The sequence below is a fragment of the Phyllostomus hastatus genome, unplaced genomic scaffold (genome assembly GCF_019186645.2).
Source record: "Phyllostomus hastatus isolate PE091 unplaced genomic scaffold, TTU_PhHast_1.1 phas_contig_2248, whole genome shotgun sequence".
NCBI lineage: Eukaryota > Metazoa > Chordata > Mammalia > Chiroptera > Phyllostomidae > Phyllostomus > Phyllostomus hastatus.
The window spans coordinates 111614-255792 of NW_025333761.1; the positions used below are offsets into that span (position 1 = coordinate 111614).

A 144179-nucleotide genomic window follows, 5' to 3' on the forward strand; every position below is an offset into this window, starting at 1 on the left:
GGCAGCCGGGGGGGCCCTCTGGGCAGAGCCCCTCCATCCTTTATACCACTAATACTCAGCTTAAGTTTTGACTTTTCTGAATTTGGCAGGCTAGCTAAAATAATTACCTATTAAATACTAGCTTGTCCTAATTCTCACTTCAATTATCCATGTCATATAAGTGCCTGCATAGTCCACTTTCTAAAGTTCATAGAGTTTCTTTTCCATTTTATTGTATTTCAGTGGTTGTGGAGGGTAAGGAGCATTTACATAGACAGCAGCTTTGATGCAACTTTTTCTCTTTCTTCCTGGGCATCTGGTGCATAGTCCCCAGTTCATAAGAAAATGTTATCTTTAGTCATTGTTAAAACCCTCCTTCCTTCCTTCCTTCCTTCCTTCCTTCCTTCCTTCCTTCCTTCCTTCCTTCCTTCCTTCCTTCCTTCCTTTCTTCCTCTCCCTCTTTCTCTCCCTCCTTCCCTTCCTTCCTTCTTAATTATTTAACAATTTTTTAAATTTTATTATTGACACTATTACAGATGTCCCCATCCTCCCTGTGCCCATCTCCATGACCCCTTCCCTCTGGTGATCACCACACAGTTGTCTGTGCCTATGGGTTATCCTACTCTCTTCCCCTTCTTTCATTCAGTTATCCACCTCCTCCCTGACAACTGTAAGTCTGTTTCATATTTCCATGCTTCTGTTTCTATTTTGTTCATCAGTTTATTTTGTTTATTAGATTCCACATAGAAATAGATGTATGGTATTTGTCTTTCTCTGGCTGGCTTATTTCATGTAGAATAATAGTTTCCAGGTCAATACATGCTGTCACAAAAGGTAAGAGTTTCTTCTTTTTCATGGCCACATAGTATTCCATTGTGTAAATATACTACAGCTTTTTTATCCATTCATTTACTGATGGGCACTTGGGTTGTTTCTAGATCTTGGTTATTATAAATAATGCTGCTATGAACAAAGGGGTGCAATTTCTTTCTGATTTGTGTTTCAGGATTCTTAGTATATATTCCCAGAAGTGGGATCGCTGGGTCAAAAGGCAGTTCCATTTTTAATGTTTAGAGGAAACTCCATACTGTTTTTCCACAGTGGCTGCACCAGTCTACATTTTCACCAGCAGTACACTAGGTTTTCCTTTTCTCCACATCCTCATCAGCATTTGTTGTTTGTTGATTTATTGATAGTAGCAGTTCTGACAGGTTAGCAGTGATGCCTCATTATAGTTTTAATTTTAATCTTTCTGATGATTAGTGACATTAAGCATTTGTTCATACCTGTATGGCCATGTGTATGTCCTCTTTGGAGAAATGTTTACTCAGGAGGTTCTTTGATCATTCAAAAAAATTTTTTTTTATTATTGTTCAATTTGTTTTCCCATTTTCCCCCCATTGCTTTCCTCTGCCCACCCCACCCCCCAACCCACATTCAATCCTCTCCCACTTGTTGTCCTTGTCCATTGGGTCCTTTATACATGTTCCTTGACTTGACCCTTCCCCTTTCTTTCCCCCATTATACCCCTCTCTCATCTTCTCTAGTCACTCTCACATTGTTCTTTATTTCCATGTCTCTGGTTCTCTTTTGCTCACTTGTTTGTTTTGTTAATTAGGTTCCACTTATAGGTGAGATCATATAGGATCATTTGTCTTTCACTGCCTGGCTTATTTCACTTAGCATAATACTCTCTAGTCCCATCCATGCTGTCACAAAAGGTAGGAGTTCCTTCTTTCTTTCTGATGCACAGTATTCCATTGTGTAAATGTACAATTTTTTATCCACTCCTTTACTGATGGGCACTTAGGCTGTTTCTAGCACTTTGCTATTGTAAATAATACTGCTATGAACATTGGGGTGCATAGGTTGTTTTGAATTAGTGTTTCAGGATTCTTAGGATATAAACTTAACAGTGAAATTTGCCGAATTAAAAAGGCTGTTCCACTTTTAGTTTTTTGTGGAAATTCCATACTGTTTTCCACAGTGGCTGCACCAGTCTGCATTCCCACTAACAGTGCACTAGGATTCCCTTTTCTCCACATCCTTGCCAGCACTTGTTTGTTGATTCATTTATGATGGTGATTCTCACTGGTGTGAAGTGGTATCTCATTGTGGTTTGATTTTCATCTCTCTCATGGCTGGTGATGCTGAGCATCTTTTCATATGTCTCTGGGCCCTCAACACTCATCCTCCTTGGAGAAGTGTCTGTACAGGTCCTTTGCCCATTTTTATACTTGGATTGTTTATCTTCCTGGTGTTGAGTTATATGAGTTTTTTGTATATTTTGGAGATCACACCCTTGTCTGAGGTATCATCAGCAAATATATTTTCCCATACAGTTGGTTCCCTTTTCATTTTACTGATACTTCCCTGGCTGGTGCAGCTCAGTGGATTGAGTGCAGGCCTGCAAACATTTGCCCATTTTTATTTGCATTTTTTTGTCTTCCTGGTGTTGAGTTGTAGAACTTCTTTATAAATTTTGGAAATTAAACCCTTATCAGGTACATCATTGGCAAATATGTTTTCCCATACAGTGGGTTCCATTTTCATTTTGCTGATTGTTTCTCTTTCTGTGCAGAAGCTTTTTAGTTTGACATAGTCCTATTGGTTTATATGTTCCTTTATTTCCCTTGTAGTAAGAGACATATCCTCAAAAATATTGCTATGAAAGATATCTGAGCTTTTACTGCCCATGCCATCTTCTAGGATTCTTATGGGCAACTTATGTTTAAGTCTTTTATCCATTTTGAGTTTATCCTTGTATATGGTGTAAGTTGATGGTCTAGTTTCATTTTTTATGCATGTACCTGCTCAATTTTCCCAACACTATTTATTGAAGAAACTGTCTTTACTCTATTGTATGCTCTTGACTCCTTTGTCAAATATTGATTGACCATAAAGACATGGGTTGATTTCTGGGCTCTTTGTTCTATTCTACTGATTTATATGCCAGTAAAAGGCTGTTTTAATATCAGGTATTGTGATACCTCCAACATTCTTCTTCTTTCTCAAGATTGAAGAGACTACTGGAGGCCTTTTTGGTTCCATATATATATATATATATTTTTTTTTTCATTGCAGAACACAGTTCACTATTTGTGGTTCATGACAGACCCTGCTTCAGATTTCAGGAATTGATTAGAAGCTCCAAGATTCATTATTTTGAGAATACTTTATTAAATTTTGTAATCAAATCCATGTAGTTAAAGACTTACGTATTTAATACAGTGTGTTACCCTGTTCAAATGGAAAACATTATGTTGAACATTCCTAGACCAATATGGCTGTTAATTTCTGTACAATGCCTGTTACAGAACAGAACTGGAGGGTGGGGTGTGAATGAACCCTTGTGCTCTGGGGGTTCCCCCCAGATACTAGGTTCACCTTGCCCACCGCCAGGGAAAGATGTTTCTCAATGCCAGAGATTGGTGAAAAGGAAAGGGATTATTTATTTGAAAAGATGTACAGACTTAGAGTAATGACTTAATGTCCTCATTAAAAATACTAAAATCCTTTAGAATACTTACAAACACACAGTCCTTCCTTCTCCCCTTTACCCAGTCCGGGGTACCATATCTCAGGAAAAGAAGCAGAAGTCCATGGTTCAGGCAGCCCCTTCATTCCGGCACCATCAGATTTGTCACCACCACAATCTCCAGTTAATCCAAAACTATGTAGCACATTCTCATGGCCAACCAGCAAGAATCCTTTCACCCCTTTTCTTCCTGCAGTGTCTCTCCTGCATTCTTCCAAACTACTAAGAGATAACTCTGCATTGCTGCTACATCTTTCCTTCTAGCTTCCTAAGCTGCATGGAAAAGGGAGATCCAAAGCCACGTGATTCTCCCTTGCTAAACCCGTGCAGTTCTCTGCCAAAGCCGCACAATGCTTCCAACCAAAAAGACCCAGCATGGTTGTCCTCCTTGGTTTTAAATCCATGCACCAATCTCCTTCTACAGCCCCATTTCTGACTCCTCCCACAATCAGTTACACCAGCCAGCATTCTCTATTCTTCCAGCTTTACTGGGCTGCCATAGTAAGTCCAGGCAGGTGTGGTCCCATGGCATGGAGCCAATCATCTGCAAGCTTTCACTTGGGTGCTGTACCCAGAGGGAGTTGCCTACCAGTTACAGCATGCATTAAAGTCACTCCCATACCCCTGGCTCAAAGAATGGCCACAGCTATTTAACATATCTGTGAAACCAGTTAAATGTTATAGATATGTTAAATGACTGTTCTAGAGGTTATCTGCAAAATTGTTGCTATTCAAAACAACTCTCAATGGCCCTGCTCCATGCATCCCATCCCCCAGCTCAGACCTGTGGGGATGAGGATATCCTATATATATATATTTCTAATATCTCCTAAACATCAAGTTCTGGACCCCAATATAAATTCCTATTTGGGGTCACCCCTTGGCTGCACCCTGTTACAAACCCAACAGGGTATAGCAGGTAGTTTTTCCAAAGTTGACAGGACAGCTAAAGTTTCCAAAAATTAAAATTATGTATATATATATATGTGTATATAGTTACTTATATAAAAAGATTAATAACAGTGTGTTACGCATCAATAGCAGCAACAGCTTTTCCAGCTTCTGTAGTCATCTGAACAAAATTATAGAGACATCCAGCACACTCCATTAGAGAAAAGTGGCAAAAAAAAAAAATCCCCAGAAAACAGCAAAGTTCTGTTACTCTTGTGGTACCTGGCACCATTTTTATTCTAGATCTATGAAATATGTCATTGGTATTTTAATCAGAATTGCATTGAATCTTTAGATTGCTGTGCTAGTATGGATAAGTTGATTATCTTAACTCTTCCAGTCCATGAAAATAGTACATGCTTATTTGTATCTTCCTCAGTTTCTTTCTTAAATGTCCTATGGTTTTCCATGTATAGGTGTTTTACCTCCTTGGTTAAATTTATTTCTAGGTACCTTATTTTTTTGTTGCTGCAATAGTAAATGGGATTGTTTTCTTAGTTTCTATTTTTGATAGTTCATTATTAGGGTATAAAAGTGTCATTGACTTTTGAATATTAATACTGTATTCTGCTACTTTTCCAAGTTCATTTATTATATCTAGTAGTTTTTTGATGGAGTGTTTAGGGTTTTCTATGTACACTATCATGTCATCTGTGAATAATGAGCTTTACTTCCTCCTTTCCAATTTGGATTCCTGTTGTTTCTTCTTCTTGTCTGATTGCTATGGCTAGGGCTTCCAATACTGTGTTAAATAAGAGTGGTAAAAGTGGACATTCCTGTGTTTTTCCAGATCTTTAGAAAAACACTTTTAGTTTTTGTTCAATGATGTTGGTTGGTTTCATATATGGCCTTTATTATGTTGAAATATGATCCATTTGTTCCCCTTTTACTGAGAGTTTTTATTATAAATGGGTTCTGGATTTTATCAAATGTTTTCTTAGCATCTATTGATATAATATGTTATTTTTATTTTCATTTTGTTTATGTGAAGTACCACATTTGTTGATTTGTGAATATTGTACCAACCTTGCATCACTGGAATGAATCCCACTTGACCATGGTTTGTGATCTTATTAATGTATTGCTGGACCCAGTTTGCTAATATTTTGTTGAACATTTTAGCATCTATGCTCATCAGGGATATTCAGCTATAATTTTTTTGTAGTGTCTTTATCTGATTTTGAATTAGGATAATGCTGGCTTTGTACAAAGAACTTGGAATTCTTTCCTCCTCTTAAATTTTTTGGAACAGTTTGAGGAGGATAGGTATTAGTTCTTTTTTGAATGCTTGGTAAAATTTGCCTATGAAGCCGTCTAGTCCAGGACTTTTGTTTGCTGAGATTTTTTTATTACTGCTTCAATTTTATCGGTTGTAGTTAGTCTATTCAGGTTTTCTGGTTCTTCCTGATTGAGTTTTGGAAAATCGTATGTTTTTTAGGAATTTGTCCAATTTGTTGATTATAGTTTTTCATAGTATTTACTTACGATCATTTATATATCTATGATGTCAGTTGTTACTTTGCCTCTTTCACCTATGATTTTATTTATTTTGGTCCTCTCTCTTTTTTTTCTTGATGATTCTGGTTAAAAGTTCATCAATATTGTTTACCTTTTCAAAGAATCAGCTCTTACTTTCATTGATCTTTTGTATTTTATTCAGTCTCTCTGTCATTTATTTCCACTCTGATCTTTATTATGTTCTTTCTTCTTGGTTTTATTTGTTGTCTTTTTTCTTGTTCTTCTAGGTATAGAATTAGGTTGTTTATCTGAGAATTTTCTTGTTTTTTGACCTAGGCCTGTAATGCTAAGAACTTTCCTCTCAGAACTGCTTTTGCTATGTCCCATAGATTTTTGGTTTTTGTGCATTCACTTTCATTTGTTTCAAGGTGAATTTTGATTTCTTCCTTGATCTCATTGGTAACCTATTTATTATTTAATAATATGCTATTTAGCTTCCCTGTGTTTGATTGTTTCAGATTTTTTAAATTGTAGTTTATTTAGTTTCATGCCATTGTGTTCTGAGAAGATGCTTGGTATAATTTCAGTCTTCTTAAATTTGTTAAGACTTATTTTGTGTCCTAACTAGTGGTCTATCTTTGAGAATGTTCCATGTGTACTTGAGAAGAATGTATATTCTGCCACTACAGAATGAAATGTTATGTAAAAATCAGTTAAATCCATCTGACATTTTGTGTCATTTGAGAGTTTTCTTCTTAATTTTTTAAAAGATTTTATTTATTCATTTTTAGAGAGAGGGGAAGAGAAAGAGAGAAATATCAATGTGTGGTTGCCTCTCATGTGCCCTGCACTGGGGACCTGGCCCACAACCCAGGCATGTGCACTGACTGGGAATTGAACCCTTTGGTTTGCAGTCCATGCTCAATCCACTGAGCTACACCAGGCAGGACTTCTTGTTAGTTTTTTGTCTGCACAATCTTTTCATTGATAACAATGGGATGTTAAAATCCCCTGCTATGATTGTATTGCTGTTGATCTCTCCCTTAAAGTCCACCAATCTTTTCTTTATATATTTATGTGTTCCTACATTGACTGTATATATGTTTATAAGGGTTATAACCTCTTTTTGGATTAGTATTATTTAGTGACCTTCCTTGTGTCTTATAATGGCCTTTGTTTTGAAGTCCATTTTGTCAGATATAAGTATTGTTATCACAGCTTTTTAAAATTTCCATTTGCATGAATAATTTTTTTCATTTCTTCACTTTTAGCCTCATTCTTTTGTTTTGAGGTGGGTCTCTTATAGACAGCATATTCATAGGTCATGGTTTTTACCCATTCAACTACCCTATGTCTTTTGATTGGAGCACTTTAATCCATTTACATTTCAGGTTATTATTGATAGGTACTAATTTATTGCCATTTTTCATAAAGAAAGTACCTATGTTCCTATAGGTTCCTATACCTATGTTCCTCTCTGTGTTTCTTCTTAAAATACTTCCTTTACCTGGCTGGCATAGCTCAGTGGATTGAGCACTGGCTGTGAAACAGGCATTGCAGGTTTGATTACCAGTCAGGGCACATGCCTGGGTTGCAGGCCATGGCCCCCAGCAACCACACATTGATGTTTCTCTCTCTCTCTCTTTCTCCCTCCCTTCCCTCTCTAAAAATCAATAAATGTTTAAAAATATTTCCTTTAACATTTTTTGCAATACTGGTTTGTTGGTAATCAACTCCTTTAGCCATTTTTGTTGTTGTTGTTTGGAGGGTTTTTTTGTTTTATTGTTTGTTTGTTTGTTTTGTCAGGGAAGCTTTTTATTACACTTTCAATTTTAAATGTTAGCCTTGCTGGATAGAGTGAGTCTTGTCTACAGGTCCTTGCTTTTCATTGCTTTGAATACTTTATGCCAATCCCTTCTGGCCTGAACTGTATCTGTTGAGAAATTAACTAACAGTCTTATGGGAATTCCCTTTTAGGTAACTAACTGTCTCTATCTTGTTGCCTTTAAATTTTTTTCTTTCTCTTTACTCTTTATTGATTGTCATTTGAATTGTGATGTGCCTTGCTGTGAGTCTCTTTGGCTTATCTTGATTAGGACTCTCTGAGCTTCCTGAATTTGTGTAACTTTTTCCTTCACCAGGTTAGGAAAGTTTTCTGCCATCATTTCTTCAAATAGGTTCTCTATTCTTTGTTTACTGTCTTCTCCTTCTGGTACACTTATGATATGGATGTTGTTACAATTCATGTTGTCCCAAAGTTCCCTTAAGCTATCCTCATTCTTTTTAAGTCTTTTTTTCTTTTTGTTGCTATGATTGGGTGTTTTTTCTACCTTGTCTTCCAAATTGCTGATTCAACCCTCTGCTTCATCTGATCTACTTTTTTATTCCTTCCAGTGCGTTCTTGCTGTCAGATCTACTGTTCTTCATTTCTGACTGGTCCTTTCTTATGGTTGCTATGTTGCTTTTTCATGCTGTTGTAATTCTCACTGAGTTTCTTGATTGTCCTTATAACCATTACTTTGAACTCTATATTTGATAAACTCCTTGCCTCCATTTTATTTAGCTCTTTTTCTGGAGATTCCTCCTGTTCTTTCATTTGGGGCCTATTTCTTTGTTTCCCCATTTTGGCTGTCTCTTTGTGTTTGTTTCTATGTATTAGATCTGCTATGTCTCCCATTCTTCGTGGAGTGGCTTTCTGTAGTAGGTGTCCTGTGGGATCCAGTGGTGTAGTCTCCTTGACCTCCTGAGCTGGTTGCATATCCCTTGTTTGCATTTTGTGGGCCCTCCTATGGTAACTGAGCTCTGATTTCTGTTGGCATTTCTGTTGTGCATAGGATCGACCCTCAGGCTGGCTGACTGTGAGATCACAGCATGCAAGCTGCTGTGTGGGTATTGACCACTCCCCTAAAAAGAAAGAAAAAACAATATCTATAATACAAGTAATAGTATTTATAAAACACATAAAAATAAAGGTATAAAAATTAAACAGGGAAAAAAGAATATAAAAAACAAAAAGGAAAAGAACTGATAAGAATATAAAATAAAATATACAAGAATAAGAAAAAACAGAAAAGAAAAAATTTTAAAAAGAAATAAAAAATTTAAAAAGAAAAAATAGAATTCTCCTTTGCAGAGTTTAGTGCCTGCTGTGATCTCCCTTAGGATATGTTACTTGTGAAGTTTGTTAGATCTTGCTCTGATGTTTTCTGATGCTGGTCACTTGGTGTGTTGATTCTGGACCCCTTGGGAAGGGTTCTGGTTCAGGCCAATATCAGATGCACTGCTTGTGCCTTGGCCTCAGCAACTTGCTTGAAGCTACAAGTGATGCACAGTTGTGGCTGCTTTTGCTAGACTTGGCTGCACCTGGGAAAGACCAAGATGTGCTTCAAGGCCAGCTTTTACCAGCCCTGGGCCTGAGTGTGGGCCAGCAAACATCTCAAGGTACCCTGGACCCTGGGGTACCATGCAGGTACCCCTGCATGCCTGCACCCTTCAGCTGCCTACCAGGTTTAGTCACTGAAAGCCTTTGGCAGAATCAAGAGGATGGTGCTAATGGATCTCAGGTGAAGGAGAGGTGTTGTTCAGGCTTCAGGGAAGATGGTGGGTGTAGGCCCCCTTCTAGAGTCACTGAGTCTGTCCTGGATTTTGCCCTGAGTGGAGCAATCAGGAGGGATCAGCCTGGAGGAAGACAATTATCTCATTCTTAGGAATTTTTCTCACCCTACCAGTATTTCTTAAGTCCAGCTAAGAAGCCAGTGGCATAGTATGCCGAGGCAAAGCAGTCTGGGAAGACTCAGAGGAAGTTAGTAACTGGTTGTGGGGGCAGAGTAGAGCCCCTGCTAACTAGGAAGGTGGGACCTGCCAGAGGCCAGGAATATGTTTCTGTTGAATCTCCTGTGAGGGAAAGTACTTGTCTGGTTCACAGGAAAGCGAGGTGAATGACCCCACCCTACAACCAGTTACTAACTTCCTCTGAGTCTTCCCAGACTGCTTTGCCTCGGCATACTATGCCACTGGCTTCTTAGCTGGACTTAAGAAATACTGGTAGGGTGAGAAAAATGCCTAAGGATGAGATAATTGTCTTCCTCCAGGCTGATCCCTCCTGATTGCTCCACTCAGGAAAAAATTCTACTGCAGTACCTGAGATTTAACTCAGGATCAGGATCCTGATGGCCTGCCCTTTCATTGTAAATGATAGCTTTGCTGGAGAGAGTAATCTAGGTTGTAGGTACTTGCTTTTCATCATTTTGAATACTAAGAAGTATGCCTGTCCTTTCTTGTCTGCAAAGTTTCTTTTGAGAAATAAGCCTGCAATCTTATGGTAACTCCTTTGTAGGCAATTCTCTGCCTTTCTCTTGCTGCTTTTGAAACCAGAAAAGCTGGCTTTTGTGTTGCCTGTCATTACCAGAACCAATGAAGAGAGACAGGAATTGAATTTTATGGCACTTCATTCAGATGGCTGGTGATCTGAGAAGATGGTGGGTTATGTACCTTAACAGACCATCTTAAATTCCATTTTAAGCCTTTTTATAAGGAGAAGAAAAGTGTAGGTAAGGGGTTTGCAATTCAGGAAAATAGTTTATCAGATAAAAGCTGCATCATTCTTTCGCCTGTGTCCTGGGCTATGGAAATCTCACCCTGAAGTGCAACTTGGCTCAGATTCTATCTTGATTGCTAGCAGTCCTCCTGGGGCACAAAGGTGGAACTGTTTATGGTCTCCTGGAGTCAAGGTGCGTCATACCTTCAGTTCCTGGAACAATAGCTTTTTATATGCATTGATTACTAAGCTTATTAGCTATTACCTAAACTAAAAATTTCCAATTCTTGAGTTCGCTATCACTTTTAAGATTCTCTCTTTATCTTTAACCTTTGGCATTTTAATTATGAAGTGTCTTGGTGTGTTCCTCTTTGGATCCAACTTGTCTGAGACTCTCTCTATGCTTCCTGGACTTGTATGTCTATTTCTTTCACCAAATTTGGGAAGTTTTCTTTCATTTTTTAAAAAATAATTTTTCAATGTCCAGCTCTTCTGATTCTTCTTCTGGCATCTCTATGATTTGAGTGTTGGCATGTTTGGAGATGTCCCAGAGGCTCCTAAACCTATCCTTGCTTTTTAAAAAAATATTCCTGTTTATTTTTGTTCTGGTTGAATGTTTATTCCTTCCTTAATTTCCAAATTATTGGTTTGAATCCTAGCTTCCTTCCCTTCTCTGTTGGTTTCCTGTGGATTATTCTTTATTTCACTTAGTGTTACCTTCATTTCTTCCTTTATTTTTTTGCCATACTCAAGGAGCTCTCTGAGCATCCTGATAACCAGTGTTTTGAACTCTGCATCTGATAGGTTGTTCAGCCAGTTTTCATTTCATAATTCAAGATGATTTTTCCTCAATTTGGTTAAATTTCCAGTTTGGTTCTGAAGAGAGGTGAATGCAAGATCCACCTGTTCCACTGCCATCTTGAAAGTATATTCCCCTTTTCTTTCTTATTTCTTCATTGCCATTCTACATTTTTCTCTTTCCACCTTCCAGGGACCAATTTTAATATGTGATAGATGTCCTTAATTATGTATGCAGGTTTGGGATATGTATATGTTTATCATATTCTTTGCTCCTGAGGGTTGTATAATATTCCATAACATGTACCTCCCACATTTTATTGTCCATTCCTTTTATGGTAAACACCTAGATTGCTTCCAACTTCCCTTTACCACATACAACTCTGTGACAATTTTTTTTGTACATGTCTCTTTACAAAACTGCTTGAGGCTTTCTCTTAGATGTATGTTCAAGAAAGGAGTTTCAGTATCAATATACGAGGTCTGTCCAGAAGGTCCAGACATGTAATATGAAAAATGGAGACATTTATTGAAGGAGATACAAGATACAAGAAACATTGTACATAGGACAATGACATCTCAGTTTCCTTCAAGGTAGGCACCTTGGGACCTCACACAGTTCTCCCAGTTACCATCAGCTACTCTGTTGTATTTTCATGAATCTTATTGTGGCCTGAAATCTCTTCCCTTTCAAAGGTAATTTTAGCTTTCTGAAAAGCCAAAGGTCAAAGAAAAGTACAAAATATGTTTATTTGATCATTCAAAACATAAAGGGGAGAAACTAAGTTAGCAAACGTATCTACTTTCTTCTTTGTGAATGTGCAAAATGCAAATGTGGTATGCCCAAAATAGTTGACTGAATCACTTCTGTTCTTGCAGCAGGGAAAATAATTTTTCAAAAAAAACAGGGGATTTATATTAGAACCCCAGAAAAATGTAGGCCAACTATTTTAATTTTTCTTGCTCCATAAAGGACTTTTTTTTCTCTAATACTGTCAGGAACCGACCAACAACCGACACTTGACAGTCGGGACTGATGAGATGGATCTGCACAGCAGAAACAACTGTGGCCAGATTGCCTGTCTATCTCTTCTTGTATGCCTGTCCCTGATAGTAATAGGTGGTGGGATTTCTGGACACCTGTGCTTTATAACAAAAAATCTGCATGATGCCTCTGATTCTGTGCAAAATGACTTATTTACCACAGAATAGAAGTCCCCAGCAACCCTAATGCTGCCTACTTCCCGCACCTGGAAAGTTAAGGACAAAATTAAACTATAGCAGGCCAGCTGCCAGAATGCTGGAGAAAGCTGTTGCTAGGAATGCCCCTTAAGAAGTCACCACTTAAAAGCTCAAGATTTATTAGAGCCACTACCCCATCCCATACTCCGGACAGGAGTGGTTATTAATGGGACCAGGTGGCTAAAGAAGGAAAGAGTTTTAATTAAATATAATAATCTCAATACATGGAAACTAATACAAAATATGGCTCCCCAAGATATATAAGTCAATAGACCTAGGCGAAAGACCATTTATCTAATTTAGACAATCTAACCTCAATAAACAATAGCTGACTTTTAAATCATCCCTTTCACCCTTTTAATTTAGACCAATCTATAGAACCTTAGTAGACAGTTATTAATTGACACCTGAAAGTTTGTGCCCATATAGCTTCACTGGCTAGCTGATTGATAACCCTCTTGGTCAAAATAACTTTTATTTAACATGATTGATCTGTAAAACCTCCTGTACTTTTCAAAGTTATTTCTATGGTAACCTTTCTGTTTTAATAATCACAGTATGCACCTGCTCCATTGAATATTGTATAACCTCCCCTATAAAAATAAAAACTGATTCTTCTCGGGGAGTCAGTCAAGCCTAGAGAGCCTGGCTATCCTCTGGCACCCCACTTGGTGTCTGTTTCCTTTGCCAGGCCATTCCTCCTTTGGGGACCCTGAGACCTGCTGAGGCTGGACCCCAGCATAATACTACTTTCCTCTTTTTCTCCCATGGGTTACATATGTCTTTTGTAAGGTCCTCCATGGTCTCTCATAAGGGACTCTGGTCTCTTGATAGGGACTATGTGCTAGCAGTCAGGACAAAGAAAAGAACACACCTGGGGGTTATGTGTGTCTTTCTCTGTGCTGCTGTTTTCCTTGGCCTTACTTTCCTTTTGTTAGACAATGACCACTCCCTACCGGTGGTGGCTCTGATTTCTCTTCTGGACAGTCACTACTGATGTTGTTGATTCTACAACAGTGCTGCAATGGTCACAGCTTTTCCAGTTTCCATCCTGCTAGAGGTTCCTGTGCCATACAGTTGCTCATCAATAAGATCTGCAGTTCTCTCCACTCATCCAGTGGGGATGAACATTTCCCCCTGAAGTGTCACATCTTTTAGTCCAACTTAGATGGTGCAACATCTAAGCAATCCTATCTCTTGTGGTCCCTTGTTTGTAAAAGATCTAGTTCCTTTGGTCTATGGTAAAATTTCCCTAGAGAATTAGTCTGGGTGAGGGATATTTGCCTTATACCTTCCTTCTAGTCTTCTAATCTGCTGATTCTACTTCCAAAATATATTTAAAATATTTTCCATCTCTTCTGCCATTTCTGTAATCCTATCCACCATTATCTCTGATCTGGAATAACTACAACAGCCTCTTAATTGTTCTCTGTGTTTCTACTCTAGCCCTTTTTAATTCATTTTCCCTGAAAAGATCAAGAAATATTTTTAAGTGCAAATTTCTCCATATAGGAAAAAAACTTTAGTAAGTCATGGAACTGTTACACTTTGTAAAACATCTATGCAGAATACCCAGACATTTTAAAATGTCTTAGGAAACTGGAACATCTTTAATAAGCAAGTTTCACTTTTGTAATTTTCTCTGCCCCTGTACTCAATATTTAGCTATAAAATGTTTATCTTGTTTGATATATCTGTGTCACAGTCACCTTTCAAAGTTTTTGTTACAAAAACACATTTCTTAATAATTACACAATGAAAATATTTGATGGACTTGACATTTATAGGACTTGAAATGTTTCCAAAGGTTACACGATAATAAGATTACAAGAAGGGTGGTGACATCTTTCAACTCATTTTGTTATTTCATTATCTTTTTCCAGCATTAATCTCTGAAGTCTGTCTTTGGAGTCACTTTCTTGCTTGCCCCTTCGACACTGGCATTTCTTCAAGTACATTCTACCATTTCCTATCTCAGGTCCTACGTATCTCTTATTCCTTCTTGTTCCTCATATCTTGGCTTAAATGCCACTCCTTCAGAAAGCATTTCCAGGCCCTCCCAATCAGGAGTGTGCCCCTATTATTCTGTCTTTGTACCCATAGTAGATCTCAATTAGCAATTTGTTATTTTTGTAATTGTATACTTATTTGTCTATTTACTTATTTAATATGTCTCTTCTATTAGACTAAAAATTCCATGAAGGCTGAGATCATGTCTGTTGTCTTCCTTAGTCATAGCCCAGCATTTGGCACTTAGGAAGTGCTCAAAATATATTTTTGGAAGAATAAGTGAATGAATGGATTACAAGGAACTCTTGAAATACCTAGTCTAGAGTTAAATAAAGAATTGTGCAATTGTAACAGATTGAGTAGGGAAAAAAAGATTGAGATACAAGAGATTCTGCTGACAGTTATGGTGAAGGGATCAATCAAAGAACATTTATGCAAAACACAGGGACATAGACAACAATGTGGGGATTGGCTTGGGGTGGGGAGAGGGTGAGGCTGGGTGAGGGAGGAGAAGGGGAGAAAAGTGTGAACAACCTTAACAGCTTAAATAATAATCAAAAAAATTTTAAAAATAAACACAACAAAACAAACAAACAAAAAGAGTTTGTTCAGTGGTTGGGAAAATGGCAAGTGGAAAATGTGTGGGTAAAGATAAAAAAGCAGCAAGGAAATACTTCAATGGTAGAATATGGAGATGGAGTTCAGGAGTTTTGAGATAATTATGGTCAGAGTGTAGAAATTATGGTGCAAAGTGCAGAGCTGAGGGAGGTCAGCTGAGCTGCAGAACACAGGATGTAACATAAAGGTGACAAAGAGGTCAATACAGTGAATACAAATAAACCTAACCCATAGAAGATATTTCAAAAGGGTTAGTCTGTGAAATGAATGTTAATAGTGGTAATGTAGATGGAAAAGAAAAATGGGAGAGCAAATGTCATCAATAAAAGACATATGTACAGTGTATTTACATTCTGGGGGTAAGTTAATGTGGAGATTAAAAGTTGTAAAGATCTTATAAAAGTAAATTGAAGGGCTGATAGGCACAGCAGGATATTTTTTTCATCATAAACAAATGGGAGTGGAAGGTGGGGATTTCACAGGAAAGGCAGTTGGACCTGAGTGTCATCAAGATAATATGTTTCTGTAAAGATAAGAGGAAATGAAAGTGAACCTGTTCAACAAGTCCTTCAAAGTCTGATGATAGAGAGCAGTATTGAAATCATGTACATTGTTTTGAAGGAAAAGCAGGGATGATAGTTTGGTTTGTTTGTATTTGTTTTTGTTTTCATTTCTTTCTTTCTTCCTTTATTTTTTTAATTTTATGCATTCTTTTCAAATGCACATGGAACATTTTCAAAGATAGACCACATGATAGGACACAAAACAAGCCTCAACAAATTCAAGAAAATTGAAATCATACCAAGCATCTTCTTGCATCACAAGGGACTGAAACTAGAAACCAACCCCAAAGAAAAAAAGCCCCAAACACTCAAAATCATGGAGGTTGAAGAGCATGCTATTAAACAATGAATGGGTCGAGAAAGAAATTAGGGAAGAAATCAAAAAGTTTCTGAAAACAAATGAAAATGAACTCACAATAACCCAAAACTTATGGGACACAGAAAAGGCAGTCCTGAGAGGAAGGTTCATAGTGATACAGGCCTACCTAAAAAAGATAGAAAGATTTCAAACAACCTAACCCTATAACTGTTTTTTGTTTTTTGTTTTTTAATTTTATTTTACTCATTGTTCAAATACAGTTTTCTCCTTTTTATTCCCAGTACAGCCCCCCTTCCCACCCCTCCCCACTTCGCTCCCATTACCACCCTCCCCCTAGTTTTTGACCATGTGTCCTTTAAGTTTGTTCCCGTGAACCCTTCCCATTGTCCCCTGAAATTCCCTCTACTCTCCTCTGTGGTCACTGTCAGCCTGTCCTCTATTTCAGTGTCTTTGGTTATATTTTGCTTGCTTCTTTGTTTTGTTGTTTAGGTTCCTGTTAAAGGTGAGATCATATGGTATTTGTCTTTCACTGCCTGTCTTGTTTCGCTTAGCATAATGTTTTCCAGCTTCATCCATGCTGTTGCAAAGGGTAGGAGCTCCTTCTTTCTTTCTGCTGCATAGAATTCCATTGTGTAAATGTACCATAGTTTTTTGATCCATTCATTTACTGATGGGCATCTTGGTTGCTTCCAGCATCTAGCTATTGTAAATTGTGCTGCTATGAACATTGGGATGCACAAGTTCTTTTGGATCAGTGTTTTAGTGTCCTTAGATAGAGTCCCAGCAGTGGAATCACAGGGTCAAAAGGCAGATCCATTTTTAATTTTCTGAGGAAGTTCCATACTGCTTTCCATAGTGGTTGTACCAGTCTGCAGTCCCACCAATAGTGCACTAGGGACCCCTTTTCTCCACAACCTCTCCAACACTTGTTGTTTGTTGCTTTGTTTATGATGGTCATTCTGACTGGTGTGAAGTGGTATCTCATTGTGGTTTTAATTTGCATCTCTCTGATAGCTAGCGATATTGAACATCGTTTCATGTGTTTTTTGTTGTTTTTTTTTTTTAACTGGTAGGAGTAAATATCAGGGATGAAAGAGACCGAAGACTTAAGTAGGAGCCTGAGAACAAAATTTGGTACGAGGGCAGGGAATTGGTTAAGAGAGTTTGAGGTAGATGACAGGAAGATCCTGAGTTCATAAGTTTATTCATGTAAGCATAGTTTATTCCAAATAAACAATCCTGAATTTGATTAGATGGTCAATAGAGCTGTTTCCTTTTCCAATGAAAATAAAACACTTTGTTTTTGTCTGAATTCATATTATGAGCTCCATGGTATCAATAGGTCAGACATCCACATCTGTTGTTTTTCAGGCTTTGGAGGCCAGGCATAAGTGTAGCCTTTTATTTCAGCTCATTCACCACTATTTTCAGAGAGGAAGTTCTTGCCATAATTCAGCAGGTTCCTTTCCCTACTCATCAGATTCATGACATTTGTCATTTTGTTAGAGTGGCTGAACTTAGAATAACAAATACACACTCTTTATAATGACCAGTTATCACATCCTCTGTTTTGGAAATTCGAGCTTGCCCACTGCAAGCCCAACTTCTCTGAACACCACAGGTTTTCTTCTTGCAAAGACTTATCCAGCCTTATCAAATAAATTCAGGATTCTGTGTAGGTTTGGGAAAGCTGATCTCACAAGAACAGAGAAAAGAAAAGACTTCCGTGATGGAAATCTTATACAAACAGATCAGTAGTAGTCATTTTATATAAAAAATAATAGAGGTGAAAAAGTTACCTAGCCTCTTTGCTTTAGTAATTACTCTCTGACATAAGCCCACTTGATGAGCTACTGGCTAAGGAAAAACTTGGTAATTTCCAGTGTAAAATTGGGGGTAAGGGTAGTTTATTCTGATTTTCTAGAGCTGCCTCCACATCCTCACCTATTTTTATTGTAGGTACATGGGGATGGTGTGTTAGTTAGTTGTTTGTATATTTTACATCATCAACCTTCTGAAGTACAAAGGCATCTTCTGGTATATGGGTGTGGGGAAACCTCACACAAAGAGGGGTTTCTCATGGCATCAGTCACTTGACTGAAATATGTGTTTCCCTGGTCAGAACACAGAAGGAGGTCCTGTTGGTGCTGGTACAGAGGGGAAGGGGGAACTCTAGTGGTTAAATGGAAATCTACCTTTGTTGATCTTGACCTCAGTGTAGCCTAGATGTTTAGAAGGAAATGCAGAATGTTCACATGATTTCCTCCATAGGAAGCTGAGCCAAAACTTTGAAAGTGAGAACAGAGGTATGATGTTTAGGATGTGCTACCCCAAAATATGCCACCTTGGCAAAATGAGTATCTTAACCTAATGGAGTTTGAAAAAACAGTAGAATCAGTAAAGGCACACTGATGATTACCCTCACGTTTGTTCCCTGAAAGCAGTAGATAAATCTCCCGTGTGAAAGGTGCCCTCCCTGTACCATCCTTATCACCGGAGACAGAGAATTGGGGGTTGAGAGGCTGTATAAACAACCTTGTTACTTTGCTATTTTACTACCCCAAACTCTTTTCTCTTTTCAGTTCTTCAAAACTTACTGTTTCGTTGTCTAAAAGGTATAAAAGCTTTCTGCTTTGGTCACTTCTTTGGGTCTGTATTCTCTTGTGAAGGCTCCCGTGTACATGTAAAAATTTAATAAAATTTGCATGCCATTATCCTGTTAATCTTTCTTTGTAAGTTTAAATTTTAGATCCAGCCAAGGACCCTAAGAGGATCAGAAAAACTTTTTCCTCCCCTGTAGGTACAATTTGTGTCAGTCATTTAAGGTTACATAAAACCATCTAAGATAGGGTGTAAAATAGGACAAAGTCTAAAAGCCCTGGATGCACACCAGCATATAGAAAGTTAGAAATTATATTTTATATGTTACAGAGCTTTCATGTATTTATATATTTTGGGTTCCTTTTCTCCTTTTTCCCCTGAAGGTATTTTTTTATTGTTGTTTAATTAAAGTAGTCCTAATTTCCCCCCCATTACTTTCTCTGCCCTACCCACCCCCACCTCCCACATTCAATCCTCCCCCCTCCCTCTTGTCTTTGCCCATGGGTCCTTTATACATGTTCCTTGGAGACCCTTTCCCTTCTTTCCCCATTACCCCTCTCCCCGTTCCTCTCTGATTACTGTCAGTTTATTTTTTATTTCCATGTCTCTGGTTCTATTCAGCGCTCTCTTTTTGTTTTAATTGTTATTTAGAAAAGCTCTTGTGAAAATTCCAACTTGTCTTAGCCATGCTAAGGGAAGAAGCAAAGAACTGAGTTTGTGTCCACATTTTGGCCAAAATTAAAGGACACAGAGTTCACTATAGCAGTCACTATAGGGTGAAAGAAACAGCCAAATTTGACAGCCTGGAGCAGAAGGTGAATTGAGAGGAACAGAGCCACCAGGCTACCTGTTGGGCCCATTTGAAGATCCTTTTACAAAATGAAAGCTTAGAAGTGCTGCATTTCCTCTTACTGCTAAATTGAGCTGTTCCTTTCCAGGCAAACCCAACCCTTTAAAGTGAAAGTATCATAATTGCAGGATGAGTCATTGCTGACCTTTAGTTGCTTTCATTTCAGGATAGTATATCCATCACCAAACAGCTGAGGGAGATGACCTCTCCCTTTAAAGAAGAAACAACACTAAATACTTTGTGCAACAAGATTTAATGACTAATGTCTGCAACAGACATTTATTATAGTTAGAGCTGGCCTCATTATAACTGTCAGCAGTTGCTTACTTTAAATAAAAAATGCACATTTTGCATGTTCATCTAGATTGGGTAATGCTTGAATTTCTGTCATTAACAATGTATTTGTGTGTTAACTGTCATTCTTTTTCTGCATCTTCTTAAAAGAATTTCTTGCTCATGGAGAAAATGTTACCAGTTTCTATTTGTTTGTAACAGATGTTTTTCTGACTTCAAGAATGATTTTAGGTAACCAGCCAATTTGTGGTAGAGGAAGCAGTGGATTTGAGGGTGGGGTGTGGAACAGGGCGTGCATGAGGCACACCCAGGAAAACTTTACCTACATTTGGTCTGCTTAGAATGGGTCATAGTTGGGGTTTTTTTTCATAATATTTCTCTTCAGTTTGTAAATGGGAATGACCTCAAAACGACATAGAAAGAATATTATTTAACAAAGCTTTTAATCCCAACTTTAATCATAATTTAGGTAATTTCATATTACTGTTCTAAGTTCCTTCCAATGACACTGTAGTGGAAAAATAAGTTCTGTTCCCTCCTCCCCTCTGAAGGCTGTAGCCAGGTTGAAGAATGAGAGTGGCAAAATGCAAACTGAGTGACATGTTAAGAGGATCACTGGCTTGCTCTTCCCAGATGATGCCTGTTTGATTTCACTGCCAGTCAGACTTGTGAAGGTTAATAGCCAGAAATACAAACAGAGTTTGTTAGTGGGACTCTAGAGTGCCAAATGTTGAGGGAATCAATTTAGTCTGATGGGACTCGTAGAGAAGAAGAAGGGATGAAGGACTGTTCATTAATAAAGCAAGCACTTAATGAGGACTTAATATAGGCTTATTGAAGCAGGTGTTACTAGGAAGTAAAGGAAAAGCTAAAACAAGCCCTACTCCCTCTAATAACCCCAAAACCATTTGGGGAGAAAAGACGTCAGTAGCAGAATAACTAAGTGGGAGATCAGAGCTCTTCAGTGCCATGTATAGGAATTTGGGCCAAGAGAGACGATTTTAGCTGCAAAGCTTTGTGGAGAAGGTGGAATTTTGGTCATAAACTTTATACTTACTAATTGCCTCTTTCCATCAAGCATGCCTAAGTATTCTGAATATTGTAATTTGCAAGATCCCTGTTAGTTCAATTAAGAATGGGGTAGAAGTAACGTGGTAACCCTATGGGTCAATAGGGTTGGTGAAGAGTCAATGCCCCTATTCGCCTATAATTGACAATCCTAGTGATGAAATAGCTGGCATGAATTTTTTTTTACACTTATACTGAGTTCTGTTGATGCTCAATCTCAGAACAAACAGATTTTTCTTCTGAAGAAGAGTTAGAACAAAGCAAAAGCCTATACTCATGATTCTGAAAACATAATTATGTACAGCTGGACCTTTTCCATCTCTGTTTCATCCAGCTCTTCCTGGAGCACAACCAAAGGCATTTTATGAAACCCAGCAGTGTCTCTTCCACAGCTTGGAATGAAAATCAGACATATCTCTTCATTCTTAACAGGAACCTGTTCTGTGTGAAGCTACCAAAAGCCATGTTCTTGAGATATTGGAAAGAAATAAGCAGAATGGTAACATTTTAACTACTCGAGATTTCAAAATGTGGTGGGCATAAGGTACAGGGACCCTCAGGATGTACAACAGTAAAAGCATTTGAAGAAAGAGAACAATGACTTGTCTGAGAGGGAATGCCTATCAAGGGCATTACCCATTACTCCTGAAACAGTGATTGCAGGCCACTGTCTCAGGGGTATCTTAGTTGTTACCTGTTTTTTAATCTTCTTTTATCTTTTCTTTGCTCTAATAAATAAAACTACCTCCCAGCCTCAGGGAATAACTCAGGTTTGAGTTATTCTGATGGGTCTGATACATCCAGCATAGTACACTTTATAAGCACTTTCCTTTAAGCAACAGATAATAAATGTGTCTCCTCACATTCATCAGCAACTCATTTTGCTTTCCTGTAACACAGGGTGGGGCAAAAAATAGGTTTATAGTTGAGAGTACATGAAACAGTGTTTATTCTTTTATTATTATTTATTAATTATTGGCTTATTTTCCATGCAAACAACTGCAAACCTACTTTTTCCCCACACTGTGTTGTTGGCAGGCCCCAGAGACATGGGTGTTCCCAGAACTCACCACGTTTAGCACAGACTGAGCCACTGTGAGAGGCCTGGTTTAAAAAGACATGGCTGTTTCTAACCAGAACCTGCCCTTCCCCGAGCTTTTCACTCTAAATATTGTAGAAAGGGATTTCTCAGAAACACAGTAAGATATTTCCAGCTGAGAGAAAATGTCAACTGAATCAGTGAACTAGAAGGATGTGGCACTTGGTCAGTAGTTTCTTTGTGGCTTAGGATCAATAGTAACCAGATTCTCAGCTTTCATTTTCTGGCAGCAAGACTGCTGATTCCAAAATATAGCCTCATAATGTATTGATATAGATGCAATACTAGTGTGTGCCTCTTTCTTTAATTTTTTTCTGACAGAGTCATTGTTTCTCCTTACTCATCCTCTTTTTTTGGATATTGATGCATCTGTTTTGAAGAATTAAAAAAACTAAGCTCTCCCCAATAATTAGCCATAAAAGTCACAGATTTTTATTTTTTATTTTTTGTTGGGAAAGATGTCTTTCCCACAGATTTCCCTCTGGTTTACAAATGACAAAGAATTTGTTCAGCATAATTATCCTTGGGTGGGCTGGTCACATTCAGGGATTCCAGAGACAGGAAAAGGATGCTATTTCTACTCTGAAATATTTTGTATTTTGGCTCTGCATCAGCTATGTTTAAATTGACAAGAAAATGAATGTTTTAGTGTCTTTAGTATCCATTTTGTTCCAGCCCTAATATAATAATGCTTCCAGACTTTGCAAAAAGATTTATTTTCACAGCACATACTTAGTTATAGAATGGGAAGAGATTCCAAAGCAAGTTGGTGTTGACAGCATATACAAAAGGCTGTGAACTAATGTTTGTGTGAATTGCATTTCTCTCCTTTATAAGAGCTAAATGAATTTGGGCATTTAGAGTGTTGTGATATCATTACATTCCAGCATTTTGTAGTCCTAAATCCACTGATAATGTTTCTTTTCCCTAGAAGACACCCCCTCTCAAGAAAAAAAAATAAGTTCACTGCCAAATTTTCCTTTTTTTTTTCAGGAATATTTCAGGGGAAGGATTCTATAAACCACAGAATAGCTTATAGGCCTTGATGTATCCAAAGACTTTTTAGACAATAGTAGTTAATAATGACATCTTTATATCTTATATCTTTCAGTGGTCTGCATAGAGGTCATTAACTAAATGCCTTGATTCTGATGACTCAGGGGATCCTCAAATTTGTCATGTCAGTAGCTGCACTTGACATGATTGTCCAGTCCCCCTGGATAGTCACAGATGTGGTAGATTTGAGTCTGTGGCAGAAATTAGAATCCATGTATCAGCTTCAGGTTAACTGAAAACAAAAAAAAAGAAAAAAAACTTCTCTCCCTATCAGGCTGCTGCTGAGCAACCTTGGAGCATCCCAAGGGCAAAAGTGGCCAGCTGGGTTAGGCACTCCATTTGACACACACACCATGGGGACTCTGCCAAGCAGCACAACCTATAATTCCCAAAGCGAGAGTCCAAGAGGGAAAGCGGAAATAAATAGACCTCGCTGAAGTACATTCAAACCAGTCAAAGCTCCCTATGGAAGAAACCAGCTCAAAATATCCCTGGGAGTTACTGAAGTTAAGAGTCCAGCAATTACCCCAGCAGGACACGCAAACATAGAGGGAAGGTAAAATTTTGGTGAAATGTTCTTAACATAGCCAAGGTCATTGCCCAAACAGGCAGCTACCTGGAGAAAAGTTTTATAAGTGTGGTCTGTATGTAAATGGGAGATTTACAGTTCAGCCTTTAAATAAATTGTTCCCAGGGGTGAGCAACTAATGAGCCAGAATGAGAGTTGCCAAGCAATGAGACAAACAAAGGCAAGTTCCAAGAAGTTTATTAAAACACACAGCTGGAGGGCTTTGCTCAACTGTTCTCCACCCTAGTAGAGGACACATACCCAATCGGAATGGATTGTTCTCTCTCTACCTTCCCTGTGTCATGGCACTCTGAGTTCCTACAGCATTCTGTTTACACTGTTAGCTTGAGAATGGACTACATTTTGCTTTATACCTAGCTTTTAGTACGTCTATGTTTCTCGATTAGATCACTGGCTTCTTTAAGGCAGAACCCATGTCTTATTTGTCTTCTTACTAACTTAGTGCCTAAAGATATATATCTTTCAATAAATAATATGTTCACAATGAATTGAACTTTAAATACACATTAATTATCCCTGCCTAGTGAAGTTCTAGCCTTGCTTTAAGGCCTATCTCAAATGCTCTCTCTTTCAAGAAGTCTTTTCTGATCTCTAATGTGTTGTCATTTCTCTTTGAATCCCTCCACACTTCCTTATATCACTTCCGTAACACTTATTTTGCCTTGATTATAGTTATTCTATAATAGTTTGGCCTTAACCGTGAGCTCCTTCAGGATGGGAACCATGTCTTCCTTGGCTCTGTACCCTTGGGTACAAAGGTTTACACATCTGTTTATTCATTCATTCATTCCATAAGTATAAATGAACATCAACTATGTGGAATCTGTTCTAGGACTGGGGTACAAAGCAAATAAAATAAGGCATGGCCTTTGTTCTCATATAGCTTAAAGCCTCAAAGGAATTTTGATAAGCAGAAAATTAAAGCTCAGTGCTTTTATGTGATAGAGAGACCATGAGATCATTTGACCTGATTCAGAGAATCAGAGAAGACTTCCGTGAGGAATAAAGTAAGAGCATACGCAAAGGTCAGGAAATGGGAGAGAAACCGGTATACTTAAGAAGCTAAAAGATGTTCAGGAGTTCAAAATGGCTCAAATGAAGAATACTTCTAATTTACACTATAATTCTCTCCCTAGAAAACAAATCTAAAGGGCAAAAACACAAAAAGGGATAGCCTAAGTTCATATATATGGCTAACCCAGCAAGAAAATCATGTATTTTACTTCCCTGATCAGTTTTCTTTCCACTAAATATTTCTATTTCTGCATTTCATTCAGTATCAAGCCTCTTTTTCCTCATCACATTCATTGAAATGTGTTGATGCAGAAAATAAATATATGCAAACATTTGATATAACTTATGTCTCCTTAAGTCATTAATATATTTCCACATGCTAGATGAAGTGTTCTCTCTAATCGTTCATCCTTAAGTAAGAGAATAACTTAACTCCAAGAATCACATGTGAAACTTTGCTACAAATAAGTTGGCAAGTAAGTACTTATGAGTAAATAAGTAATTATGTGGGGAACAATCTTACTGTCTATAAGAACATAGACCCAAAAGTACCCTGAACAAAGTTGATTTCAGGAAATCAGTGTTTACAGGGCATTTGTTTGTTTGTTTAAGATTTTATTTATTCACTTATTTATTTTTAGAGAGCGGACGGGAGGGAGAAAGAGAGGGAGATAAACATCAATGTGTGGTTGCCTCTCATGCACCCCCTACTGGGGACCTGGTTGTAGGCCATGTGCCCTAGACTGGGAATTAAACTGGTGACCCTTTGGATTGCAGGCCAGCACTCAATCCACTGAGCCACACCAGCCAGGGCAGGGCTTTTGTTTTTGCCCATCTACAAAGTTTCGATGAGGAAGGAGGGCAACCCCATAATTTGTCATCCAAGTTGAGACACTTTGAGAGTTAAATTGCAAACTCATAATAACTATGCACTGGAAAAACAGGAGCAAACTGGGAATGCCCAGATAAATTGTGACATATAATCATTCCATCTATAACCAAAAATTTTGCAGATTTAGAAATCTTAATGTTCTGGGTTGCCCTTTTCTTTGCCTTTATTCTAGATCATATTTTACAGAAAATGCTCTGAAAAAAGTTGATGTTCAAAGAATGTTGTTAACTATATCCTAGGCAACAGGGGAACCATGTCCCTTTCCCTCACTCAGCACACTGGGTCCCTCGTGTCTAATTTAAAAATCTCTACATATTGGCCAAATACACAGCCATTATTCATGAGTACAATCTAACAAGCAACATCTTATATCTATATATTGTTCTCTGTCCCTGGATTGTTAATATTGGTCTTGGATGCTCATTGCTGATATATAACTTTTAACCCTCTTGTAATTTCCTGAGTGATAAGATCAACTGACACAAAACTCCTAAATTCCTTGTAATTTCCTAGGTTGTAGGAACATCTCTTTTCCTAATGAGGTGACTTTGAGTGGGCTCCTGCATGGGGGCTGGTTGCCAGAAAGACTAAGCCATGATTAAAGCTTGAAACTGAGTCACACCTCCCCTTCTCTAGCAAGAAGAGGGTGCTGAAAATTGAATTAGTAATCAAGCATGCCTATATAATGATGTCTCTATAAAAATCCCTGAAGTGTGGGGTTCAGGGATTTTCCAGATGGGTGAATGCATTCGTGTGCTAGGAGGGTGGTATATCCCAACTCCACAGACACAGAAGCTCCTGTGCTTGGAACATTCACAGATCTTCCCTTGTGTATCTCTTTAAGTAGTTGTTCATTTCTACCCTTTAAAATATGTTTTTGTAATAAATCAGCAATAGTGAGTAAACCATTTCCAGGCTTCTGCAACTTATCTAGCAAATTATATAACCCAGGAACAGGGTAGTAGGAACCTCATATTTGTAGCAATGTCAGTTATCAGTTGTGGGTAACTGGGGAACCACTAGTTGCAACTGGCGTCTGAAGGAGGGGGCAGGTTTTTGTGATAGAGTCCTTAGCCATTGAAGTCTGCACTAACTCCAGACAGTTAGTGTTAGAATTGCTTGGTATGAAAATGTACACACCTGATGTCAGAAGTGTGAGTATGAGGAGAGGAAAAGAGTGAATTTCCCAGATCATAAGCCTGCAGAACTACTTAAAACTCTAGATCACCATTGTCTGGTAGAACTTTCTGCACTGACTATCCAGTAGAGAAGTGTTAAAATTTATAACCAAGACAGGAATGGGGAAGGCCTGTGGGAAGAGCTATTACACCATATGTTTGGTCATGGAAACCCTACAGAAAGAACTCTCTATGGTTCCAACAGAGCCCTATGGGATAACCACCCCACCCTTAACTTCCTCTTTCCCTCTGTAAAAGGGGCTTCCTGTTTTTTCTTGGCTCCAGTTTGTGCCCATGACTCATCATGTCTGCAAGCACTGGACTGTAATCCCTTCTTTTTTCTCAATAAATTATCTTTGTGTGTGTGATGGAATGACTAGTTGGTTTTATTTTTATAGTTGGCAGTAGCCACTAGCCACATAGACTACTGAAGAGTTGAAATATGGCTAGTGTGACCGAGGAACTTTTAAATTTTATTTAGTTATCATTAGTTTAAAACTAAATTTAAACAGCTACATATGCCTAGCAGCTGTCATGTTGCATAGATCCCCGGGATAACAGGGCAACCAGTGTATGGTGCTAAGATAAAACCAGAACATCTTTCTTTTGTCTATTTGTCCAGCGTACACACACATAGCCAGGATCCTAGTAGGCCAAGGGCTCAGTCGTTCCTTTGGTTTAACTCCACCAAAAGAATCAGTTTCACCTCCATTAAATAAAGGGAAAAGAAAGATCTTAAAATATACAGGTCGGCAGTATTTGCAAAACAAAGCATTGATTTGTCTATCCATTCTACCTGAAACACTATGGAAAGTATTTATAGTAGTTGAAATGATGATGAACATAATCACAAGACTTCATTCCATCATATACAATACAATGTTCCAAAATTTCTAAAGTCCTATTCCTTCCAGAATCTTGTATAAAAGGATCTTAAGGTCCCAAAGCTCTATCTCTAGCATTTTATTCTTTTTCATGCAAAAAAAAGACAAAGCTTAAAGTAACTGACATTAGATCTCTCCATTTCATCAATTGTTTCATCAGTTTTTCGGTTCTCATTAAAATCTTTGTGTCTTTTCTATGGCTCTTACTGCTGTCTATTTTGTGTTAGCTGTGTAACTAATACAAAACCGCAAGAAGTGGATGCCAGGGAAGACAGATACGATCATCTTACCTACCCTATTGGCGAGTATGTATTTTGAGGCCAATGAATGTATTTTCCATAGCACCAGGCACAGTTCTTAGCACATAGTAGGTTCTCAAGAAACAGGTATTAGTTAATTTTAAAATATTTTGTGTAGATGACTCACATTCTGCACAAATTAAGTTTCTGAAACATGAAGTGGATAAGGTAAATTCTTAACTCTGACAGCAAGCCTACTGTCAGAGAGGCATAGGAACACAGGGAGGCCTTCCATCTTCAGTGCTATGTAGATCAGTAAAGCAGATGTCGTCATTGAATGTAGCTTTGACAGTAAGGTAAACTGATTTTTTTTTCTCTAAGGATTGCACACTAGTACAATTCTTGTGGAAGTTACTATGAAAATATCTATCAAAAGACTTCGATGTAATACTTTTGTATTTGAGACTTTATTCTAATAAAATAATTTTTATTCACATTATGGAGGTATGATTGACATACAAAAAGCTGTACATATTTAATATATACAACTTGACGAGTTTGAAAATAGTATACAACCATGAAATTATCACCACAATCTGTACCATAAACACATATATTACCTCCAAAAGTTTCCTTCCCTTCTTTTTATTTACTATTTTGATGTGTGTGATAAGCTCAGACAATATAAGATCTAACCTCTAAGCAAATTTTTAAGTATATAATACAGTGTAGTTAACTATAGGCACTATGCTGCTTGGATCTCTAGTTCTTTTTCCTCTTGCAAAATTGAAAATTTGTACACATTGATTACTACCTCCCCATTCTTCCTTCTAATTCACTTAATGCCAATAGCATAAAATCTATATTAGTATGCAATGTGTGATTTAACACTAATTATTTTCTCTTTTTTAGAGGTAATTATGACTATAAGAGATTCAGAGGAACAGTCAAACTTTTAGAAAGCCAAACACTACTAGATTACATGTTTTGTTTGTTTGGTTGTTTCTATTTTCTGAAAAGTGAAAAGTGGATAAGTTAGCATGTCTTAATCCAGATTTTGATTTTGAACAATAGGCTTAAATGTTCAAGATTTTTGTAACTAAAGTGAAGACTGGTCAGTGGTAAGTTCCAAATTGAAGAGTGCCAAAAATATCAACACAAAACGTATATGTATATGTATACACTTATACATATGATCACTATATGTATTTATTTTTAAAATGGGTTGTGTAAAAGAATAAATATTAGCCTTCCCAGGAAAATGAAAGTTAATATAAGCAACAGGTCAAGGATATATTTACATTATAATGGAAAGCCTTATGTTCCAGCATCGTCTTGCCTCTTCAGACCTTCCCATGACAAACTTTGATTGCTTTCTACCTAGCAGATTCAAAAAGTGGTCAGTATTTGCATAGGACATAGAGGAGAAACAAAAGAAAATAGCAAGTAGGATAATGGGATGTTTGGGAAAGCCCAGATGTAGTTATGCAGGTGATGTAGCTCTGTCAATCTTCTTAGGAATTCAAATTCCCATCAATTTGAAATTCATTATACAAAGCCTTGCACAGAGCAAACAATCAATAAGCACTGAAAGAATTAAAAGCATAGGGTGTTCATATTTCACCTATTCAGACTAATTGTTCTCTGCAGTTTTTTTTTTCAGGTGAAATTTGTCTTTTTTCAACAAGGTATAGTTTTAAGGTACCAGCTAAAAAGGAGTTAAAATTGTAGAGAAATCTGAGAAAGGTATAAACAGTTGGGTTTTTTCCTAGAGGACTTGCCATTTAGAACTGCAGGTGATGTTAATACCAGGTATCCTTGGTGGCTAGAGCCTCATGAAAGCATGGAAGCTGCAGAGAGCAGGGTTCAAGTGCTCCCAAGGGCCCGGCTTGTAGCTTTCCACTCATTATGGAGGCAAGCCTTGAGAGCCAGTCCCCTGTCTGAGCCCAGCTCACTGCCTTGGCGGAGTGAGAGAGAGAAGAGGTAAAAGGATCTGAAGAGCATAAAATGGAAGACACTTAGACAGTGGTTAAATGTAAGGGATCTAATTTTTAAAAAATTTATGCTTCATTTGAGCATGAAGATTGGAGCTGGAGGAACTGTAAGCCAGTAGCTAGGCCAAGGAAACAGGTAGAAGATAAGATTGAATGACATTTTCTGTGCAGCATTCTTGGAGATATGAATCCTATGAGTAGTTGTCCAAATTCTTTCACAGTTGGTTTCAATAACATCAGAAAGATTATTCTTCCTTTGCTTCTTCCTGATTTTTCCTACTCTTCTAGGCCTCTGGGGGAAATGCACTGGTGGCCATAACCATGTCTAATGTTTCAAAATCACTTTTAATTTAACCAAGACTGTGTGCATGGAAAGAATAAGGGCTTTGGAGCCAGAGAAATTTGGGCCTGTTCTAAATTTCCACTACTCCACTACTACTTCACTTCTACTCTACTACTTCTAAATTATGAGTTTATTGGGAACTCATTACTCATTACTATGAGATTTGTTACCAGCAGCTTAACCTCTGTTTCTCAGTCTCCTTAGATAGAAAAGGAGGGTCAATGTTACCCACAGCTAAGGATTACTGTGTGCATAAATAATCCCAGTGCCCACTGTACAGTAACCACATAGTGAATTTCAGTTGTTAATGTACACTCAAAAAATAATATGTTTCCAGATCTTTATTTACTATACTTAAGACAGGGGTCTTGCCTTCAAAATCAAGGTACAAGCAAAGGTAGATAATGGAGTATAATAAACAACCCTAGGCAATAAAATAGAAATAATAGGAATAACAGTAAATGGCATAGGAATCTAGGGAAGAAAGATCATAGGAGTAAGCCACTTTCAAACCTCTCATTTCATTTGACCCTCACAATGAACTGTTATGGAGGCAGGGAAAGTAATGAATGTATTTGACAGGATGGAAAAACTGAAGCACAGACAGGTCCCAGCTCCATTTCACCTATTATAAAATGAAGTGACAGACTTAAGAAAATTCTGAAGTTTCTTTCAAGGCTGCCATTCCATTATTCTTTGACAATCCTAAAGTAAGGCTACTCGTTACTATGAGATTTGTTACCAGAACTCTCATTTCTTGTTCTCAGCCCAGAATGTGTGCATAGCCCAGAAGTGCCTAGGAAGTAGGAAAAACTTGCTCCAAAGAAAAATAAAAATTCAAGCTGTGCAGAAAAGCCCTTTCTCCTTTTCTACTGGTATCATTTTCACCTGGGATTAAATCTTAATATAGTGACCTTGGCAGTATGTATTCAAGTGTGCTCATGTGTGAATAACAATTTCCATCTTTAGACATCAAAGTACTTTGTAATTACACCCTATGGTAATTACACTCAGGTCCTATGAACTCCCCGATATTTATTCAGGTCTCTTTCAGTCTCCTCCACAATCAAGCTTTTCTCCATGCCAAAAGAAACATTTCTTTGTACCTTTTAGTCTCACTTCCTTGCTTTTTAGTTGTTTACTCAATCACTCTACTAAAATGTCAGTCATGCTTTCCAAAATAAACAAAGTTGAAGTTTTCCTCTTTTGCCAAAAGACAAAATAGACACCCTAGCAGAAGAGCCAATTATACACTTAGTATGGTAACAGTGGAAACCAAGCATTTGTATTTGCGGATGTCTCAGTGTATATATGAACATACACTATGCCTCTAGTTTACTTTATGGTTGACTTCTTTAGGCTCCAGTTTCACCTGAGGTCCAAAGTGGCCTCAGCTCCCCAAAGACCTTAGGGCCTTATTTTGTTCCAAGAGACAATGCCATAGCAATGTCATGTTTGCCTGGTTACAAATACTTCCACAGAGGCCAACATATTCCTAGCCAGGTTTAACAGGTATTGAATTTGAAATAACTATAGTATCTCTGTTATTTGGTTCTGACTGCTGTTATTTAATGAATCTGTCAACAAGGATATATAACAGTCAATCCCCATTATATAATTAAAGGGAAATATACTTGACTAAATTTTTAAAAAGGATAAATTACATTTGCATGAAAGGCAAACAATTGCTGTTGAGTATGCTAAGTCATCATTTTAAAAGGTCTACTACTTTATTATACTCATTAAATTATAAGCACCTCCATGTGTGTAAGTTGTTCTTATTGGCCTCATCCTGCACTTAGAGTAGGAGACACAGAAGGGATTCTGTGCGATCCACATAAATGTAAAGAAAACATAACATGCCATAACAGATACTATACAGTGCAAAAACCAGAGGCCTTGAAGAAGTTTGCACAGTATGGTTCTTTTAATTAAAAACTGCAACATGAACAAGTCATCAATTTCCTCATGTGTAAGAGTGGTGATAATAATAACATCCTCAATGTCTTATTGTGAAGATTTATTGTGATGATTAAATGCAATTATGCCTGATGTGCCTAGTGAAGTACTTGGCACATAATAGATAATCAATAAAGTTTATTAAATTTGAACTCATTGAATTTAAAAGAACATACTGCAGAATGGGCATGAGAAGTTTCTCAGAAGATAAAAGTATTGAAGAACAATTAGAACAACTGAGGGAGAGTGTGGCTTTGTACTTGGGATAAAGGAATCTGGCAATATCTCACAGGTAAATGATGTCCAAAGGCAGAAGAGGGGAAGCTTGGCAGGAATGAAAAGTAAGTGCAGGTCAGGGGCTGCAGATATTCTGATGAAACTTTCTGCTTGGTGAAGCCATTTTCTGCAAAATGAATTAATAAAGTGATATTTATAAATGTATGTAAATGCTATCAATTAAATTAAAATTTTAAAGTATCTCTGAGTTCATGGTAACTTTATTTATTTTGAATTTTTTTTATTGTTGTTCACGTACAGTGGTCTGCCTTTTCCCCTCACCGCTTGCATCCACCCCAGCCACAGTAGCTTTATTATCATTATATATTTTTAATCAAAAGATGCTAAAAAGTAAAACTACTATATATACGAGAAATCATATTTTGACATTCAAAAAGGATTGTAGTATTGGGCTGGAAAGTAGTTGTTCAGATTGATAGCAACTGACATAGGCACTATAAAACTTAGTGTAAGATCTGCTACACCCAAGAAACTCCCTGTTTCAAGATAAACAGTCTGTGTGTTTCCCAATAGATCTAACAGCGTACTTTTATAGTAGCATGCAGAAATTATATGTGAACTTTACATACTTATATATTAAATTTTAAAATTTCCCCTCCTGACACTGTGAAAATGGCATCACATTAATTATTAAAACATGTAGCAACCACACATAAGGCCACAGGTGGACTGAGGCTGAAACAGACAAACTGTGGCATGAAACATTTAAAAAAGCAATTAAGAATAGAGATGTTGAAAAGCCAAAAGTCCTAAGGGATATCCTTCTTGAAAAAGGATGATTCTCTGGGTTTTTGTCTATTACAGAGCTGAGCTGAGTTAGTGCCTGAGATTAAACATTGTTTATTTTTGTACAAGTTTTAGGAGGTCACAGTGGGAGTTTCTGGCCTGCAGTCAGAGCAGGCAGTAGGAGTCAGAAGCTTTGTGTTCTACAATAATTGATTGGACTGTATATTTATTCTTGATACATTTTTCCAGGTATGTGTTGTTTCCCAATTAAAAAATAAAAGAGCTTAAGTCTGAAAAAAAAAAAAACACCTCAGGATTCTACTATCATTTGTAACCCTGTTGCTAACTCCTACTCTCCCTTCCCTGCTAGCTTATATATTGGTAAGAGATGGGTAAGAATTGCTGCCTCTCAAAATGTTAAGCTTCTTTAATGAAGATGTATTTATTTGTGATAATAGGGAGGGAGTAGTCCACATAAATTATGAGGGATGGTAAAATTTAACTTGGTTCCTCTTGCTAAAATATGTAGTAATTTGCTGTTAAATATGTGTTTATGGTAAAATGTCAGGAACACAGCACTCTGCAGTGATGATGGATACATGACATAATCTGCTGTGATATATTCTGCTTGTCATAAGTAGACCAAGAAGTTCCAGGAAAAAAATAAATCAACATTACAAAAGGCACACTAGAACTCCAAAGGGACTAGATAGAGGCTAAAGAAAAAGAGATGAAGTCAAAGATTGCCTGTGTTTGTCAGAAGAAAATACAAAATACCCAATATACAACTTAGGCAAAGTCAACACTTCTCTGGCAAAACCTAGTATGACATTGAGGAGGCTGTATCCACGTGTTCCAGGCAGTGGTTGGCACCAAGGATAGGCTTTCCCTTTGTGAAGCTGGGAGAGGTTAGGAGAAGCAGGAAACACAGTTAAAGCAGCTTTCAGGGCTCAAGAGTAAAAGCCTTCTTCCTCCTAAAACATTGTTAAAGTGAACCTTAAAGAGTGTTTGAGTGAATGTTTGCCTTATACTCATATCTGCTAATTAGAGGGGAAAATTTTCCACAGGAGATTAGAAAAAGATGTGTTGCAGGGAGGGCTAGACATTTTCAAAAAGTGTGAAACAGGTGAGAGAGAATGGCAGAAAGTTGATGAGAATAGGCAGTATGGAAAGTTCAGTCCAGATGGTTTAGTGGCCATCGTGTTGTCTTATCTCCTCCAGTAGATCATCTGAAGATTTAGAGATGGACAACAAGGCAGTTCACCCAACTTTGATATTTGGCCTGGCAGGTGCAATGGAAGAATGGCAGGGTAAGAAAATGGCAGGGGGAGAAGTGATGGACCAGAGAATGTCAATCAGGAAAGGAAGGAATGAAGACAAATATGAGCTAAGAGATAGAGAGGAAGTAGAGAAATTTGTAAATTGGAAGTATCAGGAAATGGAAGAGCAAATTGAGAGTAATTGATCAAAGGTTATGTTCAGAGTCTGAGGCATGAAAATATTTTCAAGTTGGAGCAATGCTAGGTGACAACAAGTTCCAGGATGTGTCTATGGAAATGGGTGGCTGAAGTAGAGAAGTCATTGGAAATAAATATGTTGAGGAAATAAATGTCCAGAATGTCAACCATGAATATGATATTATCCCAAATAATGGGCAGATAGAAAGGAAGTGAGGATACCAAATGAATCAAGAGCAGTGGTGAAGAGAGGTCAGTAGTTGACAGCAAGCAGAAGGGTGTAAAGTAGTATTACTAAACAGAACCATCTCCATAGAAGTAGGGAAATATTTTTGTAAGAGGGTGGAAGAGAAATGATCTGAAATTGAGTGTGGAAAAAACATAACATTTTATTTTATTTATTTTATATTTTTTATAGTTGTTAAAGTACAGTTGTCTCCATTTTCTCCCCAACACTCCCCCCCCACCCCAGCCATCCCCACCTCCCACCCTTGATCCTACCCCCTTTGGTTTTGTCCATGTGTCCTTTATACCCCTCCTCCTTTTCTCCCCATTATCCCCTCTCACCTCCTCCTGGTTACTGTCAATTTTTTCTTAATTTCATTGTTTTGGTTATATTTTCCTTGATTGTTTGTTATGTTGGATTAGATTCCACATGTAAGTGAGATCATATGGTATTTGTCTTTCTAATAGAAACCACAGAATTGGTGAGGCTGGGTTGGTACTTATAAATTTTTCTTTTAGAAAGTTTTAAATAAAAAATGAATTAACATCTCACAAATAACACATAGTTTGTTCTCTTGCTTTTATATTTTCTTTAAGTCATGTTTCTGCCCTCTCTTTTATCATAGTTTTAGGGTCTCCATTGTTTTGCTCTGTGCCTGGTAAAATGACTTACTTGATTGTAGAGTTCTGTAATATAGCATGACAGAACATAAAATATGCCACACCCAGATCCTTGTGACTCACAGTTTCTAAGGAAGACTGAGAAACACTTAATCATTTAATTACACTTAAGTGACGTGACATTTTACTACTAAAAGCTCAGGGCACTGTGGTTACTATGTACACAACTCTTGAAACAGGGCCAGTGAAAGAAGAGAGTTGAACCAAGTCTCTGCCCTTGACAGCTTCACTTATTTACCAATTTATTCCTGTTTATTGAATAAATCTTTTTTGTTATGCACTGCTAGATATACATAAAGGTGATTAACTCCTGACCTTTGCCCTTGAGAAGCCATGGTCTAGTGATATAGACAAATAATTACAGATCTTTGTTAAGGGTTGTAATAGAATACTGTAAAAAGTGTTATGAATGTCTATGAGGGAAGGCTGCAGAGAACTTCATGAAGTTGACAATAGTAAACCTACACCATGAGTAAGAGAATTTTAGGCAAAGAGCCTAGCAGTTTAAGAGAAAAAAAAACAGCATATAGGAAAGAATAAAGAGATTAGCTGGGCTTTAACATAGGGTATGTGGAGGAAAGAAACCACTGATAGCAGTGGGAAGGTAGGTATACAGGGGGCACATCCCCAAGGGTTAGAATGTCATGCTAAGGAGTTTTAATTCCAATTTATAGAAAATCAAGGCCATATAGGATTTACAATAGTTTTAGATGGCAACATGAATTGAGAATAGAATTTAAGGTATGGGAAACTCAGAGCTAAAAGATCACTTAAAAGATTGTTACAAAAGAAAAAACTTATTGTGCTAGAGAACAAAACAGAGAAAGAAAATAGATGTTTAAAAGGTAGAATTCATCAGATTTGGTGAATGAAATATATGTTAAAAATGAGAAAAAAGTAGAGAAATTCCATAATGACCCAAATGGGTCTGACTCAGGTGGACTTGGTGTCTTGTGGTGGAGTTAATTATGATTAGGAACACTGCAGGAGATGGCATTTTAGTTGGAGGATGAAGAAGAATACGTTATACCTGCTGGTTATGGAGGGAGATGAAAATACCACTTTTAAGGATGGATTTGAGATGGCTGTGAGAACTCCTGGCAGTTGTGTCTGTGAAGCAAATGGTATGTGAGTCTGGAATTCAGGACATAGTTCAGGCTGAAAGTATAATTTGGAAGTCAGTGTCTAGGTTTTCCTCAAGGCTATGAAAGCAGATTTTTGATAGAAGGCACAGAGCTCAGATGTTCCACTTGAGAGGCTTGAAGTGAACTTCAGAGCATCCATAAAGCAGATACAAATGAAATTATTTTTCTCTTTAACTTCTTCCCTGCTACTTTGAAAATTATCTTTGTTGAAAAGAAAGGAAAAAGGAAGTATTGTTTCCTAACAACACAAGTAGAATAGAAGTGGATGCTACTATACAGTTGGGTAACATACAATTATCAGTGGATGAAAGATAGTGAAGTGGTGGAAAGCATGCCCTATCGAGAGGAAACAGCTCCTACACCATTCCCAGTGATTGTTGGCCTGGAGAGACAGTCCCAGTGCTGCCTAATCTTCTGACATGTCAAAGAGTACCACAAACATGGTAATTTTATGGAAAGAATTCAAATGTTAAAAACCCCATGTATAAATTTATTTTTTCAACACATAAGTTGTGAGTACCAAGTTTGTGCCAAGCACTATTCTAGGATCTGGAGAATCCTAGGAGATGAAGTCAGAGAAGTAAGGGGGAAGGATCCTACAGGGCCTGTGGCCATAGTGAGGGTCTGCTATTTTCCCGGGTAACATAGAAAGCCAAAGTATGTTTGAGCTGAGGAGTGACTCTGTGCTTGCTATGTTGAGAGTATACTTACTTCTACAGAAGAAGAGAAGGAATCAGGAGACCTGAGAGGAAGCTACTATAGCAGTCGAGGCTAAAAATGATGGTTACTTAGACAAGATGGGTAGGGGTTGGAAGTAAAGAGACAGAATCAGATTTGGGATGTATTTTGGAAGTAAAGAAAAAATAATTTGCTGACAGATTCACACCCTTGTGAGAGAAACAGGCATCAAACAAAGCTTCTGGGACTTGCAGCTTGAACTGTAAGGATGAGTTGTCATTAACCAAGACGGAAAAACAATGATCTTGGGATGGGACAAAAAACAGGAGCTCAATTTTTTACCTACTAGGTTTGAAATGCCTATTAGATCTTCAAGTGGAGGTGTCAATTAGGTGATTGGATATCTATGTTTAGAATTCAGGGGAGTGATCCAGACATGGCATATAATTCGCAGAATCATAGCGGTTAGACTAGATGTTATCAGGAGAGTGAGAATTGATAGAGAAAAGAACAGGACAAAGGACTGAGGACAAACGCACTGTATTTAGAATCTGGAGAGATGAGGAAGAGCCAGCAAAGCCAACGGAGAAGAAACAACCCATAAAATAGAAAAAAACAGGAGAATATGGCATTCAAGAGAAGAAAGTGCTTTAAGAGGAAGGAAGTTGGGCAATTGGGACATAAGCTGTTGCCTCTCCCAAGAAATGACCATTTAGCAATATGAGGATCATTAATGACCTTGATAAGAGAAGCTTTAGTAGAGTGATAAGGTGGTGGTGACAGAGCCTAACTGAATAGGTTCAACAAGAGGAGGAAAAATTAGACCCAATAAGTGTACACAAATCTTTTGACAAGTTCTAAGGGAATAAAGAAAAATGAATGGGGAAGTGGCTGAAGGTAGAAATGGGTCAAGAGAGGAATTTTGGTGTTTTGAAGATCAGAGGAATTGTGGTACATCTGTATGTTTGTAGGGAAGCTCTAATTGAGAGAAAAAACTGATGATGCAGGAGAGAGCACGGACAATTGTTGAAAGAATGTCTTAGAGCAGGAGATGCAGGGGGAGGCTGGGAGTCTTAACAAAAAGTGCATACCAAGTTCTGGGTCCAGCGAGCAGACTGTCAGTTGACAACATCTACACACTATACCAGTTCATATGGAAAATACACTGGACATTGTGGGTCCTTCACAGCAAAACAAATGCTTCATTTGGAAACACTATCAATATTCAGATTATCCTCAATGTAAACATTGCTAACTCAAAGCTGCTGACTCATAATTGATGGGACTTTGAGGGAAACATGTGTTGTGGAAATAGTCTGTTGGATTTGATTTGGAAGAAAGAAACAAGGATAAACCCTAACTGACTTCAAATTGTATCATCCACACTAGAACTGCTTACATTTTTTTTGGAAAATTTTGGTCTCAGCCCATGAGGAATAGATAGCTATATGATTTTCAGCTACTAGATTAAAACTACTGACATTTTCTCAAAGAAACTGATTTGTCTCTTAAGTACGTACTAATATCATCACAGAAAATTTTCTTGAGAGTCCCTTTTGGAAACATATTTGAAATAGTTAACAATTCCTTTGTCAAGTAGCGCTCCAACTAGAAGGAAAAACGTTAGTGTTCTGTGCAGAAGATTGACCACCTGTGATCCTTGACAGTCCCGGACTGGCTGCTTTAAAGAGCAGCTTGCCAAGGAGCATCATGCCCTACTACTTTACCCATGGGAAGAATTGGTATCAAATGGCCAGCAACCCCAGTTTCTGGCACAAAGTAGGGGCATGATAAACAGTTGCTAAATTAATGAATAAAATTAGTTCTTTTCACTTTGAAGCATTGTAACCTCCATTAGACACTGGACTTTGATTTAGCATTTTGTCAAGTGATTTTACTAAGAAATGTGAGTGGAACCTGAAGATTTCTTTTTAGATTTTATTTATTTATTTTCAGAGAGGGAAGGGGGAGAGAGAGAGAGAGAGAGAAACATCAATGTGCGGTTGCTGGGGGTCATGGCCTGCAACCCAGGCATGTACCCTGACTGGAAATCGAACCTGTGACACTTTGGTTCGCAGCCCGCACTCAATGCACTGAGCTATGCCAGCCAGGGCTGGAGATTTACTCTTTTTTTTTAAAGATTTTATTTATTTATTTTTAGAGAGGGAAGGGAGAGAGAAAGAGAGAGAGAGAGAGAGAGAGAGAGAGAGAGAGAGAGAGACATCAATGTACAGTTGCTGGGGGCCATGGCCTGCAACCCAGGCATGTGCCCTGACTGGGAATCGAACCTGCAACACTTTGGTTCGCAGCCCGCACTCAATCCACTGAGCTATGCCAGCCAGGGCTCTGGAGATTTACTTTTAACTGTTAAAGGAAAGTCACAGATAATAGTTGAAGAAAGCATCCAAATGAAAAACAGAGTCCAAAACTACCCACCAAATAGAGACAAAACAACTGCCTCAGAACACATACAGGCAATGAAAACACCAGAAGAAAACTCCCCACCACCAAAACCAAAATAAAACCTGTATAATTAATTGGATATAAAGAAAGATATTTGACCCATGAAATGACAAAAGGATGCTGGTAAAAACAAAGGACTATTTAAAGAAGAGTAAGAGCCTTTCAAAAAGCCTAATAAAAGAAAGTTCATAGAAATAATAAAAGTGCAATGGAAGGAATAGATGGTCAAGTTGTGGAAATATAACAAAAAGACAAAAGATGAAAATAGCAAGGAAAACATAAAAAGTTTTAGAGAACTAATAGAAATTCCAGGAATAATAGTCTAACTAATAGGAGATCACAGAAGAGATACAAAAAATATTTTAAAAATAATATGAGAATATGTCCCAAAACTGGAGGACATAAATTTCTGTATTGACTTGTTTAGCACAGTAAATGAAAAAAGACTAATTAATGTAAGGCACATTGAAATAAAATTTCAGAGTTGAAAGGTTAAAGAGAAGAAGCTATAACTTTTTAGAGAATAAAACTGCAGTCAAACATAAAGAAATTTGAGTCAGAATGACAACCAACTTCTGGAAATTACTAATCCTAAAACTAGATGACAATAGAGAAAGGCCTTTACAATTCTAAGGAAAAGCATTTCAACTTAGATTTTAAAACTTAGACAAACTTTCAGTCAAGTTTGTAGGTAAAACAAAAGTTTTTCAAAAATCAATGAAAGAAAATTACCTCCCATCCCCCGCCACCTTTTTCCCCCAGGAAGCTATTAGAGAATATAGACCATCAAAACGAGAAGAAACACAAGAAAAAGGAAGACAAGGGTGCAGGAAGTGGGGAAATCCAATAACAAAATAGGGCAAAGAGAAATTCTCAGAATCATGGTAAAAGAAGGTCCCCAAAAGACAGAAGTACAGATTGGTAGAAGATAAACAAGGGCCACAAAAAGCCTGTCAACTCCAAGGACGAGAAAAAAAAATGAAACTCATAGTTTATTTAATGTCTGTTGGTATTTTAAGGAATAGTATGTTCTGTGTAAAGTTAGTGAAATATGCAAAGGAAAACTGAGCAAAAGGTAGAATTATTAATGGAAAGAAATATAAAAAGATTAATACAAAAGGAAATTTCATAATAATACACGCATGATAATCTGTTAACAATATTGATATAATACAAATATATAAATACTGAATATTAATTGAAGTAAAAATTATAACTATATTGAGAGCATGAGGGAGATGAGAAGTATTATTGGAGGTGGAGGATAAGAGAGTTAAATTATGATCTTCCATAAAAGGCAGTCAAGAGATGAAGTCTGAAACTGACAAAGAAAGAAAAAGACAAGAATAATGGTGATATGGAGGTAAATACCTGGAGATACAATTACAAATTTTAAAAGTGTCTACCTTTCAGTGGAATACTGGGTCAGGAAACCGCTGCTTCACATCCTGAAAGTATCATTTCGCTTTTAAAATAAATAAATACATACATATTTATTTATAACATATTTGTGTATCTTAAAATTCAAATTTAAAAACCACTTATAGCCCTGGCTGGCGTAGCTCAGTGGATTGAGCGCGGGCTGGGAACCAAAGTGTTGCAGGTTCGATTCCCAGCCAGGGTACATTCCTGGGTTGCAGGCCAAAACCCCCAGCAACCGCACATTGATGTTTCTCTCTCTCTCTCTCTCTCTCTCTCTATCTCCCTCCCTTCCCTCTCTAAAATAAATTTAAAAAAATCTTAAAAAAATAAAATAAAGTAAAATAAAAACCACTTATAAAGCCATGTAAGTACAAAACAGATATTGTAAATATTTAGTAAAATAATGTGTGTACAGCACATAAAATAGTGTTGATATACCAGAGTACTGATAAATTCTCAAGATGTGCTAGCTTGTGATATAAAGGTAGTCTCATTAAGAAAACAGTCAGTAAATAGTACATAACTTTCTACTCATCATTCCCTAGTAAAACATTCTTTACTATGTGTTGTGGAAGATATAAAAATATGAAACATAATCCTTATATTGAAATAACTTCTAATAACATCCATGATGGCTAATATTTAATTGGCAGTAAATACACACCAAGCATTGTTCCAAGTACTTTAGTTATATTATCTCATTTAATTCTATGAGATAGCTAGATACTGTGATCTTGTCCAGGTCATGGAGCTAATCAAAATTGGAGCCAGGATTCAAAACTAAGCAAAAGGCTTGAGAGTCAGTGCTGTTATGCACTGTGACAAACTGCTTCATAATCTAGTTAAGGGGAAGAACAAATAAGGCTTAAGAGGGTTTAACATAGTTCTAGAAGAGATGCCACAAATAAATGCAGGCATATTTTAGGCAAAAATAAGTGTATTACTGTAGGAGCTCAGAAGAGAGTGGGACCCTTTCAGGTTGATGGTCAAGGAAGAATTTATGGCAGTTTTTCCTTTCCCAAGGGAGATACAGTCCAAGATCCCCAGTAGATAGGTGCCTGAAACTACAGATAATTCCAAACCCTATGTGAGTGAGCGCACACACGTGTGTGTGTGTGTGTGTGTAGTATGAGTATGATGGTTTTTCCTATGCATACATATCTATGGTAATGTTTATTTTATAAATTAAGCACATAAGATTAATAACAAATAATAAAACAATTATAACAATATACTATAATGAGTTTTGTAAGTGTGGTCTTTCTCAAAATCTTTCATTGTACTCGCTCTTCTTGAGATGATGTGAGATGACACAATGCCTATGTGTCATAATAACCTATGTGATGATACAGAGTGAGGTGAATGATGTAGGCATTGGAATGTAGCCTTAGGTTATTATAAGGGTTACTTGAACACAAGCACTGTGATACTGCAACAGGTGATCCAATGGCTACTAAGGGCTAACCATTGAGTAACATGCATTGTGGATACACTGGACAAGAGGATGTTGCATCCCAGGTAGAATGAAAAGGAGTGGCATGAGATTTCATTAAGCTACTCAGAATAGTGGGCAATTTAATACTTGTAAATCATTTATTTCTAGAATGTTTCATTTAATATTTTTAAATCACAGCTGACCCCACATAATTAAAGCTGTGGAAAGCAAAAACTCAGATAAGGAGAACTACTGAACTTGGACCATTGCAGGTGGGGAGCGGGTTCCTTTTGAGTGAGTCAAGATGTGGAGATGATACACCGTATGCCAGAGGACAGCAAGGAAGGTAAATTGACTTGGGCATAGCAAGTTTTGTTCATTCACATATAAGACTTGTGAAAGCAAGGCAGGCGAGATCTAATGTCAAATTATAAAGGGCCTTGATAGCAGTATAGAAGACTGGTTTATCCTGTGGGAACAGTAAATAATTGTTGAGCACGTGAGAGCTTAATCTGGACATTGTACAATAATCAATTGATGGGAGTAGAGGTGGGAGGAACAGGTAAGGGCTTAGTGTGAAGTCCCAGTGAGAATTATTAACATCCAGACTGGGGTTAGTGAGAGTGGGAAGGAAGGGCTGAGTCCTGGGTGGGAAGAATCATTAAGACTTTAAAAAATGTTAGATTTTTATTCTCTACCAAAAAGAAGGATTTTCAAATGAGAAATAAATGAAACAGATGTGATTAAAATAGAATTAAATGCAAGTAGAATACCTGTTTTTACTTAAAAGTAAGTTTAAATTGCTAGATTTAAACAACTTATAACCAGAATAATCAAATATTTAGCAATTATGATCTTGAATCAGCTGATAGGATTTCTTTAAAAGTGAAATAAAGATTCCTAGAATGAATAGTAACATATGTTCAACATGGTAAATGAATAAAAATAGAAAGAAGAATAAATCAGTAAGCTTACTCCACCTCACTCCAGATTTAGTTAACATTTTGGTTTATTTTTTTTCATCTCTTTTAAGTACAACTTTGTTTCCATGTTAATACATAGTCAGATTATCATCTTATGTATAGAATTTATAATTTTCATGTTATTTGAATAATTAACATTTTGATAAAACACTCTATATTCCACTACAAATTTATTGGTATATATAACAGTAATTGCATAGCATCCAGTAATATGAGTATATGTACTAAAAAGTATTTAACCAATATAGTTGGATATTAAAGCACATTCTAAATTTTCTTTTTACATTAATGTAATCTTTTTGCTTACGTTTTCTATGTTGTGGATCATCTCCTTGGGCTATTTTTTTTTCAGATAAAAGTCTTTAAGAAAATAGCAGACTGTGAAATAGTTAGTTTAAACATAACTTTTTTTTAAGTAGGGATGAAACAGTTTGGCTGCAAAACCTTACTGAGGCAAAAAAAAAAAACCCACAACATTTTATTTTTAACCACATGTCTGTCCTAAAGGACAACAGATAATGACACATAGGAAATAGGCATCGTACAAAAAACATCTATGGAAGCACAAGCAAGGTTCGATGATTAACATCAGAAGCATAGTATCATTATATCTATGTGTTGTTACATTGCATTTAAATTTATTTGTATGTATTTCCATTTATGTTAACTGGGAAAATGAATACAGCACATTCTAAAGTATATGTGTAATTGTTCTCTTAATTCACTATATTATTGTTTTAAAATTCTAAATTAATGGAAACAGTAGACATTATTAAAAAAAGATATCTACACTGGTGAATACCCACAGACACTTAGAATGAAAATTCTGGTGCTTGGATTGAGCAGACTGGATAAATAACACCTTTAAAATATGGTACCTGCAGGTGTCGGCTATTGATTTTGCAGTCTATTGTGAAGTGAGAATGGTGTCATGAACTAAGCACAAAATCTATAGTCAGATGATTGGGGTTTAAGTTTCACGCCAATCATTACCAGAGGTATGATTTGGGACCAGTTAGGTAATCTTTGAAATACTAACACCTACCTCACAGAGTGGATCTGAGGATTACCAAGATATGAGTTACAAACTCCCCAGAGCAGTGAAGTCCTACACACGTCTAAACTGTTGCTGTCATCACTTCTGTCCTTTAACATCATTCTGGCACAAGATGTGTGGTGATTCACTGAGCAGGGGGGAGGGAAGTCATTGCAGGAGAGCCAGGCACTCTCCTCACTAGCTCTGAGACCATGTATCACCAGCTCCTCAGATGAAGCAGTAAGAGCAGGCTGGGGTCAAAACTGCATGGGTAATGGAATCTCCTTGGTACTCATTTGCTGGGAAGTTGCACTGGAAGTTCCCATGGATGTCCTGGTAATGGTGAGTACCCTTATTTGATGCTGTGCTTCTTCCACTAGGTAAACAACCAGGATTATACTATCCAAATGAAAAGGTTGATGTGACATGCCTTTATAATTACTTTTGTATGTTGTCAATTTTCTCATATCTTTAACAACCAGTTTTTGGGAAGTCAGCAAAGCCCACTGATGTTCCATATAGGCTAAGACTGTTTGACAAGCCAGGTTAACTCTACTTAAAACTAATTACTAAATGGGGGCGGAGGGCAGGACAAACAGAGGAAAAGTATACTGGATTTTGCTATCTGTGACATAATGACCTGCTTGGTCTTCCGTTGCCAAAGCCCACTGACTCCAGAAGTGAAACCTTTGATCTCATTTTATAGTTTTTAATCAACTCTATGAAGTGTAGTCTACATAAAGCAAATGGAAATATTTCAAGAATTCAGTTTGATGGGTTTGACAAATGTATACACCATGTAAACACCACCCCAATCAATACATAGAACATTTTTGTTCTCCCCCAAATTTCCCCCTTTCTGCTTTGCAGTCAGTCCTTCTACACGTTTGCACTCCCCACTCTTGACAGTCACTGATTTGATTTCCATCACCTTAAACTGGTTTTCTATGTTCTCGAATGTAGTATAAGTGGAATGATAGAGTATGAACTCTTATGTGTCTAGCCTCTTTTGCATAGCATGTTTTTGAGATTTGTTCATGTTGTTGTATCTCTAATTTGTTCCTCTTTAATGCTGAGTAGTTAGTTGCAGGCCTACAATTTATTTAGCTATTCAGCTACTGATGAACATTTGAATTGTTTCTAGTTGAGATTATTATGAATAAAGCTGCTATGAACATTATGTATAAGTCTTTTGTAGACATGTTTTTATTTTCCCTGGATCAATACTTAGAAATAGAATTGTTGGACTATAAGGTATCTATTTAACTTTAAATGAGTTACCAGAGAATTTTCCAAAGTGATTGTATCTTTACACTCGCACAAGCAATGTTTGGGATTTCTATATCCAGTCATTCTATATCCTCACCAATGCCTGGATTTTTTCAGTCTTTTTAAGTTTTAGTCATTCTAGTGGGTGGTAAGTAGTATCTCATTGTGTTTTAATTTGCATTTCCCTGATGAATCACAATGCTGAGCATTTTTTCTAGTGCTTATTTTTGCTATTCCAGTATCTTCTTTAATTATATATGTCTCCCAGTAATGGAAGCAATTGATGGGGACATACCTAGGTGTGGGTGAATGAGGGAACCATTCTTTGAGGTAAAGCAGGTTTGAAGTAGAGAGAAAGATGATGAATATGAAAATGAGCTCATTTCCATATATTTCCCAGATGAACTAAAAATCATATTATATATGTTTTGTTATTCTGGAAAATTCTTTCCTCTTTTTCTTACCTACTGAAATTCTCATCTGGCATAAAGTGAAGATTTACTTAAACCATAAGTTAAGAGAGAAGAATGTCTGTTAAAATAGTATTTTAACCACTTATTTAATATATCTACAGTATTCATTGAATAATTTAATAAATTCCATGATCACAAGGAAGATAGACTAGAAAATCCAGTTTAACACATTTGGTCAGTGTCTGCTGTGTGCATGGTATTACATTGTGGAGTAAAAGATACAAAGATAAATTATATATTATGCTTGCCCTCAATAAATTCAATCCCTGAGATTTAGACTGTGTTTCAGTAGCTCATATAGGGTAGAATGGACTAAGAAAGTACCAGCAAAGAGATGATGAGTGCTTTGGAAACACAGGGACTGGTGTGTAGGAGGGGGTAAAAAGAATACTACAGAAGTCTTAGAAGAGGGGGTCATAGATGGGACCTTGAGGAAAGAGTAGCATTTTCAAAATTAATTGCAATTATTATTTGTTTAAGGTAAGTTTTCTTCTTTATAGCAGACTATTTAGCTTCATATGAGAAAGTACAATTTATCCTAGGGAGATGCTCATCATTTTAGGTAAATAATTTATTTGACAATGGAAAAAAAAGTGGTAGAAAAATACCCAGTAATGAATAGTTCTGAGAAATATTAAGGAAATATTAAGGTAACATGTATAGTGGAAGGAGCATAAGTTTAGGCCTACTTAGACTTGGGATCTGTGTGCTTTGGTCCAGTTAATTTCCACTCTGGACCTCTGTTTCCTCATGTGAAAATGGATGTAATAAAAATTTGTCCATGGAACTACTGTGATGGTTAACCAGTGAGATTAGGTCTCAAACTAAGAGTAGCACATGGTATGTGAATCTTATATGTAAATTTCTTTCTCTCTCCTCACCCTTGTGTAGTTCTAATGAGCTTCGTAATTGGCAATATCATAAATCAAGGCAAACAAAATGCAGATAGGGCTACAGTTGAAGTAGGAAAAAAGGTCAATGTTTAAACAAATCTGGATCTTTGTGAATGACCTAATCTTTGTTAGGAAACAAATTCTGTTGGGTGGGTAAAAAATGACTGAATGATTTCAGAATCTCCTTTGGAAATTGTATTTTATTGTTTTATGTTCCCTGTGTCCTTTCTGAGTCAATTTTTCACCTACCCTTGGTCCTAGGCAGCCACTGATCTGCTTTCTGTCACAATAGATCAAATTTGTTTTTCTTATAATTTCATATAAGTGAAATCATATAGTATGTATCCTTTACATCTCACTTCTTTCACTCAGCATAAGAATGTAACTATTCATCCATGTTACTGCATGTATCATAGACTGTTTTCATTATTGCCAAGTAGTTTTTAATTGTATGGGTATACTACTGTTTATCCATTCCCTTGTTAATAGACATTTGAGTTTTTTCCACTTTTTGATTAGTATGAATAAAATTACTGTAAACATTTGCATACTAGTCTTTTTGTAGACATAAGTTTTAGTTTCTCTCATGTAACACCTAGGAGTGAAGTTGCTGAGTCTGTGTATGCTTAACTTTATAAGAAACTGATGCTCTGTCAAATGCTTTTTCTGCATCTATTGAGAAAAATCATATAGATTTTCTCCTTTAATCTGTTAATATGGTAATATGCAATAACTGAATTTCAAATATTAAATATTCAGACACCTGGTCCATGATGTATTATCGTTTTTATTCATTGCCTGACTTCATTTGCTAAAGTGTTGTTACAGATTTTTGCATTTATACACACACACACACATCAATAATATGTATATATGTATGTATATGTATATGTGTGTGTGTGTATATATGTGTGTGTATATACATATATATGTGTGTATACATATGTGTGTGTGTACATATATACACACACACATATTATTGATTTTCAAGTAGAGGGTAAGATCCTAAGCCCCGGCCTACCCCTTATCAGCCACAGGGTGGGGGCTGGTTACTTAATTTTCCTAAACACCAGTTGCCTCACCTACCAGGAAGGTGTTACAATTTGGCTCACAGTTTTATATACATGGGCTTACAGGAAATTGCATTATCCTCTTCCTAATACCTTCCCCTCCCCCTTCATTCTTTGTATTCTAATGTGGGCTCCCCAAGGCTCACCCCACGGGCCTCTTGGAGTCTCTGACTCTCTGCCTTGGTTACCTCACCTTCCGCCATGTCTCAAACATGCCCCAGCCAGCCTCCTGCACGTCTCCGTTTCATGCTCTGCGTCTCCACACAGACACCCAGACAAGGCATTTTAAATCAACACTGTTTTGTTATTGTTGATAACAAAACACATTTGTTATTTCTTCCCTACACTTTATAATAGGGCCCCTAGTCTCACACACATCAAACCTCTGAGTCACCTTTACCATTTTTTTTCCTTGTCCCTTATCTAATCAGTCAACAAATTCTGTAGGTTCTTCCACTGAAACCTCTTTTGTAAGAACAGACATGGAAACACAAATGGCTATAATAATTATGTCGGGGATGGGTGTTTAGAGTAATAAGACTGTTTCCTTAATACAGATTTTTAAATTTTAAAGCTAAACTTTAAGACATTTCTGGGTCTTTGCTTGCCGGGCCACTCCCATTAAGCATTTTGCACATGACTCACCAAATAACCTTGTCCTGCTAAAATCTTCAATAGTCCTACATGCTTCTAAATAGTGTAAATGCATTGAGTTGAAGTCTTTCTCAAATATCTTGCCAGCTTATCTCTCAGCCTCTTCAACCATTGCTCATATTAAATCCCTCATGCTCGGTCTAACATAATTCTTTACCATTCTTGGAATCAACTGACACTTTCCTAACCCCAAACCTTTATCATACCATTTTTTTTCTTTTTATGTTTTTCCTTATTGCATTGACGTATTTGTCATTATTTAGCTGAATCACTAGGCTCATAGCCTCTTCCACCTAATTGCCAGGATACTTTCTCTCTTTTCTGAATCCCCACAACACATTGGTTGAGGTATTGCCATAGCACTTATCACATAAAACCTCCCTGCTAGATTATTAAATTGGATTCCCTGATCCAATTCCAACATGGAGGGAAGGGTTTTCCCCCAAACCAACAAACGTGTCTCAGAACTTTGATTCTATTTACCCAGAGATAGTATCAAAGTCCACAGGTTAAGGGTTCAGATCTACAAGACTTTCCCCTTCTCCCACTTTACATACCAACAATTTTTGCACACCAGGAGGATGTCCAAAAAGTCAACTCAATTCTGACACTATCTGGAGATCAAGATAGCATGAAAGTCCACAGGTTAAGGGCTCAGTCCTACAAGGCTGCCCTTCCCCCACACACACACTTCAGATGCCCAGGCTTTCTGCGCTTCTGACCAACTTGCAACAAATTGGAGGTTTCAACAACCCTCTCCATTTCAGAAATGAGGAACCGATAGATAGTGTTACAGAATACAGGGCCAAGGGGGGTACAATATACTATTACCAAAAGGACCCCCCACTAGGTTTGCTTGTCCACAGCCAGAGGAAAGACATCTCTCAATACCAGAGATTTGTGAAAAGGAAAGGAAATGTTTATGTAAAACTATACAGGCTTAAAGTAGTGACGTAATGTCTTCATTAAAATATCAAAGTCCTTAAGGATACCCACAGATACACACAGTGCTTCCTTCTTCCTCTGCCCTAAACTGGGGTACTGTAGCTCAGGAAAAGAAGTAGACGTCTGTGATTCAGGCTGTCAGCACCATCAGCTGTGTCACTGTTCAGGACCTCCAGCTAATCCAAAGCCATATGGCACCTTCTCATGGCCCATCAACAAGTCTCTGTACCCATTTTCCAGGCAAAGTCTCTCCTGCTTCCCAGGCCATGTAGCCAAAGGGAGTGCCCCAAAGACTCGTGATCCTATTCTACCAAAGCTGTGGGGGTCCCCACTCTGGCAAAGCCAAGTGGTTCCCTACCCAATGGCTGCTGTGTCTGGGTTTAAGTCCCCATGCTAATCTTTTTCTGTACCCCCATTTCCAACTCCTCCTACAATCAGTTATACGTGTAGGAATTCCTGTATTATTCCAAGTTTACTGGGCTGCCATCATGAGTCTGGGGAGGTGTGGTCCCATGTCATGGAGCCAATCTTCTCCAAGCTCTCACACAGGTGTTGTAACCCGAGGGACCCACCTGTTCCTCAGTTACATCTTGGGTGGAAGTCACTTCCATCCCCCTAGCTCAGAGCATGGCCATAGCTATTTAACATATCTATGCAACCAGTTAAAGGTTATAGATATGTTAAATGACCATGCCATAGGTTAGTTGCAAAGCTGTTGCTGTACACAACAGCCCTGCATGTTCTTGCTCCACGTGTCCCTTCCCCCAACTCACACCTGTGGTCGGGGAAAGGGAAGGACATCCTTTATATCTTTCTAATATTTCCTGGACACCCTGAATTCTGGACCCCATTCCAAATCCCTATTTGCCCACCCCTTGTTGGCTGCACCCTGTATCAATAGGCCAATTGCAAGTCCAGGTTGTTACCTATGCTTCTGACCAACTGGCTATAAATCAAAGATCCTAAAACCCACTCTGTGGATTCAATTAATTTGCTGCAACAGGTCACAGAACTCAGAGAAATATGTTACTTTTTCAATCACTGGTTGATTATAAAAAGATATAACTCAGGAACAGCCAGATGGAAGAGATGCATAGGGTAAGGTATGGGGCAAGGGGCAAAGAGCTCTCATGCCCTATCCACGTGTACCACTTTCCCTATACCTTCACATATTCTAGACCCTAAAACTTCTTGAACCCTAGCTTCTTGAGTTTTTATATAGGCTTCATTACAGTCACAACTGATTAAATCATTGGCTATTGGTTATTAATTTAACCCCAGCCTCTCTTTCTTCCCAGAAGGCTGGGGTAGGACTTAAAGTTCACACCTTTGAATCAAATTGTTGGTTCCAGTGACAACCAGCCTCCATTTCTGGTGAAGTCCTATAGGAGAACGTTCTGCATGGGGTGGGCCCAGCTCCCACTTGGAGATGCACAGAACCCATGCCCATGGATAGGCTCTCCTGTGAGGAATCAGGCCTGCAATGTGCCTAGACCACTTTGAGACTTGCTTTTGCTAAAATTCCTTCACCCTGAATTGAGGCAGCAAGTGCTTACTGTAACTTCCTAAATCTGTGCTAAACCTCCCCAGTATGGGGTATAACTGGTTCAACCACTTTTCCCTTTGCATTTACAAATATCCTTCTTCTGTGATGTGATTAGCAGCACTGTTTCCTTTGTTTTCTGTAAAAGGTAACCACCTAAAGCAAACTCATGATAATAAATGAGGACCATCATGTAATGTGTCAAGAAAAGCAATAAAGCTTGTCAAGGCTAAAGCTGAGGTTTTTTCTCCTTCTGAGAGAGAAGCCACACTGTCCTTTTCCTCCACAGGGCTTGATAGTCCATGTGAATTTCTCGTGTCTCATCTACAATGTGGTGGACCCCATGATTTGGGGTCCACATCAGGATCCAAAGGTCACCTCATTTAACATAGCAAAAGACAACTTTTTCAATTTCAACATTCGAAAACTCCAAGAGTTTCTGAGAGTTGTGAGTCTGGAATTCTGGACAAAGATCAAATATTTATGAGAAACATATTTATGTTATCTGAAGGACCCAATATACATTTCTTATAAGTCACAATTTTTTATATATCACAATTAGAGATTCTTGAACACAAGTATTGACCCTTTTTTAATGTGCTTCTGGGTACTAGATGATTCCCAGTTTATTAAAAGTCTTTGATGTAGTCATTGTATGATTCCTGGGACAGGGGTAAAAATCTGTGTTCACTAATTTCTGCCAAAATCATAGACCCATTTTCTATTATTTAAATTAATTTTTTTTACTAAACTTAACATTTTGGAATTGGAAAGCTCTATAGAGATTATTTTAGTCCTCAGCCCTTTCTTAACTAATGTGGAAATGAGGCCTTGAGGGATACAGTGATGGGCTGAGATGCATAGCTAGTTTTTGGCAGATCAAGTACAAAGACCCAAGTGTACTGTTGACACCAGAAGGAGCTTGGTTTCCAAATCAACCAAATTACCTAATTATGTGTCCTCTACATAGAAAATATCTCTGCTGACTGACTGCAATAAAAAGAATGCAATGTGGTAGAGTAAAAGGGGTAAATATCAGTTTGGAATCAAACAGATCAGATTTAGATTCTGGCCTGCTCACTTAATTAGCTACACAGATTTTGATTAATTATTTAACTTCTCAGCTTTCTTTTTTCAGCTATAAAATGTAGACAATTATATCCAGTTCATGAAGTTGTGTTGATGAAATGATATAAATGTATATGAAGTGATTGAAACACAACTATTGAGGTCATTATTTAAAGTAATCTTTAGTAAGTTATGCATTTGCATATTTAATATTCCTTAATGCATACACTTTTTGCTAATACATAAAACTTTTATTTTTTTAATCAATTGATATACAACATTATATTAGTTTCAGGTACACACCCCAGTGATTAGACATTATACAACTTATTAAGTGATCATCTGGATAAATCTTGCATACATCTGACACCATTGAGTAAATGAACAATAGATTTTTCTTTTTTCCTTTGTTCTCAGAGTGCTGAAAATTTGGGAGTGGCCATAAGTGTTACTAAAGAGTCCACCCAGTTATTTTTCATAATAGTTACTTTAAAAAATACTATCAAGAACCATGTACTTTGGAAGGCAAATGCTTAGAGCACTCAGTGTAGCTAAGCTGGGTGACAGAGATAATTTTTTTTTGACACTTTGCAGAGGTCGTTGTTTTTTTTCTGGATTGAAAAAAACTATTATGTTCACTTAATAAACACCTCTAACAGACATCAAAGTTGTCTTCTGACAGCTCCATAACTGATTTTGACCTTCAATTCTTTTTGATGATACTACCTTTCCTTTCACACCAGTTCTTTGAGCTCAAGCAGAAACAAAGACTACCTGCCCGTAAGTGTGTGGCAGAAGGGTGTGGTAGGTAAGGACAGGAGAAGCTCTTAAGGGGAATAAACCAAGACCGGGTATCACTTCTAAAACACTGATGGGCCCTGAAAAGCTTTGTATTTTTGTATCAAATGTGAGAGTAAAAGTAAGATGGTTTACTATAAAATATGACAGCCACACTAGATGATTTTAAAAGCCCAGGTTCTATACTCTGCAATATTTTAATACTGATAGGTTATTAAGAAGGATCATCAGAATTCCTTCCTTGGAATCCCTATAGGATCAGTTCTAGCATGGGGTGACACATAGTTCTGTTTGGTATAGTAAACATGAGTCAGAGAAAACAGTTATTGAAAACGGATGTTTTCCTCTTTATAAAGCTCATATCAACCTATAAAAAGTGGTCAAAAAGCATTTCAGAAAGAATATCGCAACAAGATGCAATAGTTACCCCAAAGTCCATAGACTAAGGCAAAATTTCAGGACAGGGATTTCACTTAACCAGGTAAGCTGTTCAAGGTATAGATAAGAAAGCCAAGCTAGGACTCTGCTAGCTAGGCGTAGGTAAATCACTAAAGAGAAACAATTTCTTGCCATTACTCTCCATGAGGAGAAGTGTCTAGCCTTCCCACTCACATCCTTTAGTGTTGTTGACAGGCTGAGCTCTGAGCTGTGTGGACCTTTACTATGGCCAGTACCATGTAAATCTGTTGCTCTCCACCTGGCTGCACAGTAGAATTACTTACCCGGAGCACTTAAAATAAACCTGATGCCCCTGTCCTATTTCCAGAAAGTCTAGTTTAACTTGTCTGAGGTATCAGAAGCATTTGGATTTTTACAAAGCTTCTCATGTGATTCTAATGTGTGGCTACCCACCAAAACCACGGGCATAAACTTATAAAGTCCTAGCAAACCTTCCTCCAAACCTTCCCCGATTTAAATCGAACACCCTATCATTTAGCTTTCTGGCACCTGGTTTTTGTTTTTCATATTTCTTTCCACTCGACACACTGTGAATTTCACTCTGCAGTCAGACTAGAATAATCCCAAAGTGGAATTCATGAGGGGCCCTTGGTAGGTATGGAGAACCCTGGCAAAGAAAGTGATTCCACCCAAACCCGGTATGAACTAACAGCCACTCCCTGCTGTGTTGCCCCACCTTCTTTCTTCAAGGGTCGTTTGGCACAGAGTCTTACACATCCACTTGTTGGCATTTGGCAGGCTTCCTAGTTGAAGGCACCACGTCCCTGGGTGGGCACCATTTCTCATCCCCAAGCAGCGGAATCCATCGCACCTGCCGCTTAGCTTTGCAGTACCAAGGGCGCTTAAGGTCCTCTTAAAGTAATTCAGATTCCTGGGGAGCCAAGCCTGGCTACTTGAAACACTCCTCTCTCCTCTGTTCCCCCCAATTTTTTGTTTTATTTAGAAAGCAGATATTCAGATTTCCAGGTGGCAGCTCGTCTCAGGCCCCACTCCTACAAAGAAACAAAAAGACCCAGCATCTGGCGCCGAAGAGCTTGTCTCCCTCCCTACCCAGGACCCTTCCTCCCTAGTCAAGGATCAAGTGAAGCCGGTGACGCTAGAGCCTCAGCCTTTGCCCCGCCCAGCATCTGTTGCAGGCAAACTCCCTTCGCTCCACCCTTTGGTGATCCAGAACCCTGGAACCACCCATGTCGCTAATTTAAATTGATTGCTGAACAGTTTACTCGGCTGCTACTTACAGCTTTTTGCCCTAGACCGCTTAATCTTACGAGGCCGCGGAGAGCCAGCGCCGGGTCCCTGTCCTGCGCCATGAGTCCCGCCCGGCGGTGCGCCCCCGAAGTGCTGGGCCGCCTCAATTGGCTGACTCCGCTGCTGCCGCTGCTGCTGCTGCTGCTGCTGCTGTGTCCCCGCGCTTCTCGGGGTGAGTGGGCCGGGGACCTGGCCCCGCTGGGTGAACCCCTAGGTTGTGTGGGACGGGCTGGGTCTTTCTCTGTGACAACCAGAAGTCTGGGGACCTGGTGAGGTGAGGGATGGGGGTATCTGTAATTGTTCCCATAAACTTCTGCGTTTGAGGCTCAGAGATCTTACTGGCTCTATCCTGTGGGACAGTAAAAGGATATCGGCTGCTAACCAGCAATTAAGGGTCTTGCTGTGCTGGATCCCAGCTAGCCTGCCTTTAGTAGTGAAGTATTGAGAATGGAGGAAGCGCTGGTGAGTTGGTGGAGCCCCCAAACATGGGGAAACAGAAAGGCAGGGCTTGAATTGAGTGATTTGTCAATCCCCCCTGCATTTCTTTCAGGGTGGGAAGCCAGATTAGCTGAAGGCTCTAGCCCCTAAACAGAATCTAGTCGCATACAACACCTGAAGCTACAAATTTGAAATCTCCAGGTGTAACGTTCCAAGGGGGCGTGTCTTTATTGCGTGCCTAGCAACAGTATCTGCGTGGAGATAAAGACTAAACCACTTTATTAACAAGACAGGAAGCCTAGCAAATTCTTGGTCTGTCAGTTCAGCACTGAATGGAAATGGAAATGTGCATCAAAAGTCATTGCTGCTTCCCTTATTGCCTTGGGAAAGGAATGTTGCTATAAGTGTTTCCTTCAGTTCCATTTTTTTTTTCCTCTCTAGGTGACTGCAAGCCTCCCCCAGATATGCCTAATGCTCAGGCATCATTGAACGGTCTTACAAGTTTTCCTGAAGGATCCCTGGTAACATACACATGCGATCAAGGGTTTACTAAACTTCCTGGCAAGGCAGACACAGTGTTCTGTCTCAAGGGCGATGTATGGTCAGAAATCGAAGAATTTTGTAATCGTAAGTTCTTCATTTCTTCTTTAAAAAGTTATGGGAATGGAATGTATCTTGTTAAGTTAAATTTTATCCCTTGTTGGAGTGACTGGTAATTGATTGTTTTCTAGCATTATAAACCCCAGGGCATACCTGCTGGCACTTTATACTCCAGCTAATTGATGGCATTACTTCTGGGAATAGGTCCTGCTTCTGCATTAACACTTCCCCTACACCCGCCCCCCCCACACTGTACCTCCCAAACTAACAGGGAAAATAAACACTAGGTGCTGTTGTGTTTTTTTAGGGAATAAATTACATGTGAACATGTTTGGTAATTATGTTGAGACACATATCCTCAAACTCTATGTATAACCCTGTATTAGCTTTGACGTATACAAGTAGGTATAAACAACAAGTATTTCTTGAAACCAGGTATGAAATGGGCTTTAGTGTTTTTTTAACCTGTGATGGAAGATAATAGGTTGATGTCCATAAGCCTTTGTACATGTATCAGGTTACAGAGTTTGTAACTCGACTACATATATTACTTCACCTAATCCTCCAGACAACCCTATGAGTTAAGTAAGGACTCATCCTCATTTTCCAGTTGAGGAAACAAGCCCTTGGGAGTTAAATAACTTCCTTGAGATCAACAAAAGCCATGATTCAAACTTGAGTTTTTTTACTATAAATTCAGTGCCCCTCCCACTATACCATACCTCTATAAATTCATACTTGCCTAGATGTTTAAAATTTTAAAATACTTTTATGTATACATTGGCTCATCTAATCCTTGTCCCAATGGCTTGTTGTGAAATTAAATGAATATATATATACATATATAAAACATTTAGAAGTGTTCCATAAATATTAGCTATTATTGTTACTATTGTTGTTGTCCAAGACATTAGCCCAGGGGTCTGGGTTTATCGGTTCTCATCTACCCCTGTGCTACACAGGACAGGTTAAGGGAACTGGCGTATACTGAGTCAGTACCAGAACTGTGCCAGACAACTTAAATGGGTTATATTTTTTCAAATTGTATTCACAGTGATATCTATGTACTAAATCTACTTCACAGGACTCTAGTAATTAGAAATGAAAACATATATTTGAATATATTCTTGAGACACTATAAATGTCATGTTGATAGATACCAAATATGTACAAAGAAGCACAGAAAAGGGAGGGATGTAAGGACCAGATAATTCCAAATAATTAAATATAAATTATAAAATAAAGTGTTACCACTTTTTCTTATTGTTGCATTTGTTAATACTTTTAGGTAGCTGTAGTGTTCCAACCAGGCTACGTTTTGCATCTCTTCAAAGCATTTATAACAATCAAAATTACTTCCCACCGGGTACCGTTGTGGAATATGATTGCCGTGGGGGCTACTCAAGAGACCATTCCCTCTCAAACACTCTAACTTGCCTTCAGAATTATACATGGTCCAAACCAGAGAAATTTTGTAAAAGTAAGTATAGTTTTAAAGAGATTCTTAATTCTATGGTATTTTGGGAAGTGGTATTTCATCCTTTATGCTGAAAGTCTATGTATGCATATTACTATATGTACATAGTATTATTTAGAATGATTCTTTAAAGAAACACTGAATAATTTTATTTTAAATTAGGCAAAGTAAATACTTGCAAGATGGGAATATTAATTTACTCAAAGATTTTACATTTTATTAAAGTCACCTTAAATGAAATGAAATCAGTATGTATTCTAAATATGTTGCATTTTTGAAACTTATAAAATGACTAGAATTTAAGCAGTCTACAGATGAGAGGTTATCAGTGATTCAAATGATGAATTTGCATAGATGTGCCTGACAATTCATTGTAAAAAACAACTTGCATTGTCTTCTAGAAAAATCATGTCCTAATCCTGGAGAAATACTAAATGGTCATGTCAATATAAAAACTGACATATTATTTGGTGGACTCCTCACCTTCTCATGTAATACAGGGTAAGTTTTTGCATGCTAAACACTTTATATTTAATGAAAAATTAGGATTTAAGAAGAAAATTTTGGATATGTGGCCAGTGTTTACAAGCCATTAGCAATAAAACAATCTGCCTGTTCAAAGATTTTCTCATGAGCTCATCGTAGTTAAATCTAGTAAAATGAGCAAAGAAAAGAAGATATTACAGCACCAAATTTTCTAAATTCTTAGATTTTAGTACATATTATGATTCATTATAAAATTTTAAATGTGATTGGTAAAGGAAAAACCTTATAATATGGTGATAATACTTGCAGAAATTAAATTCAAGTATTAAATAAAACCCATCTTTAATTTACCTAAATAACAAATTTGCATATTTTTTCTATATATAAACAACCTATTATAAAGTATCATAGGCTAAAAACATTTATTTCTAGTGTGAAAATATCATTTTACCTAAGGTCTTTTCTAAGCTCTCTATGTAGAGTAAAAGAACTCACTCATTGAGTATTATCAGTGTTTCAGATACTGCTCAAACTTTATATGGATTTTCTCATTTAAAATCTGCAAATTAAATTATAATATTTTACTCTGTACATGTGTCAACTATTTACAAAATAAAAATAACAGTATCACTTATCTCCTATACTAAACACAGATGTTTGGATCATTAATATCATATCTGGGAGGAGTTTGAACCCTTTAAATATAAGTACATTCTATTATTCTATGAAGGTTGTATTGATCTTTTAGAACTCAGAAATATAAAATATTCAAGCATCTATATAATTTTATTTTTATTTTAAGTATATTTTATTGATTATACTATTACAGTTGTCCCATTTTTTTCTCCCTTTAATCCCCCTCCGCCCTGTACACCCATCCTGCCAGCATCCCTCCCTGCCTTAGTTCATGTCCTTAGGTTGTACATAGTCCTTTAGCTTCTCCATTCCCTATACTATCTTTAGCTTCTTCCTGTCTATTTTGTGCTTACCAATTATGCTTCTTATTCCCTGTACCTTTTCCACCATTCTCCCCCTTCCCCCTCGCTGCTGATAACCCTCCTTATGATCTCCATTTCTGTGATTCTATTCCTGTTCTAATGGTTCTAATGGCTTAGTTTGTTTTTGTTTTTTAGATTCAGTTGTTGATAGTTGTGAGTTTGTTGTCCTTTTATAGTTTATAGTTTTGATCTTCTTTTTCTCAGATAATTCCCTTTAACATTTCATATCATAAGGGCTTGGTGATGATGAACTCCTTTAATTTGACCTTATCTGGGAAGCACTTTATCTGCCCTTCCACTCTAAATGATAGCTTTGCTAGATAGAGTAATCTAGGTTGTAGGTCCCTGCCATTCCTGACTTTGAATACTTCTTCCCAGCCCCTTCTTGGCTGTAAGATTTTTGGGGTTTTTGTGCGTTTTTTTTTTTTATAAATCAGCTGATAGTCTTATGGGCACTCCCTTGTAGGTAACTCTCTCCTTTTCTCTTGCTGCTTTTCAGATTCTCTCCTTATCTTTAATCTTGGGTAATATAATTATGATGTGTCTTGATGTGTTTCTCCTTGGATCTAATTGCTTGGGATTCTGAGCTTCCTAGACTCGCATGCCTAGTTCCTTTGCCAGATTTGGGAAGTTCTTCTTCATTATTTGTTCAAATAAGTTTTCAATTTCTTGCTCTTCCTTTTCTCCTATCAGTTCTATGATTCAGATGTTGAAATGTTCAAAGTTGTCACAAATGTTCCTAAACTTCTCCTCATTTTTTGAATTCTTGTTTCTTCATTCTGCTCCAGTTGAATGTGTATTTCTTCCTTTTGTTCCAAATTATTGATTCGAATCCCCATTTGCTTGCCTTCATTGTTGGTTCCTTTTATATTTTTCTTTATTTCACTTTGCATGGCCTTCACTTCTTCCTCTAGTTTGCATCTGTACTCAATCATTTCTGTGATCATCCTGATTACCAGTGCTTTGAACTCTGTATCTGATAGGTTGGCTATCTTCTTGTTGCTTAGTTCTTTTTCTGGAGTTTTGATCTGTTCTTTCATTCGGGCCATATTACTTTGTCTCAGTGTACCTGTTATGTTGTAAGGGGCAGAGCCTTTGGTATTCACTAGGGTGAGGCAACCCACCTCACTGTGTTGTGATGCTGTATGTGGAGGAGGGGTCCAGGAGGGAACAATGTGGCTTGTTGGACTCTCACCCCACTTTCAGTTACTTGCCCTGGTACCCACAGCTAATTGTGCCCTTTCAGGTGCTGATTCCTGGGTGGATTGGCTTGAGTATGTTCTACCATCCTATGGGCCCCTTCAACAGACTCTCCTGTGAGACTGGGAGTTTCTCCTTTTGCTGTAACCACCACAGTTTTTTACAGCCAAAGGTTTTGAGGCTTTAGTTTCCTGTGATGGAACCCTGAGTTGCCGGGTCTAACTCCCCAGTTGTTCCTCCCAACTTATCTTCACTCAAATATAGGACTGCTTTGTACCCCATGAACCACCTTGTCATACTTCCTTGCTGCCCTAGCTTCCCGTCTCCACTCTTTCTACCAGTCTGGATGAATGTTTCTTCTTTAACTCCTTGGTTGTCAGACTTCCATACAGTTTGATTTTCTGGCAGTTCTGGTTGTTTTTTATTTTAAATTTTTTGTTATCCTTCTTTTGGCTGTGTGAAGAAGTGAAGCTTATCTACCTACCCCTCCATCTTGTTCAGAAGTCCCAAGCATCTATGTTATTTTAAAATGAAATAGCTCCCCATTGAAAGGAAAGGAGGAATTCTCAGAAAGAGTGCTAAATGAAATAGAGGCAAGTAAACTACCAGATATTCAGTTCAAAAGAATGGTTATAAGAAAGCTCAATAAGCTTAGTGAGAATTACCAAAAATTACAGGGAAACTACAAAGAACTTACTACAAACTATATCAGTGTGGAAAAGAACATAAAAACAATCAACAAGAGCCAAGAAGAAATGAAGAATAGAATTTCTGAAATGAAGAACACAGTAGGAGGAATCAAATGCAGGCTAGATGAAGCAGATAATTGAATCAGTGAGATGGAGGACAACATAGGAAGAACCCCCAGCATGATCAAGATAAGAAAAAGAAAAAGACTTAAAAATAATGGAAGGGGGCTAAGGAAATTGCAGGACAACATGAAATGTAATAATATCTGTATAATAGAGATACCAGAAAAAGAAGAAGAGGGTCAAGGAATAGAAAACCTGTTTGAAAAGTAATGATGGAAAACTTCCCTAATTTGATGAGAGAAAAAGTCACATAAGTCCAGGAAGCACAGAGGGCCCCAAGCAAGAGGAATCCAAAGAAGCCCACTCCAAGATACATCATAATTAAAATGGCAAATTCAAAAACAAAAAGAGAATCTTAAAGGCAGCAAGGGAAATACAGAAAGTAACATATAAGAGAGCCCTAATAAGACTAGCAGCTGACTTCTCAGCAGGAACACTACAAGCCAGAAGGGAATGCCAAGAAATATTCCAATTAGTGAAAAGTAAAGGCCTGCAGCCAGGATGACTCTACCCAACAAGGCTCTTAAGTAAAATGGAAAATGAAATAAGGAATTTCCTAGAAAAAAGAAGGCTAAAATAATACACCTCCACCAAACCAGTAGTGCAAGATATGCTACAGGAATGCTTTAAATAGATGAAGAAAAAGAGTGAGAGAGAGGGGAACACAGGTACAAAGGGGGAAAATAGCCTTAAATAATATAATAACCTTACAATTTTTATTGTTATAAATAACAATACTAACCTTAAATGTAAATGGATTAAATGCTCCCATCAAAAGACATAGGGTAGCTGAATGGATAAGAAAACATGACCCATATATATGCTTCCTACAAGAGATCCATCTCAGAACAAAAAACCCTCCACAGACTAAAAGTGAAGGATTGGGAAAAAATATTCGAAGAGAATGGATAGGAAAAAGAAAGCCACGGTAGCAATACTTATATCAGAAAAAAATAGACTTTAAAACAAAGGCTATAAAAAAAGAGACACACAAGGACACTTCATAATACTCAAGGGAAGAATTCATATATGCACTCAACATAGGATAACCCAAATATATAAGAAAAGTCTTGGAGGACTTCAAGAAAGATATAGACAGCAACACAATTATAGTAGGAGAATTTAACACAACACTGTCAATAACGGATAGATCTTTCAAACAAAATCTCAAGGATATTGTGGAACTGAATGATACATTAGATCAATGTAGTTAACTGATATACTTAGAAGTTTTCATCCCCAAAAAAACAAAATACAAATTTTTTTCAAAGGCACACGGAACATTTTCAAAGATAGACCACATGATAGGACACAAAACAAGCCTCAACAAATTCAACAAAATTGAAATCATATCAAGCATTTTCTCCAACTACAAGGGCTTGAAACTAGAAACCAACCTCAAGGAAAAAACTCAAAAACATTTAAACTCATAGAGATTGAATACCATACTATTGAACAATAAATGGAGTAAGAATGAGATTGAGGAAGAAATCAAAGAGTTTCTGGAAACAAATGAAATGAACACACAACATTCCAAAACCTATGGGACACAGTGAAGGCAGTCCTGAGAAGGAAGTTCATAGTGATACAGGTCTACTTATAAAATATAGAAACATTTTCAAACAAACAACCTAACCTTACACCTATAAGAACTGAGTGAATAGAAGGAATGAAATAATCAAGATCAGAGCAGAATCAATGACTTAGATACTAAAAGAACAATTCAAAAGATCAATAAACCCAGGTGCCTATTCTTTGAAAAGATAAACAAAAATGGACAGTTCTTTAACCAGACTCATCAAGAAAAAAAGGGAGAGGTCCCAAATGAATGAAATCAAAGTGAAAAAGGATAAATTACAACTGAGACCACAGAAATACAAAGTATTGTAAGAAATTATTATGAACAACTATATGCCAAGAAGTTGGTGTGAAATGGACAAATTTCTAGAAAAATATAATTTCCAAAACTGAATGAAGAAGAAGCAGAAAGCCTGAACAGACTGATAACAGCTGGCGAAACTGAAGCAGTAATAAAAAAATTCCTGGTACACAAAAATCCTAGACTAAACAGTTTCACAGCAGAATTTTACAAAACATTTAAGGGTGAGCTAATTCCTATCCTCAGACTATTCCAAAAAATCCAAGAAGGAAGACTCCCACACTCTTTTTATAAGGCCAGCATCATCCTAATCCCAAAACCAGATAAAGACACAAGAAAGAAAGAAAACTATGGGCCAATATTGCTGATGGACATAGATGCTAAAATTCTCAACAAAATATTGACAAACTGCATCCAACAATGCATTAAAAAGATCATATACCATGATCAAGTTGGATTCATTCCAGGGACGAAAGGATGGTACAATATTCAGAAATCAATAAACATAATACAACACATAAACAAAAGGAAAGACAAAGATCACATAATCCAATAAATAGATGCAGAAAAAGCATTTGATAAGGTAGAGCATTCATTTATGATAAAAATGTTCAGTAAAGTGGGAGTAGAGGGGACTAACGTCAACATACTAAAGGCCATATATGAAAAAACTTACAGTCAACATCATCTTCAATGGCCAAAAATTAAAAGCTTTCCCAAGATCAAGAACAAGACAATGCCTCTTTCACCGCTTCTATTCAACATATCCTAGCCACAGCAATCAGATGAGAATAAGAAATAAAAGGCATCCAAATTAGAAAAGAGGAAACAAAACTGTCATTGTTTGCAGATGACATGATAGTGTACATAGAAAATCCTATAGACTACACCAAAAAACTACTTGACCTAAAAAGTGAATTTGGTAAAACAGTGGTATACAAAGTGAATATTTGGAAATAGAAGGCATTTTTATACACCAACAATGAAATACCAGAAACAGAAACCAAGAAAAAAATTGCATATGCTATACCAACAAGAGAAATAAAGTACCTGGGAATAAACCTAACCAAGGAGATCAAAGACCTGTACTTAGGAAACTACACAACACTAAAGAAAGAAATTAAGGAAGGCAGAAATCAGTGGAAGCATATACCATGCTCATGGATAGGAAGAATTGACATCATCATAATCTCCATACTACCCAAAGCAATTTAAAGATTCAGTGCAATCCCTATTAGAATAACAATGACATATTTCACAGATATAGAACAAACATTTCAAATATTTATAAGGAACCATAAACTACCCTGATAGCCACAACCATTTTGAGAAAGAACAACAAAGTAGGTGAAATCACAATACCTGACATCAAACTATATTACAAAGCCACTGTAATAAAAACAGTCTGGTACTGGCATTAAAACGGGCACATAGACCAATGGAACAGAACAGAGAGCCCAGAAATAAACCCAAGTCTCTACAGTCAATTAATATTTGCCGAAGGGGGCAGAAGCATAAAATGGAGTCAAAATAGCCTCTTTAATGAATGGTGTTGGGAGATATGTAAAAAATAAAACTTGATCACTAACTTACACCATACACAAAAATAAACTCAAGATGGATAAAAGTCTTAAATATAAGTTATAAGACAATAAAAGTCCTAGAGGAGAACATAGACAGGAAAATCTCAGATATTCCACACAGCAATATTTTCACTAATATGTCCCCTAGAGGAAGGGACTTAAAGGAAAGAAGAAATAAATGGGACTTCATCAAAATAAAAAGCTTCAGCACAGATAAAGAAAACATCAGCAATATGAAAAAGGAACCAACTGTATGGGAAAATACATTTGCCAGAGATACCTGGAACAAGGGTTTGATCTCCAAAATATATACAAAACTCACACAACTCCACTCCATGAAGACAAACAACCCAATTAATAAATGGGCAAAGGATTTGAACAGATACTTCTCCACAGAAGACATACAAAGGGCCTAGAGACATATGAAAGGACACTCAGCATTGTTAGTCATCAAAGAGATGAAAATTAAAACCACAATGAGATACTACTTCACACCAGTCAGAATGGTCATCATAAACAAATCAACAAACAAGTGCTGGTGAGGTTGCAGAGAAAAGGGAACTCTAGGACACTGTTGTTGGGAATGCAAACTGGTGCAAGCACTGTGGAAAACAGTATGGAATTTCCTTGAAAAACTAAAAATGGAACTACCTTTTGACCTGATGATTCCACTGTTGGGACTATACCCTAAGAATCCTGAAACATCAATTCAAAAGAACCTATGCACCCCAATGTTCATAGCACTGCAATTTATAACAGCCAAGTGCTAGAAGCAACCTAAGTGCCCATCAGTCAATGAGTGGATCAAAAAACAATGTACTTTAACACAATGGAATACTATGCATCAGAAAGAAAGAAGGAACCCCTACCCTTCATGACAGCATGGGTGGAACCGGAGAGCATTATACCAAGTGAAATAAGCCAGGTGGTGAAAGACAAACACCATATGCTCTCACCTATGAGTGGAACCTAATCAACAAAACAAACAAGCAATAAAAATATAATGAGAGACATTGAAATAAAGAACAAACTGACAGTAACCAGAGGGGAGGTGGGAGAGAGATAATGGGGGAAAGAAGGAGAAGGGTCATCAAGGAACATGTATAAAGGACCCATGGACAAAGCCGAAGGGACATAGGATTGAGGGTGGGAGATGGGAGTGGGTGGGGGCATAAGAAAGTGGTAGTGGGAAAATGGAGACAACTGGACTTGAACAACAATTAAAAAAATAAATAAATAAAATGATTTAAAATGCTTTGTTTTTTTAACATTTACTCCTCCCAAATAAGAAATGTCTTGCATATCTTACACTTTTTTATACTTTGGATCACCTTTTAAAATTGTTTTCTGTTTCTTTAAACTGCCATACAAACTTTTATAAATGTTGTTTTGTCTCCAACTACTGGTATAGTAAATATTTTAAGATGACATTCTGGAGAATTTAAAAGAACTCAACTTTTTTTCTCCCTTCATTGTTTAGGTACAAATTAGTTGGTGTAACTTCTACTTACTGTCTTGTTAGGGGAGATAATGTTGACTGGGGTGATCCATTTCCAGAGTGCAAAGGTAAGACTGAGAGTCGAAACATTCATGTTTTCAGGTTGAATAATCAATGACAAATTACTTTCTGTGCATTAAGAATTATTCACAGTGATCATATGGTGTTTGTCTTTCACCACCTGGCTTATTTCATTTAGCATAATGGTCTCCAGTTCCATCCAGGCTCTCAAAAAGGGTAGGGACTCCTTCTTTCTTCCTGATGCATACTATTCCATTCCATATGAGCTCACCTATAAGTGGCACCTAATTAACAAAACAAACAAAGAAGCAAAATATAACGAGAGACACTGAAATAAAGAACAAACTGACAGTAACCAGAGGGAAGGGAGAAGGGGGATAACGGGGGCTGGAAGAGGAAGGGAGGTCAAGGAATATGTATAAAGGATCCATGGGCAAAACCAAAGGGGGAAAGGTTTGAGGGTGGGAGGTGGGGGTAGGTCTGACAAGGGACAGTGGTGGTAGAAAAGTTGAGACAATTGTACTTGAGTAACAATAACAAAAATTAAAAAAAAAATAAAAAATAAAAAAATTAATTATTCACACTGAATATTTGTGCTAAACTCATCTTCTAATATAAGTCTTAGCTTATGTAAAATCTTTTGTTTGTAATGTTCCTTAATTTATTAGCTTTGGAGATAAAGGATTAAAAACAATCTAAAATTTGCATTGCATTTGGTCATTTACTATCTTGTCATTTCTTCCAATAGTTAAGTAGAATAGATATGAAAGTCTTTGGTCTAAGACCCAGCCTTTCTTGAATAGTTGCCCCCTTCTTTCAATGAGGGGCCTCTGGTGCCTGTAAATGGACAACTCAGTCTACACACTCAAGTGCCCTATGACCCTTATCCCCATTCCACTGAACTGTGGGCAGAGGAATGCACATCAACGGTATAGACCATCCTCAAGTATATATACCATGTGCTCCTTTCAGCAGCACATATACTAAAACTAGAACAATACAGAGAAAATTAGCATGTCCCTTGAATAAAGTTGACATGCAAATTTATGAAGCATTACATAATTTTAAAAAAGGGAGAGTGGCCTTGGCTGGTAGGGTTGAGCACCAGCCTGTGAACTGAAAGGTTACCAGTTCACTGGTTCAATTCCTGGTCAAGGCACATGCCTGGGTTGTGGGCCAGGTCCCTAGTTGGGGGTGTGCAAGAGGCAACTGATTGATAATTCTCTCCCTCTCTTTCTCCCTCTCCATATCTCTAAAATATAAATTAAAAAAAAAAAAGAAATAAGCCCTGGCTGGCGTAGCTCAGTGGATTGAGCGCGGGCTGGGAGCCAAAGTGTCCCAGGTTCGATTCCCAGCCCGGGTACATGCCTGGGTTGCAGGGCATAACCCCCAGCAACCGCACATTGATGTTTCTCTCTCTCTCTATCTATCTATCTCCCTCCCTTCCCTCTCTAAAAATAAGTAAATAAAATCTTTAAAAAAAAGAAAGAAAAGAAAAAAGAGGGGAAAGAAAGAGAGAGAGAGGGAGAGAAAGAAGAAGGAAAGAAAGAGAGGGAGAGGGAGGGAGAGAGTGGGGAGGGGAGGGGAGGAAAAAGAGTGTAGACCAGGAGGAAAGCCCCTCTAAGGCCTTGAAAGGGGTATTGGCACAGGAAATTCTGAATGCCAGTCCCTGAAACAGGATTTAAAATGGGGTGGGGGAGGTGCTCTCAATGAGCACATTGCTTCAGCTCTGCAAATACCCAAGTAGTAGAGAAAGACAGCCAGAGGAGGGCCACTCACTTTATAGGTGAGAAAACCAAAGTTCAGAGGGATTAGAAACCTTGGTCTCTAGGATGTGGTAGAACACGCCCAAGTACTACTCAGAACTGCTGTGAGAGGGAGGTGGTCTAGGCAACCCAAGTCACCGTACCAGGCCCTTACTTATGATTCTCAGAATAAGATCTTAACTGAAGTTGCACTTTAGGCATTTGTTGGCTCACCTAAATCCAAAAGGAACTAAACTAATGTTTGTAAAGTTGGTAAACAGCACAAGAGGAGATAAAGGGAATAATTTCATTCTGACTGACTTTATTACTTTAAAAAAGAAGTGAAATAAGTTTCCAAGGTCACTAACATATCCTGAAAGCTATGGGAACAGAAACTCTGGGCGATCTCTGTTGTGATTATCTCTGTTGTCCAGTGTTTGCATCCTGCTGTTCTTTGGTCTTGGCATGAGCAAAGGAAGACACTTTCTGAGGGAAAATATCTTTATTTGGGCTGTGTCACAGAATGAGATCACTGCCAACTCTGATTTTGGCTTTCCTTCTTCACACAGAAAGCAGTTTAATCTTCTCAGTACTACTTGGTGCATTTAGTTGCCTGTAGGTATAGTTTATATTGAAGTAAAATCAGCATAGCAGTTCAGTTCCTTGGGAAATGCACAACAAGACTTGGTTTCCTAAATGTCATATTTAGGTGTTTGGGTCTGGGGAGAGAAGAGTCATCAAGTAATCAATTGGTTTCTAAATTTTAACAGCATTATTTAACTAATATGTGAATGACATTTTTCCTCCACAGGAAGTCCTCCAATTTCTAAGGTCACACCAGCTCCTCAGAAACCCACCACAGTAGATGTTTCAGGTACCAAAGCCCCATCAACTCCTCAGAAACCCACCACAGTGGATGTTCCAGGTACTAAAACTCCATCAACTCCTCAGAAACACACCACAGTAATTGTTCCAGCTGCAGAAGTCGCATCAACTCCTCAGGAACTCACCACAGTAAACTTTTCAGCTACAGAAGCCCCATTGACTCCTCAGAAATCCACATTCAATATTCCAGCTATAGAATTCCCCTCATCTCCTCAGAAACCTATCACTGCAAATGTTGCAGCTACGGAAGCCACATCAACTCCTCAAAAACCCACTAAAATAAATTCTTCAGCTACAAAGACCCTACTAATTTCTCATAAATCCACCTTACATGTTCCAAATAATCCTCAGAAACCCACCTCAAATATTTCAGTTATGGAAACCCCATCATCTCCTCAAAAACCCATCACAGCAAATGATTCAGTCACAATAGCCAAAATAACCCCTGTATCAAATGCTCTGTCTACAGAGACCCCTCCAGCAGCCCAGACTCCCATCACGGCAAATTCTTCTGTTACACAAGCTACCCCCAAAACCCAAAGACTCACAACAGCAAAAGCTTCATTTACACGGAGTCTTCCAGGAACACAAAAGTTCACTGCTGCACATGCTCCAGTGACTAAGAGTCTCCACACAACACAAAGACTGCCCTCTGCTCCTATTTCAGCAACACGGAGTACAGCTGTTCCCAGGCTAACCACGCCTTCTCATGCAAGCACACCTAAAGGAAAAGGAACCCCTTTTGCAGGTGAGCTGGTGCTCTACACATTCCTGAGTATGAATCACATGTGTTATGGTGGAAATTTGAGCTTAACCAGGATTACATAATTAAATAGTCTGTGATTTGCTGTAGCAAGAGTTTTTTTTCATATTAATGTTCTGTGCTTCCTTCAGAGGCAGACTTGGATTGTGGTAGGGCAAATCTTTAAACAAAGAAAAAGGCTTGGCCCCACAAAAACAATGGTAAATTAAGACTGGTAAAAAAATTCTGTTTTTTATATTAGCTGTAGAGAGTCATTGAGTTCTTCATGACCCTTCAAAGAGCCAAATATATGCCATCCTTCTTCTGGGTCTGGTTCATTGACAGAGACCCATCCCTTATATAGCTAGAGAATCTCTCCAGATTCCCTAGAGTTGGTAATTTGGTAAAGCATCTCAACAGTGTCTTCTAAGGAATTGAACACACAGAGTTGTTGTTGTTGTTGTTTTTTTTTATAGTTCATATCAGTATAGGGTTCTTTAAATAAAGATACTTTCTATAAAAAGGGAATAAAATGTACTATAGACTTTGGAAATACCTGTTGAGTGAATAAACAAAGCCCTCTTACTAATTAATGCTTCTCCAGATGATCAGGATGTCATCTTGTCTCACAATTTGCCCAGTATATGGCCATTTTTATAGATATTCTTGTTCTCCAATAGAGATACCTATTTTCTCTTCTTCTCCTCTCCTCTCCTTTCCTCCCCTCTCCTCCCCTCCCCTCCCCTCCCCTCCTCTCCTCTCCTCTTCTCTTTTCTTCCATAGAAAATCTCAGTAGAACTGAGCTAGGAGATATTTTTCAAAAACACATTTTAACATTTTTATTGAAGTCAGTGCACATACAGAAAACTGCATAAAATATACGTATGTAGCTCAATAACTTTTCTAAAGCAAATATCTGTGTAACCACTTCAAATGTCAAGAAACAGAACATCAGCAGCCCCTTAGATTTGCCCCATCACTTTCCAGATGCTCGGCCTGTCCTCTGACTTGTCAAGCCAGTGAGACTGTGAGTTTCTGCTCCCAACACCACATGGCCTAGGGATTTCCCGCAGCTACATGTGTGCAAATCTCAGTGCTTGCGGTTCTCTCTCTTGGCTTTGATCCACTTCTGCCTGTGCTCACATTCATTTGTTCTCCAGGGCCTTGAGATCATTGTTATTGTTGTTTTCCAATATTTTGTCCAGATTTTGTAATTGCTACCTTGAAATCTATTATTCTATCACCTGGATACTTTTTGAAACATGAGACATTAAACATTATTGTTGAAATTATTTTTATATATTTCTTTATTCCATTAGGTAAAAAGCCAAATACACATAAATACTCAATATCTTATTCCATACCTGACTGGTTCAGTGAGTTCAGTGTCATCTCGCAAACCCAAAAAGGCACCAGTCAGGGCATATGTCTGGACTGTGGATTCAGTCCCCAGCTGGGGGCATGCAAGAGGCATCCAACTGATATTTCTCTTACACATTGATTTCTCTCTCTCTCCCCCTCTCTCTAAAAATAAATAAAGGAAATATTTTTTAAAAAATCTCACTCCACTTAGTTTCTCTCTTTAACACTGGATCTTCAATTTCTGCCTAGTTTAGTTCACTCTTCAATGGCATTAAACAATTATGTTTTTAAACACAATTTCACACATAATGACCACATTTTGATAATGATTTAAAAATTTTTTCATAATTGTTATCTTAAAGCCTATTTGCCAGTATCCAGATATGTTAAAGAATTTAACCATTACAGACATTCCCATTATAGTTCCCTTGAACATTTCTCCATTCTCTTTCTCTCACCCTGAGTCAATTAAGGGTGAGATTCGTGTGCAAACTTTTTTCTGTTTTTATTCTTATGTTACATATATGTATCTGTAAATAGTATATAATATTTTGTGTATACTTTTTATAATTTACATAAAAAGCATGTCATATTTTCCTGATCTAAAGTGGCTTTTTTTTGCATTCAATATTGATTTTGTGGCTTATATTAATACAATAGTTCATCTAGATTTAGTTAATTAATTTTAACACATGTATGTGGTTACTGTCTTCAATTTTTATGACACCTCTGGGCCCAAAGTTTTAAGTTGAATACACCCAATTTTTATATAATTTTTTAATATACCCAAACTCTATAAAATTTGTTACAGAGCTAACTTTGTTGAAATATGTTTCTGCAAAAAATACATGATAATTTAACAATTTTAAATTAAGCTTGAGTCAATTGTTAAGATAAAAATACAACTAATTTTGAAATCAAATTTTATTTTGGGGGATTAAATGTTATTTTCCAATTATAATTGACATTTAGTATTATTCTATATTAGTTTCTGCTGTATTGCACAGTGGTTAGACAATCATGTAATTTACAGAGTGATTCCCCTGATATTTTAAGTACCCACATGTCACCAGACTTATTATTACAATATTATTGACTATGTTTTCTATTCTGTACTTTAGATTCCCATGACTATCAATTTGCACTTCTTAATCTCTTCACCTTTTTCACCCAGTTGCTCAAGCTCCAACCTCTCTGGCAACCATCAGTTTGTTCTCTCTATGTGTCTGTTTCTGTTCTGTTTGTTCATTTATTTAGTTTTTTAGATTCCTCCTTTAAGTGAAATCATATGATATGTGTCTTTGTTTGACTAACTTATTTCACTTAGCATAATAGCCTCTCGCTCTGTCCATACTGTTGCAAATGATAGAATTTCACTCATTTTTATGGTCAAGTAATATTCAATTGTATATAGGTACCACTGCTTTTTTATTTACTTGTCTACTGATGGGCACTTGGGTTGCTTCCATATTTTGGCTATTGTAAATAATGCTGCAATGAACATAAGGGTGCATATATTTTTTCAATTTAGTTTTTTGTTTTCTTCATATCTATACCCAAAATTGTAAACACTGAATCATAATGCAATTCCATTTTTAATTTTTTGAGAAATTTCAGTGCAGTTTCCATAGTGGCTATACCAATTTGCATTTCCACCAACAGTGCACCAGGGTTCTCCACATCCTCGCCAACACTTGTTGATTGTTAATTTATTGATGATAGCCTTTATGACAGATGTGAGGTGATAACTCACTATGTTTTTTTTAAATTTGCATTCTCTGATGATTGGTGATTATGAGCATGTTTTCTTTTGTCTGTTGGTCATCTGTATGCCCTCTTTGGAGAAGTGTCTTTTCAGGTCCTGTGCCTATTTTTAAATTGGATTGTTTGGTGTTTTTGATGTTGACTTACATGAGTTCTGTATTAATTTTAGATATTAACCCCTTATCATATGTATCCTTGCCAATATCTTCTCTCATTTGTTTTTTTGATGGTTTCATTTGTTGTGCAAACCTTTTTAATTTGATGTAGCCCCATTTGTTTATTTTTTTTTTTTTTTTATTTCCCTTGCCCATGGATATATATCAGAAAAGAATATTGCTGAGAAAAGTGTCAGAGTTTATTTCCTATGTTTACTCCTAGGAATTTTATGGTTTCAAATTTTACACTAAGTCTTTAATCCATTTTGAGTTTATTCTGTATATGGTATAAAAAGCAGTTTAGTTTCATTTATTTTACAGGTATCTGTCCAGTTTTATCAACACAATTTATTGAATAGGTTGCCTTTACCCCATTGTGTGTTTTTGTTTCCTTTCTCATATATTAATTGACCATATAGGGTTTATTTTTGTGTCCTCTATTCTTTAACATTAATCTATGTGTCTGCTTTTATTCTAGTATCATGTTGTTTAGATTACTATAGGCTAGTAGTATAGTTTGATATCAGGTAGCACGATACAACATCTTTCTTCTTTCTCAAGATTGTGATTCCATATAAATATTTATGTTATTTATTTTAGTTCTATTTCTTTGAAAGCAGAAAGGTGATATATTGATAGGGACTGAACTGAATCTATAGATTGCTTTGGGTGGTATAAACAATTTATGATATTAATTCTTCCTATCCATGAACAGGGACTGTGCTTCCAATTATTTGTATCTTCTTCAGTTTCTTTCTTCAATCTCATAATTTTCTGAGTATAGGTCTTTTACCTCTTTGCTTAAATTTATTCCTAGGTATTTTATTTATTAATTTTGATGCAATTGTAAATGGTATTGTTTTTCTAGTTTCTCTTTCTCATAGTTCATTATTGGTGTATAAAAATGCAACTTAGCTCTGGCTGGTGTGGTTCAGTGGATTGAGTGCCAGCCTGTAAGTAAAAGGATCACTCATTCACCTCCCTGTCCTGGCAAATATCTGGGTTTCAGGCCAGGTCCCCAGTAGGGGGTGCAAGAGACACAACTACACATTGATGTTTCTCTCCCTCTCTTTCTCCGTCCCTTCCCCTCTAGAAATAATTAAATAAAATCTTTAAAAAATATAAAAAATAAAATAGTAAAAATGCAGTTTAGTTTGAATATTAATTTTTTATTCCACTACTTTATTCATTTATCAGTGCTAGTAATGTTTTGGTGGAGTCTTTAAGAGTCTCTGGATATACTATCATGCCATTCTGCAAATAATGATAGTTTTACTTTTTCCTTTTCTATTTGGATGCCTTTTAATTCTTCCTTCATTGTTGCTGTTGCTAGGACTTCCAGTACTATGTTGACTAAAAGTGGTGAAAGTGGACACCCCTGTCTTTTTTTTTGATTTTAAGGAAAATGCTTTTAGTTTTTCCCCATTGTGTATGTGAGATATAAGTTTGTCATATATAGCCTTTCTTACATTGAGGTATGTTTCTTCTATTCCCACTTTGCTGAGAGTTTTTATCATGAATGGGTGCTAAATTTTTTCAAATGCTTTTTGTGCATCTATTGATATGATCATATGGCTTTTATATTTCATTTTATTAATGTGGTATATTACATTAATTGATTTGCAGATATTGTTCCACCCTTGCATCCCAGAAATAAATCCCACTTGATCATGGTGTATAATCATTTTTAAAATTTTTATTTATTGATTTTTAGAGAGAGAGAGAGAAAAGGAGGGAGAGGGGAAGGGTGGAGAAGAGAGAGACAGAGACATTGATTGTTTGTTTCACCCATCTATGCATTCATTGATTCTTGTATGTTCCCTGATGACTGGGGATCAAACCCACAACCTTGTAGTGTAGGGACAATACTGCAAACAACACCACCTGGCCAGGACTGTGATCTTATTTATTTATTTTTAACTTTCATTTTAATCATTGTTCAAGTACATTTTTCTGTCCTCTACTCCTATTCCAGCACACCCACCCATCCCTCCTCACCTCCTTCCCATATCCACCTCCCCTAGTTTTTGTCCCTGTGTCCTTTATATTTGTTCCTGTAAATTCTATTTTTAATTGTTTTTATTGATTGGATTTTAAAAAAGCATTTTATTTATTTATTTTTAGAAAGAAGTAGAGGAGGAAGAGAGAGAAGGAGAGAAATATCAATGTGTGGTTGCCTCTTTTTTTTTAAAAATTTATTTATTTATTTTTAGAGAGGGAAGGGAGGGAGAAAGAGAGAGAGAGAAACATCAATATGCAGTTGCTGAGGGTCATGGCCTGCAACCCAGGTATGAACCCTGACTAGGAATCGAACCTGCGACACTTTGGTTCGCAGCCTGCGCTTGTGGTTGCCTCTTAAGTGCCTCCTACTGGGGACCTGGCCTGCAACCCAAGCATGTGCCCTGACTGGGAAGTGAACCAGAGACCCTTTGCCACAACAGCCAGGGCAGACTGTGATCTTTTTAATGTATTGATGATTTCAGTTTTCTAATATTTTGTTGAGGATTTTTGTATCTATGTGCTTTAGGGATATTGGCTTATAATTTTCTTTCCTTGCAATATCTTTTATCTGGTTTTAAAATAAGGATAATGCTGGCTTCCTGAAATGATCTTGGGAGTCTTCTTTTCTTGAATGTTTTGTAATAGTTTGAGAACTATAGGTGTAAATTTTTCTTTGAATGCTTGGTAAAATTCACCTGTGAAACCATCCAATGCAGGACTTTTGTTTGTTGGGGGTTTCTTGATTACTGCTTTTATTTCATTTCTCATAATCAGTCTGTTCAGATTTTGTTGTTGTTGTTTTTTTAATTTTTTATTTGGTTTTGGAAGAGTGCATGTAGGAATTTATTCATTTCCTCCAGATTTCCCAATGTTGGCATATAATTATTTCTAGTATGTTCTTATATGTTTTTTTGTATTTCTGTGGTGTCAGTTGTCATTTCTCCTCTTTCATTTCTCATTTTATTTATATATAGGTCATTCCTCTTTTTTTCTTGATGACTATGGTTAAAGGTTGATCAATCTTATTTATTTTTTCAGAGAACCTGGTCTTAGTTTCATCAATTTTTTGTATTGTTTATTTAAACTATATTTTGCTTACTTCCACTCTGATCCTTATTATTTCCTTTTTTATGCTCATTTATTTGTTGTTCTTTTTCTACTTTCTTTAAGTATAAAGTTAGATATTTTATTTGAGATTTTTCTTGTTTCTTGAGGCCCATTATGCTATAAATTTCCTTCTTCAGTCTGCTTCCACTGTGTCCCATAGATTTTGGGTTGTTGTGTTCTCATTTTCATTTGTCTTAGGTTATGCTTCAATTTCTTCCTTGATCTCACTGTTAACCCATTCATTGTTTAGTAACATCATTTAGCCTCTGTGTGTTTGTGTGTTTTTCAGTGTAGTTCATGTAATTGAGTTCTCATTTCATAAATCAGAGAAGATGCTTGATATGATTTCAGTCTTTTTCAATTCACTGAGACTTGTATTGTGGCCTAACATGGTCTATCCTGGTAAATGTTCCATGTGCATTTGAAAAGAATGTATATTTTGTTACTTGGAGTAAAATGCTCTACCAATATTAATTAAATCCATCTGTATAATGTTTCCTTGTTGACTTTGTGTCTCAAGGATCCATCCATTGATGTTAATGGTGTGTTAAAATCCCCTACTATGACTGTATTATTGTTGGTCTCTCCATTTATATACATCAGTAATTGCCTTATATATTGTGGTGCTCCTATGTTGGGTGTATAAATGTTTACAAGGGTTATATCATCTTGTTGAATTGATCTCTTTATCATTATGTAATGTTCTTATTTGTCTTTTATCATACCTTTTGTTTTAAAGTCTATTTGTCTGATATAAGTATTACTATCCCCATTTTTTTTCTTTTGGTTTCTATTTGCATGCAGTACCTTTTTCCATCCATTTACTCTCAAGCCTCTGTGTGTCTCTCAAGCTGAAGCAAGTCTCTTGCAGGCAGCATATATGTAGGTCTTGTTTTCTTATGCATTTAGCTACCCTGTGCTTTCTCATTGGTGCATTTAATCCATATATATTCAAAGTGATTATTGATAGGCATGCTTCTATTGCCATTTTATAATTCATATTTATTTTGAGATCAAATTTCTTATATGCATTAATTTATTTTTAAAACATCATGCCATTTCTTCATCTTATTTAAAAAAAAGTAGCTACCACTTATTGAGCATGTATTATAGTGGCATGTACCATATGCTTTCCAGTTGTTCACAGTTGCCCTTGCAACAACCTTGCAAAGTTTCATTTTATAGATGAAGATTTATTTTAGAGGCTTAGAGAGTAACATTAACCATATATAATGCATAGTTGACAGAGAAAAATTGGGTGTAAACATATATTTTCTGGCTTTAAATTGTATATTTTTCTGCTATGTATATTGCCTGTTCTCATTGGTACTTTGAGTAAATTTGTTCATTCCTAAAGACATCAGTGTATTTATTATTACAGATATCTATTATCTGACAGGTTATTTTTGCAATGCCTCACTCATAGTCATTGAAGGATATAAATAATAAGGTGATGGGTAATTTAAGTTTTGATAGAGTGCTCAAAGAGACTTCAATTTTTGATAGTTTCTTGATCATAGAATTGGATCAGCAGTTACTTACTTTTTAAGCTTAAAGACTTCTTCCTTGCCATTAAGTCATATAAACAAATTTACATAGTGTTTGTTTTAGTATTCAATAACTATTATATTTTATGTTTATAATGTTAACTCATTGAATAGATATAAGCACTAGTGTGTATGTTCTTTGGTTACTCATAATATGTAATTTTCATAAACTTATTTATAATTTTTTAAATATATTTTTTATTTAATTATTGTTCAAGTACAGTTTTCTGTCTTTTACTCCCATCCTAGCCAACACACCCAGCCCTCCCCGCCTCCCTCTAATTTCCACTCCACCTTGTTTCTGTCCATTTGTCTTTTATACTTATTCCTATAAAACCTTCCCTTTTCCCCTGAAATTCCCTCCCCTCTACCCTCTGGTCAGCCTGTTCTCTATTTCAGTGTCTTTGGTTATATTTTGCTAGTTTGTCTGTGTTGTTGTTTAGGTTCCTGTTAAAGGTGAGATCATATGGTATTTGTCTTTCATTGCCTGGCTTATTTTGCTTAGCATAATTCTTTCCAGTTCCATCCCGGCTGTCCCAAAGGGTAGGAGCTCCTTCTTTCTTTCTCCTGCATAGAATTCCATTGTGTAAATGAGACAGTTATTTGATCCATTTATTTACTGATGGGCACCTAGGTTGCTTCCAACACTTGGCTATTGTAAATTGTGCTGCTATGAACATTGGGGTGCATAGGTTCTTTTGGATTGGTGTTTCAGGGTTCTTAGGATATAATCCTAGCAGTGGAATTGCTGGGTCAAAAGGCAGATCCATTTTTAGTTTTCTGAGGAAGTTCCATACTGTTTTCCATAGTGGTTGTACCTGTCTGCAATCCCACCAAACAGTTCCTTTTTCTCCACAACCTCTCCAACACCTGTTGTTTGTTGCTTTGTTTATGATGGCCATTCTGACCAGTGTGAAGTGGTATCTCATTGTGGATTTAATTTGCATCTCTCTGATAGCTACTGATACTGAGCATCTTTTCATGTGTCTCTGGATCCTCTGTGTGTCTGCCTTAGAGAAGTGTCTGTTCAAGTCTTTTGCCCATTTTTAATTGGGTTGCTTGTCTTCTGACCCAGTTAAAGTTCTTCTTAGAGTAGAGTCATGTAAGTTCTTTGTATATTTTGGAGATCAAACCCTTGTCTGAGGTATCACTGGCAAATATGTTTTCCCATACGTTTGGTTCTCTTATTTTAATACTGTTTTCTTTAGCTGTGTAGAAGCTTTTTGTTTTGATGAGATCTCATTTGTTTATTCTTTCCTTTATGTCCCTTACTCTAGGAGACATATCAGTGAAAATGTTGCTGCGTGAAATATTTGAGATTTCCCTGCTTATGTTCTCCTCTAGGACTTCAATGGTGTCACAGCTTATATTTAAATCTTTTATCCACCTTGAATTTATTTTTGTGTATGGTGTAAGGTGGTGCTCGACTTTCATTTTTTTTTTGCACCTAGCTGTCCAGCTCTCCCAACACCATTTGTTGAAGAGGATATTGTTACTCCATTTTATGTTGCTGCCTCCTTTGTTGAATATTAATTGACTGTAGAGATCTGGGTTTATTTCTGGGCTCTCTGTTCTCTTCCATTGGTCCATATGCCTGTTATTATCCCAGTACCAGGCTGTTTTGGTTACACTGGCCTTGTAATACAGTTTAGTATCAGGGATTGTGATCTCTCCTACTTTGCCCTTCTTTCTCCAAATTGCAGCAGCTATTTGGGGTTGTTTATGGTTCCATATAAATTTTTGAAGTGTTTGTTCTATGTCTGTGAATTATGCCATTGATATTTTAATAGGTATTGCATTAAATGTGTAAATTGCTTTGGGTAGTATGGACATTTTGATGATGTTAATTCTTCCAATCTATGAACATGGTATTTGTCTACATTTGTTGGTGTCTTCCTTGATTTCTTTCTTCAGTGTTGTGTAGTTTTATGAATACAGGTCTTTTACCTCCTTTGTTAGGTGTATTCCTACGTATTTTATTTTTCTTTTTGCTATACAAAATGGGATTTTTTTCTTGATTTTTGCTTCTGCGGGTTCATTGTCATTATACAAAAAGTCTTTGATTTCTGGATATTGACTTTGTATCCTGCTGTTTTGCCAAATTTACTTATTAGGTCAAGTAACTTTTTGGCCAGGTCTATAGGATTTTCAATGTACACTATCATCTCATCTGCAAACAATGACAGTTTTGTTTTCTCCTTTCTGATTTTGATGTCTTTTATTTCCTTTTCTTGTCTGAGTGTTGTGGCTAGGACTTCCAATACTATGTTGAATAGAAGTGGTAAAAGCAGACATTCTTGTCTTGTTCCTGATCTTAGTGGGAAAGCTTTTAGTTTTTGTCCATTGAGCATGATGTTGGCTGTAGGTCTCTCATATATGGCCTTTATTATGTTGAGAAATGGTCCTTGTATTCCCACTTTGCTAAATGTTTTCATCATAAATGGGTGCTGTACCTTATCAAAAGCTTTTACCTCATCTATTGATATGATCATGTGATTTTTGTCTTTGCTTTTGCTTATGTGATGTATTACATTTACTGATTTGTGAATATTGAACCATCCTGCTATCCCTGGGATGAATCCCCCTTGGTCATGGTGTATGATGTTCTTAATGTGTTGCTGGATGCAGTTTGCCAATATTTTGTTGAGGATTTTAGCACCTCTGTTCATCAGCAATATTGGCGTAAAGTTTTCCTTCTTTTTTGTGTCTCTATCTGGTTTTGGGATTAGGATGATGCTGGCTTCATAAAAAGAGTTTGGGACTCTTTCATCATTTTGGATTTTCTGGAATAGTCTGTGAAGGATAGGGGTTAGTTCCTTAAATTCTTTGTAGAATTCTCCTGTGAAACCAGTCCAGGGCTTTTGTGTGTTGGGAGTTTTTTTTTTATTACTGTTTCAATTTCCTTTGCTGTTATTGGTCTGTTCAGGCTTTCTCCTTCTTCTTCATTGAGTTTTGGAAGATTATATTTTTCTAGAAATCTGTCCCTTTCACCTGGGTTTCAAATTTCTTGATGTACAGTTCTTCATAGTAATTTCTTACAATCCTTTGTATTTCTGTGATATCAGTTGTAATCTCTCCTCTTTCATATCTGATTGTGTTTATTTGGGTCCTCTCTCTTTTTTTCTTGATGAGTCTGCTTAAAGGCTTGTCAATTTTCTTTATCTTTTCAAAGAACCAGCTCCTGGATTCATTGATCCTTAGAACTGTGCTTTTAGTCTCTATGTCATTTAATTCTGCTCTGATCTTGGTTATTTCCTCTCTTCTACTTGCTCTGGGGTGTCCTTGTTGTTCCTTGAGTTCTTGTGAGCACAGGGTTAGATTGTTTGTTTGAAATGTTTCTGTCTTTTTCAGGTAGGCCTGTATCACTATAAACTTCCTTCTCAGGACTGCTTTGCTGTGTCCCATAAGTTTTGCGTTGTTATGAGTTCATTTTCTTTTGTTTCCAGAAACTTTTCGATATCTTTCCTAATTTCATTCTTGACCCATTCATTGTTTAATAGCATGCTATTCAATCTCCATGAGTCTGAGTTTTGTTGTTGTTGTTTGTTTGTTTGTTTGTTTGTTTTGCTTGGGGTTGGTTTCTCGTTTCAGTCCCTTGTGATCAGAGAAAATGCTTGGTATGACTTCAATTTTTTTGGATTTCTTGAGGCTTGTTCTGTGTCCTATCACGTGGTCTATCTTTGAAAATGTTCCATGTGCATTTGAAAAGAATGTGTATTTAGCTTCTTTGGGATGGAGGGCTCTGTATATATCAGTAAAGCCCATTTCATCTAGAGTATTGTTCAATGCCACAATATCTTCGTTGATATTTTGTTTGGAAGATCTGTACATTTTTTATAATGGGGTGTTAAAATCCACCACAATAATTGAGTTGCTGTCAATATCTTTCTTGAAGTTCTCTAATATTTTCTTTATGTATTTGGGTGCTCCTATGTTGGGCGCATATATATTTACAATAATTATGTCTTCTTGGTGGATTCTTCCCTTGAGTATTATGAAATGACTTTCTGGGTCTCTCTTTATGGCCCTTTTTTGGAAGTCTATTTTGTCAGATATGAGTATTGCTACCCTGGCCTTTTTTCCTCTTCATTTGCTTGGAAAATTTGTTTCCAGCCCTTCAGTTTCAGCCTGTATAGGTCTTGTATCCTGAGGTGGGTCTCTTGTAGGCCACATATGTGTGGGTCATGTTTTCTTATCCATTCAGCAATTCTATGTCTTTTGATTGGAGCATTTAATCCATTTACATTTAAGGTTATTATTGATAGGTACTTATTCATTGCCTTTTATGTACATATGTTCCTCTCTCTCTCTCTCTCTCTCTCTTTCTTTCCTTAAAGCAGTCCCTTTTGCCACTTAGTCCTAATTCCCCTCTCTGTGACTTCAAGCAACCAGGTCACTCCTGGTGCTGATCAAACCTTGTTTGGCAGGGGAGGAAGCAGTTCACCCAGCTGTCTCCCAAGGACCCTGTGGCAGACCCAGCAGTCCCCAGGCCTGGGGCTGCAGCCACAGCCACGCTGGTCCCTGCGCCAGTCCCTGGGACCTTATCATCCTGAAGCACTCTCCTTACCATCTGGTTTCTCAATGTCCACTACAATTTTTGGTCTCCTATTTTCATATATGCTAGGGTACTGTTGTCTGTTTGCTCTGTTCCTCAGCAGATCAACTAGGTTTTTCTCCTGTGTGTAGGGGGAAGTAGAATCTGCTCCCTCCTACCTTACTGCCATCTTCTCTCTCCTATAATTTTTTTTAGTTATGAAAATCTGAGTTACTTTTGAACTTTCAAGTGCAGTTTGTACATGTGTTAAATTGATTACAAATCCATGACTTAAAAGCTTTTAATTTTTGTAATTCTTTTTTTCTTTTTCTTCTTCTTCTTTAGGGGCTAGCGCCATTGCATTTGGTAAGTGTAACTCTTGGCCAGTTAAGAGATATTACCATCTATGTTGTATGTACAATCCATGTTCCTGGAGGAGAATATTCTTTTTTAACTATCTTAGGAATGCTATTAAAATGCAGCATTTAAGGTTGACAAAAAAGAAAACAAGTGAATGTGTTTTGTGGACACCATTAGGTACTAGGTATGTTCCTAAATATCACCAACAATGATCTTCTTTTTTAAAAAATCATTTTTGTTGTTATTCTATTACAGTTGTCCCAATTTTGTCCCCCTTTGCCTGCCTTTGCCCATCTTACCTGCTGTTCCCACAGTCAATTCCCACAGTGTTGTCCATGTTTGTGGGTCATTCATACATGTTCTCTGTCAATCACGTGTCCAATCTGTGGCCTATGGGCCACATGCAGCCCAGCATGGCTATGAATGTGGCCCAACACAAATTGTAAATTTACTTAAAACATTATGAGTATTTTTGTGATTATGTGTCTCAGTGTATTTAATGTATGCCCCAATACAATTCTTCTTCTTCCAGTGTGACACCTAAATGCCAGAAGTTTGGACACCCCTGGATCCTTTCCCCTTCTTTCCACCATTATCCTCCTCCCCACTCTCCATACCCCCAGGGACTTTCAGTGTGTTCCATGTTTCCATGCCTGTGGTCCTATTTTGTTTGTTAGTTTATTTTGTTCATTAGATTCCTCTTACAGGTAAGATCATATGGTATTTATTTGTCTTTCACCAACTGGCCTATTTCACTGAGCATAATATTCTCCAGATCCACCCATGCTGTTGCAAAAGATAGGAGTTCCTTCTTTCTTACTGCTGCATAATATTCCACTGTGTAAATGTACCACAGTTTTTTGATCCACTCATTTACTGATGGTCACTTAGGTTGTTTCCAGCACTTAACTATTATAAATAGCACCACTATGAACATAGGGGTACATAAATTCTTTTGAATTGGTAATTCAGACTTCTTAGGGTATATTCCCAGCAGTGGAATCATTGGGTCAAAGGGCAGTTCCATTTTTAGTTTTTTAAGGAAAATTCCATACTGTTTTCCACAATACTTGTACCAGTCTTCATTTCCACTAACAGTGCACTAGGGTTCCCTTTTCTCTGATCCTCACCAGCACTCATTGTTTATTAGTTTATTAATGATGGCCTTATACCAGAATAAACTCAAAATGGTTAAAAGATTTAAATATAAGTCATGACATAAAAGTCTTAGAGGAACACATAGGCAGTAAAATTTTAGATAACCCACATAGCAATATTTCTGCTGATATATCTTCTAGGGCAAGGGGAATAAGGAAAAATAAACAAATGAGACTACATCAAACTAAATAGCCTCTGCATGGCTAAAGAAATCATCATCAAAATAAAAAAGGAACTGACTATATGAGAGAACATATTTGCCAATGATACATCAGACAAGGGTTTAATCTCCAAAATACATAAAGAACTCATACTGCTCAACAGCAGGAATACAAACAATCCAGTGAAAAAAATGGGCAAAGGATCTGAATAGATGCTTCCCCAAGGAGGACATACAGATGACCCATAGACATATGAAAAGATGTTCATCAGTAAGTGTCAGAGAGACATAAATTAAAACCACAATGAGATATCACCTCACACCTGTAAGAATAGTCCAACCATGTTCTTGATCCAAGGCAGTTTTAGGACAATTTCAAATCATTGGGCCAATCAATCAAGTATTATTGCCTGCCTATGTTGTCAATGAATTACTCTAGAGGCTGAAGAAACACAAGAAAAAGATCATTACTAATATAGTTTCTGTCCTCAAATATTTTATAATTAAATAAAAACTGCTCCTTGACCATTTCTAGACTTCCATCTTATGCCCAAATGAAATAAAGAGTACTACTTTTAATTCATTTTCTTTCTTTTCCATTCCTTGTGAATAATTGAAAGCAAGGTTATTTAAAAAAAAAACATTTATACAATGGAATACTGTGCAGCAGAAAGAGAAAAAGAACTCATACCTTTCATGAAAGCATGGATGGACCTAGAGAGCATTATGCTAAGTGAAATAAGGCAGGTGGTAAAAGACAAATACCATATGATCTCACCTGTAAATGGAATGTAATCAACAAAACAAACAAATGAGCAAAATAGAACCAGAGACTTAGAAATAAAGAACAAACTAACAGTGACCAGAGGGGAAGACAGAGGGGGTAGTGGGGGAAAAAGGGGAAGGGGCAAGAAAAAGAACATGAATAGAAGATTCATGGGCACAGACAATGGGGGGATTGACCCTGGGAGTAGGGGTGGACAGGATAGGGGTGAGCAATGGGGAAAATAAGGGACAACTGTAACTGAGCAACAATAAAAAAAGAATATTAGATCAAGATTTATCATTAAAAATTTTAAAGATGATTAAAAAGTAAAAAAAAATATTCTGTTGCTTTAGGCATGAGGTCAAAATCATATATCTGTGTAGCAATTTCTTTTTGCATTTGGTTCAGTCCATTTTTTGTCCATAAATATATTATTTGATGTTATACATTAACTTCTATAAAGATGTTAAGAGAAATGTTTGTTAAGAAGCAATATGGTTAAATTTGCATATTGGTAAGTAGCATCCAATTGAATATACACTCATAAAAATGTATATTTTAAAATTATGTTCTTATAATCTCGAGTGTCCTGTGTTTTACATGTATAAATTAACCAAAGCACCATAAAGCTGAAAACAGGTATTTTTTATTATTTAAAAAAATATTTTTATAACTTTTATATTTTGAATAAACCTTCCCTAAGCTAAAATATTTGTTTGGAAAGATTCAAAGAGGAGTAATTTGATTTATTCTATATTTTAAATAGAAATAATTGTATTATAAATGAAAATCTCATGATTTAATGTTGAAAACAGTGATAAGTTTATAGATGAAATTTTTCTTATATGCTCAGTGGTGTTCAATAAAGACCTGAAGTACTTATTACTTTCTCTGAAATTCTTTTTTTACATATATTTTATTGATTATGCTATTACAGTTCTCCCAACTTCTGTCTCCCCTTTATTACCCCTCTGCCCCGTACCCCCCAACCCTCCAGCATTCCCCCTCCTTAGTTCATGTCCATGGGTTGTACATATGAGTTCTTTGACTTCTCTGTTACCCACACCATTCTTAACCTCTCCCTATGTTATGCCTACCATTTCTGCTTCTTATTCTCTGTACCTTCCCCCCCTAGTCTTTCCCTCCACCTCCCTGCTGAAAACCCTCCATGTGATCTTTACTTCTCTGGTTCTGTTCCTGTTTTAGTTGTTTGCTTAGTTTTAGTCTTTGTTTTTTAGGTTCAGTTGTTGGTAGTTGTGATTTTGTTATCATTTTATTGTTCATATTTTTGACAATTTTATTTTCCTTAGATAAGTCCCTTTAACATTTTATATAATAAGGGCTTGATGATGATGAACTCCTTTAACTTGACTTTATCTGAGAAGCATTTTATCTGCTCTTCCATTCTAAATGATAGCTTTGCTGGATAGAGTAATCTTGGATGTAGATTTTTGCCTTTCATGACATTGCATACTTCTTTCCAGCCCCTTCTTGACTGTAAGGTTTTTTTTGAGAAATCAACTGATAGTCTTATGGGCACTCCTTTGTAGGTAACTCTCTCCTTTCCTTTTGCTGTTTTTCAGATTCTCTCCTTATCTTTAATCTAGGTAATGTAATTATCATGTGCCTCAGTGTGTGTGTCTTTGGGTCCAAGTTCTTTGGGACTCTCGGAGTTTCCTGGACTTCTGGAAGCCTATTTCCTTTGCCAGATTAGGGAAGTTCTCCTTTATTATTTGTTCAAATAAGTTTTCAATGTCTTACTGTTATTTTTCTCCTTCTGGCACCCCTATGTTTCTGATGTTAGAATGCTTAAAATTGTCCCAGAGATTCCTAAGCCTTTCCTCATTTCTTTGAATACCTGTTTCTTCATTCTGTTCCAGTTGGATGTTTATTTCTTCATTTTGTTCCAAATCATTGATCTGAGTCCTGGTTTCCTTCCCTTCACTGTTGGTTCCCTGTATATTTTGCTTTATTTCACTTTGAGTAGTCTTCATTTCTTCCTTCATTTTATGACTGAGCTCAATCAGTTCTGTGAGCATCCTGATTACCAGTGTTTTGAACTCTGAGTTGGATAGGTTGTCTGTCTCCTCATTGCTTAGCTATTTTTCTGGAGTTTTGATCTGCTCTTTAATTTAGGCCATATTTCTTTGTCTTGGCTCACCTGTTATGTTGCAAGGGAGTGGGGCCTTAGGTATTCATCGGGGCAGGGCAACTCTCTTTGCTGAGTTTTGGTGCTATCTGTAGGGGAGGGGTCAGAGGGGGAATAATGCGGCTTGCTCTGCTCTAGCCCCACTTTCCAAGGAACTCTTGCGTGAGGCTTGGAATTTCTCCCACTGTGGCAACCCCCACAGTAGTTTACAAGTAGCTTTGAGTATTTAGTTTCCTATCCAGCCAGCCTTGCCTTGCCCACATGGTCCACTGCCTTGCTGGTTGTCCTCTTTGCTTTCTGCTGGTCTCCATCTCTGTCCTTCCTACTGGTCTGGGTGAATGTTTCTTTAACTCTTTAGTTGCTGGAATTCCATGCAGTTTGATTTTCTGGCACTTCTGGTTGTTTATTGTTTTTAGATTGGTCATTATCATTCTTTTGGTTGTTCAAGGAAGCTAAGGGTTTCTACCTATGCCTCCACCTTGGCTGGAACTCCTATTTTCTCTGAAGTTCTCGAAGTATATACTATGCGATTTCCCAGTTAACTTGCCTTAATTTTAGCTTGTGCCCAAAATAAAGAACTCCTTCCCTCTCAAATCAGACATATGGCAATATTTTTCTTTGTGATCTTATAGTTGTAAAACATAAACCTGAAAATTATCTTGATTTCATTTTTTAAAATGGTAATTTTTTATTTTAGTAAATATTTTTTATTTTTCAATTACAATTGACATACAATATTATGTTAATTTCACTATACAACCCAGTGATTAGACTTTATATAACTAAGTAAATGATCACCTAGATAAATCTTGTACTCACCCAACATCATACATAATTATTACAATTTATCAAGTATATTTTCTATGTTGTACTTTATGTTCCCATGGCTAGTCTGTAATTACCAATTTGTACTTATTAATCTCTTCTCCTTTTTGATCCATTCTGCCAATCGCCCTTCCATTTGGCAACTGTCAAAATGTTCTCTGTATCTATGAGTCTGTTTCTGTTCTGCTTGCTAATCTATTTTTTAATTCTACATATAAATAAATCATATGGAATTTATCTTCCTTTGTCTTACTTATTTCACTCAGCACAATACTCTCTAGGTCCATGCATATTGTTGTAGATGGCAAGATTTCATTCTTTTCATTGTATATATGTACAACTTTTTCTTTATTCATTCATCAATTTATGGACACTTAGGTTACATTCATATCATGGCTATTAAATAATGCTGTAATATAAATGTGGATATATAAGTCTTTTTGATTTAGTGTTTTGGATAAATATCCAGAAGTGGAATTACTGGGTCCTTCTTTGTCTCTTGTTTGTGGCGAACTCTGGCCAGCAGGGTCTGCCTACTGTAACTGAAGATGAGAATAAATGCAAAGCAGACAGCAATCCTGTGGAGAAAAGAGGGATGGCATGGCTACTTTCTCAAGAGTCGGGTGCCTATGAATGCCTCAGCCACTCTCTCAAGAAGAGAGTGCCTTGACCCTTGCCTAGACAGCCTTTTATTGTTTTTCTCGGGTCTTATGTCAAAGAAAGATTTATTATCCATTACATAGAATATTATTGTCTACATTTTAGGTGCAGTCAAGGAAATGAAAATAATGTGCAGAGGGGAATGACAGCGAGTTGATTAGCTCTGTCCCTGGGGGAATTCACACAGGCTTTGGAAATTACCTTAGAGATAGACAACACACATTTGTTGTTTTAGACCAGGGTGATGGAGGTTTAGCAAGAGCAAGCCATAACAGTCTGTATGCATTTTCTAAGCCTGATTCCCACAGGAAAACTCAGTTTGAAGGTCTGGCTCCTGCCCACCACTTCACTTCTGTAGGTTTTCCGTACAGAGCTGAGTCACATTTGCCAGACTAAAACAAATTGGTCCCCTACACTTGTTATATAGCCTTTGTTTTAAAGCCTGTTTTCTCTGGTATAACTCTTGTTACTTGAGCTTTTTATTTTGTTTGTTTGTTTCCATTTTGATGAAATATCTTTTTCCATCCCTTTACATTTAGTCTGTGTGTGTCTTTCAATCTGGGCATGTCTCTTGTAGACAGCATATGTAATGGGCTTATTTTGTTATCCATTCAGCCACCATCTGTCTTTTGATTGGAGCATTTAATCCATTTGAATTTAGAGGAATTATTGATAGACACACATTTATTGCCATTTTATTATAACATTTTTAATCTTTTTTTCTTCTTAAAGAGGACCCTTTAACATTTCTTTTAATACTGGTGTAATGGTGATGAACTTCTTTAGCTTTTCTTGTCTGGAAAGCTCTTTATCTGTTCTTTAGTTCTAAATGATTATTTTCCTAGGTAGAGTAATCTCAGTTGTAGGTCTTGGTTTTCATCATTTTGAATATTACTTGTGAATCCCCTCTGGCCTGCAAAGTTTCTGTTGACAAATCAGCTCACAGTCTTATAGGATCTCCCTTATAGATAACTGTTTTTCTCTTGCTGTTTTTAAGATTTTCTCTTTGTGTTAACCTTGTCATTTTATTTTATATTCTTTTCACATTTTTTATTGTTGTTCATGTACAACTGTCCCCATTTTCACCCCACAGCGGCCTCCTGCCCCACCCATCCCTGCCTCCCACCCTTGAACCTACCCCCTTTGACTTTGTTCATGTGTCCTTTATACATGTTCCTTGATGGTTCTTCCTCATTATCCCTCTCCCCTCTAGTTACTGTCAGTTTGTTCTTTATTTCAATGTCTCTGGTTGTATTTTGCTTGCTTGTTTTGTTGTCTAGGCTCCACTTCTATATGAGATCATATGGTATTTGTCTTTCACTGACTGGCTTATTTCATTTAGCATAAGAGTCTCCAGTTCTGTCCATGCTCTCACAAAGGGTAGGAATTCCTTCTTTTGTTCTTTCTTTCTGCTGCATAGTATTCCATTGTGTGGAGAGCCACACCCAGATGCATTATAATTAAAATACCAATGGTTTACTCAGCTTCTCTCTTGCTGCTTTTAAGCTGTTCTCTTTATCTTTACCCCTTGGCATTTTAATTATAATGCATCTTGGTGTGGCCTTCTTTGGGTTTATCTTGTTTGAGACTTTGTTTTTCCTGGATTTATATGTCTATTTCCTTCACCAGGTTAGGGAGGTTTTCTGTTGTTATTTTTTCAAATAGGTTTTCAATTATTGCTCTCTTTTCTCCTTCCAGATATGAATTTTGGTATGCTTGAAGTTGTCTCAGAGGCTCCTTATGCTATCCTTATGTTTTGGATTCTTTTTTCTTCTTGTTATTCTTACTGGGTATTTTCTGCTTCCTTATGTTCTAAATCTTATTTGATGCTCTGCTTCACCTACTCTACAGTTTATTCCCTGTAATGTATTCCTCAATGTTTCTGGGTGTTTTTTTTTTCTGTTTTCTTTCTTTGTTTTTATGTTTCCTAGTTTCCTTTCCCTTTGTTGAAGTTCTTACTAAGTGTATCTACTCTTCTCCTAAGTTCATTGGGGATCTTTATAACCAGTGTTTTGAACTCTACATATGATAGATAGCTTGTCTTTGTATGTTTGTTTTTGTATTTGGTTTTTACAACCAGAAGTGTAATGAGGACTTCTTTTCCTAGCACTGGAACCCTGGGCTAGAGGACCTAATGAGGGTCCTGGCTCCTCAGTGAGGGTCCCTGGCTCCTCAGTGAGGGCCCTCAGCAGCCCAGATATCCCTCCCAATTTTTAGCCATCACACGTAGGTGTGGGATTCTGAGTCTCTTCCCCTTCTGCCAGTCTTGATGTCTCTTCTTCTTTCAATCCCTAGTTGCACAACTGTCTTCATTTACCATTCAAGTTGAAAATGGGATGAATGGGACATGATGAATTAAAAAAAACTAAAAAAAATTGAAGAACCATGATTTATTGTATGAATATTGTTGTTCCAAGCCAATAATATGATCCTAGAGTACAGGTTAAAGAAATTGATTGGATGAAGTACTATACAAACTTAATTGTGATGTAAATAGCTGTTTTTTGAGTCATGTGCCTATATAGTAATGTAATTGTGTGATAGCTATCTATCACTTATTTGGAACCAAATACACTTACTATGCACATTAGGTTCCATTTGCTTTTCTGGTATCATCTCTAATTTCCTTTGTAGTACAGATCAGAAGAGTAGACTTCAAGGACATTGGAGGATTGAGAGGGGATAAAATACATACATGAAGGACTGAAGCATTTAGAATTAAGCATAGTAGGGTTAAAACACTTTATAACCTTCTTAAACCTGTCAATCAAATTTTATTTGATCATTATAATACTTTATTTTTAGTACTGTATTTCATTTTTTTGAAAGAAAACAGAATAAAGGATAAATAATGTTGAATTTTTACTCTCAAACTTTTAACACAAGGAAGCCATATGCAAAATATAACTTCTGTCTTCTCTCTATATTTTTAAAAATACGGAACGCTTCACAAATTTGCATGTCAGCCTTGCACAGGGGCCATGCTAATCTTCTCTGTATCATTCTAATTTTAGTATATGTGCTGCTGAAGCTTCTATGTTTTCTTTAGTTTGCTTCATAAACAGTATGTTTATCATTGCAAAATTACACTGTATAGGTAATTGCTCATATTTGTATTAACTATGTTACCAAATTATTCTCCCTCAAGGATTTGTTGCTGGTGCTTTAATAATTGGCATCGTAATTCTAGGCATAATTTTCTGGGACCGTGGAAAATCAGGGTGAGCAAAAATTCTGATGACCTAAAACATTTATTCTTAGCTTCTTTCCAATAAAACTTGATGCTTTATCACAAATAGATAATTTTCTTAGCTTAATTGTATATTTTGACATGATATCTCTTCATTTCTTTTGTCTATAATTATTATGCTTGATGAATAGACTCTATCTTTTTTTTAATTTCTTGATATACTCAAGGACATTAACAGCATTTCAACAGAAAATGATATGAAAACCAAAGGCTCACTTTGCAATCTATTAATCACTTTACCTTTTCCTTAGAATAATTTATGGTAGCATAGGTGTGCTGTACAAAAACAAAGAAATCTAGGAAAAGCCAGCCTCTAACCTACTCTTAAATTGCCAATAATTTGGCCTTTTTCTGAGTTGTGTTTCTTGATATCTGCCAGTCTAGCCAGAAACAGCCCAGTGGCTCAGAGGGCAGGCTTTGTAAGCTGACTGTTTTTTGTTCCAACTGTGTCAGCTGTTTGTGTGCCATGTCACTGTGAGCAACTTAACCTTTGTGGGCCTCAGGTTTCTCATTCATAAAACGGTGGACATAGACAATCTGCCTTCTGGGATGGTGCTAAGGATCAAATGAGTTTTGACCTGTAAAGAGGTTAAAACAGTGTTTGTCATGTGGTTAAGTCCTCAGATGATAAAAGAGTAACACACAAAAAAGAATATCAGTATTGTTCAAAACATGTGATCTTCATTAAAGTTTACATATTAAGTATATTGTCATGGTTGGCTTATATTCTGTAGAGAAACAGAGGATTATTTAAACTGACCCTCTTCTGTTTTCTTGTAGATTTTATTGTTGAGAAAACTAATTGTGGAGTTTATATAAACTCTTGAGTTATTGCTATACTTCCCTAATGCCTACATTTTCACCCCAATAAATTCAATAACAAAGAGAAGGAAACAAAACAAAATGAAGCTCTTCTTACTGGTAAAAAGATAAATAAAAATTATGTATAGTGTATGTATTTATCTAAGTTTTGAGTACCTATAAGTTTTAAATTGCCTTTTTCTCATAATAGTAAAGTGCAGAAAATGTTAGTTTGTTTGTATTTAAATCTTTGTTTAAATTATAATTTTAAAATAATTATGGCATTACTAAATGCACAATTGAGCAAAAAAGAAATGAAAAATTATTTTAATGCTGTTACTAAATTGACTATTTTAATTCTTTGGGTGCTGTGAGCTATGTACTTTCTGCTCTATATAACTCTTTCCTTTCTCCTTAAATTAACAATATTATTTAAGCCTATTATAAGCTAAAGTATGTGAATGTTCTTTAAAATCACTAAATGGTTCAGTATTTTAGTAAAAATATTTGACTTTATTTGGTCCTGGAGTTTTTAAAATAGTTTTTACTGTTAATCAAGTAATCTAGATGTTATAGTAGCAAATGTAATAGAATATAACTTTCTCTTCAGGTTTTTCAAAAAAATTTTAAAAATAAAATTTAGAACCCTGCAAAAATGAACAGAAGTCTAAGTCATGTAAAATGAGTTGGTACAGATATCCCAGCAAAACTACTCTAGAAAAAAGTAAACTACCCACCTCATGTTCTTCCTTGCATCTGTCCCAGCTTTCCTTCTGGATTAGTGCATTATCAATTTACCTTCTGTGCTTTGGGACTCCGAAGGTCAGAGGGGTGGAAAGCAATGAGTTTACAGGGTGCTAGCTCTTGGCTATCATCAGTTTCTTTATATACTTAGGTGAAATAATTGATTGTGATATTTTTATCATATGAAAAGTGCTGAAACATAGGAGGGAATATTAATTTTATGGGGGTTTTATAGTAGACCTAATTCCTCTATTTCTGAATAAGAGGAAATTCAGGCAAAAACCTCAGAAATAATTTGCCTTTTTTGTGTGTGCTCTTTAAAAACACTCCACTTGCTTTATTTAACGAATAAAAGCTGATGAGAATAAGAGCTAACTTTTTATACATTCCTGTTATTTTCCTGATTTCATATCGATTTAACTAAGTTTTGATCTTAATGAGGATAAGGGAAAGGGTTAATGAATCTGAAAGTGATTATGCACCTTCACTTGGTGATGCTTTGTGTTTGCCTATTGAAGGATTTATCTACTTCTTTAGAAGTGTTGGGTTTGTATGAAACATTTTAGTTTATAAAAAGGATGTGATTGTAAGCACCTGCTGGTATTGCTTTTTGATTCAAATTAAAATTATATAATTCAATTAGTGCTTTCTTTCTCTACTCTTCAGCACTTACTACCCTCAGGAAAACAACAAAGCACAAAATGTCACATTGCATAATTTAAATGAGACTGGTAATGCCTCAGAAGTATGACCTTGTGGTAAATGATGAAAGGTATATAGTTCTATAAAATCACATTTCTGTATATTTCCAAATGTCTATCAATACTGTTGGCTCAGGATTCATCTGGAACTATTCAAGGATAACAGGGGCTTCAACCACTATACTGTCAGAACTGTTTTTGTTTTTTGAATGAATGACTAACATATTGAATCTCTCATTAACATGACATGTCATCAGTTCTTGACTCTTCAGCAATATGCTCACCATATTTTAGTTGGCCATACTAAACTCTAACTCTACACTGACTGAGGTTGTCCATACTCTGTAACTTACTAATTTTGCGTTTGTCTGACATCCTAAATTAACCAATTAATTCTCCTTCATGGTTTTTCACATACTAACTAAAAATTTCATGTTTATCACTAGTAAATAAAATTATTTTGATTTTAACATTTTCTTTAACTTTCAGGACATACATTTGTAACACTGACAGTTTTGCTAATGACACTAGCAGCCACTGGCTATTTGATCTAGCCAAAGAAGAGAGAAGAAGAAAGTGCACAGAAGTACACAGACTACTTGTAGTTTCCTATAAGTTTCTGGAGCCATGGACACAATATATGCAGTAGTGCTCTTCATTTTGCATGTTATCATTGTCTTTAAGGTGCATAGAAATGTCAATGATGCAAGAAGAAATGAATCTGTCCTGGAATCACATTCTCAATACTTCTAAACCTCTTAAAAATAAAACAACTCACAAGACTGAGAGCGACTAATTTCCTAAAAGTGTAGGAAAGTGTCAAGCTTTATTTATGCTCAGAAGATGAGCATAAAGAAAAGGAAATAAGTGATATATTACACTGGTTATGTAATATTATTTTTACTTACAAAAATAAAACAACTAAGCCCTGGCTGGCATAGCTCAGTGGATTGAGTATGGGTTGCAAACCAAAGTGTCACAGGTTCGATTCCCAGTCAGGGTATATACCTGGGTTGCAGGCCATAACCCCCAGCAACCGCACATTGATGTTTCTCTCTCTCCCTCCCTTCCCTCTCTAAAAAATAAATAAATAAAATCTTAAAAAAATAAAACAACTAAAAACATTAATTGGATATTGAAAAATAAACAAAAGAAGATATTGCCCAGTCTCTTCTGGGAAAAATTGTCAAAGACAGATTAACCAAATTATAAAATAATCCTTCTTGACTCTAAGGTATTTTATCTTTCTTTATTCTATTAAAATACATATAAATGGGTTGTAAAAATGTTTTAAATGAACATGTTAATGACTCAAAGTGTTAAGTTTCTTGGGTTAGTTGTTGGCAAAGGAGAAGTATAGAATGAAGGAATAATTCTTTCTTTGTAACATAAGTACAGGTAATTCACAAGAATTTGGCCCCTTACTTGTAAGAAGGATCATTGACAATTTTTATTTTCTTCTTAGGACAATCTGTCTTTTTGTAAAAGAATCCTATGAAAAGGTGAAAGAATGGAAGGTGTCTTTTTATTACTTCTTTAAAAATATCCAGAGTTATTACAAGAATAGCATAAGATTCTATATTTCTGAAGTGATCCTGAATTGTAAACCTTATTTTTTGTAATATTAAGATTATTTATATTAATTTATACCAGGGAACACATTGGCTTTACATGTATAACAAGAAATGTTCAAGAAGATATGTAAAGAAAAATCTATTTTCTTTAAATGTAATAAATAATTGATCACAGTTTTGGCTCATGTAGTATTTGAAATTTACTTTCTTAAATATGCACAATTTATTTCCAAATAAGAGAATACCTATCTATCTCCCATAAGTAGTTTAGAATGATATCTCTTGGTTATCCCAGTGTAAAACATTTTGGGTTACTTTTAAATTATACTATATTATACTTTCTTAAGCATGTCATATCTTCTCATATTAGTATAGAAGTATTATATTACTTCTTACTGACTTACCTAAAAGTAATCACATTAATTTCTAGATTCTTAATATATTTTTGTCATCTTGCCAGTTACATTTTAAGTGTTGGAATAGACTAGGGTATACACATAATTAATTTAACAATAGTCATTTGTCATATTACATCATCTACTTTGTTGTAGTATTTTAAAATAAATTCTGTATGCATTTCATTGCATTTCACTAAGCACTTTAATATGTGTTTCTAATAATAAGGATTTTTTTTCCTACTGAACCATAGTCATCACAACTAATAAGATTAAAACTAATTTCCTAGTAGTTTCTAATAGGAAATCCTTGTATCTCTCCTGAAGATTCTGCTCTGCCTGCTGTGTGTCAGTCTAGTGTTTCCTGGAGTGATAAATGGCAAGGATAACACTGATTCAGTTACTCAGAAAAATACCTGAGATCTTACTACATGCTCGTTACTATGTGCTAGGTGCTGAGGTTACAAAGATGACAATACAATGTTTGCCCTCAAGTTCCTTATAGTCTACCACAGAAAGACCAAAATTATATACTTATTGAGAGAAAGAATGTAGAGTTTTAAGTGTTATAGTAGTCACCTGTACAGAAGACAGAGGATGCTTGAGCTGTCTGTGCTAAGTGAATGAATGGTGGGCAGGGAAGTATTCAGGACAGAATATGAACCAACAAAGGACAAATACATGACATTCACATGGTGTGCTTGGGGACTGCAAAGAGTGTTGCATGACTGAAGTAGAAAAGGTTTGGAGAGAGGACTACAGTATGTCATTTGTTTAGTGTAGAAGTAAAAAATATAAATGCTAAATATTTTGTTGAGCCTTGATTAAAATAAAAGTTGGAATCAATGGATATAAGTTTATAATAGCTAGAATTTTAGATAGTGAGAAATAGTGAACTTTGACAATGCAGTACATTGAATTATCATTTATGTTTTATTATTAGATAAGGGCAAAAGGTAAAAAAATTAACAATCAGCTTTCTTAAAATAATAATAAAAGCAGTGTGGCATGTTGAGGATAATGGGGTTTTCTTGTAGGATTTATAATTAACTTGTATCCTGTTATCATGGAGCTGAATAATTTTATTTTTCCCAAGGAAGTTCTCCTATAAGATTGATTGAACTTCGGGTTGCAAAGATCATATTGCCTTTACTCTTGAGACTGATGCTTCTTTGTTGTAAAAAATTATACTTGCATACCAGAGAAATTTGTGTTTTATATTCTTTAACCCACTAACTCTCACTATCAAAATTCTTGGGGCACTTAGACATTAATAGTTTTTGTCTTATTATACCCTAGCTCTATATTTTTGATTAATGACTAAAGTGGAAATACCTCATTTTACTCCCACCCACTTTGAGTGTTTCCTCCACCTGCTTTACCTGAGTTAAAAATAGGTTCTTCCCTGAAGTCAATCCTTCCTTTGTAGCCTGCTTCAGTGGTGGCTGGTTCATTTTCATACTCCATGTGCCTCAGTGTTGAGATGTGGTGGTGGCATTGTCCTCTTTTCCTTTTGCCACAACTTCCATCTCAAATCTCCCATACATACTTTAAAAGAACTGTTCTTTCTCTCTGGTAGGGTAATTTACTAAAATGTTAAATGTTTTTGTTTAGTTTTTCCTCTCCTAATTTTAAACAGTTACCAAATTTTGGTCTTCCTCACCACAGAAGAATATCATGACAGGTTGAAAATAGAACTGCTTAAGACAATTCTGTCCCTTGCTTTTCTCCTCTGAATTTGTATTCTTTCATCATGGACTGAGCTTTAGGGAGGGATGTAAAAGCAGAACCAGTAAGTGAGATTTCCTGTGAACAATGAAGAAGACCAGGATTGCTGATAACCTCAAAGTCTCCAAGCCATGTACCCTGATAGTTTCTAGGGTAGCAGATAAAGACCCAGAAGTGAGTGATGGGAAGTGCAGTGTGATAGTTATATTTTGAAGTTGGGATTTGTTAAATAATTAGGTGTGCAGTTAAAAAGAAAGAAGAGTTAAGGATGACACCAAGACTTTGAGCCTAAAAAACATAAAGAGGTTGCCATTTACTGAGCTGGGGAGACTTTTCTAACAGAAAGATCAGAACTTTGTTTTTGGACATGGTAAGTTTGAAATGCCTTTTAGACATCACAGTGAAGATGTATAAGTAATCAAAAAAACAAATCTTGAGATAATATTTGGGAGTAATCAAGAGAAGACCATGTCAAGGAACCCAAATAAAGAAAGGAAGCTGAAGATTGTTTCAGCATTAGGATTTGCAATATGGAGGTCATTGGTGGCCTTGAGCAAAGTTCTTTCAGAAACGTAATTGTGGGAAAAAGCTATTACTGAGAGACTAAAACAGAAACTGAAAGGGCAGAAAGTGGAGATAGACAGTACTAGTGAATATAGACAAATTTTTTGAAATGTTTTACAGAAAAGTCATGGCTGAGAAGTAGAATGTTTGCTGACAGGCAATGTGGGCTCAAGAGAGATTTTATTTTAAAATACGGGGGAAATTTATAACATGGTGTTTGCTGATGGATGTGATGCAGGAGAGAAAGAGGAGACTTTCTAAAGTCTTTGAGGGGGTGAAAGGTAATTGGCTCCTTCCTGAGAAGCAGTATAGCTGGTGGTTAAGAGCGTAGATTCTGGAGACAGACTACCTGGACTCAAATTGGAGTCCCAGTGCTTAATAGCTGTATGACTCTAGGAAATTTTCTTTTTTTTTTAATATTTTATTTATTTATTTTTAGAGAGGGAAAGGAAGGAGAAAGAGAGAGAGAGAGAAACATCAATGTGCAGTTGCTGGGGGTCATGGCCTGCAACCCAGGCATGTGCCCTGACTGGGAACCGAACCTGCGACACTTTGGTTCGCAGCCCGTGCTCAATCCACTGAGCTATGCCAGCCAGGGCTCTAGGAAATTTTCTTGTCTATGCACCTTAGTTGTCTCTCTAGAAAGTAATGTTCCTTTTGTAAAGTCAGGATACATAGAATTTTATGAGAATGAATAAACATAAAGTGCTTAGAGTAGTGTCAACCACATAGTAAGTCTTCAGTAAGTTTTAGTTCTTTGTAGTAGAAAGATTGGTCTTAGATAGAAGCATGTAAGACAGATCACCCATAGGTAATAAGAAGCATATAAGAACACAATTGCAAATGGGGGGTGCCATGATAGCAGCCTTTGGAAATTTTCTTCAAATGTTTTCTATTTTCTCAGTGAAGTATAAAACAAGGTCATCATGAAAATGATATGCATGAGCAGGTGTTAGATGTTTGAAGAGAAGAGAAAGAAAGGGCTAGAGAAATTTAGTAATATTAGTGGATAGCACTAAGGGCCCAGTTGATGTATGTACTCATGAATCTAGATTGCAACCATTAAGCTTGTAGTGGCCTGGATATCTAAGGTGACAGCAGAAAAAGATAATGGGTAGTATATTTTCATGATATGAGATTCAAAGGAAAGGGTTTTTTTGGTGAGGAAGGGAGGAGAGTCCCCTGCAAGTACTAATGGTGTAAAAAATAGGGCACCAATTTCACATCTAGGACTGGTGATATGTGGAATGAGCCTGGAAAACCTTGTGGTATCAGAAATTGTTTCAAAAACTAATTACACAAAAATGAAAGTGACATATCAATGGATTCAAAAGACACCAAGAACAAGTTCCCACTGACAAAGAAAAAATAAATGACAATATAACACAGAGAAAAAATAAAGTATAACACATAAAATAATTTTGCTATAAATGAATAAATAAGAAGGAAAGTTTCTTCTTTATAGCATAATTGCAACTAATACAAGTTGAAGGGATGATGTAATTAAAAAATCAGCATTAGACAACCATGACAGTAATAATTATTTTAAACAAAAATCATCAATGGGTTCTAAAATTAATAAATTAATGAGCAAAATTATGAGAAATAGAATAATTTTATAGTCTCCAATTCCCCCTCATGATACTTATTAATTACAAATAGTAACTTTATAGTAGAGAAACCTGACAGACACTGCTTTAACCAACTCTCCAAAAGTATCGTCATCAGTAATGGGAAAAATAACATGAAATACCTCCTGATAGAACATGTTAAGAAGTAGTATCATTTCTGTGATATTCCTGCCCAAAATGCCTAATCTGAATCAAATTGTGAGGAAGTATCATAGAAATAAAATCTAAGGGGCATTCTACAAAATACCTGGCCTATACTCTTCTAAAGTTATAAGATCACAAAAATCAAATAGAACAAAGAAAAAAAAGATCAAAAATTATTGAATAGAAAAAAGGAAAATAATAGAGAAAACCAATGAATCTAAGAGTTAGGTCTCTAAAATCAGTAAAATTTATCACCTATTTATACTGATAAAGAATGAAGAGAAGACAAAAATCATGAGTATGAATAATGTAATATAATACATCACTCAATATAGAGCCTGGCCATTAAAACAAAAATAAGAGAATACTAAGTTTATATCAATAAATTCAGCAAATTGCATAAAATGAGCAAATTAATTGAATATCCCTACATTAGTTCAAGAATTTGAATTTTTAATTAAAAATATTTCCAAGTAGAAAATTTCATGCACAGATGGCTTCACTGGTAAATGAAAACATTTAAGGTAGAAATAATACCAATCTTACATGAACTTTTTAAAAACAGAGATAGAGCCCTGGCTGATGTGGCTCAGTAAATTAAGTGCCAGCCTGGGAACCAAAGGTCATTGGTTAAATTCCTAGCAGGGCATATTGCCTGGGTTGCAGGCCAGGTCTCCAGTAGTGGGCTGTGTGAAAGGCAACCACACATTGATGTTTCTCTCCCTCTCTTTCTCTTTTCCCTTTTTAATCTAAAAATAAATAAATTAAATCTTTAGGAAAAAAAATGAAAATAGAGATAGAATATTTCCAAATTCAGTTGTGAGGTCAAAGACATCACAAGAAAAGAGAACTACAAACTAATATTTCTCATGAACATAAAGACAAATATCCTTAACAAAATTTTAGCAAAGCAAACCCCAAATATGTATAGAAGAATATGGTACATCATGGTCAAATGAGGCTTATCCCAGGAGCAAATGATTGCTTTAACATCCAAAAGTCAATGTAATTGTCCATATTCCTAGAAAATCAATGTAATTGTCCATATTCCTAGAATGAAGAAAACCGTATAATCACTTTAATAGATACAGAAAAAGTGTTTGGTAAAGTCCAACACCAATTCATGATAAAATCTCTTAGCAAACTAAGAATAGAAGGGAAATTTCATAATCTAATTAAGGACATCTTCAATAAATGTATAACTTTTATTGCACTCGACAGTAAAAGTTTCAATGCTTCCTACCTAAGGGGGGAAAAAACATGACTATCTACCTTACTGCTTTTAGTCAACATTTTACTGATGTTTTAGCCAGTGCAGTAAGTTAAAAAAGAAATAAAAATCAATGAATTGCAAATTGCAAAGTCAGAAGTAAAGTTTTTATAGGTAGATGACAAGATTGTGAATCTAGAAAAGAATCTACTAAAACTAAGAGAATTTAGTAAGGTCACAGAATACAATGTTAATATACAGATAACAATTGTAATTGTATGCAAATTTATGTACCGTCATTGAACAATTAGAAAATAAAATTTTAAAAACTTTGTTTCATAACATTCAAACATAAAATATTTAGAGATATTTCATAAAACATGTGGAAAAACTCTACTAAGAAAACTATATAACTTTACTGAGAGAAATTAGAGACCTAAATAAATGATATGTCATTTCATGAATTAGAAGAATTTACACATTAATTTCTAATCCCAGTAGGGATTTTAAGAAACTGATTCTAAAAATTATATAGAAATGTACAGTTCCTTTTTTAAACCTTTTTTCAGTTACCATTTTAAAAAGTATGTCTGAAAAGTTAAAACTATATTTCTCAGACATCACTGAAGATAGTAGTGTGGAGAAAGACTGTATCTACTTTGTTAATAGTAGTCATATAATATTTGGAAGTCAGAATTAAGGCATAGGCCAGTTTCTGCTGCTGCTCATGCTTTGACTTTTAGAAAGCAAAAAGCAAACATAGGTAAGTGTTTCTGGTGGCCCTTTTTCACCTTTCTTTATCTGGTCTTCAACTCCATGGGAATACAAATCTGTCATGGAATATATAGTAGCAGTTAAAGCAGCAGCTCCTGACCTCCAGATCACAGCCTTCATGAAATGGCCTTGCAATCAATAGTTTAAGAAATGATTCTGTGGCTTCTAGCCTTCCCAGAATTTTCTTTTAAACACAGGGATTTTTATTTTATGCATTGAAGAGTAACTAATCCAATGTTTCACAAATTTTAAGTTTTTATTTTAATCTGTTTCTTTCTCTACACCATGAAGTATTTATTGCCTTCTGTGCCCACTACAGAGGTCATACTATTAGTTGAGATTACAATTTGAAATTATTACAGTGTTCATTTCCAAAATTCCTAGTAATTTTATATAAGGCAGTTTGTGATTCATACCTACCTGTTTTTGTTTAGTTATTTAGTGAATGTTTATTCTTCATTAATTTCCTAAACATACTTATTTTGACATCTTTATGAATCATAGTTTTCTATTAAAAAGAATTTAATCCATAGTGAATTCCTGTCTAAATGTTGACTTTTGTTGGCTATATCTTGTAACATTATGTATTTTTTTTACAGTTTGCACTTGTGATTTGCATTTTTTAAAAGATGGCCTGTCTTTTCTATGAGCAAGAAGGGAATTCTCTCTCTAAATTTCTGAGTACTTTTTTTTGAAAGCTAAAACACTTACTATTATTATTTTTTTTACTTTTTAGTTGAAGTTCATAACATGTATAAAATTTTCAAATACATTTATAAAAGTTGCTAGATAAATCTAAACAAATTCTGTATATTACATTACAGCATATCCAATGTTCTTTCAGATAAATACTAAATTTGATAGGTGTCACCATGCACATCTTTTACAAATACTGTATTTTTAAAATTAAAGCTTTCATTTTGAGATAGAGTTTTAAAAGTGTAGAGGATACTGGCCAGCAGTATACATCTTGGCTGCGGATGCTCGTCGAAACATGCTAAAAACACACACACACACAGACAACAAGGTCCTGTGGGGGAATCGGGACAGAATGGCCACTCCTCACATGGGGAGGGCCCCTGTGTCCATAACCAAGCAGATTTTTATTGAGAAAAAAGACTTAGTTTGTGGACTCACAGTCTGGCAGAAAAGATCAAAAGATGGAAACAATTTGTAAATTGTAAACAAAGGTGGGGGCAGCACTCCTGCTGAGAATCTGGGGAAGGTTTGGGGTTTTTAACATATGAAAGAGGTACAGGTTCCAAAAGTTTCCTGCCTGTGCTTTTTAAATTCCAAGATAATAACATCCTCCAGCAAACAGATCTCACAGGATCTTGCATATTCTATGTCCTAGGCCTGATTACCCCAGGGGTCCACTATTTCTGATCTGGGCTGTTTCACCCCTGCAGGTCTCAGAAGACAAAGGCAGCCAGGAGACTTGGATTTCTCACATCCAAGAGCAAAGACTCAGGCTTTGACAAAGCCAAAGGGGGGAGGGGTTGATGTCTGATGACCCCTTCATTTCCACAGCCCCATGAATCTTGTCCCTGTCATTCCTTCGTGAATGCATCTGTCTGAGATTCATTCTCTATCCAAGAGAATTGTTACCCGTCATTGACTGCCGTTCAAGCCAGGGAAATAAGTTTTGTCTCCTTCAGTGGCTCCTGGTCCGGAGGTCTTTCACTCAGCCTAAGTCACGGGGGGTTACAGCTTCCTGAGACCAGGAAGGGCGGACGCCAACATCAAAGTTATTTTAAGAAATAACCCAAAGAGATTCCCTGTCCCCTTTATCCATTTTCCTCTCAGTGACCCCTCTCAGGGTCATTCATGTCTTGCAGAACTATTGTACAATAGTTATACATTACAAAATTGTACATTGTAAAATATATTATAAAAATATATTGCACTTGAAAATAATATTTATACTATTGTAAAAATATTGTTACAGAACAAACAAGGAGGGGCCTGGGACGATATACTATTATTGAAAGAAGGCCCGGATCCGTTATGTCCACCGCCCGAGGAAAGACGTCTCTCAATGCCAGAGATTCGTGAAAAGGAAAGGAAATGTTTTTTAATGCTATACGAACTTCAAGTAGTGACCTAATGTCTTTATCAAAAATCCTAAAGTCCCTAAAAACACCCACAAACAGACACAGTCCTTCCTTCCTTCCCCCTTTGCCCAGTCCAAAGTACCGTATCTCAGGAAAAGAAATAGAAGTTCACGGCTCAGGCAGTCCTCTGGTTCTTCCCAGTTAGTACTCCATCTCGACTGGGAGACCTCCCTGGGTTCCCGGCACCCTCAGCTGAGTCGCCAGGATCTCTGCTAAAACCAGGTGGTGGTTCACCCTTCTAAAGCTGTTGGGAGGGGCGGTCCCCACTCTGGCAAAGGCACGTGGTCCTCTCTCCCAGGGCCACGGGAGTCTCCACTCTGTCAAGGCCGCATGGTTCTCTCTCAATGGCTGCCGTATCTGGGTTTAAATCCCCCGTGCCAATCTTCTTCTGCAGCCCCATTTCCAACTCCTCCTACACTTGGGCACACTTGCCCTCAATCTGCTGTCTTCTCCAGCTTTTCTGGTCTCCATGATGGGTCTGGGCAGGTGTCACCCCATGTCATGAAGCCAATCTTCTCCCAGCTCCCATGCAGGCGCTGTAACTCGGGGGACCTGCTCCCCAGGTCCCATCTTGGGGGGGGGGAGGTCCCTTTCCATCCCCCTGGCCTTGAGCATGGCCATAGCTATTTAGCGTATCTAAGTGACCAGCCAAAGGCTATAGGTATGCTAAATGACCATGCCATGGATTAGCTGCAAAGCTGCCCTGCATGCTCTTGCTCTGCGTGCCCCTTTCCCCAACTCACACCTGTGGGGGAAGGGGTGAAGACACCTTAAAATCTCCTGGACACCTTGAGTTCTGGACCCCATTTCAAATGCCTATTTGGGGTCCCCCCTCTTGGCTGCACCCTGTAACAATATCACAACCAGGATATTGACATACAACCCACACATATTGCTCAGATCCCTCAGTTTTCTTTGTACTCACTGATGTGTATGTCCATTTAGTTCTGTGCAACCTTATTACATATGTAGTTTCATCACCACAATGACCTCTCCTGTTCCCCTTTTATAACCACACCCACCTCTCTCCTGATGCCACTCACTGTCCTCTCATTCTGGACCCCTGGCAACCATAATCTGTTTTTCAATCTATAATTCTGTCATTTCAAGATTGTTATGTGATAGAGTCATACAGTTGTAGCCAGCTTTTTCATCTGAGTACTTCTAGAAGTACAGTTACTATGTTTGAATACGTTCCTCCCACTTTGTCAAGGTAAACATCCCATGCCTGAATTGCCTCACCTGTAAAATGGGGGTGATCATGTCTACCGTATAACATTGTTCCCTGTAGCATGTGAAAGGTTTTTATAGTGTCCAGGTATCATCTCTGTCTGTCTGAATCCTAGATCCTTTACATTTTTGTAAAAAGTATACAAAATGTGCTCAATGTGCTATTCCTCGGTAATTTTATATCTCTATGTGGCAGAAAAAGATGGAAATTTTGTTACTACTCACAGTATCATGGCTTTTAAGAACCTGTTCATACAGATATATATATTCTTGCCCCTGTGTTTCCCAAATACATTTTGTTTATTTTTAATTATATCATTACTCATTTGACCCTCTGCCACCTATGAAAGCTGGCTTTCAGTGACTCTCAAAGGTTGTTATGTGCTTCATTGATGATGACCACACATGCAAGTGTTATCCAGGCAGGAAAAAATGTGAATAATAATTCACCTTCTAGTATTGTTATGCTAACCCTTTGGAACTTATGTAATAGCTTTGGATTCTTTAGGACATAATCACTGCATTCTTTAGGAACTCTTTCAACATAAACTGCATTCCTGACTGCCTCATATTGCCACGAGCTGGGAAGAGAGGCAAAAATCTCTGGGGTTGAATGAAAAAGCCATTCCTAAAATGAATGCCCATCTAGCATGGCCTATGACTGACCAAGAACAGCATGGCAATTCAGTGTGGGTTGGAGGCAAGAGAGAGCATTGGCAGGATGAGTCCCTTAGCCTTGTGGTGCAACGGTCTGAAAGTTCTGGGGGAGGGGACAATAGAATTGGCCATTCTTGGAGAACCACCTTACACACAAGCCAGAGTGGGTAACTGTTCTAATTGCCACTGAGAGGGACATAGAGGACATCTGCTACCAGTTTCACCATCCTTGGGTGTCATAGTCCAAAGGTGCCTGTGGTGTCACCTTTGGAAAAATATGGGCAAGGGTTGTCCCAAGGGCCCATACACATTCACAAGCCCCAGGGCTGGTGGGGGTTAGTAACCCAGAGCCCCAAACTTAAAAGATATAAACAACCATTAGTAAATTGAATCAAAAAATAATACAAGTTCATTTTGTTCAGTGCAGTGCAATAGAAAATAGTTACATAGAAATTATACCAGATGAGATTGGGTGTATTCAGGGTGGTATGGCCATAGATGAGGACAATGAGGGGGAGCAGGATTGAATGTGGGAGAAGGGAATGGGGGGAAGTGGGGACAACTGTAACTGAAAAACAATTAAAAAAATTAAAAATAGTAATACCCAGGAATATGATCATTGGTTTTGTTCCTAAATATAAATGAATAGAAAATTGAATTAAAAGATAAAGAAACTATACCAAAAATAATTGAGTCTTTACTGATTCAGGTGGAACTGCAGAGAATCGTAGAATCTCAAAGGTCATTTCATTGCAAAATGTCAAATTATCACCTGTAAGATTGCTACTGACTGAATTGTGCCCCTCTGTTGATACAGACTCCAGCCCATGAAGTCCGTGTGTTGTGGCTGCTACGAACAAATTCACATGACTACAGAAGTCCTGTGGAGAAAAAGGGACAGCATGCCACTCTCTGAGAGAGAGGGCCCCAACCCCTGCCTCGACAGGATTTTATTGCTTTTCTGGGTTCATTACATCAGGATGGCCCACATTTACTCTACACAGGCTCACTGTAGGTGATTATCTTTTACAGATAACAAGGGAAAGAATGTTGCTAATTACTTCAAAGAAAAGGATGTTACAGATCAGGGGGAAAAGTGTTGAACTGGTTACACTCCATACTTGGGAGGTTAAGCACAGACTTTAGGAAGTTAAAGATACACAGAAAAGATTTGCTGCCTCAATCCAGGGTGAGGGAGTTTTAGCAAAAGCAAGTCTCATAGAAGCCTAGGTATAATGCAGGCCTGATTCCCCATGAGAAAATCTATCTGTGGGCATGGGTCCTGTGTGCCGGACCTCACTCCCCACTGGCCTTCCTGAGTGGGGGCTGGGCTACACTTCCCACCCCATTCAGAATGGTCCCCAATACTCTGCCCCAATTTATATGTTGAAGCCCCAACCCTCAATGTGATGGTATTTAAAAACAGGGCCAGCAGGAAGTAATTAAGATTAGATAAGGTTACAAGGGTGGGGCCCTCATGATGGGATTAGTGTCCTTCTAAGAAGACATACTAGAGTAAATGCTTTTTCCTTCTCTCTTTTCCCTTCTGTCTCCCTTTCTTCTCCCCTTTCTCTCTCCTTCTCTACCATGTGAGGATGCATAAGAAGGCAACCATCCACAAGCCAGGAAGAGAGCTCTCACCAGAAACTGACCTCCCTGGCACTCTGATTATGGGTTTCTGATTTCTATTGTTTAAGCCACCCAGTCTAGGGTATTTTGTTATACAGTTTGAGCTAACACAATGGCCGAATATAGTATTCATTATTCATATTGTTAGTTTATAGAATAATTGGTAAATTCACATTATACTTTAAAAGAACAATTTGTATATTAATTTTAAACTGAAAAGTATATTGAGATATTTACCAATGTAATTTCACACATCTGTTTTCTCATCTACAAATATTACAGTAGAATGCTACAGAATTTTTATGACAAATCTGTCAATACTTGTAGTGTTCTTAGAATAGTGCCTGGTACATAGTAATCTATGTGTTTATTAACTTAAATATAATTAAAAAAATAAAGTACCTTTCTAAAGGTACTTATCTTCATTTATATGTTTTAATGCTATCTTTTTACTGCAAAAAAAAAATAGACAGTTCAAGCCCAATGCTTGATGTGTTTGTTTTTTTCTTCCTTGGGCCTCTTCATGACTGTTAATTATTGGGCTGTGGCTAATATAATATCTTTCTCAATGTTGTAACTTAACAGGAATACTGAGGCCTTTTAACCATAGATTTCTGTTTCTCTCATCTAAAACTTCATAAAGAATAGAAAGTATTTACACTAGAACAGAAAAACATTTTCATTAATAATTCAGATTTTTTTACACAATTATGTATATGTATTTTATTTCCCCTCTCATCAGAGTGCACTATTATCTTTAGCCAATGATGCTATAACACAATTTAATAAATCAGTATTTTTGTTTGGAAAGCAACACTTTCAAATACAGAAACATGTTCAGACTTGGTCCTCTAAATATTAATATCTTTATCCTATATAATGTTTGTCCTTGCAAACATAATAACTGCAAAACATGTACTTCCATTTTCTTTGAATCTAGTGAGGTCTTTGTTATTGTTGCTTTATTGTTTTTTTATTTCATAGATAGCACATTTAAAACATTAGGGATGATATCTTGATTTTTTAACTTTTTTTGCATCTTAGAGACTTCTTCCAGATGTATATATGAGGTCTGCCTAGAAAGTATCCAGCCACATAATTTGAAAATTGAAACATTTATTGAAAAAGATACAAGATACAGAAACATTGTACATAGGACAATAAAGCCTCAGTCTCCTTCAAAATAGGCACCTTATGCCCTCACACAGTTTTCCCAATCACCATCACCTGCCCATAGTATTTTCCTGAATCTCATCAGTGGTCTGGAATCTCTTCCCTTTCCAAAGTGATTTTAGTTTTGGGAAAAGCCAGACCTTGCAGAGCTCCAAATCTGGGCTGTAGGGGGACTGAGTCACCGGAGTTACTTGACGTTTCACCAAAAATCTCTACATGAGGTGTGGTGTATGAGCAGGCACATTGTCATGATGAAGCTGCCAATCACCAGTTGCCCATAGCCGCAGTCATTTTCGTCGTATTATATCTCTCAACCAACAAAGAATATTGAGGTAGTATTTCCTATTCATTGTTTGGCCTGAAGGGGTGTATTCATAATAGACAATACCTTCCCAGTCAAAAAACATAGTTACTATGGTCTTGATCTTGCCACACCTCCTTCAGGTGTAGAGAACCAGGTGACTTCCATTGGGACAACTGGGCCATCATTTCCAGATCATAGCCATAGACCCACGATTCATTTCCAGTTATGACCTTCTTGAGGAAATCTGGATTATTGGTAGTAGTCTATGAATCTGGTAATGAATGAATCAAGTCATTAGCAACCACAGCACAATGTCTCTTCTGCTCTGGTAGCAGAAGCCACAGAATGAATTTTGCCACAATACATTTCGTGCCAAGATCCTGGGTCAAAATCTCAGACACAGTAGTTTTTGGAATCCCCAGATCAGGTTCTAGTTCTCATACTGTCAGTCACCAATCTTTGTTGATTGCAGCCCATGTATGTTCAACATTCTCAGGTGTTCTGCTTGTTGCAGGTCTTTCAGAATGTCGATTACTGTCAACAGATCCTCAACCATCTTTGAAGTGTTCATGCCACACTTTTATTTGCGCTGCACTCATTGCGTCATCCTCAAAAGCCTTCTGAATCATCTGAATAGTTTCTGCAGAAAAAAACTCTTCAAGCTTACTGCAAAATTTGATGCAGATTCATTGACTACTTGCTCAGTCATTTTGAATATGACAGCCACACAGTACACATGCTCGCCCAAGGGTGGCTACAGCCCCCACTGACTAGTATAGTAAAGTTGTCATTGTTCATACATACATACATACATTGTTCATGCATTCCAGTCCATTCTCCTTGGCACAAACCATTCTCCTTATATTATCAATTGCTGGACTTCTTCTAAAAAGACCTCGTATGCATGGAGTAGTCTTTTTATACTAATACTGTGGAAATCCCATTGCACACTGGAGACATTATTGCCTTTCTATTAAAAAATTAGGCACATAAAGTTATCTAGATCAAATTTCCCTCTGTGAAAACTGGGCTGTATTCAGAATATATCAGGGTTATCTTCAATGCCCATTCCACTTCTCCAGAAGTATGCAGACCATGAAACCAAAATGCTCCTAGCAGGCTAGAGCTCCTATTTGGGTCTCTTGGATTTAACTTGGTCTTCACATTCCCTGTCTTTTAGTTCTTAAGTTTTCATTAAGGGAGAAAAAAACTGATCATTTTATTGGTAGAATTTCCTCAAATGCTTGAGCAAAGGGGAGGTTTGGGCCATTCTTTTGATTCAAAGAATAGTAAGGAAAGAGATAGGCTGGAGGCAGGCATTGCAGAGACTGTTCTGCCAGGAAGTGCCTACCACCACCCTGAGTGGGCTTCCCTGAACCAGGACACTACAATGTGCATTTACCCAGCAAAGGTGGCTGTGCTCAGTCACTGAAGGAAGAATGTGGCAGGTCAAGGGTTTGTGTACAGAGCCCTCTTGCTTGTCCACTCGCGTGACAAAAACAAAACCAACCTCTCCTACATCCTCATTTTGCCCAAACTAAAAAAAAAACTATTGTCTGCCTTCAATCAGACTACGGTTCTATTTGGGTGAACTATCAAAACAGAAGCATGTAGTTTAGGAATTTAGTCACCTTTTCTTAAATTTTAAGGCTTGCTGACTTCCTCAGGTCATTTGAAAAAATAAAAATCTGGCCCTGACCAGTGTTGATCAGTTGCTTGGGCCTAGTTTAGCAAAGTGAAGGGTCGCAGGGCCACCCGTTGGATTCTGGTCAGGGCACCTACCTGGGTTTTGGTTGGGGCCTGGTTTATCCAGAAGTCCCAGTTGCGGAGTGTGGGGGAGTGGGTGTACCAGAGGCAACCCATTGATCTCATATCAATGTTTCTCTCCCCCTCTTTCTTCTTCCCTTCCCCTGTCTCTAAAAAATAAAATCTTTAAAAAATAAAAATCTGGATCCTATGGGTTGAGTGTCAGTAACAGCAGAGGCAGCAGCCCTCCCTCTGAGCCACAAGTAGAGGTTAATAGTCTTTTATTTGTCAGTGGAACACCCAACCTCAATCTAATCATTCAATATCCAAAGAGTTGTTCATTTAAAAGAATCAAGGACTCTCAGTTCTGCATGTATAAGGAATCCAACAAAGCTATGGGTTTTACTTTACATTTTAAATAATTGGAAAAAAGAAAATTTTAAAGTTTTCTTAAAAATAAGATGCACAGGTATTTATGTCTTTGATAAAACATATTCATGAATTTAAATATTATAACAGGGGCTCACATTATTACAACAACCAATCAGAAGCTCACACTTTCAGGCAATATGTTACAAACCATAGGATGACTTTTACATGACATGGTTGTGAGAGGCTTTGTAGGAGAGATGGCAGGAAATACAGGTTAACCAGGCTAGCATGCAGTTAAGCAGGCAACACAGGCTTTCCCCTGCTGAAAGTCCCACTCAGAGACAATGGCCTTTCACTAAGTTAGCTAACTTAAAATAAGACAGTATGCCACACTACTCCTAAGAAAACATAATTACTTACTGTGGGAAAAAATATTTTCAAATCGAGACAATAGAACTATTCATTATGGGAAAATTATTGAAACAAAAAGCACTGTGTTGTGCTTAGATTTCAGGAAAACTAGAAATTACCAAAATTTATAACTTATGATGCTTCAAAAAGAAGACCAGATAAAATCATTTATCTCCACCATTAGGATTGTATGAGTTACACTGAATTTGAGAATTATTGTAATTTTCACAATAGCCATTGTTTTATATCATTATATAATTATTTTAAAAATATTTGTCAAATTATAAATGTAATTATCATAAACTATACTAATATATATTCCATAATAGATAAACTGATAGAGTGAAGTGGGTAAATACAGGTACAGACCCAAATTTATATGCAAACTTAAGTTTGAATGAATTGACAACTCAACTCAGCAGAAAGGTATAATTTAAAAATGAGGTCAGCATAACTGTACATTGTTCTGGAAAAAAAAATTATTGCTCCATCACAACATTTACATAAGAAAAATCCAGGTAGATTAAATATCTAAAATTTAAATATAAAGCACTATTTTATTATGCATTATGTGTGAGTATAGAGGTATACAACAAAAATTGAGAATAATAATTGAATAAACAATACCAGAAACCCAAAAACTATAAAGTATTTTATCACATTAAAAATTAAAGCTGACAAAATTCACTGTAAGTGTAAACCAGAGAGAAAATATTCGCAAGCAATATAATAGACAGCAAGTCAAAACCTAATATAAAATTAATTTCATACATCGAAAAGAAAAATACATTCAAATTAAAAAATTGACACACCATACAAATAAGCAATTACAGAGAAAAAATTCATATAGCCAACAAAAATACTAAAAAGTTCAAACTCACAGGTATTCAAAGACATGCAAATAAAAATTATAAATTAATTTTGATTAATCAGAGAGGCAAAATTTAAACATTCAATGTTGAAAATATTTTGGTAAAGCAAACATACATTGGTGAAAGAAGTGTCAATTTCAAGCACTGGAAAGGAATCTGACAGTATATAATAACATTCTCTTTACATCTTTGTCCAGCAACTTGGACAAAACCTTTGAAATTAAAGTTATGTGAACATCTATTATATCTATTACCATTCTTAAACAGAGAGAAAACTAGATTGCAGATACTGTTCTAATAATTTTCCATATGCAGTTTTACTTTATTTTATCTTTATAACTGATTATCTTCTGTTGCCCAATCCCAGAGACTTGAGTTGTTAATATGGCATCTATAAACTACACGGAGTTTTCACATGGCTCAATATTTCATATTTTTTAAAGCATATCTTATTGATTATGCTATTACAATTGTCCCACTTTTTTCTCCCCTTAATCCCCCTCTGCTCTGCACCCCTCCTCCCACCAGCACTCCTCTGCCTTAGTTCATGTCCATGAGTCATACATATAAGATCTTTGGCTTCTACATTTCCTATACTATTCTTAATTTCCCCCTATTTTGTGCCTATCACTTGTGCTTCTTATTCCCTGTACCTTTTCCCCCATTCTCTCCCCTCCCTCTCCCCACTGATAACCCTCCATGTGATCTCCATTTCTGTGATTTTCTTCCTATTCTAGTTGTTTGCTTAGTTTGTTTTTGTTTTTTAGGTTCAGTTGTTGGTAGTTGTGAGTTTGTTGCTATTTTACTGTTCAAAGTTTTGATCATCTTCTTTTTCTTAGATAAATCTCTTTAACATTTCATGTAATAAGGGCTTCATGATGATGAACTGCTTTAACTTGACTTTATCTGGGAAGCACTTTATCTGCCCTTCCATTCTAAATGACTGCTTTGCTGGTTAGAGTAATCTTGGATGTAGGTCCTTGCCTTTCATGCCTTCAAATACTTCTTTCCAGCCCCTTCTTTCCTGTAAGTTTTCTTTGCAGAAATTAGCTGGTAGGCTTATGGGAACTCCTTTGTAGGTAACTGTCTCCTTTTCTCTTGCTGCTTTTCAGATTCTCTCCTTATCTTTAATTTTGGTAATGAATTATCATGTGCCTCAGTGTGTGCCTCTTTGGGTCCAAGTTCTTTGAGACTCTGAGCTTCTTGAACTTCCTGGAAGTCTATTTCCTTTGCCAGACTAAGAAAGTTCTCCTTCATTATTTTTTCAAATAAATTTTCCATTTCTTGCTTCTCCTCTTCTTCTGTCACTCCTATGATTCGAATGTTGGAACATTTAAAGTTTTCCCAGAGGTTCCTAAGCCTCTCCTCATTTTTTGAAAGTTCTTATTTTGTCCTTCTGTTCTGGTTGAATGTTTATTTCTTCCTTCTGTTCCAAATTGTTGATTTGAGTCCCGCTATCTTTCCTGTCACTGTTGGTTCCCTATACATTTTCCTTTATTTCTCTTATAATAGCCTTCACTTTTATCTCTATTTTGCAACTGTACTCAACCATTTCTGTGAGCATCCTGATTAGCAGTGTTTTGAACTCTACATCTGACAGATTGGCTATCTCCTTGTTGCTTAGTTCTTTTCTGGAGTTTTGATTTGTTCTTTCATTTGGGCCATGTTTCTTTTTCTTGGGGCCTCTGTTATGTTGTAAGAGGCAGAGCCTTAGGTATTTCACCAGGGCAGGGCAACCGACTTCACTGCGTATGGCACTGTATGTGGGGGAGGGGTCAGAGAGGGAATAATACAGCTTCCTCAACTCTTACCCTGCTTTCAGTCATTTCTGCTGCTACCCACAAGCAAATTGGGCATTTCTGGTGCTGATTCTTGGGTGAGTGGGTTTGTGTACATTCTAGAACCCCATGGGTCTCTCCAACAAACTCTCCTTTGAGGCTAAGAGTTTCTCCCACAACCACAGGTTTTTACTACCAGAGGTTTTGAGGCTTTATTTTCCTGCACTGGAACCCTGGGTTGTGCAGTCTGTCTTGCTCCCCAGTTGTTCCTCCTGGCTTATCTGCAAACAAATGTGGGATATCCCTGTCCACCGCCTGCTGTCTCACCTGCCTGGTCTGACTTCTTGCTTTGCCATGCATCCTCTCTGTCCAGTTGCCTGTCTGCACCCCTCCCACCACTCTGGATGAATGTTTCCTCTTTAATAACATAAAATATTAACATTTTAAACAAATATATGATGATAAAATAGCAAAAAAAATTATCATATCATATTGCTGATGTATTATGCTTTTCCGTATGCAATTATTGGACAATCAGTTGCTTGTTTCCCCCTTTTTGTAAACAGGCAGGTGGACTTTAATCAGTTATGGTTATGTCTCCATCTAGTGGTAAGAATATATTTGGAGTACTTGTACAGTAAGTAAAGCCACCATCACACCAAAAGATCTGAAATGCTGTATAAACAGGAAGTACTGTTGTTGTTATTATGTAGATGTCATCAGGGTCCCCACAAGTTATCTTGCTGTTATTTTCTACTACATAACTTTACTTAAATTTTACTTGTCTATTCAAATTAGTAGCATCAAGTTTTTGAAATATTAACAAGATCTTTTAATATAAAACCCAAAACTCTAACTTAAAAACATACCTTAAGTGTGCAGCTGGTTCTTATTTATGTGATAGTCAGCTAGTTATATGGCTATTATATCAGCTCTGCCTAGATTTAAACCTTCTGAATTTATACACATGGTCTCACCTAACCCTTCCCACAACTTTGTGAGAGAATGAGTGTTTTACGTTTCTGTCTTATGATGAAGAAACGTGGTGCTAGGAGATCTTACAATATACACAATCTCAATAAATAGGTAGATGTCACAGACAAAAGTTTATCCTAGATTTTCTGACTCCAAATTCAGTGCTTTTCATAAAAACTTTCTTATTTGCAATTATGATGAATAATTAAACAGTATTTCTATAAATGCTCACATACAATAGAAATATAAAGTATTATAAACTTACATTATAAAGATAACAATGAGGTCCCTGAATGTAAGAAATTATGAGGAAGTATGATTAAAAGCTACTTGATAAGAGTATATTCTTCATACTGAGTTAAACTGACCATCAAAATAAAAAAAAATCCAGAAACTTGAGAGACTTCAAATACATATAATTTGTACAAATATATATACATATATATGTGTATACATATACACACATACCTCCCCACTCTTTCTACAGCCATTTTCTTAAAACACTGATGGATGAATTATTACTAAGTTAAGATTTCTGCCAAAAATTAGGAGAATGATCAGGAGAAAATGCTATGTAGTTCAACAAACATTTGTTTATAATAGCAAAAAAAAAAAAAGGAAAAATACAAGTTAAGTACCTGTATTGATTGTATATATAAGGCACTACGTGTAAGAAGTGTGCATGTAAGAAGTAGAAGCCAACTATAAAGGAGTAAGATGAGGTTCTTTTCTTTTAAAAAAATAGTTTTGTTTTTGTCTTCTTACACTTCACTGTTCTATTCATTCTATTTCTAGCAAAGGGATTGTGATTTATATAAAACCATAAGACAACAGGAATGGAGGACAGATAAAAGGTGTCACAACGTTTTCTGTTCTAGCTTCTGCAATATCTGAACAAGTAGACTCCAAGTCCACTTGAAGGTCCACTATTCTCAGTGGTACCTTAGGGATCTCCTGTATGTGGACAAGCAGATCCTAAGCATATACTCTATGTGGATGAGTTCCTAAATTGCAATCTCAATTTATCTTAATTTCTGCCTTCTGCCCTCCATCATCATTACCATATGCATTCCATTAAAAAAAAATGAGGTGTAAAACCCAATGCTCTGATCTCAAACCCAAATCTTGTCAGCTATTACTAAAAACAGAGGGCACTGAAATTACTTGTGGCTCTAATGAGGCACACTCAAAACTAATCACGGATTTTTGTTTTAGTACAATATAAGTTCTAAAGACTTTCTCCCTTCCTATAACAGGCAATAAATAAGCACAGGCTAGTCGACACCTTTTTCTGCCCCTGGAAAGGTTCCATTATGTCAGGGCAAGTGACTTCCCAACCTAGGTCAAATTTATCCTAATTGTCTTCCATAGGTCAACTCTGAACATGTTCTCCCCACCAGAACTTTTGAGTTGTACCTTGAACAGACATCTGGCTGCATATTAGGACATCAGATTCCAGGCCCAGCTGTCACTAACTTTTATGATCACTTACCTTCCAGGACCTTAATGCCCTCTCTTGTGAACTGAATGAATTAAAGTGAAGGATCTCAAAGGTTTCTCCCAGCATTAGTACTGATTCTACAGTTTAATCAAGTGCTAGAAATGAATTTCTGACCTCCACTTCAAAAGTCCCTGGTAGTAGAATGAGTATCAACTCTGATTCTATGATCAATCCTTGCAGAAAATCTGCTGTGAAAATAACTGAGAAAAAACTTGGTATATGTTTTTCCAAAAGAATCTGCCTCCTTTCTTATAGGTTTAACATTTTCTTTGTCAGTAGAGTTAATCAGTTTTACAAGTACCAAAAGGATAGACTTGACTTTATGTCTCTGGATAACCAGTTATTGCTGCTTTTCCTCTTAGTAAACTCTACTCAAGATTTTAAAATTTCATGGAAATCACAGATATTTGGGTGCTTTTAGCTTTTTAAAATATACTGCTTGAGTTTTATCTTTATGGGTTCTTTCAGACTCTTTCTCTGAAGGAGGAATGGAATATTGCTTCTGACCTCAACTTGGCAGTAAGGTCCACCACGTCTGTTCCACTCAGGGCTGAGACCACCTCACTCTTAAAACCTGCCCTCTCCATGACTACTTGTCCCTTCAGTGATCTTGGGTCTTTCTGGACAAAACTTCTCTAAGATCCTGATGTAAAAATCAGGCCCCGAGATAAATTATTCCCCTACTGTGTTCCTCACATTTCTTAAATTAATGTTATACCTCCTTCATTCTCTTTGTGCCCCTCCTTAGAAGAGTCCTCTAAAAGACTACCCAGAGTCCCAAGTTTTCCAAATGATTGATTCTTTTGCAGAAAGTAAGACGTTTCTCCCCCTTTAAAGTCTGAGGCAATCCAGTTGCATAAATTTCCAGCTAAGGGCCTCCAGGGAGTTTCTTAAAGCAAGGAGAGATGGAGTGCTTCCAATTCTTCCTGAAGTTACCAGCTGGGAGGTCAGTGAGAGGCCAGTTTTAGCCCCTGACCACACAAACCCTCTGGGAGACACTGCCCTTTGTGGGGCTACAATCAACAAGTGTGAAGAGGTTTCAGAGCACCCTACAGTTAGCTGTTCCTCCTCTTTACAGAAGGGTTCCCTGCCCTTGCCTTCACCTCTGCTCTGGCTCCAGATCCTGAGTCTGCTTCTGAGTGGTCCAATACAGACTTCCAAGAATGCTGCCACTCATTCCTTCCAGATTCCCTACTCCCATTTGTAAGGTTTTGTTTCTTATGCTGTTTGCTAGAAGCTTATTATATCTTTCTCTATACATCCTTGTTTATCTCAATTAATGATAAAAAATTTCAAAGGATTGGATTTATTCTGTCACTTTTCACTTTAGCTCATTGAAGCATTGCTTCTTTGAGGAGTATTTCTTACTGAGCTTTTCTAATGCCATATTTTCTTATCAGTTTAATAGAGAAAATAAAAACAATAGCCACTAGTTAAGAAATTATTTGCATACTTAAATATTTAAGCTATTTTGAATCAGATAAAATGGTGAAATTTTGTCTTGTTTTATTTTAAAAATTTGAAATTTTTAAAGATTTTATTTATTTTTAGAGAGAGGGGAAGGGAAGGGGAAAGAGGGAGAGAAACATCAATGTGTGGTTGCTCCTCACATGTCCCCTATTGGGGACCTGGCCCGCAACCCAGGCATGTGCCCTGATAGGGAATCGAGCCTGCGACCCTTTGGTTTGAAGACCAGTGCTCAATCTAATGAGCAATACCAGCCAGGGCTAAAAATTTGAATTCAATAATACAAGTTCTTAATAAAGTTTTAGAAACCTCCCTTGTGTTCTTTTCAACAGATAATTATTTAATACTCTGTTAAGCTGGTGTTGCAGTAGAACTCCAGAGTGTACAAATTAAAATAACATGTTCCACACCATTTAAGTTCTTGATAATCAAATAAGGAGATAAAAATTCATACTCTAGCATCTAAAATTCTTTTCAGGAACAAAGCATGGGATAAATAACACATTTATTAAAAGTAAACGACTACCTGTGGTTCAGGAAAACAGGTGACTTGAGAGGCAGTACGATGTACCTTTTATTACTACACATATATCAAGGTAATATGGTGGACTATGTTGACTCTCAAAGCTTCCAATCCCACACAAAATAATACAAAACACCCAAATTAATTTTTTAAATATATAACTGAGCTTGAAGTTAAGAATGGAAATCCCCAGGTAGAAGAAATGAATAGAATATTCAAAATCAATGTAGTGATCAAGAGCTAAACCCAGTGACCTATAGAGAAGCCCCTATGGGGACATGGTTAATACCAGGGTTTGGGACTTGAGCTGAGTCCCAAGCACCATTGGCCCCTAGAAAGGGGCCCTTTCACAAATCTGAAAGCCAGCCCATAAAATGGAAACTGGAATACCCTGCCCTTTATACCAGGGAGGCAACAAAAAAACAAGAGGGAGGAAAAAAAGATGCAGGAAGCCCACCTCAAACCTTGCTCAGTGTGTTGTCTGAATTTGCATTAACCAATGTGTAAAACCAGAACTGATAAAACTGAAACTCTCGGGGCCTTGGTAGAGTCAAATGTGCTCCTGTCCCACAGGAGCTCCTCTGCAAACCAGTCCACTTAACTCCTGTGAAAACAACTCCCACTGGAGAAGAGTTCAAGTAAAACATGTGTAACCCTCAAGAGGAGACAGGGAACTAGTGAAGGGACAGAGAGAGAAGGTACAATGAACTAGAGAAACCACATTTAATGAAATACAGATAGTAGAAAAATATGAGCACACCATCAATTAAGGATATTTACAATATTTAAAGAAAAGTAAGGAGTAGAAATTGTAATGCAAGAACGCATAATGAAAAGGACTACATATGTGGAAAAGAAAGAACAAAGCAAATTCTAAAAATAGAAAATATAGTAATTTACACTTTCATATCTGGCCAGATAGCATAACAAGTACCAGGCTTGCCCTGCTACTGTAAAACACAAAGGAAAAAGGACTCCTGGACATGGACAATAGTGTGGTGATTATAGAGGGGAGGGGGCTGTAAGAGGACTAAATGATAATGGAAAAAAACATAATACATTAAAAAAAACAAGTAAATTGGATTAAATATAGAAAAGCAATAGTTTCCAGACATTAAATAACAGCCAAAGCAGGACTATGCTTCCTGAGAGAAGGAAAACCAATTATGTGACTCCTATACTGGCTCTGGCTTCTTACAGGAACATGTTTTAGATCACAACAGAGAGGGCTCAAACACTTTGAGAGATGGAGATCAGAGTTCAGGGAGTCTGAAGCAGCAGAAGCTGTCTGGAGGGGGTACAAGAGTGGAAAGAGCTACACACAAACTGAGCTCCAGAAATCCACCTAAGGGTCACCTTACATCAGACATAGTTCAAATAGCAGCACAGACTGTGATCCTGGAGGGTGAGCTTAATCTAAGGAGGAGCTTGCTATCTGGAGACAGATACCAGGCTGCAGTACAGGGACCAAGCAGTCTGGCAGAATTGACAGGCAGCCTGAAGTTTGGTGTGGGCCAGGTGGCTACAATTTGCTGGGCCAAGTATCAGAGAGAAGAGGAGCTGCACAGATTCACAGAGGGGTGCTCTCAAGTGTGTGGCTGAGTACTAGTTACACATGGGAAAAGAAACTACCTAAGGCCAGAGAAACAAGCACCAGAAAGACACAGGCAGAAAATTCTTGAAGCTCAAGACGAAGAATAATTTGTGTTCTTACAGGCAAGAGTACAAAGATCTCAGCATGTGTAAAAGGGTATTCCCTTACCACTGAGGTTAAATTAACTCTAAAATAAAGACTGTTCTGAATCCACTTAATAAACTTAAGAACAGAAAATAAACAAATTTAATGCTATTTCAAGAATTTTTTTACTGTAATAAATATACATAAAATCAACACTATTTAGGCAGTTAAGTACCTTTACCACACTGTGCAACCATCACCACTACTTATTTCTTGAACCTTTTCATCTTCTCATACTGAAACTCTGTACCCATTAAACGGTAACTCCCCATTCTCCCCTCCCTTTATCCCTTGGTAACCTCTGTTCTACTTTTCTGTCTCTATGAAGTTGCCTATTCTAGGTGCCTCATGTATCTGGAATCATACAATATTTGTCCTTTTGTGTCTGGCTTATTTCATTTAGCATAATGTCTTCAAGGTTCATCTGTGTTGCAGCATGTATCAGAGTCCCATTGCTTTTTAAGGTGAATAGTATACTATTAATGTATACATAATTTTTAAAAATTCATTTTCTGTTTGAAATAGTAGGCAGTTATGAGTCAGGAGACAGGAAGGAGGAAACTCCAGAGGGGCCCCAGGGCTAAGACAAAAGACATTGAAATAGGACAGAGACCCTGTTCTAAGACTGGTGCCCCCACTTTCTGGAAAAGTGCTGAATCATGGCGAATCATGACTGCCCCTGCTCAGAAGATGCTACGTGACCTCTACTCCATTATAAGAGCATTATAATACATTAGCATTGTGGGACCCCCTGCACTGGTGGCCAATCAAGGAAAATCATGGAAGACTGCATGTGCAGTAGCTTTAAAGTAATATAACTACTTGCACATACACAATAAAACCCCACCCAAACTAGCCAGGAAATATCTACCCTATGAGAACAGAATCCCTCTAGCCACTGAAGGTCAATCTCTGCTTGGCATTGACCCGCTCCCATCTTCTGTGAGGTGTACTATAGCTTTATATGTCTTGCTCTCTCTGCTATAAACTCTCTGTGTATTTGCTTCAATTCCTTGTTCGTGATCACTAAGAACCTGGTTGCCTGTGTCCACCTGCCATAGTTAGACAGGTATGAGCAGAGTAGGGATGAAAGGCCAGGAACACAAAGGTTATCCAGGGCAGAAAGCCCCAGGTGTTTAGCAACAGACAATTGTAGGATGAGACCTCACCACCAGGGTGAACTTTTTCTCCCCTAGCACATTGCTGGTTGTTTGGTTTAGATCCACTGATCTTACATATTGCTGGCCATGGGGTTTGAATCTTTCCCTGACCGTCCTCCCTCAGAGAAGGAAAAAGGGCTGAAGAATATCTTCCAAGGACTCCCATACAATCCTTTGCAGAACCACTCACTTAAGTATTAAGCATGAGATATGACATCTAGGCCTCAGTTGTTTTTAAGCTCCAGGCCCAGAAAAGGAGCAAGGCCAGGCATGGCAACACCATGGCTAACATCAGACCAGCTGTAATGACTAATGATCACCTGCCTTGGCACTGGCCAATGAGTTGAGACCATGACCCTGAAAAGATACACCTGGAAAGCTCATGAACATTCTATTGAGAACCTCCTCTGAGACCTCCAGATAAAAGTCCTGAAGATTAAAGACTCAGATTACTTCTCTCTCTTTCTCTCCTCTCTCACATGCCCATGCCTTCTCCCACTCCCTTCTTACCTCAGAGCACACTCTTTGGGTCTCTGGAGCATACCTGTACCTGTCCCCTTCTTCCCCTGCATGGGTTACTTTTGTCTTTCTTTCTCCTAAGCTCCAAGGGCCGTTCTTTTGCTTCTGTAACTTGTTTTCTGAGCCCACACAGCCCAGCTTACTCACTTTCTACTTCCATGACTATCTAAATAAACTTTCTCCTTCAATTTGAGTTCATTGGTTCTGAATTCTTTCTTTGCCAAACTCAAGCACTGAGATTGCTAAACTGAATGAAATCCTATTGCCAGTAACACCTGGTGCCATTCTTCCTCTAACATTTTGATAAACATTTGGGTTGTTTCACATTTTGGCTATTAATAATGATGCAATGAATACTGGTGCACAAATATCTATTGGAGTCCTTGTTTTCAAGTCTTTTGGATCTATACCTAGAAGTGGAATTGCTGGACCATATAATTCTCTGTTTAATTTTTTGAGGAGCTGCCAAACTTTTCCACTAAGTGGCTATACCATTTTACATTCCCATTAGCATGAATAAGGGTTCCATTTTCTTCACTTTCTTTTTTAAAACAAGTAAGTCCATTTAATTTTAATTTTCAAATTCTTCCTGCCCAGCTGGTAGAAAAGTTCTCTTCATTCTGGTGCATATGTTCTTTTGGATTCGTGTTTCAGGGTCCTTAGGATGTAATCCCAGCAGTGGAATAGCAGCGCAATTTACAATAGCCAAGTGCTGGAAGCAACCTAAGTGCCCATCAGCAAATGAGTGGATCAAAAAACTATGGTACATTTATACAATGGAATACTATGAAGCAGAGAGAAAGAAGGAGCTCCTACCCTTTGCAACAGCATAGATGGAACTGGAGAGCATTATTCTAAGTGAAATAAGCCAGGTGATGCGGGAACAAATACCATATGATCTCACCTTTAACTATAACATAATCAACAGAAGAAAAAAGCAAGCAAAATATAACCAGAAACACTGAAATTAAGAACAATCTGACAGTAACTATTGGGGAGGTGGGTGGGGATAATGGGGGGAAGGGTTTTCAGGAACTACTGTTATTAAGGACATATGGACAAAACCAAGGGGGAGGGTGGAAGCAAGGGAGGGAGGTGGGTTTGGCTGGGGTGGGGGGAAAATGCAGATGACTGTAATTGAAAAACAGTAAAATAATTTTTTAAAAAAATTTCTCTTCATTCCTCCCTGTGCCCTTCACACTCACCCCAGGGCTGAATCAAAAATGCAAGGAAAGGTGTTGAGCCCTTTGACCCACACAGATTATCATTGAAATGTTCTTTGCTGCTGTCTGACCCCGTCAAGGTTGGCTGATTTTTGTTGCTTTTACACTACTGTTGAGACAAGGCACATTCTTTTAAGGCAGGGAACCTCGGGTCTGTAAGTTCTACTACATACACATTGCTTACAGCCATTTCCCCTCTGAGGTCATGTAAAATCCCAGCACTACCAGAAAGTCCGTCCTGGTTCCTTGTACTCTGAAATGCACAGACCCCTGTCTCCATCCCTGAAATCACTGTGCTCCCTGGGGGCAAGTTGCACTCTCCTTTCTGTCTCTTCAAACCCCCCAATTTCTCTAAACAATTTTGCAAATCTTTACATCCTCGAACAAAAGACCGGAAATCTTGCAGATAACTTCTGCTTTTCTGCCAGCCACATACTTTCCCAGAAACAATGAAGACAGGGTCACAGTGAGTTACACCTGATCAATGCAATAGGGGAAGGAAACAGAGACATTGTGGGGGGGAGGGGGGAGGCTTAATTAATACTTTAAAATATTACCCAGACAAATAAACAATTATATTTAAAATAAATACAAAAATAAGACTTATACATGCTCAGAGGAAAAATTTGAGAATTGCAGTAAATATAAAGAAAAAATTATTATTTATATTCACACCACCTAACATTAACATTTTGAATATATCCTTTCAGTCTTTCCCCTGAATATAGAAATGTACTTACAACTTAAGCTGATACATGCTACCTTTCACCATTTTAGAGTCTACCTTTATTAAATAACTAAATAAAATTTTTAAGCTTCTATTTCATGTGATTTCCAGAAATCTAGTGCCCTTTTTTCTAGTTCTGAGATTTCTGAATGGCAAAAAACCTACTACATTCTTCTGGTTATTTTTCACCCACTGTTTCTGGTTTTATCTAAATGCACTGTGCTGTTCAATATCATGGCTATTAATCACATGTGGTCATTTGAATTTAAACTAGTTATATTTAAATAAAATTGAAAATTCAGTTCCTCAGTCACACTGAAAATATTCAATAGGCACACGTGGCTAATGGCTGTCATATTAGACAATGCAGATGTAGAACATCCCATCATTGCAGAATGCTCTATTGGGTGGTACTGCTTTGGCTCACTTAAACTCATCTGACTCCTCCCTTGCACCTGCAACCATTTCCTCTTACCACCTAGCTCCTACACCTATATTCTCCAAAACACCAAAGCCCCATTGCTGCTGGGTGTTTTTTTTAAACAGGTATTTTCTAAAGGCTTAGCAATAGCAGAGGGATATTATTGCAAAAACAGGAAAATAACTTCAAAAATAGCAGGTGTCACAGTTGCCAATTCACTAACCTGCAGATATAATGTGTAAACCCATCCAACCAGTAAACTAATTGGGCCTTGGTTCTGCAACTGATGGGTAGAGCAACAATTACCTTTTTATTCAAGTGTTAAATGATTTTGAGCATTTATCATGTTCTTCTCTTATAGTTAAAAACATCATGTAATAAAATACATATATGATGAAAAGTTAGAAATTAAGATAAAGTATTCTTATGCAATTAGATGTCTATTTTCATTACAAAAGCAATCTTTCCTCAGTCGTTGACCTTCTGCTATATTGTTGACCTTCTTTTGCCTCTTTTCTCTTTTTTGATCAAGGTCTCCAACATTCCATATTTTAGGCTACCAATGCAAAAACTGAAAATTTGTTATACTATTATGATGAGAAATTTGGCTCCTAATTTTCTAAATCTCTCCCTAACTAGACTGGCCTATGACCTCTATTTTCAGAGCCAGAGATGCCCTGTCATTGACCTTTCATAAGCAAATGAGCAATTTTTTCTGAAGAATAATTTTGTCATTCTTCTAAAGTGCTGAAGCAGTCACTGGGAAATTTGGTTTTGTAACTGACAATTTTTTTCTCTCTTTTTTAATGTTGCTTTGTTCACTTCCTTAATATTTTCCATATTGTGTTTTGTACATTTCTGTATAATGTTTCCTTCATGTATCCTATTTTACCTAAGTATCCTTGCTATTGGATATTTACATGTTTGATTGGTCCATTTCAATCTGACTACAAATGCAGGGATTAGTAACTTTGCATGCACTTCTGATTATTTCTCTAGGATAATTTGGATCAATTATTTGATCCATAATAAATTTGTAAATATTCGCTACCTTCCACAGGAGACATGTTTACATCCTGATACTCCTCCCCTCTCAACATTGATGTGGAACTTGGCCAAGTGACTTCTTTAGCCAGTGAAATTTAGCATGTTTGACACAAGCAGAAAACTTAAATATGCTTCTGCATTTAGGCTTGCCTTACTGCCCTTTGATAATCTTTCATGAAGACAGCACACTATGTAACCGCTACCTATAGACAAGTCCCTAGGAAAAAGTAAAAACAACACAGGGAGTAGGCTTGAATTCAATCTATAATCTGGAGACAAACCCAGATTACTTCTTCTAATGCAGAGTCACCCAGTTGAGCCCCTTCTAAATTAGCCAAAGTGCCATCAACCTGCAGAAGCATGAGCATAAGAAAAAATATTGGTTAATATGGCAATGAATTTTAGGATAGTTACACAGCATAATTGCAGTATAAATCAATCAATACACTTTCCTTATTAAGGTTTGCATTAAGTTACAAGGTTTCCAAAATGACCCTGTCATGGGCTCCAGATGAAATTTATGATTTTGTTTCCAGGAAACTCAGAGACAAAACCTTACTGTGACTAAAAATCTTTTTAATTACTCAAATAAAAACAAAAGCCAAACTAAACTTGCCTAAACTCAACTAAACTAAAATACTGCAACTCAAAGCATTAACTTTATAGATCTCAAATCTTAGGGAATTTAGCTTTTTATCCCCAGACAAGAGTCACTGTGATGATTTCAAATTCATACTATTAAATGGTTTTATCACTGAAGAACAATAATAACTGTCCACAAGAAAATGACTACCTGGGTAACTTTGCTGCAAACTCTGGCTACTTAGCATGCACTGGAAAGAGCTGAACAACTCTAGGTTGAGAAGATCAGTGAACAAACATAACATGTGCCTTGGGTAACAATAAATAAAATAAATGCATTTCCTATTTTTGCATCAGCTATAAGGAAATGAAAAGGATTGAAAGACTGTATTGTTTGTTTATTGATTCTAAATGCAGTAGAGAATTTGGAGATAGAAAATGACAAGCCCTAGGATATTTATAAAAGAACAAAAATATTCAGCACCCAATCAGGTCAAATTTATAATGTCAAGTCTCCAATAGAAAACTGTCAGCTGTGCAAAATGCAATAAAATACAGTCCATAAGGAAGAAATCAATCAATTTAAATTTGCCCAGAACTGACATAGATGATAGAATGAACAGACAACTCCAGTAAAAACAGTTATGATTATATTACAAACATCTAAAAATAATTAAAAGCATGGAAGGTATAAAATGACAGAAGCTAAACTTCTTGAACTAAAAACTACAATTTGAAAATGAAAAGTACTGTGGACATGATTAGCAGTATATTAGACATTGAAGAAGTTTCATGATTAATAAACATGAAAAGATAGTAACAAAAACTATCCAAATGAAACACAGAGAGAAGAAAAAAGGGCAGAGCATTTCTAAACTATGAGATAACTTTAAATGATCTAAAATACATATAATAATTTGATTCTTAGAGAGGAAATAAAAGGACAGAAAAACAATATTTGAAGAGATAATGATCCCAAATTTTATTGATTTGGTGAAAACCATAATGTGCAAGTCAAAGAAGTTCACTGAATCCCAAGCATAAGAAATAGGGAAAAAAATTATTCCAAGATGTATCATGATCAAATTTCTCGAAACCAGTTGTAAAGAGAAAATCTTAAAAGCAACCAGAGGAGGCAAACATTTATGAACAGAAAAATCATGGTGAAGATGACAGCAGATTTATTGATAGAGATAATGCATGAAGATGGTGTAGTAACATCCTCAAAGTGCTGAAAGAAAATTCAGTGAAATTCTATACCCAGTGAAATGTGCAAAAATAAAGGCAAAACAAAGGCTTTTTCAGACATAGAAAAGCTGAAAGAATTTATCATTAGCAGACTTACACTACAAAAAATGTTAAAGGAAATTCTTTAGGTAGAAGAAAAATATCAAATAGAAATATCATCCTATACAGGAGGCAGAAAAGCATCAGAAATGATAATTAGTAGGTAATTATATGTTTTTTCTTTATTATTAAAACACAGGTATATTGGAACTTGGAAACAGATTATGGACAAGTTATTGACCTGCACATAATTATGTTACATGGAAGAATCCAGGAGATACTATCTGTCCAAGAACTTGAAAAATACATTGATGAGAAAAATCCCAACATTCTTTAAGTCCTGTGTACTAAATTTTCTTTGCAGACTAGGAATGGTAGTGGAAAATTATGCCATTGAAAAGGCCTCTTTGAATTCAGTGCGGATAATTGATATCTGAAGTGCTGAGGTCCAAATGATAGTGCTTATTAAGCAGAAAATAGATGGTTATGGTAATCAATACCAGTGCCAAAGCACTAGTAATGGTTGACCCACAGATGTCTTTGACATTGGCTATTGAATAAGATTTTTCCTTTGACTCATTTTTGTTCTTTTTGTTCGTTGTTTTTTTAGTATATTTTATTGATTATACTATCACAGTTGACCCATTCCCTCTTTTATTCCCCTCTGCCCTGCACACCCCCTCACAACCTCATTCTCTGCCTTTAGTTTATGTCCATGGGTTGTACATGTCAGTTCTTTGGCTTATACATTTCCTATATTATTCCAAACCTCCCCCTGTCTATTTTGTACCTACCATTTATACTATTTATTCCCTGTACCTTTGCCCCCTTTTTCACCCTCTCCCAATGACAACCCTCCATGTGATCTCTATTTCTGTGATTCTGTTCCTGTTCTGGTTGTTTGCTTAGTTTGCTTTCGGGGTTTTTTTTTTTTTTTTTAGGTTTGGTTGTTGATAGTTTGTTGTCAGTTTACTGTTAATATTTTTGATCATCTTCTTTCTCTCAGATAAGTCTCTTTAATGTTTGATGTAATAAGGGTGTGGTGATGATGAACTCCTTTAACTTGACCTTATCTGGGAAGCACTTTATCTGCCCTTCCATTCTAAATGATAGCTTTGCTGGATAGGGTAATCTTGGATGTAAGTTCTTTCCTTTCATGACCTGGAATACTTCTTTCCAGCCCCTTCTTACCAGCAAGATTTCTTTTGAGAAATCAGCTAATGGTTTTATGGGCACTCCTTTGTGGGTAACTGTCTCCATTTCTCTTGCTGCTTTTAAGATACTCTCCTTATTTTTAATCTTGGGTAATGTAATTATGATGTGCCTTGATGTGTGTTTCCTTGGGTCCAACTTCTTTGGGACTCTCGGAGTTTCCTGGACTTTCTGGAAGTCTATTTCATTTGCCAGAGCAGGAAAGTTCTCCTTCATTATTTTTTCAAATAAGTTTTCAATCTCTTACTCTTACTCTTCTCCTTCTAGTAATCCTATGATTCAGATGTTGGAATGTTTAAAGCTGTCCCAGAGGTTCCTAAGCCTCTCATATTTTTGAATTCTTATTTCTTCATTCTGTTCTGGATCAATGTTTATTTCTTCCTTCTGCTCCAAACCATTGATTTGGGTCCTGGTTTCCTTCTCATCACAGTTCATTCCCTGCATATTTTATTTTATTTCACTTTTTACAGCCTTCACTTTTTCCTTTATTTAGGGACCATACTCAACCAATGCTGTGAGCATCCTTATTACCAGTGTTTTGAACTGTGCATCTGATAGGTTGGCTATCTGTTTGTTTCTTAGTTGTATTTTTTCTGGAGCTTTGATCTGTTCTTTCATTTTTGCCATTTTTTTTGTCTCGGTGTGCCTGTTACATAGTAAGGGGCAGAGCCTTAGGTATTTACCAGGGTGGTGCAACCCACATCACAGTGCTCTGGCACTGTATGTGGGGGAGGGGTCAGAGAAGGAACAATGCTGCTTTTTCAGCTCTTTGCTGGCTTCCAGTCACTTCTGCCACTACCCACAAGCAAATTGGGCCATTCTGGGCTGATTCCCTGGAGGATAGTTTTATGTACATTCTAGGACCCTGTGGGTCTCTCCAATTAACTCTCCTGTGAGGATGGGAGTTTCTCGTACTGCTGCCTCAACCCTCACATGTCTTTTTGGTCAGAGATTTGAGGCTTTATTTCCCCAGGCTGGAACCCTAGGTTGAACAGTCTGTCTCACTTCTCAGTTGTTCCTCTTGGTTTATCCACACTCGAATGTGGGACCATCTGCTGGGACCATCTTACTGAGTCCTGTCTGCCTAGCTGCCCATCTACACCCCTTCTACCAGTCTGGATGAATGTTTCTTCTTTAACTCTTTTGGTGTCAGACTTCCATACAGTTTGAGTTTCTGTCAGTTCTGGTTGTTTTTTGTTTTTAAATTTGTTGTCCTTCTTTTGGTTGTGCAAGGAGGCACAGTATGTCTACCTATGCCTCCATCTTGGCCACAAGTTCTATATTTTCTAATTCTTGAGTGAATAGATGAAATACACACACTCAACAACTGGCAGAATCCAAATATTTTTTTCCCTAATTTGTGTATTGAGTGATATTCTGGTAGGAAAACCAGAGAAACTGGCCAGTGAAAGCTCCTAGAACTGTCACTATTTACCCCAAAAATAAGCCAAAAGAAATCTTGCTTTCCTGGAGAAATTGTAGAGATCAGTACACTCATTAATGATCTGAAGAATCCAGAATTCATGATTTCTACAATATATTCATTTAACTCACTTGTTTGCCTTATGCAGAAGCCAATGCAAATTGTCATGCAAATGATATGTATGAGCTTATTATTAACTTAATGAGATGATAACTTCTGCTGATGGTGCCACTCAACACAGCTCCTCTTATCTGCCATGCAGATGTTGATCCAGAAAATATTTCTCTTCACCTCTAGTGAAGAGAAAGTGATTTGCTTTCACCCAGCAAGGTCATCAATACACATTTTCTGCTCTACTTATATTTTACATCAACTCTCCATCCTTCTGCCTTAATCTAGTCTGCAGCAACCTTCACCATCTCTCCATTTCAAATAATATTATGACCCTGTGACATGGCTTAGGAATAAAGAGAAAACTAGGAAGACTATACTATAAGATGAGGTTAGAAAAATCAGCAAGGATGAGACAATTCAGCTTCTTATAGACCAAGCTTTGAAGGATTTTAGGATTTTGGTCTTTAGCTTAAGGACAATGGAAAGTTTTTGAAGATTTTAAGTTTGAGAGATTGGTAAAAGTAAGGAGATAGACATTTTTTAAAAATTGTTAATATTATTTCAATAACAGTAAGGAACTTATTCTAACCAAGAAGAGCAAAATGAGAATTATATTTTAAAGATTAATTAGTATTCCGTCAAAAAATGGATTAGAATGGGTAAGGCACTAGAACTGAAGGGAAATTAATTAAAAGACTAGTACATTATTGCAGGTGAAAGATGGTAATAGCTTAGAATATGGTGGCAGAGATATGGAATGTATGTATGTATAGAAGAGATATTTATAATAAAGAATAGATGGATTTCAAAGATGGATAAAATAGTGGACTGTGAAAGAAGTGTGGTATCTAATATTTTTAAGTTATGCAACTGGATGAATACATGGTTGTTTCCATTCAGTGAAATTAGAAATATTGGAGAGAACAAGCAAGCTTTGGGGCAAGTTAGGTGTCTGGCATTTTGAGACTGAAGAGAAGTGTGAGGTAGATTTAGAACTTTTTAAGTCATGCACATACACTTGTAATAAGTGTATTTTCCTGTGGAGATATAACGGAATGAGAAGAGGACAGACCAGGCTTGTGTTTTGAGAATCTCTGTCATTTAATTAATAAGTAGAGGAGGATAAATCTGCAAAAACAAAAACAACAAAATATTTTTTTAAATTATAGAAAGCAAGAGTGGTCAGAATATTAGGTAGAAAATCAGTAGATAATAATATTTCAGGAAGCTAGAAGAACTAACTATTTCTAGAGGAAACATGAGGTTAACAATGTCAAATTCTACTGAAAAAAAAAATGTCCACTGGATATGACAATATGGAAGTGATTGTTAACCTAAATGAGAGAGGCAAAGGCCTAATTAAAGCAGATTGAGCATTAGTAAAAGCTGTTGAAAAGAATAAGAAATCTATAACTCTTTTAAAATGTAAAAAATATTTGGCTCTGAAAGTAAGGAGAAAGGTGGAAATAAGGTGTTAGCTAGAAGGGGGTCTGAATAGAAGAGGTTAGAGAAAAGCCTTAAAATTTATTTGCCTTTACCATTTCATTTATTTAAATAATTTAAAATCTTTGTTTAGGTTACTTAAATATTTACTTTTTAGTTGTAGTTGACATATACTATTTATTGTATTAGTTCTAGCTGTACAACATAGTGATTAGGCTTTTATATACTCTACAAAGTGATCACCCTGATAAGTCTAGTACCATCTAGCACCACGCTTAGTTTTTACAATATTGTTGACTATGTTCCCCATGCTGTACTTTCTATCCCTGTGACTACTTTTATAATTGACAATTTGTACTTCTTAATCCTTTTAACCTTTTTTTTCTACCCGTACAACCCCCTCCAATCTGGAGACCATTATTTTATTCTCTGCATCTATGAGATTATTTCTGTTCTGTTTATTTATTTTGTTATTTTTAAATTTCACATATAAGTAAAATCATAAGAAAAATCATATTTTTCTTTCTCTGTTTGATTTATTTTACTTATAATATCCTTTTAGGTCTACCATGTTGTCATAAATGGCAAGGTTTCATTATTTTTTAATATTTTAGCAGAATAATATTTTACTACATATATGTACATCTTTTTTATCTATCCACCTACTAGTGGATACCTAGATTGCTTCTATATTTTGACTTTAAAACATTTTTAACATGTTTAAATATCACCAGAAATGATCCAATGTTAGGAAGCAGTTGAAGATGCACCAAAGAGAGGAATTATTTGGTAGTGTAATATTTTTGAAAAATCTGGAAAGAGTAGAATTCAAGACTCAGGTGAAGAGATTAACCTTAAGTAGGAGTATAGACAGGAAGGTACAAGAAAAAAATGGGTTCAGATGGAGGTTCATAGAATTGGTAGCAAGAAATTCAAAGAATGTATCTCTGATGGCTTCTCAGTGAAGAAAAGGACAAGCTCATCAATTAAGAATGAGGTGAGAAGTCAGAAAAGAGGCAATATGCTTGGAAGGATAAGGAGTGTAAAGAAGGCTCAGAGTAATTACTGAGAAAATGAATTAGCACAACAAATTGTAAGGTTGCCTTGCAAGAGGGAATATCCATTTGAAATTGATTACTGAATTTCTTCACCAGTGCAGCCTGCAATTGAAGATGAAGAAGGTGCAGAGAAAGAAGAAAATAGGACTGATACAGGCTTGGAGCTTCCTAAACACTTGTAATAAGAAAACAGAAAGGCAAAGGAGTCTCGCATTATTGGTAGAAGTGTTATTCAATTTGTGGTTTATAGCCCCTAGAGGTATTAAGGAACTGAAAAAAGAGTGAAGGGGTGGAGCTACAGAAGGTCCTAATATGATCAAACAAAAGCCAAGAATGAGAAGTTTCTAATTCAGTCAAAGGTCAACAGTGAGTATAGAGGAGATTATAGATAGAGAGCACGATGCTGACTCTGTAATTTTGGCAGTGATGCAATGTTATGACATAACAAGGCCTGGGGTGTTACCAAGGAAGTAGATTGTCAAAAATATCTACTTGAAACCATGCTAAATTTTAACCTTGCTCTTAAAGTCAATATATTGACAATTATCATTTGATCAGTCTGTAAATTTAAAAAATAAATCCACTGGGAATACATGTTCATGTGTAGTCTCTGAATCCATTCTCATAGACTATATTTGCATATTTTAAATTGGTAGCAACTGTAAAATTTTATATTTAGAGTGCACACTTCCTTTCAATGGCATTCAAATTTCTTTTACTCACTAGTTCTATAACCTTGGCTGATCATCAGAATCACCTGGGGAAATTTTCAAATTCATAAATTACCAGCCTGCTCACAGCTAAACAGTAGTTCTCAGTAGATTCAGTAGTTTTCATGGGGGAAAATGGGGATCGGTATATTTTAAAAAAAAAGCCTCGTAAGTAATTCTGACAATTCACCAGGGATGGCAACCATTGACCTAAGAGATGGGGGAAGTATTCTGCCTCTTACTTCTCAACTCCTCAATGCAATCTTTTCTAGCTGGACATTTAAAAAGGAGCAGCAGGAATGCTGGAAGAAGGGGCCACAAACTGTAAACAAATGGAGTCAAAATTTACATTTCATGAAGCTAATTTATGGATTTGAATAATTTTAAAAAATTAAGATATTCCATTATTTTAATTTCTGATTATCTTTAAAAAAAGCAAGGGCTATTTCACAGTTTCTCTATTATAAGAGTAATACTCCACTGATAATTTTATCTATAATATTACATATTATGTATTATATAATATTACATATAATATTATATGTATTATATATATATAATCATAAATTGAAATAATGGAATATCTTAATATTTTAAAATTATTCAAATCCAGGGATGCCAAACTCATTTTTACTGGGGGTCATGTCAGCCTTGAGGTTGCCTTCAAAGGGCTGAATGTAATTTTAGAACTGTATAAATGCAACTATTCTGTAACAGTTAAGAGAGAGCTCAGTGCTGCTGCAGGGTAGAAATAAGGTGTCAGGCTGGATAAAACGAGGTGGAGGGCCAGATTTGGCCTGCGGGCCTTGTGTTTGCCACCTGTGTTATATAATAACTATATCATAGACTTTACTATAAAATGGTATAATATTTGTGATATTAATTTCAAAATGTTCTTTTTTATATTCTCCGTATCTGATTTTTAAGATTGAAAAAAGAAATAATTTGGATAGTTATTGTAGAAAACTCATTAAAGATGATGATGAAAACTACAAAAATAGTAAAAGGCATACAAAGAAGAGAACAGAATAAAAGTGAGTTATAGGATAGAGACAATTTAGGATTAGGAATGTACCTTCAGATTTCTATAGGAGTTCTAAAGCTAACTTTTTATAAGTAACACAAAGAAGTTGTTTTTTTCTTTAAATTTTGGTTTAAAGACTGGCTTCACATCATCTGATTATTCTGAATATTAGCTTATTCTTTAACCAAAAAACAACCAGAGACTTAAACCCAACTCTCAAAGTTGCTATTGTCACAAACACTCTTTAACCTAAGAAGGACTAAAAAAGAAGAATCGAAAAGCAAGTGCAGTGTACCTTGTTTCCTATTTCCCATGGGAACTCTTAAAACCTATGGGGGAGGGGAGGAAGTGAATTTAATTATGTAAGTCAAATCAACCACAGAATAGCTGGGAAAAAATAGTAATAAGACTGTCAAACTACAGGTAGAGACAATTAAACCCTTTTAAACTCCACAAGTTTAGAAATATAGTTCAATGACTATAACACACTACTGGGAAGCACATTTACGATCTATGAGAATTTGTGCTTAAATTAAACTCATTTTATTCTTACTTAAACCTTTATAAAATAATCATTCCTTACAATTTATAATTCACCCTAAATAAAAGACTGGCTTTGGCACTCTTAATGACTTGGAAAAATTATTGATGGCAGATGTACAAAATTTATGATTGATATGAGATAGGAATGAATAGCCAAAGTTGGCTGTAAAGGAGAAGGATCCAAAATAATATTAACATAGGAAAACTTTAGATCAATTCTAACAGAAGCTAATATTCAAAATGTAACTATAAACACTGGTACTTAATTTTTAAAATCTTCAAATGTTCAAATGCATAAGTTCAGCATGGGAACTAACATGACTTAAGAGCTGCACACATGAAAACAATTTCAGTATTTAAATAACTCAATATTAGCCAATAATGTGATAGAACAGTCTAAGTCAGTGTTATTATTTTGGAAAACATTCACATAAGTGTAGTGTTCAGGAAGAAAGTATAACCTTATTATTATCTTGTTGAGGTCAGCTTTGCCCACCATGTTTTAGAAGGAGCATAAGCAAATTGGCTTGTATAGAACAGTGAAGACAATGGTACAAGAGCTTGAATCTGTAATACAATTTGTTAAAGAAACACTTGGCCTATAAAAGAGAAAGATCAGCTGGTCTCTAATATGTGAAGCAGCATTAGCTCATTCTGTACAGTTCCAAATGGCAGGACTCTGTAAGGTTCATGGATGATGGACAAATTTTGCCTCCATGTCAAAACAAGTAAGGAGAAAATATCTCTACAAATTTTAACCCAAGGGGAACTAGAAAGTTCTCTGGGGATAATACTAACATATGGTCATGCTTTAGACAAAGAAATAAAATGCTCAGTGACTAAAATGTATTCAAATAGTGGTCCCACACTAACAACATCAAAATAATAACCTGAGATTATTAAAAACAAAAGTTCTAGATCCTTCACTTGGGGATTCTAAGTTATTTGGACTTTCTGGGTTGCAGCACAGAAATCTGTATCTTTAACATGCTCCTGGGTGATTGTGATGATCAGCCATGTTGGGAAACCACTGAATCACATTATTTCCAAAAGTCTGTTCCAACCCTAAATGGTATAATCCCAAATACTTACAAAAGATGATGCTACTGGCCAAATAGCCTAAAGAAATATCCAGTGAGGTTAAGACTTAATGTATATTTTTATTTATATAAAATATATAATTTGTATATTTAATTTGTCATTAGTTACCTTATAAGAATATCCTAAATATGTCCTGAAGAGAATTTAGAAGAAGAAACAAAATACAAACACTAGTTTGTTTACTGTCTAATTATCCTACTAGATAAATTAAGAACATTGATATTAGCTAGATTTTATGGATGTCCCGGGGTCAAATATAGTACATCTTTGCCATGCTGTAGAAAGCACCGGCCTTTCTTAGTTTAAGATAGGGATTTTCCACAGGGAGCAAAGGATCTTTTGTCTAAATAGACAACTCTACTGACTGCAGCTCACTTAAAAAGCATATTAGAAAGAAAATTGCTATGAGTAAATTCTCACAAAGCACAATGTCCTTTAAATTTAAATTCTCACATTGTCCTTTAGTCAGCATGAACTAAGTCAGTAATTCTTGGGAATTTTTTCTGCACTATCTGTGAACTACTTCTGGATTCAGGTTCCACTGTGTTGTACTCAAGCATGTGGCACTGGGACCACAGACAATAACTTGTTTACATAGAGCAAGGATAGCTGAACTGACAGGGCTGTGATTAAGGCAGACTTTCTACAGATGAGGCCATAGGCCCATTTGCAGTAGATTTGTTTTCAAAGTGCTAATGTAGAGACTTAAAAATCATAAAACACGAGAGTTGACACAGCCCTTAAAAAGTACAAAGTTCAAAGGTTAGGAGAGGGAATGTGACTTGACCAAGTCTTTCCCTTAGACAATGATGGAACTGGGACTAGAAACTGAACGTTCAGTCTCAGGTGTGTAGGAGAAGAAAATCCAAGAGTATCTACCTCAGACACTACTCTTAGGAAAAGCAATCCCATGTAAATGGAGATAGGCAGTGGTTAGCATTTAGTTTGTATGTGGTGACAGTGACAACCAAATAGGGATTTGCTCTACAAATAGAAGGTAAACATGTAGGATGACTGTGGTGGGGGAAGCAATGGCAGTGGTGATTCAAGAGCAAAGGAAAATTACTGGAGGCTTAATTCAGGTTATTCAGTAGAAATTTAACCTAGGGTCTAAGACTTATGAGATACTGTTTATATAATAAATAGAATGTAAGAAAGAGAAAGACAATCAGAAACTTAGTACAGAAAGAAGAAAATCTTGCAAAGAAAGAGATTTTGATGTACTCAACACTGTGGATTCTTTGGGGGGCTGGGAGGTGAGGGGATGACACCTAGATAGAAGTAATTGGCTTTCCCTGTACCACCACAATGGTATCACAATATTGGCACCAAAATAAAGTTCTAGAGCAGTTTTAAAATGAAAAATGAGGTGCATATTAAAGAAATTCTCAAATAAATTAGTGTCTAAGAGGCAATATTTGGAAATATTCTATAAGAAAATTAGGATTTGGGTCCACCTATCAAATCGGAAAATAGCTGTTACTGAACAAAAAAATTCACCCCCCCACCCAGAACCAGCAGAGCCAAATGTTGTTCAGTGGAGAAATCAGTGTCGCTTTACTTGTGGAGCACTAAACAAGGAGAATAAGAAGCTGTATTGCTTAAAGCCTAAGCTCCCCAATGGCTAACCATCAGAAGGTTTTAAGGAGTTAGGGGCAACAGATATGCCAAAATGCTGGTGGGGCAAGTTTGGTTGGAGAATTTTGGAACTTCACCATTTATAGTAAAAGCTTTCAGCACCAGATCTTCCCTTGACTACAGAGCCTCTGCTTCTTAAAAGATTCCAGTGTTCAAGTTCCCATGATGTCCTGTCTTTTGGTTCTGTGGGGAGTAGTGAGACTTTGCTTCCAGGTGGAGCTGGAGGACAGGGTTGGCACAATAGCAGGCTGCCTCTATAAAATCACTGGAGGACTGTATTAATTACCAATCTGCCTTAAAGCTGCAGAACCAGTTTTAAGCTGGTCTATGTGATTTGTATGCTGTTTCAGAACTAGGTATTGTAATGCTTTATAGAAATGCTGTAAACCTACAACTAAACTTCACTAGCTGTGATTCAATATTTTTGGATAGGATTCTGGAGTCATAGTTAAGTTGGGTAAATAGTTAAGTAAATTTTGGAATATATTTGGTGGCATATTAATATAGATGTTAAAGTGATACATATGAAGATTTTAGAAATATATGAAAAATGTTAAGATATAGGATAAGTGAAAAATAGGACATATATCACAAGGTTGTTATAAGGATTAAAGTCAATAATTGATGTGAAAGTAATTTTAAACAATAAAGTGGTATTAAAATATAAAGTATTATTATAACTATAGGAAAACTATTTTGCATTTGCATGAGGAATTTAAAAAACTGCAAAATATATGTAGTTGTTGTCTTAAGAAGAGTGGCTTAGGGCCTGGTGGTATGGCTCAGTTGCTTGGAGCTTCATCCTGTACACCAAAAGGTTGTGGGGTGGATCCCCAATCTGGGCACATACCTAGGTTTCAGGTTCCATCTGTGAGCAGAGCACATATGGGAGGCAACCAATTGATATTTCTCTCTCTATAAAAATCAATAAATATATCCTTAGGTGAGAATTTAGAAAAAGAGCTTCTTAAGGGCCTAATTTTTAAAATAAACTTTTCAAATTAAAAAAAAAAACATTTGTTTTAAATAGTTAAGTTGAATCCTTGCCAAAATTGAGAACCTATAAAATATAAATTTCAGCTGCCTAGAGAAGGAATAAATATAGTTTTACCACTCCATAAAATGTTTAGGAAGAATGGAGATTCATGAAAAGGAAACACATAAGGAAAATGTGCACTATAATTATGATTTTATCAAAAGTAAAGGAACTGTGGAATTTTTTAGTGAAAATTTTTTACAGTATAGAATTAGAAATGAAACAGATGACACTTGACTGGGACCACAAAAAGTTGATTCTCAAATTCCAAATTAGTTTGGGAAAGCTACAAAAGGTAATTTAGAATATAGCTTTTGTGCTGGACAAATGGCAACTTCCAAAAACAAAGGGTGTTAAAATCACAAGGAAAGAAGTTTGTGTGTATTTTCAGTTTTGCCAAAAGAAATCTTCCCTGTATGTCTTCCCAGAATCCTACCACAGTTAGCACTTAAGCAGAAGTTTTTTGGATTGTCTTAATTCCGTCATGTAAATCCTATGCAACTTGGACATGACTAATGATGTTGTCTTTTAAAAAATGCTTCTCTAAGTTTTGATGTTTCAGATTCTTAAATTATCCTTTACCTGCTTTTTTCACTGGCCCCAATTTTGATTTGAGTTGACCCAGAAGCAAATCTGAGTGCTAGTTGTCTCTAAGGAAGGTACTTCCAGAAAATGCTAGGGGTGGGGAGAGGATGGGAAAATGAAACAGGAAAGGGAAGGAAACTAACAAAGTGTGCATCATCACACTCAGTCCTATTGAGGAACTCTGAGAGACAGCAAATAAGTCACATAAAATTTATCCCAACAGAGGGGCAGAGCAGGTGAGATAATTTTCCACCAATTCCCCATTTGCCATTGGTTGAGAACTGCTTATGGGAACATGATTCTCCAACAGTTCTAACTTGCCCTCTCTGGACCCAACATTCTTCCATAGTGAGAAAAAAGCCCATGGACAGAGGATCCCAGTATCTGCACCTTGGGAAAAATGCAGGCTAGAATGAAGATGGAATAAGAGAGCATGAGCATTTCACTCTATTACAAATACAGAAATATAGCCCCCACCCCCCAAAAAGGTGTTTTTAGAATGTAAAAAGCCCTTGGATATGGAGAAGTCCAGAGTCTTTTGGGAGAACATGGAGGGGGAAAACCTGAACATGAGGATTCAGAAATGCTCCTTAGAAAAAGTAAGCCTTAAATTGACACCCAAATGTTGAGTAGAAGCTAATCCTTGTCAAGGCTGTTTTCCCAAGACCCAGCACAAAGACTAGATAAAGCAAAGTAAATTCCCAATTAATGTTTTCCGAATACATGAATGAGGACAAGCAATTGAGAAGAGAAAAATATATATATAGGAGATTCAATGTTTTGAAAGAAATCACTTTGTTTTAAGGCAAATGGTAATAACATTGTATGGATAAGCAAAGGATGAATTTCCACCTGAAAGGAATAATACTGATGGTAAAAGAGAATTATTTATTCCAATAGAAATGGGACTTCAAACTTAAAAGTTCATTTTCTGTCTATCTACTGTGCACTTCCTTCTAGCTCCAATAACATTTAAAACAGCTAATTTGCAAAATAAAAAAAAGAAAAAAAGAAAAGGAAAGAAAAGAAAAGAAAAAAGAAAAGAAAAGAAAAAGGATCCCTGGGGGTTATAAGATCTAAGTTGAAACCTGAGCCATTAGTAAGAGTTGTCCAAAAGAGGGGTGGTTGTAGCAGTCGTGGAAAAGGACTTGGAAAATATCCTAGGCAAGGGAACAGCTTGTTCAAAGATGTGTTAAGACAAGTGACTAAGTAGTGTGAGGGAAAAAAATAAGGGCATGAAGCTGGAACATCTTCACTGTAAGATTTACAGGTCACCTTAAGATATGTGGGCTGTACTTGAGGATCATGATAAACCAAAGGATTTCAAGTGGAGCCATATGACCAGGTAGAAAGAAAGGGTAAGAAGGTGATAAAATTGATAAAATCAGGCCTGCTGGCCACCCAGATAAGTTTTCTCAAGGTTTATAAGTGTGTCCTCACATTTTAATGACTAATCCTTGACTTCACAGATTCAAAAATTGGTTTTCATCAGCATAAGAATCATCCTCTGGTGGTCAGACACACTAACAGAACTTGCACAGAAATGTTTCTATAAATTGTATAAATTTTCCAGTGACCAGTATATTCATGTCTCCCACAGGAAACCTCTCCTTCCTTTTATGCATACAAGTCTAGACCTCAGAAGGTCACTTCTAGAGTTGGAATTACAGAAAATAGACAAGGAAAGTATGTCATATTGAGGAATATTTCACCCAATTTTACCCAAGCCTATGATTCTTAATCCAGACTGTGTGTTAGAATCACTCAGAGAGCATTTTAAAATTATTGATGTGCCTCTTATACAGATTGTCAGAGTTAATGGGAATGAGTCCCAATTTGTTTTTGTAAACCTGAGTAGGCTGTGATACTGTATAACCTGATGAGACAGTGTCTCTGCTGAGTAGATGTTTACATCCCTCAAAATTCTGTTTGCCTCACTGCACAAGATGAGATATACACTGTCCACATTCTTGTCTCTGACCCCAGGTTTTCTAGCTTCTGCTACAAACCACTTGTGTTTCATCAGCATGTAGTTTCTTTTTCATTTTACAATATTTCAAACATACAGAAAAATAGTTAGAATAATAAATAACTGTGAACCCCAAACCAAACTTAGTCAAATCTTAACCATTTTATATATTTGCTTCAGATTATTTGTAAAATTAAAGATATTAATTTGTCTCCTATATATCCTAGTCCAATCCAATTTTTCTCCTTTTCTGCTTAGAGATATCCATGATCTCTAAAGTGGTACTCATTATTTCTATGAATGTTTTATCTTTTTACCAAAAGTGGATTCATTTTTAATATATGCATTTTTTAAAAAAAATGTATCCCAAAGTAATGCTGTCTTGTTTACTTATAATATTTTATAATTGAATCATTTTCCATGTAACCATTAATTTTCTATATTTCTCAAGAGAATGTTTTTGGAATTATCCATGCCAATACATGTAGCTTTAATTCAACCAATTTTACCGATGTATAAATTATGTACCTTTGTATAAATGTAACTTCCATGCTAGAGTTTCTCTTGGGTATTCACCTCAAAGCAAAATTAGTGGACACACACACACAGGTCTGTCCAGAAAGTATCCAGCCACACACTATGAAAAAACAGAGGCATTAATTGAAGAAGATAAAAGATACAAGAAATATTGTACATAGGACAATGGTGCCTCATTCTCCATCAAAGTTATGACCTTTCTGAGGAAATCTGGTTTATTAGTAGCAGTTTGAATCAAGTCATTGGCAACCAGTGCATGATGTTTCTCCTACTCGGGTATCAGAAGCCATGGAACAAATTTTGCCAGGAAACATTTCATGCCAAGATCCTGCGTCAAAAATCTCAGAAATAGTAGTTTTTGGAATCCCCAGATCAGCTTCTGGTTCTTACATTGTCAGTTACCAATCTTTGTTGATTGTAGCCCATACATGTTCAGCATCCTCAGGATGCTACAACAGCATTTTACTTGTTGTAGGCCTTCCAGAATGTGGATCATTTTCAACCTTCTCGACCATTTTTGAAGCATATGTGCCACACTTTTATTTGTGCTGTGCTCATTGCATTGTCCCTGAAAGCCTTCTGAGTCATCCAAATAGTTTTCTCAGAGGAACATTCAAGCTTAACACAGAATTTGATGTAGATTCATTGCTCTACTCACTTGGTCATTTTGAATATGATGGCCACACAGTACACATGCTCTCTCAAAAGTGTCTACCACCCCCACTGACTAGTATAGTAAGGTGCCATTGCTCACCCAAGCACATTCTGGTCCATTCTCCTTAGCTGACAGGTCATATCAATATCACAAACCGTTGTCATTATATTAACAATAGTTGGACTTTTTCTGGACAGACCTCATGTATGTATACATGTACATACATAGAGATTTACTAAATGTGGCCAAATAATTCTACACAGAAGTCCTAATTTACTTTACCACCAGCATGCCGTGAAAATGCCTTTTGTGTCACATCCTCATCAGTGCTTGGTATCATTGACAATAACAGCTTTAAAATTTTGGCCAGTCTGATGGGTGTGCAATAATATTGGTTTTAATTTGTAATTTCTTGATTACTAGTGAGATTTAGCATCTTTTTATACAATTATTAGCTACACAGTTTTCCTTTTCTAGGAAAAATGAGTCAAGAATTTTTTTAGCCAGCATAGAAAGATTTATAATGTTCTTCAGAGGAAAATATTTCAAAGCTATGTTTATCATTGGAAATGTAGAACTAAATACCCATTTGATCATGAATTATTACAAACTACATAGACTTATAGGAGAAATATGCGAAAAGTGCATTTTCACAAAAGCAGAAAGTAGAAAAATGTACACAATGAAATGCTTTAGGAAAGAAGAGGATTGGGATGAAACAATGAAAAATATTTCAAGAAGAGTATTCTTCTATCTCATCAGCAAAGGAGACAGGCTTTATTGTTTTTATAAACCCCACAATTTATCTATAGATAAATGTGTTTCATTATGGCTCATAGAAAGAAGTTTCAATGATATTGAAATCTTTGGGAGCTAGGAAATATATGAAATAATTTAATTATTCAGAGATATTTGAAGTTACACCCTTTGGGACCACTTAATTACACTAGAATGATCTTTTTGCCTATTGTTTTCCCAGCAATTAGAATAATGTTTGGTCCATATGATTTGTTCAATAAGTATTGTTGAATGAATAAATGACAAAATAAATGAATGCCTTCATTTACTGTTATGTAAAGATATCATTGCCCTTGCCTGTGACTTTTCCAAAAATACACCTTATTTTCATGTGAGAACCCATGGAAACATAGCTCTTAAAAGGCAACAGAAGGGAATAGCATATGATAACAGGGTGGACCAGTTCTTTTGGAGATACGGCTTTTAAAACCTCTGATGACTTACAGACCTTTCAACTACCAGAATACCAAAGATAAGCATGTTATCATATGCCAAACTTTACTTAATATGAATGTGAAGTTTCTAGGTAGATTTTTCTCAAAAGAGAACTCCCTCTAGGAAGACTTGTGATAGAAAAGTAATGTCCAGTATGTTTTCAAAGAAATGTCAGCCTAGATGCTAGCAGATGTATTCTCCACCATTGATTGCACTCCCTGGAGAGGTAAGTGCTACAGACACCATTGTTATCTACTCATTTTATCAATATCACAACAAAAACATTAAGCTCCTTGAAAATTACTCAAAATTCTTCAAGACTTTCTCTTCTGTAATATATTAACACTGGCAGAAATAGTTTATAAAGTAGTAAAAACAGATACAGAATATTGAAATGAGGGAGAGACCTAAAAACAAGTTAGCCATGAGAAAAGATGCTATGTGAGGAAGAAACTGTGTGATTATTATTACATGTTGAAATTGGGAAACTGGCTTCTGACTCAGTAGAAACATCTTTATTTTTCAAACAGACTTAAGCAAAGAAAAATGGAAGAATTGTGACAAAATGTACTGATAATTGAATTTTTAACAGTTAAAGAAATCAATGCAAAATGTACAAGGAGGGAGCAATGCCATGTGGGAGTGATTCTGAATTAAAGCAATTGAAGGGACAAACAACTACAACAAAACCTTTTACTGAGGCCTAAACAAGAGCTTCTGTGTGTGATTTTGCAGTTTGTTGTGCCCAGAGCTAAAGCAGAGACTGGAGTTCAATTCAAGTCACACCCCCCCAGGACCAGGCTATTTCTGCCTGAAGGGGGCCCTCTTTTAGAGGCTATTGCTAGTGGTACAAAGTCTATCAAGAAATCTTCCTAACTGCTGTTAAGCTTGCAAAATCACCAGCCAAAGAAGCAGCAATAGCTTGCAAAATAAAAGATCCCCAGAGGAAAAAATGCATGTTTAATCATTTTGA

The 144179-nt window shown here is 36.6% G+C and overlaps 1 protein-coding gene and 2 non-coding genes across 8 annotated transcripts; 2 read left to right on the forward strand and 1 right to left on the reverse strand.

The window, feature by feature from the left end:
- The first annotated feature begins 54929 nt into the window (after window positions 1-54929).
- On the forward strand, window positions 54930-94421 carry CD55 (CD55 molecule (Cromer blood group)). 6 transcript variants are annotated; one of them, XM_045837647.1, is made up of 10 exons: window positions 54930-55213; window positions 55921-56106; window positions 57368-57559; window positions 57958-58057; window positions 65995-66080; window positions 68590-69411; window positions 82221-82241; window positions 91102-91174; window positions 93415-93520; window positions 93939-94075. In XM_045837647.1, the coding sequence occupies exons 1-9, from the start codon at window positions 55102-55104 to the stop codon at window positions 93497-93499; spliced, it is 1677 nt and encodes a 558-aa protein (XP_045693603.1). In that variant the 5' UTR covers window positions 54930-55101; the 3' UTR covers window positions 93500-93520; window positions 93939-94075. The 6 variants fall into 6 exon arrangements, with proteins under 6 accessions (XP_045693603.1, XP_045693602.1, XP_045693604.1 ...); XM_045837650.1 differs by lacking the exon at window positions 93415-93520 and having other exon boundaries at window positions 54932-55213; window positions 68590-68703; window positions 69133-69411; window positions 93939-94421; XM_045837651.1 differs by lacking the exon at window positions 93415-93520 and having other exon boundaries at window positions 54933-55213; window positions 68590-68703; window positions 69331-69411; window positions 93939-94421.
- On the forward strand, window positions 66993-67099 carry LOC123817879. Its single transcript, XR_006785553.1, has one exon. It is a non-coding gene; the product is annotated as a U6 spliceosomal RNA (small nuclear RNA).
- Window positions 90885-90987, reverse strand: LOC123817878. The gene has a single exon (XR_006785552.1). It is a non-coding gene; the product is annotated as a U6 spliceosomal RNA (small nuclear RNA).
- Window positions 94422-144179: the final 49758 nt, after the last annotated feature.

Bases quoted from the DNA above. Each gene is read 5' to 3' on its own strand.
- CD55 (XM_045837646.1), top strand. From the start codon at position 55,102: ATGAGTCCCGCCCGGCGGTGCGCCCCCGAAGTGCTGGGCCGCCTCAAT. The intron at 56,107-57,367 runs GTAAGTTCTTCA...TAATACTTTTAG, and splicing joins AATCGAAGAATTTTGTAATC to GTAGCTGTAGTGTTCCAACC. The intron at 91,175-93,938 runs GTGAGCAAAAAT...TTTAACTTTCAG, and splicing joins TGGGACCGTGGAAAATCAGG to GACATACATTTGTAACACTG.